Raw genomic sequence first — 144,179 nt, forward strand, 5'->3', positions numbered from 1 at the left:
TGTGATAAAGTGGGGAGCGAATTTCTTACACTGCAATCTCGGCAATAACTAACAGGAATCATTCGATTGGAGGCCACATCCAACTTCCAACGGGTGGCCGTGCTTCTGCTGTCGACATTTGTCATGGAGCTCAATGTACTTTGCTGATCCAGTGGCTTTTTAAAGTATACCCCTATTTATATTCTTGGTTCTTTCGGTAAAGTCACGTAGAAGGAAAATAATAAAATATAAAACTAAATTCTCACGACGTTTCGACTGCAACACAAGCAATCATCATCAGGTGTGAAATCCACCGCAAGAAAATTTGAAACGTCGTGAGAATTTTATTGTTTTATATTTTTATTATTGTATTATTTCCCTTCTACGTGACTTTACCGAAAGAACCAATAATATTAATCCCTGCGATGATATTGGACAAATCCTATCAGACGACTTTTAAGTAGCCAAAATATGTCATGTGAATGGATATGAATGGTTTTTTTTCTTCAAAATAAAGAATATTAGAAATTGATGTCTCAAAACATTGTGCCCGAGCATTTTTTAATACAGAGTTAATTATCATATTGTGCGGTTTGTAAAACATGTACATATTAAACGACACAATGCACTTTTACCAATGGCATTCAATCGAAGCAAAAATCAAGCAAAGTATATGGTTCTCAGGTAAACATCGTAATATATGTCAAAACAATATATACATGACCATAATAATAGACAAAAAAATTAATGAACTAAAGAAATATCGTTATTGCGAATGACATGAAACTGCACTATACATTTCCGTGCACATTGTTTTGCTGGGTGGCATTATCTACAAGAGCCATACTGCTGTTGTGAAACGGTTAGCACGCTGGATTTTCAATGTAGGGAAGTTGCAGGTTTGATTCGTTATCTCGACGCAGCATTTGATATAATGGGCGCGTTTATTAAATGATCCTGTCCACACACAGCAGGCTGGGAAATGTGGAAGAGTAGGCAGCAGGCCAGTACTCTTCAGAGCGGTTCTCTAGAGCTCCCTCGAGTCGTGGCCCTTCTGCCAGCATAGGTTTCAGTAAGCCATTCCAGAGCTGCACCTTTACCTTTTTTAATATCAACATGATCATTTCACGAAAACGTGACTATGGGGCCAAAGGCAGCATCGTGACCGTACACGCAACTCTGAGCCCGCTTTAAAGAATCTCCTGTTGGTTTTACGCAAGTGCAAACACCATTGCAACACAACCTGTGAGCACATGGCAGGTCTTTACTCAAGTAACGGCAGTCCAAATACTGAGCGGACGGAATAAAACAGGTATTGGATTGTAAAAATACAACAGCGCTTTCTGCTCGGAGAATGGTGTCCGTGTGTTTAAATAAATACGGACGGAAGTCACGTCCGGCGCGGGTCTCCGTGAGACCTGTTTGACGGACTTGTTGCGTGACCCATTTTCGGGCTTGGCGAATGGCCACGTATAAAGAGGTGCTTGTGCAAGATCGGTTTGTTTATTAGGACCTTGGCAGAGCGGTGGACTGCACATGTGATGCCTGTGACAGCATGTACATCACGATGAGTGGAGGTCCACGTGAAGGCTATCCTTTGCCCATTATTGCCTGGTGTTTTCTGATTTTCAGTGGTAAGTATTGTTGTTACGACATCTACTAATGATATGTGTTTAAGCACATCCAGTTGGCCAAAATATTACGAATGGTTCGTATTGAAATATTTAAACATACATTAATTACCTGTGTGTTACAATGCAGTTGACAAATATTTGTGAGTTGACATGAGAAGTTTTATATGGGTAGTAAATGGGTATCAAATAAGGGTTGATTTGATAATGTTCTTAAAATCCCTCATATGGTCACCTATTGTAATGCGTGATTTCCAAACATAAGTGCAATAAACCTCTCTGCCCTCTCTATTCTTAAGAATGGCCAATGCCCAACATGTCAGACCACGATGTTTTTCTGTTTTAGGCCAGTTGCTGATGACAAATGTTCAGAGTTTTTTGGTTTGTGCTTGTAAACCACTGGCAACACATGTCCTTAATGTTTTGTGTGTATTCTAATGGCAACTTATATGTTGAATGCCAGTATTCTGAAATAGAATATTTCAAACTTTGACTGGAAATGTGTTTTTTTTATGCTTAGGTCTGTCTTCAACACATGCTACTCTTAGTAAGTATCATCATTTAACTTCGATTTCATGAACACAGCAATGTTTTGCTTCATGTAGTTTGCTATTATGTATATAACTGCATTTGATTGAAAATATGTACATATTTTTTAATCAACCAGCTTTCATATTCTTCATATGCCATTTTACATGGTCACGTCATAGTTCAAGGCACATTTTTGCAACTTAATCACGTAAACCAGAATTTGGCAATGCATAAAACGTAGCGCTATTGCAATGTGATGGACAGAATGAAAGAATAATCATGCATTGGCGATCACTTTGTGTGTATATTTTTTAAGATATCTTCAATAGCGCATTTTATTATTATATACCCTTTTGTTAACCAATTAAATGTGCTCTGTTGAATGATTATCTTTCTAACCAGCGTTTACCTGGACGCCAAGTGTGGTGAATCTGCCGGAAAACAGTGCGAACCTAGTAATCGTGGCAAACATTAATATCATTTCTGACACGCTAAACATTACCAGCGTTGTGCTCACTGTGACACCACCAGGGCCCTTTCTGTTAATTTATAACACGCCTTTTGTACCAGGATCGAACTTCATCGGACAGGTACAATTTGTTCTAAAATTTGTAACGTGGCATTTGATTTCACCACAGCAATACACAGGCCTGGTGCATTTTGAAAAGGCACCATGGCTAATACACTTGTCACTCAGTAAGGGGTCATTAATAATAATGTTTACTTACACAAGTGTACATGCCACACTTCTTTGTTGACTTTAAAAACATCAGATGGAATGGGAAATGTACTGATTGTATATCACAGCTGTGGCCGGGCCACCATTGAAAGATAGCTTCTTAGCTCAATGGGCCTTACCTGAAATAAACTAAGATGACAATAAATTTCGATTTAAAGCTTTCGTAACTGCAGGGATTCATATTCTTGGTTCTATCGGTAAAGTTACCGAAAGAACCAAGAATAAGATGACACTCATTTACAATGTGGTTGTCATTGACATTTTAAAGCAGCAGATTGCATATGATTGAAACCATTCCAGATCATACACATCCGGGGCTATCTGTCGCTTGTTATGAATGGCCTAATTTGTCACAATGGCTTTAGCACCATTTTCTTTACTTGAACGTCTTAAAAGGATGTTGCCGTTTATTTTATTTTAAAAGCCACGGAAGTCTCATACATGCAATGCAATCTTAACGCGTGCAACGTACCATAAATACTGGATGTCTGACTGTATATGACACTGCAGATTTTAACTAAACCAGGGGTCGGCAACTTTCGTCTCCGGAGCTGCATGCGGCGGCTCTTTGGGCTTCCACCTTGCGGCTATTTGACGGACTCCCCTGCGGGCATCCGTAAATCTTAAACATAATTGAACGTAAACGCTAAATTAATTCAATATGGCGAGGAATGGGTCACCATAGAATTTGTTGGTGATGACAAAATGTTCAACAGTCAAAGTGTATTGTTCAAGAAAAACAAGAACAAAGTCTCTTTTTGTCTGAACTAAACTCATCAAACACAACTGGTTATCTGATTGCGGCAAATACATTTTTTTGTTTGTTATTGTCACTGCAAACATTCTAAAATATTATACACAAATGTGTTTGGCTGTGTCAGAAGCTACCGATTCTTAATTATAACGACCATTGCAAACCATGTCTTGTTTCCAATATCAACCAGGTGATCCTCAACAGTCCCAGTGGTGGTTATCTGGACTATGAAACAGTGAATCTATACCAACTGAATGTGTCAGCTCAGGAATCCTCAGGAACACCGGTGACCTCCAGCATCTATATCAATGTGGTGAATGTCAATGAGGCCCCAACATGCAATGGCGTCTTCTCAGCACCAGGTCAGACTCGTTTCTTCAATTTAGCAGGACAGATTCATGAGGCTCATTACCACGATATCATGTTCTTCTCCTTCGTATGACTGATGTTGATGTAGAGCAACCGCCATCATGTTAATATCCAGGAAGAAGCTATTGCAATTCACCTTTGTACATAGTAGTATGCATAAAATAATGGCATGAAATGTAAAGAAAGCAGGACGTAACCTTAGATTCACAAACTTGCAGCAATTGCAAACCTAGATGTATCCTGTGAACAATGTTAATCAATGACTGATACACTTGTTATTGTTTGTTTTTCAGTTGCGTACAATTTCAGCAAGTACCATCGAATTAATGAAAATAAACAAATATGTTTTAAATATAATATTGTAGCAATACTAATAATAATAGGTATCACCACATACATGTGTATTTAAAATGAGCATATCTAAGATAATCAATTACATCACATTACATTTTTATTCAGTTCCTGCTAATTGCTGCTGCATTGTGGGCGCACATTCATGCCATCTCACCACCTAATTTACAGCCCGCGACTGGAAGACATTTTCACAATTTCTGACAACTGCCTGATGATGCTGGTCGTAACTACCGGCGAATCTACGAACCCAATTATTAAATGTTGCTATGAATTGCTCTCCAACATCCGTGTGCGGAAGCAGTAATACATTGGCACGATTATTCACGTGACATTAATCAGCTGTGTCGGGTGGAGGAGGGTATACAACAACATCCTACTTACGCGATCTCAATATTGGTCGTGGAAGCCTTCATGTAGAATTAGAATAACTTTTAACATTAAGCCCATTGTAAATCCAGTGCTGGATGAAGACATCCTAATACCTTGTCAGTCGTAAAGGTTGTTTCACCATAATTCACCATGCTGATCAGTGTGTGTTTGTGAACGAGAGAACAAACAGCAGTTTTAAATCACTCGCAACTGATATCAGCTGTGGCTGGGAATAGAACTCTGGTCGCTGGGTTCGTAACGCACTGCGCTGACTACTGCACCACTACTTAACCCCGAACTCAAAGTATTAAAATAATTATAATAAATGTTTGTTTCATATGTATCGTGTGAGACGTGCACTCCCATGTCAGATGGGTATCCTCACCATACGGTCACATGGTGGGATTCCAATGGCTTGGAGAAGCCTTCATCCAGCAGTGGATGGATCATGGCTGCCGATGATAGCAATCATATACATGTGTACGTTTGAAAATACACTCATTCTACCCCATGGCTTGCACGTTGTAATGTTAAGGAGCTACGATTCGCGTTCGAGAGGATGAACAACCCAACGCGGTCATCTATCGGGTGCCAGCCACTGACCAGGATGCCGGTGACACGTTAACTGTAAGGACCCCAAGTGGCAAAAAGTGCTTGCCATGCTGCACACAGAGTGCTCACACTATCGCATGAATAGGAAACTCCCTGCTCTCAAGGGACACCTACCGTTCTAGCCAATGGAGGTTTGTGTCGGTAATTAATTGCACCCCCACTTGCTAGATATCACTGCCGCACAGGCAAAGTACGGATTTTGAATGGGACCTCTCCATGTCGCTCCCTTTCACTTACTGTCCACGTGTTTCTCCACGTCTCGGTATTTGTCTCTCCGTGTCTCACTATACGTCTCTTTTAGCCTCTTCTCGACTTTGATGCTCTCGAGTTGTCCATCCACATTTCCCTGCGTTTCTGTGTATATGTCTGTTCCTCGCCCGATCTATATATCTTTTTGCTCTCCCGTTGACTCTCCGTGTATTTTTTCCTGTCTTTCTGTCACATTCCCTGCATTGCTGTAATTTTTTTCTCCGTCTCAATGTGCCACACTGTGTCTCTCCGTGTGTGTGTCTCTCTATTCTGCCACTGTCATTGCCATCATCACCAATAATCATAAACCGCCATCCTCGGTCATCGTCGTCATCGCCCTTCTCAGCGCCGCCTCCAGAAAAGGAACATTCACAGCATCGCCATCTCACCTTCTTCTGCGCGTACCATCAAGGTGTCTGCCGCCCCACTGTCATCTCAGCGGGCTATACGAGGTCACCAATTAAAGCATTGAACTGTAATTAGTACTGGGTAGAAAGACAGAATGGTGAATGAAGAAACCTGAATATGCCAGCTAAACTGTGAAACACATTTAAAATAAAGGGAATATTGAAATTGTATGGGGACTTCCTCGGTGGTTTGTAGTTCGGCACAGAAACATTTATCGCATTTGTTTGATCCCCAAAATGAAATAATGTTCCAACAACCAATGGACATTTCGGATTAGTGTACCCCAGAAACATTTCTTTAAAAAAAAGAAAACCTTGGAATGGTTTATAAATGTAATAATCTTTAAAACTGCACACGTGAAAATGTTTCTAATGTGTTTTGCATTGATGGAGGAATCCCATGACACATTGCTAAATGCTGTTTCTCGCTTACCTTGCTTGATCAAGATTTTCTTTTAAAACTTAATCAGAAACTGATATTGGACTTTTTCCCTAGTTCACCTGGTTATCAGTCGTCCCAGCAAGTGGTGCTTCACGGCTACAATTTAATACGCTCAACGGTGTTATCAGGGTCCCAGCCACTGGCTTCGACTATGAAGTCGACAAGGTCAGTCAAATTCTAACACCTTACCAATTATTGAACACAAATGCTGTTTCCGTCCGCCTCCCCCACCAACACCCTCTGTTAATTATGCTTCCAAAATAGTTTACCCTTCAGGAGCTGGATGGCTAAGGGTCTAATACAATGTCAGATTATGTATCTGACATCGCTTAGATCTTGGATTTAAATAAAGGTAACCACCTTTATTTAAACCGTCCGTCCTCATGTGCAGTGAGTTGATGGTCTCAGTCAAGTCATGAATGACTACGAAAATATAATTATTACATTTGATCCATCTGATATTTTACAGCAGTAAATACTCAACATTTTGGTGCTGTTATAATTCGGTGAACATTCTTTCCAGGCGATGAAAATGCTGCTAAAGCGGCCTTGTTCCATCGGCTTCATGGGTAGCTCTGTGACATCGTCTTCTGGGACAATTTTCTTCTGACACAACATATAGCATTGCTCATTGCAAGAAGTTGACGTGTTAAATCTTTCCTCACGTGACGTGACAGACATTGCATAATTTATAATATATTGTAAAATATAATCATTAAGCCAATTCATGTTTGTATAGCACTGTATTCACTGCTATACCATTCATAATGAGACACTTACTACATTTTAGATTATAACCAAGGTGAAAAAATAAAACAAACATTTACTGGAATGATGCTAACAAATCAGTTACTCATTATGAACAATATAGTAATTTGAACTGTAATGCCAGCATTTAAATTTCAGTGCCGATGCAACTCGACTGGAAAATCTAAAATGTTCTATCTTGTCAGAAGAAAGCATAACATTGGTGATGGCATACAGTATGTGTTGCTCAGTGTTAACATGCAGTCCAAAAATTACTTGATATATAATGTAACTGCAGAATATCATAAAACAAAGTTTCATTGCAGATTGTAACATACGTGAAAGTAACACAGTATCTGAACTACCTGTTAATTTAATAAAAAATACTACCACGTATTAAGGTAATTGTAACTTAACTTTTATCATCTCACATTGCTTAAAATATTTTAGTTTTTACGCATTATCAGCAAGGATCTGCATCTGTTGCTAACTGTTTTTTTCCACCTTTTCAGAATTATTTGCTGCAAATTTTTGTCAATGACTCAAATGGCCTCTCATGCAATGGATCTGTGTCAATAATCATTATGGATTCAAAAGATGAACCACCAGGATTCACGTATGATTTGCAACTAATTTCCTCACAAGACAATAAATATCAGTAATCATAAGCCAAGTATTAGGAGATAGACATGTTCCTTGCTGCAGCCAAAGCAGAGACAAATCAATGTAGATGAGGCACTAACCCAGGGGTCGGGAACCTTTTTGACTGGGAGAGCCATAAAAGCCAAATATTTCTAAATATATTTCATTGAGAGCCATATAGTATTTTTAACGTATAATAAATTAAATATGTCTTACTTTTAATGCGACTTCTGGTGCTGCATGGTTTTGCTGATGGCCTTGTAGTCTGGTTCATACGTGGTGAGGTTGAGCTTCATGCAGGCGTGACCCGTGAAATTTATCTTCAAAACTAATTTCTGTTTACTTTAAAATGACACAGTATTATTAAGTAATATCACAAGTATTTTAAAATCAGTTCCAAACTGATTTATTTTATTTTTTATTTTATTATTTTTTAAACTCAAAATTGTCTGGGAGCCATATGCCGTCACTGGAAGAGCCATATATGGCTCGCGAGCCATAGGTTCCCGACCGCTGCACTAACCTATCGAAAATAGTAAAATAACTCAAAATAGTCAATATCAATGACCTTAAAAAAGACATCTATAATAGGTGATGTTTCAGGCAATGTTTTGTTCTTTTAAGGCCACAGTATTATTAATGGACGCGTTGGGTTTCGTTGTCAATGGTTTTCGTGCACCACGTGCCAATGCAACAGCATCACCAATGATTTGGTTAATGTGGTTGCCGTTCCTACTGAGGGGCTGTCTTCCATCATTGGGGTTCACCTTGGTGATGGTACTTGTTGTGCTGGGGGGCTTAACATGGAGTACCGCGTGAAGGCGACCGTCTCCGCTCCAACAACGTATAAACTAATCCTGTCATAACATTTGTCATATGTTATATGAAAAAAGGGGATGTTATCGTCTTGGGGCTGACCTTAAACAGCATCCGGTGAGTGTGTGACCTTAAAAAAAAACACTCTTGAAGGAGGCAAGGGGAAACCATGACATCGCTCCTTTACCTCGTTACGTCTCAAGAACCGTAACGTCGAGCGTGGCGTTGCGAAGTGATGGAGTATAATCGCTAGGGACAAAGGGAGCTTGAATTATGGACTTGCCCTCGGGAAGAGAACTTTGAAGTAATGGTGGACAAATGCCAGCATTACAGGAATTTTATATTTGGAAATACAATGTTTACGTGCTAGGTTTTTTTGGACGAGTGGAGCACAGCGAGGAGGGGATTTGCACACGTCCATGTCTGTCCTAATTGGGTCCGTTTGCACCGGTATTTAATTATTCACCGTAAATAGAACACAATTACCACGCAGTAGTTGTCTGATTCAATCCACTGCTGTTAGTACAATTTAAATTGTGCAAACAATGCTAGGATCACCCAAATATCTCCAAAAAACATGTATTACGTGCACATGAAATATACACTTGTGCCCCCCACTATAGGTGCCATGTTCTGAATGTATGTTTTTGGTGTAGATAATGAGGAAGAAATAGCGGTAGCAGTAGCTTAGTGGTTTGCATACTGTGCTGCGAAGCTGGAAGCCCTCAACTAGATTCCTGGCCATGGCTAACATCAGTGGGGAGTGATGTCTGAGCCACTCCTCCCCTACATAACTCCCATGAGTGACACAGTTTAGGGAGCCCTTCATCAAGCAGTGGAATTACAGAGGGCTGAGAAGTATTATTTAGTAATAGTACAGATCATATATTTAATTTGTGCAGTATTAAAGTATATACATGTAAAAATAACAAAAAGTTGTATCTGATGAACATTATACGAACTGTAATTCCATTCCAATCTATGTTTTTAAATGTATTGAGTCATATATTGCAACTTTTGCATGTCCTAATTGTGAATTTCGAGTGAAAATGTTATGTTTTAGTTTTTAGGGTATACGTGGAAATGTTCAAGTTGTACAATCGTTGAAATTCGCATGTTGTTCAATTTAAATATTTTATTAGGGGTCCGGCTTTAACGGCAATTACAATCTCGGAAGAGCTGCCTCAAGATACCTTGGTCACAACCTTTACATCCAATGACACCACGGTTTATTTCGAGCTGGTGTCGCCTGCGGAGGGATTTTATATAGAATCGGGTAAGCAACATGCACATCACCCAGTACTTTAGCTTTGCTCGTCTGCTCGTGGTCGAGAATGTGTGAATTGTGTATAGATATGTGGTGCCAGCAATTTGCTTTCATTAAATGATGGGCCAAACTGTTATTTGGTTAGTCTCACTGATGTTAAAATGGTCCACGTTTTGTACGTTTACTTCGTGTGCATAATTGCGTGTACGACTTAATTCGCACGTAATCTGTACGTAATGTTTTATACTCTTTGATTCTTTCGGTAAAGTCACGTAGATAGAAAATCAATAGATCACGACGTTTCGATCGCAACACAAGCAACCGTCATCAGGTGAAACAAACACAGCAGAACTATGTCGGCAGTTCTCACGCTGTTTGTCCCACCTGGTGACGGTTGCTTCTATTAATGTTTTATATTTTAAATCATTGGCAAAGGTCTCTTTTTTGATGACCCACTGGTAACACGGCAGCAGGTCTCGCACACTCCAGCAGACTCCACACTCGGAACTTTCCTCCTTCTTCTCCCTCTCTCTCCTCTTTATATACCTATGTACAGTATGTTGAGCTTTTGTTCGCACCGTACGTAGCCAACCGTGCTAATCAGAGGCGCGGGGGGAGGGACAACAAATTAAACACAAGAAAGCCAATTATATATATTAAAAATAAAATATTTAAAAATACTTTTTTTAAAATACGCTTTAATGAAATGTACTGTCCGAGCTGCCCCTCCCCCTGCCCCCTACCCCCATCGCCCCTTCCCTCCTTCCACATGCCCCGCCCCTCGGCGTGGCTCCCGAAGCTTGCCGTGACGTAAGGGACCGTGGTGATTTACAGCCAACGTGAGTTGAGTGTGGACAATTAGAGCCGTAAAAAAGATTGTTTAAAAATATATTTTAAAATTTTAATGATAGAATGGTATTGTCATCAGAATGACATACTTATACCAAGTTTGCAGTCGATACGACATTGGGAATACGGTTGAAATTGAGTTACAAGATTTTAGGATACGACAACACACAGAGTAAGTTAAATAAAATTCTGTAAAATGTTTTGGATTTTTTTATGATAGAATATAGTCTTGTCATCAGTATGACATAGGTATTTCAAGTTTGCACATTGGGAAGTGGGTAAAAATTGAGTTGCAATATTTCTTTTTTGAGGATACAACAGTGAGTTGAATAAAAAAAAAATACTTTTCAATCTATATATAAAAAATCGCAAATCTGTCTGTCTGTCTGTGTGTGTGTCTGTGTGTCGCCGGACCATACGCAGTTTCATTGGACGGCGGTTGCCCCTGGCAACGGGTAGCGACGCATTCGCTGCCGGGTGGACGCTATTTTTAATTCCCGTAAAAAATATGCGCACGCATTTGTGGTATGAACTCGATATACCCAGCGTTGCCCGGGGGGAAAATACATTTAAAATCTTATGAAAACTTTCAAACATTACATACCAATGAAAAAACAACTGTGTAATTACTTTTAAACCCGACGCGCCAAGAATCGATTCTCTGAATCGCGCAAAGGAATCGGACGATTCCCGTTTACTATAAGTTGCTTAAAGTCGATATAAACTGCTACGAACGGGAAATATCCGGCGTTGACCGGGGCAAAAATGTAATTAAAAACTCCTGAAAAAATAAAAAAATAAAATAATAATGAAAATGAAACTCTATCATTCAAAATGTAAACCCCCAACATGCCAGGAATCGATTCTTTGAATCGCACAAAGGACTAATCGAAGGTTTTAAATTACTTTAGGATCGCGCTTCCTGTTTAATATAAGTTGGTTATAGAGTTGATATAAACTGCTACGAATGGGAAATATCCGGCGTTGACTGGGGCAAAAATATAATGGTGAGGGCGGTTGTGAGTGGCGATTGTGAGTGGTGATTAGTGAGTGGTGAGGGGAGGTTGAGTGGTGAGGGTGAGTGGTGAGGGTGAGTGGTGAGGGTGAGTGTTGAGGGTGAGTGGTGAGTGGTGAGGGTGTGATTGGTGAGGATGAGTCGTGAGGGAGAGTGGTGAGGGAGAGTGGTGAGGGTGAATGGTGAGGGTGAGTGGTGAGTGGTGAGGGTTGAGGGTGAGTGGTGAGTGGTGATTGGTGAGCGTGTCATTGGTGAGGATGAGTGGTGAGGGAGAGTGGTGAGGGAGAGTGGTGAGGGTGAATGGTGAGGGTGAGTGGTGAGTGGTGAGGGTGAGTGTTGAGGGTGAGTGGTGAGTGGTGATTGGTGAGGGTGTGATTGGTGAGGATGAGTGGTGAGGGAGAGTGGTGAGGGAGAGTGGTCAGGGTGAATGGTGACGGTGAGTGGTGAGTGGTGAGGGTGAGTGTTGAGGGTGAGTGGTGAGTGGTGATTGGTGAGGGTGTGATTGGTGAGGATGAGTGGTGAGGGAGAGTGGTGAGGGAGAGTGGTGAGGGTGTGATTGGTGAGGATGAGTGGTGAGGGAGAGTGATGAGGGTGAATGGTGAGGGTGAGTGGTGAGGGTGAGTGTTGAGGGTGAGTGGTGATTGGTGAGGGTGTGATTGGTGAGGATGAGTGGTGAGGGAGAGTGGTGAGGGAGAGTGGTGAGGGTGAATGGTGAGGGTGTGTGGTGAGGGTGAGTGTTGAGGGTGAGTGGTGAGTGGTGATTGGTGAGTGTGTCATTGGTGAGGATGAGTGGTGAGGGAGAGTGGTGAGGGTGAATGGTGAGGGTGAGTGGTGAGTGGTGAGGGTGAGTGTTGAGGGTGAGTGGTGAGTGGTCATTGGTGAGGGTGTGATTGGTGAGGATGAGTGGTGAGGGACAGTGGTGAGGGAGAGTGGTGAGGGTGAATGGTGAGGGTGAGTGGTGAGTGGTGAGGGTGAGTGTTGAGGGTGAGTGGTGAGCGCGTGTATGTGTACCTATGGACGGGAGGCGCGTGTGTGGGGCGAGCGGTAGTGTAGTGGTTAGTGCGCTGCGCTATGAACTCGGCGACCCGAGTTCGATTCCCACTTACTATCACCACCTGTGACGATCATTTGAACCGGTCCTGGGCCTCCCCTACGTCGACTCAGCCTCAAACGAGTAACCGTGGTGTGAACATCGCCACTGGGGAGACAAAGACGGCCGGGCGTCGAGAATCCAAGTCCCGGGCGAAGCCGGGTAGTAAAGCTAGTCTATATATATAAAATCGCAAATCTGTCTGTCTGTGTGTCGCCGGACCATACGCACTTTCATTGGACGGCGGTTGCCCCTGGCAACGGGTAGCGACGCCTTCGCAGCGGGGTGGACGCCATTTTTAATTCCCGTTAAAAATAGGCGCACGCATTAACACGCGACTCTGAGGTAAATTCATCAAACTTTCACGTCCTCTTCACTCCCCCCCCACCACAATGTGTGCAATTACTATTATAGGGTCGGTTGATTATAAAATTATAGCGATTAGACAGTATTATTGTAGCGCGGGGGGGGGGGGGGGGAACGGCACCCGTACCCAGCGTCAGCCGGGTGGGAAAATCAGGCGAGGCCGGAGGCTCTGCACGGTACTAGGCCTCGACACCCACCACGCGACTCTGAGGTAAATTCATCAAAGTTTCACGTCCTCTACAGAGTGGTGAGGGAGGGAGAGTGGTGAGGGAGGGAGAGTGGTGAGGGAGGGAGAGTGGTGAGGGAGGGAGAGTGGTGAGGGAGGGACTCAGCCTCAAAACGAGTAACTGGTGTGGCGTATTAACATCGCCACTGGGGAGACAAAGGCGGCCGGGCGTGGTGGATACAAGTCCCGGGCGAAGCCGGGTAGTACAGCTTGTCTAGATATAAAAGTGCACAGCGCCAGTGGCTTCCTCATATCGCAAAGGAAGAGCGTTCCAGACGGCCGCAGAAGCGCATCTGAAGGCGCACCATGCAGTGACCATCTACTGCCATGGTTTTTGTGAACGGAAGGCATGCCGAGGACTAATGGGGGACGTGACACCCACAACGTCCTCTCAGCACCCCTCCTTCTGCTCCACCGCACGCGTCCCCCTTCATCTCCACTCACCAATCCTCCGGCTCTCTCCTTCCAACCGTCCTTCCCTTTCCCTTCCACTTTTTGTTTCCCTGCACCCTTTTCCCATCGTGGCTCTCCGCTGTCTCCTCTGCCTCGGCTGCTGACCACTGCCCAGGGCCTGCTGACGTCTGATCAGAGTGGGCTCGCCAAGACGCGCCTATGTCTACCCTTGCGCCGAAAGCCCCCAAAGTTTCGATTTAAAGCTTTCGTGACTGCAGGGATTCATCTTCTTGGTTCTTTCGGTAAAGTCACGTAGAAGGGAAATAATAAAATAATAAAAATAAAACATGATTAAATAATTCTCACGACGTTTCGGCCACAACGCAAGCAGCCGTCCTCAGGTGAAGAACAGGTCTGTCGGGAAGACAGTGTCTGAATGGGCACCACCAGGCTTGGCAGCGTATATTTAAGCTTGGTTGGAGGGGGGAAGGGGCGCCTTGACAAAGGAATTTGCAAATCAAGAGGAATTTAGCATATTCATGGGAAATGCAGATATGGGATTAGTCACTACTTGTGGAATGCGTAGGAGGTAGGGGGGGTTTCAAAGTCATTATGCCCGTGCATTATGCCCCCAAAGTGTCAAGCGTCCGGCAACAAACATCACCGTTTGAGGGTGCAATACGTAATAGTTAATATGAAGGGTGGTCACCACATTTACGCCTCTATATAAGGAACGAAACCGTTAGACTGCTCCACAAATCTGGCTGTCGCCTGATGAAGCTAGTTTTAATTACTGGCGAAACGTCGTACTCCGATTGTAAATGTTGTGCTGTACTAGTGACGAATTGGCACGTTCTGTTAACGTGACAACCCTTACTAGTTGGCTGTGTCGGGTAGTGGAGGGTTTTAACGACACATTTATATATTTACACGATCTAACCCACAAAACCTATTTTATGGATGTTTCTTGAGTTTAGTAAGGTTGTACGAATTTGGGAAAATAGACGATTGGGGGGCGAGGGGGGGGAATTCGAAAAGTCGAGCAGTGCAGGGAAACTTAAAAACAAAGAGTATTTTGATCTGCAGTATGGTAATTGAACAGTATGGATGAAATGATAGTTTACAACACTCGACTCCTCAACATGGAGTGGAGGAATTTACGAGTGGCAATCTAGTTCTGATCTTCTCATATATAGTATTGAGCCGTGGAACCCTATGCTGGCTGTCTCTTTGCATGCTGTAGATATGATGAGAGTACACGTGGTTTGTATTCTTGTAACCCATTATACATGTGACATTCCTTTAACTTTCAGCCACAGGGAAGTTGAAAACAGCCTATCAGCTGGACGTGGACAACAATCCTCTGCTCCAGACTAATTATATCGTTGTCAGGGTGACAAACTATGTTTCCAAACGCAGTGCTACACTCAATCTCAGAGTGAATGTGACGGACCAGAATGATAACCCACCCATCTGCACGTTTTACAATCACATGTATGTATAACATATGCAGTACTTTACACGCACCCATTTGTTCTTCATTCAGCAAATGGTTGTGTTAAGGGTTCCCTACTTTGCGCAAAATAATGATGAGCGTTGTTCTGGAGAATTTAATTGTGAACAGAATTTTTTTTCACATCGTGAAAACTCAAAGGGACCAGGATAGTCTCATTTGCGAGGATCGCCTGGGTCACTAAAGAGACGATTAAGTGATAATAAGTAGACAGTATGCCTTCTTCCCATATCTGTTCCTCCATACACAAAAAAATCCATTACTTTTAACACATCCCATCAACCACACAGTCTTCTGGGAGTGCATAATCTCAGCAGCATTGGTTCAAAACAAGCAAACTCTGGTCCCTTTTCAACGTTCAGTCTCATCAGCAGTCCGGCTTACATGAACCTATAGTGGTGAATTGCTGGATGCATAGAGGTAAAATATCCGTGTTAGATACGGGTCCTACCTAGTTCGACGAAAAACTATAGTCGCACACACACGCAACATCAGCATTTTCTTTGTGTGGAGAATGTAGGCGACAAAATAAAAAGTAAGGAATTAAATTAGACAATACAACTTCCTATATCTTTTTAAGGTATTATTTTTCATAAAAGCATCACAATTTAACTTTTTTAAAAATATATAACACAATTTACGTTGTGTGGTTCATGGTTTTTACAAAGCATACCAGTGGTACAGCACTCGCATGTACATTTGATTTATTTGGTAAACCAATTTGAAACTAACGTTGGCGAATCCCATTAACTGACCCAAAAAATTCAACCTCGTCCAAGCATTAAAATAATGTGGCTATTGCAGGCAATGTAGGCAGCATGTGAAATAAGCACGTGCTATGGTTGTTAATTAATGTACAAAGATTTTACCACAACATTGTATCTTCATTGTAAACAATTGGGCTTACAATTTAACTGCGATTGATTTTCTCCGTATGTCTGTGTTTTTGTTGTAAAGATATCTGATTTCAGAAGGCGCTGCTGTTGGTACAAATATCACCACACTAAGCTGTCGGGACCACGATATCACATCCACCAACAATGCTCTGACGTATACACTGATTCCTGATCCAAACGCTCTACCCTTCTTTACACTGACTGTTTCGACTCTTCAGGTATCGTTTCGTTTTTATTACGAATACATATGATAATTTGAAGAGTACAATTTCATCCACAATTTTCAAAGCCAACCTTATTTTGTTCAGTGGCATTTCATAATGAATAACAGCTTGTTTTAATGTGTTCAATTTTTTTTTTAAGTCAAAGTGATATATTTCTCAAATGAGCATTGAGGCAGTGCCCATCCCCTGTTTACAGCCCAGAGCCAGTGGTGGAAATTCCATACTTTTTGATAGGGAAGAGTCTCTCTATCGGATAACCACTGTTGACTTCCCCACAAAGCTGTAAGCCCCAAAAGGATAATGGGCTGAGTCAGCCCCCAACCAGGATTTGAACCCATAACCTTCCGATTTTCGAGCCGCTCGCTCTACTACTGGATATTATGAGCCATAACCATGTGCAGTATTAGCAGAAGCCACGTTAGTTAGTAAAAGATATCCAGCAAACCGTGTCGTACACCTACCCTTAATCAATTTGGAGAAAACCTTCAGGAAATTAATACAGCTTATTTTACTATCAAGGAACTCTAAGTGAGGCAATTATTCATGTTGCAACTAGAGTGTGTTCTATATAAACTGGCTGTGCGTGCCATTGCAGTAAATTGTCTTTGCCTAGAGGTGTGATATTAATCGTAAAAATGCCGACTGTACGCATGCCGTTACGAGTTTTCTGAGTATGTGTCAAATTACACCATGGAGCCCTCTTGTAAATGAGGCGTTCCATGTCAAAGGATACATGATTGAAAATGTTGCTTTGTGCCCTCAGATTTCGGCAAATTTGGATTACGATTCATTAGCACTTTTAGTTGTGGACGTCAAGTACACATTGGTGATTGAAGTTAAAGACATTTCACACACAAGTAATTACGGTTGTATTGTTTTACATTACGGTTGTATTGTTGTACATTGTTTTACATTTAAATTAGACTCCTTTGTAAATGTTTGCAAATTGCACGACATAATCAGAATTACTGCTTGAGTAAAATACTTAAGATTTTACTCAGCCCACGGAAGTGCGGGGAAGTATATTTTATGGTCTAATAGTCACATTAAAAATGCATTTCCATACAATTTGAGATTATTTTGTATCATTACTTACAAATGTTCATTTCAGATCACTTTATATTTAATGGGCAATTAAATCAAATAAGCGACACCCACTTCAGTAAACACGTGAAATCATCACATTCACATCATACTTGTTCGAGGTTATATAGGTTGAATGGACTTTAATCGCTGAAATATTTGTCTTATATTTATTATTACCATATTAAATTAACTATGAAAACATTGTATATAATTTGCATATGAATTGCCATTTTGTGAGTTATGTGCTGCATAAAAAAACAAGCATTAAAAAAAATGCTGTAACCTTTTATTTCTCTCCCCCCCTCTCTCTCTCTTGCCATTTGAACCTCCTCAATGTGTGCTCTCAGCTAATGTGACGGTCATGGTGGTATTGACACCGGTGAATGAATTTGATCCGAGTTGCAACACCGGACAAGCTTTTTCAATCAGCGAGGACAGTCCCGTAGGGGCCCTCATCGGTGCTCCTGTATGCTGGGATTTTGACTACCCATTAAACAATCTGAGATATTCCATTATCAGTGGCAACACGGACATACCCACGCCTTTTTACATCAACCCCAAAAATGGTCAGTGTGTGTTTCTGATTACTGTTTTACTTCAATTGTGGATGAGAATTAGTGAGGGGGGGGGGCGGGATGCTGCATGATTACTAGATATTTTGCATATTTAGAAATGTGGTTGAATGTTCAAGCTATCTGCTCAATCACCACAAGCCAATTTATTAACAGCTTCATTCATGCGACAGCATGATAATATATGCAAGGATTTTCTGCAACATACCATCTGCTGCCAAGTTAATTTTAATATATTTTTATTATAAATATTGTTGGAGTACCTATGATTACAACGTATTAAATGTAAATTCATGTTGGTTCAGCAAGCCTATGTCTAATGCAACATCCCCTCAGTAACTGGATGGAGCGCAGGCAATAAACGCGTGCCTGTTACTATCTCAGAATGTCACCAATGTAATGTCTGTAGACCCGTTCATTTCAAGATATTTTGGCTCACTGGTCTCGTCATGAAACTGCAATGAAAACGCACCATGGGAGGCAGCTATCACATCTGCCTCACTGAGGGGGGCGTGTCTAACACGCCCCCCTCAGTGAGGACACGCCCCCTCAGTGAAGCCACGCCTCCCTCAGGGAGGTCACGCCCCTCTCAGTGAGGACACGCCCCCTCAGTGAGGACACGCTCCCCTCAGTGAGGCCACGCCCCCTCAGTGAGGACACGCCCCCCTCAGTAAGGTCACGCCCCCCTCAGTGTGTGATTCTGGCTCTGACACTAGCCAGTGCCTCCCCAGCCATTGACCTCACCGCACGTCACTGTTTTGGGGGTGTCTTGACATCCACAACGCCACAGTGGCTGCACCCCTGGCTCTCACTAAAATAGGTACGGTAAAATAAAATAACATATAGAATGTTTCCTTCTGCTACTAAAGAACTTTAAATGTTCTATTTGCCTTTGAGCATTTCCCTTAACCTAGTTGTGACACTAACCAGTAGTGTAGAGGTCACGTTTACAGTGCAATGTGTTGTCTCTATTGCGCAAACACTTGCTTGAATAGGAGACATACGGGACGAGATTTGTCATCATAGCAACCAAAATAACAGCGAAAACGTAGAAGGAAGTGTAGAATAGTACATATAATCCTATCTTAATTTACACAACCAAACATAAAAAAATGTAACCTTATTTTTTACTCCTGTAGAGCATATGTCAAATATTAAAAACATTTAATTCGTGGTAAAATATATGTTTATCATACTTTATATATTTGTAATGCTTGTGAAGATTTAACATTAATACAATATTAAACTGGCTTATATAGCTATGTGAAAGATGTTCTCCTTTCAAAAGTGGTAACCTGTAATTCAATCATGAATACGAAGCAGTAAGTAACCACGGTTGAAATGTTACCACTTACCTTACACCCTCCCCCCAACCACATTTTCTCCACAGGACAAATAAAAGTATTGAATACACTTGACAGGGAAAAGAAAAGTTCCTACCCTATGACTGTTCAGGTTGTGGATTTGAACAATGACATAGTAGCAGACCCGTTGAATCAGAGAACTTCAACTGTTGCGTTCAATATATTTGTCACGGTAAGTGGTCGTGAAACACGGCCGAAATGATCAAACACCGTTGGGGTGAGGAGCAGCGGCTTTTATTTTTCCTCACCTTAAAAAAATAACAAAGTACAAATTTCAATCTTGCATGTATGATATCCATCAAACCCGGAAAAAAATTACAATGCATAAAGTCAAGTGTCAGGGAATGCATTTTACTTTGCATGCATAATTTTTATGAGCTAACATTAGAATGTCATGTAAGAAGTGTAAAGATATACTGACATATTTTTTTCTCTTGTACTTCATATTTGAAATTGTGTAAATTATAAACATAGGGTTCATTAACATGGCGTTTGCCATTGTCCCCACCTTCCTGCGTAATCTCATGATCACAGTACTTTATTTATCATATTCTCCATATTACTAGACACCCTGGAAAATAAGTCGCATCACAAACGTGTGTCCAGTCTCAATAAGGCTATACAAACATGGCCACACAAGTAGCTTTTTGCTCTCGAAAAGCAAAGCGCATCTTATAATCCTGACATTACACTCGTATATTGCATATGTATAACAGCACATGAGCGCGCCCCAAATGTGTTCTACCTATGCTGTTTATCTTCCCTTCTAGAATGTAAATGATGAACCACCGGTGTGCACACCTGCATTCTATGAGCAAACCATCTACTCCACACTGGCTGCCTTGCAGTCGGTCGTACAGATGCACTGCAGTGACTTGGACTCATCAGCACTTGACCTTACATACACAATCATAGGAGGTGAGTGGTTTCATCTGTAATAATATCGTTTTTTTGGGTTAGATCGCGTAAATATAAATGTGTCATTAAACCCACCACCACCTGACACAGACAATTAGTAAGGTTTGTCACGTAAACAGAACGTGGCCAATTCGTGACTGGTACAGCACACCGGTTTGTTGGAGAGCAAATCCACAACATTTACAATCTGAGTACGACGTTTCGCCAGTAATTACAACTAGCTTCATCAGGCGACAGCCAGATTTGTGGAGAAATCCTCCTGTGTGGTTCCTTAAATTGAGGGATAGATGTGATGACGTCACGTGTGAGCCCTTCACGTGCGAAGGGGGGGGGGTAGATTAATGAATGCATATAAATTACAATGGGTATCCATTGCCGGTTGGGTTATTCTGTGTTGCATAACACACGCACAGTTATATGTCAGTAATATGTTTTACCAGCCAATGCGCCTGTGTTTTTATTGACTAAACACGTTATTGTTATACTTTACAGGATTATTTTCTAAATCAAAGTTCATGAATATTTCGTCTAACAGTAAATTTGAAATGTGTATTAAACTGTAATTTATGTTTTGATTTAAAGCGTTCGTGACTGCAGGGATTCATATTCTTGGTTCTTTCGGTAAAGTCACGTAGAAGGGAAACAATAAAATATATTTTTATTATTGTATTGTTTCCCTTCTACGTGACTTTAATTTATGTATACAACACTATGAGATCTCTTTTACCAGTGGCAAAATATAGTAGTAGGTTTTTACCCTTTTAAACTGGTACAAAACTGACACCTTTATTCAAGGCATCATGCTTGCAATGACCACAACACAAGTAGTCAAAAAAGCAAACAAAAAGAAGCAACTCTGATACTACTTGTGTTGTGGTCATTGCAAACATGATGCCTTGAATAAAGGTGTCAGTTTTGTACCAGTTTAAAAGGGTAAAAACCTACTACTATTATGTATACAAATTTATGTTTGAGGTATCCAGGTGGTTTCGGGGTCATAGCACTGAGCCAGCACTCTTAGATCCTGGGTTTAAATCTGGGCAGCTGTCCTCGATTACATTCGTAGGTTGACGGTCTCATCCTGGTCACAGTGATACATATACTTTAGTTCGAAATATTTGGTGACACTGCATTGGCAGTGGTGCACAAGCACAATTAACAATATTCTTGGGTTTTTTCGGTAAAGTCACGTAGGTAAAAATTTAAATTAATAAAAGTAAAATAAAAATAAAATTAAAATCACGACGTTTTATTAATTATAATTTTAATTTTTACCTACGTGACTTTACCGAAAAAACCCAAGAATATGAATCCTTGTAGTCACGAAAGCTTCAAATCTAGAAACAATTAACAATCTCAACACAATTGTCAATAACACTGCCTTGGAAATAAATGCATATCATAAGTGATGTTTTCGCCCAAGGCCCATAGCACATAGAGAGGCCACTAAACCTCTCTGGCCTCTCGATTTATGTTATTGACAAATTTGTTTAGTTAGTTTGGTAATTTACACTTAATTTGGCTAATATATGCGCTCTGTAAAAAATTAAGTATGTTTGATATACATGCGATGAACAATATTTGCAGGAGGACATATACAATATGTAAAATATATCCTCCTCGTATGAACAAAGATGCTAATTAAATTCGTTTTAGCAGTAGTTCTGTAATGTCATCATCTGGGGCCATTCTGAAACTGGGGCCATTCTGCAATGATGCCTGTTAGCTGCAGGGTTCGGAATCGAAATGGCTTCATCTCATAAAGACAATTACACAATTGGAATATACCATAAATGTCAAGACTTTTTGTTATAATGTGGCTATAAAGGAAGTAAATATATATTGAGTTATTTGTTTGACTTTACCTTTACAGTATTTGTTCAATTTCATTATCTACTTTCCATCTGTCTAGCAATTCGTGAAATCAAAGTTTGTTATAATTAGTACTTTATTAATGTCATTTGCATTCAGGACCCATTTCCCACGTTTGTTTTCAGGAATAACATATCACATTATTTTCACCAAATGTACTTTCTCATGCCAGGTAACACAAACGGCCGCTTTGTGCTGTCAAATACATTGCCACCGGCAATATTGACTCGTTCGACATTCAGTTATTTTACTCTGGGTGGCGTCACTGACCCCAAAGACTTCCAGCTGCTGGTGTTGATTGAAGATGAGGCCACTAAGGCAGACAAGACGAGGAGGCTGAGCAGCACCGCCACCATCCTCATCCATGTAGTGCCCTGGACCACAACCGTCCCCACCCCTGCCACGGTGAAAATACTACAGCCACAGGACATGGGCACCTGGCATTAAACACATTAGGATTATTCAGATTATTTAGCTGCTATTAATTTCCACGAGATAAGCCACTTTATTGAGCTATCATTTACCTTTCCTATATTTTGCACGCGTATCGGGCTTTTGTATTGTTTTTTGTTGTAACGTTCTGACCTGCCCTTACCGGACATCTGTTGAAAAATATATTTATAGCTCATCACATTCTTCCAGTATAAATAACTATTCAGATTTTGACATTTGCAATGGTTAGCGCACTGAACTTGCAATCCAGAGGTCGCCGGATCGATCTCCTGGTGCGGAAGTTAAAACAGTGCATCAAGTTTCTTATATCCCCCCCTCCACCCCCGACTCTGTTCACCTAAACGTTTAAATGAGAACTTCACAATTAGTGCAGGTTGTGTGTGGTGGGGTAAAGTGTGGGTGCTGCCATCTCTTCTAAGTTGTCTGGCCAGCGTGAAGTCGACCAATACCTTCTAGGGAGGCTCTTCAGAGCTCCTTAAGTGGAGGTCCTTCTGGCAGCAGTGGCATGAGCATGGAATTGCAGGGCTGTACTTTGATATATTTTTTTGGTATTGTTTAAAATTAGTGGCGGAGCCAGTGGAGGGGTGGGGTGGCACGTGCCCCCCCCCCCCCCCAATGAAGTCCCTAATTTCGATCGGATCATTGGGGTTTATTAGTAATAAATCGGCATTTTGCTACCCCCACTGCCACTGTGTAGCATATTATTATGTGTCAGGGACTCTATGAGATGATAGGACAATAGTCTGAGTCCATAATTGGCAATAAGTAACGGCAAAGCAGTTATTATGTGACTCAGAATTTTGTGCAGTTGCGTATACAGTACACGACTTCCCTGAAGGCATTCACCTTCAGCGAGCGCGATGCCGATCACACACGGTTCGAATAAAAAGCAAGGGACAAGTCCTTACTTACGAACAACTCCCATCATTTTTCATTTCTGGAGGGGTTGCCCCCCCCCTCCCTGAAAATCCTGGCTCTGCCACTGTTTAAAATCTCATTCTGCAATTGTGGAGGATTATTGGTATCAATAAACTGACATCTGTCTCTTCATATTAAAATATATATGTTTAGTCCATCTGTCTATTGGCTTTCAGATGTATATTATTCAGCAGCACTTGCTTAAATGAGCAAATTAAGGACCAGTTGCAGCAATTTTGAATGTTTGTGTCGGTTCTTACTCATAATGGCCCAGAATTCATAATGGTTATTGTTTCATTTAATAGGGTATCGCCGAGTAGATGGAATACTCTTGCCAATAACATCTGGCATCCCAGCAGTATTGGTCGAGCAAGTCTTACTATGCTCATTAGATCCAAAAGTGTGACAGACTGCATGCATAAACAATAGCAGATGCATGTATTACACACTCATGATAGTCAGCATAGAAGAATGTGAAGAGTGATATGCTGGAAGAGGGGAGCAGAATCAGGGAAGAGAGGATTAGATTTTAATACATGCACAGTGAAATGGAGAAGTGGGATTTATATGGAGAGTGGATTACCTTATTTTAATTATAACGTATTTACCCAGGAAAGGCACATTCAATGCAATTATAATTTTTCAGGAAGGTCATGCATTGGTGAGGTTTGGCCAACACCAATTAAAGTGTATGTTCTTAGCGAAGATATGGGAGGAAACTAGAGAAGTCGGTGAAAACCAATGCAGAACGAGGGGATAAAAGACACATTCCACACAGCAAGGTGACTCAGTCAGGAATATAACCCAGGTTCTTCTTTGGAGGCACGTGTGTTACCATTGCGCCACCCAGCCGTCATTATAAGTACTGTTTAGACAATAGCGAATATTTGTGGCTCTGCAGTTTCAAGTGGTCTTCAGTTGTATACTTGTAAACTCCCTTCCACAATTTAGTTGCTTAGTTGGACAGAAGCGTCATCACTGTCATCTTCACAGCACAATGATCACCAGAGTGACCACCACTGCATCAACTTAAATAAATGTTTTCAAGCACCTTTGAGCAATGAGGAAACTGATAAGAAATATAACACATTTCCTCACAAAACTGTCAACGTAAACTGCTCTGTGAATACTGTATTTTTTTCAGGTCCTTACAACGAAAATCATCAATGTAGTTGATACATATTGGAAGCCAGACACTTGGTTTATTGCCGTAATGGTCATTGCTGGACTTCTGCTCCTACTTACCATCGCTCTGATTTCATTTTACTGTTGGAAAAGGTATGAAAACTCTTTGTCTCCTATGTAGGATATTGGTAATTATTTCGACAATGTCAAAATGAAACACGGCGCATATCTTTAACGCAAAGCGTGATAGATAAAATATGGTGTATTTCAATAAAAGGGCACATGTAACATCAAATACCTGTTAATTATTACTGTTAGAGAGACAACAACACAGACAAAGAAGGCAGACTGTTTTTTTTATATTGCACAGATTTGTAAATCAACGGCTTGTAACATGCAACATTGCTAACTAGATTTAAAGAGAACAAGCCAACGCAATAGCCTAATCAGTAACAAAATCAGTCACATATCTCCGACTCTAAAATGCCCCGTTTAAAACTTCACACGAATGTTTTCGCCGGTTAAAAAATAAAAGAAAAGATGCTGCACATAAGCGGGGAATTCGTGCCCACGCTGGCAGGCAACGTCGGCACGTCTCCAGATGATTTTTGTTGTTGTTGCTGACAACGCGATCGTGGATCAGTGGGGGGTGGGGGGGGGGGGGGCACGTGCTGCCCCCCACCAGGATTTCTTCCGCCGCTGGGCAGTGAGAAGCGCTTACCCTTGAGATGACCCCCCCGCCCGCCCTCCGTCTTGGAATGATAATTATAATGTGACTTCACGCCGACGCTTCGTCGCAGCGTTGGGAGTTTCTTGTTCCCGATTTCAATGCTCCTCACTAATAATATAACCATCATCAGCGTTTAGATTTGTATCATGGCTATTCGTGTTTTGAAATAAGAACTCCCCCCCCCCCCCCCGCATAATTGAGTATTGAAGAGGAACAGCCAGATTAGAATGTCTGACCAATAAAGTGAAGCATTTCCCCCCCCCCCCAAGACAAATGCGAGAATAAAACCTTAAAAACGTGAAATGAAAAGTAGGCGCAGACTCACAAAATTGTCTATAATTTTCATTGTCACCTCATCCCGTCTGTCTAATGTACAGCGTGGTCCAGATGTCTTGTGACCCACAATTCATTGCCCCCTAATACATTTCTTCCTTTGGATATTCATTCCTGCTTTAAGTAAACCTTACTTAAACAATAGTGCGTTTTAGATAATTAAATGGTGATTCACAATATATCTGGAACACCCTGTACTGTACCTATTCCATTATTTATTACGTTGAGATTTGCTTTAATGTAACACCGACTAAAGCAAGTTTATTTTAGAATTTTTATAAAATATATTTTGTCCATCGTGGTTTTTTTTACACACAGATACATTATTACTCTGAAAACCTATGATTATTCTGCCGTAGTGCAATGGTTAGCACACTGGACTTGCAATCCAGAGGTCACCTGCTTAATCTCCTGGCGTGACAGTCGAATCAATGGTGCAAGGTTATTTTACATTTCCCCGCGCCTCTGTCCACACAAGTAGTGAGTAGGCAACAACCAATCGGTAGCTCGTGTGTGGTGGGTAAAAGTGTGGGTGCTCCAATCTCTTCCAAGACATCTGACCGGCGTAATCGGGTAGGGAAAAACAACACATTCCGTAGAGGGGTTCTTTGAAACGCCCCCCATTGGAGGTCCCTTCCACCAGGAGTGGTGGGTGGTGGGAGTAAGACATTGGGAGGGCTCCACCGTTTTTAAATCCTTTATATTAAGTTCGCTTGCTTGCTTGCTTACGACCGTGCAAATCTTTCGGTCGTTTTTTAACCCACTTCCCGTGATCCAATCGAGCTGACATTTTCCACACAGACTCGTTGTGCGTGACAATTAATTTTCGTGAAATTTTTTTTCCAAAATTTTACACTGTTTAGGGGATTTTTTTAAAATATTTAATTACCAATTGCTTAATGCTGGCAGACAATCATCTGACCCATAGGTGGCAGCCATATCAAGCCAGAGGACGAGAGGACTCTAGCCGCCACGCAAATAAAGGATTTATAGTGAAAAACTTTTTTTTACGGGTTAATTTTTTACCCTTGTGTATGGTGGGTTTTTGTTGTATATATCTTTGCGAATCGCCACGTGATGCGTTTGTCCCCCAGCATGCCCTGCTGTTGGAAGTGCTGCAAGCCCTCTCAACCCGTGGATGAGAAACCCCTGCTGGAGGCTAACAAGTCAGAGCTTGCCTTTGGGATTGAGTTGCATGCACAGACCACACTCACCATGTGTAGAGCCTGCAATGTGTATTTAACTTATTGTTGTCAAAGATAACACGCACTGTATCACTGTGGCATACGATAAGTGTTGAATGATGGTCACTATGCAAGGAAGAAATGCTCATATTTAATTAGTAGCTAAGCTGGAACATTCCACTTTTGGGATTACATGTTAAGAAAGTGTCAACCATTTTTTTATTTAGAGTACCGTATATATGTAAAACTGACTAAGAAACAGCTACCTTAGCTTATAATTGTTGCTTCTTTGCTTAATAGTGGCTACATATTGTGAGCTACACATTTTAAATGAGGGCAACTCCTAGACATCCATGAAATGTAAACGTTTCATTGTCGGTAATTTGGTGATTTTTTTTTACTATTTTTAGCAGCGTATGCTTCTTTTGTAAATGGCTTGGCTATGAATGTTTAGAAGTTCACATGACATTAAAGAACCAATGTTGCATCAACATGTTTGTCACTCGTGTGTTTGTGTGTTTTTCTGATTGATCAAGGATGGAAGAACTTAACAACACACCAGAAGATCCACCTCGTAATACACCAAAAGATCCAATCAACTCTGAAAGAACAAGAGAAACGCCTCCACCTTCATACGGGGTAGGATACAAACATTTATATGGCAACATTAATGTGAGGATATATGCAGTCTGTTGAAATTGTTTACCTTGCTGTTTGGCATGTTTTTATATTGTATGCTGTGATTATTACGTCTTGAAACTACTGAACACTGACATTTTTCATGTTCTCATTTTTTTGCAGTTTGATGGCAGAGCAAAAGATCCAAGTAAGACGTGTCTTATATCTTAAACTTCTTTATAAGCAACACCGCGATATTGGTGACCTATTGATTGATAAGCACAGTGATCAACTTTGTATCAAAATTAATGTCAACATTTTACAGAATTCTGGAAAGAGAATATTTGATTATGCATCAATGTTTGCCAGCGTTATTTTATGTTTGAATTTTGAATTCACGCGTGCTTTCGAATAAAACGGGAATGCGTCTGTGATTTCCCACAATAGCCAAAGGCGTTTGGTTATTTTCTCAGACGATATTTTTCCTTGTTTATTTCCACAGCTTCAGGAAGAGAATATGTTTTCAACTCTGCAACTGGAGAACGGCGCTGGCTTTAACGTTTAACTGGAAAAAAAGTGATCACATTCGTAGATGGATAACATATGGATTTTAATCTTTGTTGTGGCTGATCATCATTGAGTTGTATAATCGTAGTGCGTTGTATTTATTGAATTGCATGCTTGCATAGCTGCGTTTTTTGTCATAATTAAAAAAATGTTTGCACATGGAAGAACCTCCACTAGCTCTAGAAGGTGTTTGGTCTACTCTTCAACATTGACCTGATGTATTAGAAGAAATGGGAATACATATTTTACTCCACCACCTACAACCTACCAGTCAGGTAAAACGTCAATCTCTTTTTTTCAGTGTCAAAATTATAAACCCGATAATAGGTTTTTCCCCTTTTTTCTGGCAACAAAACAGGTGTTAAGATGTTAAAACACCAACTGAAACCTTTTACAAGGAATCATGTCTGCATTAACCACAATACTTGTGGTCAGAATGAAAACATAAAAAACATACTATGATAATATTGTCCTTGAAACTGATTGGTCCACACCAGAGACAGCTTTCTTTTGAGCCTCGTCTCAAACAGTGTTAGACTAGAGGACGCCAATCAGTTTCAAGGACAATGCATATATTATCGGAGTATGTTTTTTTTTTTGCGTTCTCACCACAAGTGTAAAAGGTTTTAGTTTGGTGTTTTGTTGCCAAACAAAAAGGGGAAAAACCTATTATCAAAAATTGTTTAGTTTTACATAAAGCGTAGGTAGTGGCGAGGTAAAGATTGGGTCGTGGTGAGGAGGATGGCTGTCTCGGGCCCCCTCTAGTGGAGGCGATTTGCCAGTGGTGTTGAGCGACTTTTTGCAGGGCTGGACTTTAATCTTGCTATTTTTAATTAACGTGTTATTTAGCGTATTGGTTCACTGAAAACAATAACTTGATAATTCCCTAAAGTGAACGAGATTAAGATACCAGACATTAAAATTCGTATATATGTGTAAAACGCAATGATGGATGTTTTCACTATTGTTACAACAGTATTGGCATGCGTTCATATATTAGAAAGGCATTTAATACAGCTTGTAACTTACAAAAACATTCGGAAAGGGCAGGGTACATTAGGTTTCTACCACGGATGCACTTTACTGTGATTTTAAATGTGTCGAGTAACATTGTAAGCAATAATCTTCAACACATCGATAGTTCATACAAAGCACACATTTAATGTGTTTGCAAATTGAATGTTTACCTCGAATACCATGATCCATTTCAATCAATAATGAAGATGTCGTTATATTATGATGAATCAATTTAAATGTAGGAAATGTTATCAATCAATTACATGATTCTCTTTGCAAAAAAATGTGCATACACCAACAGCACTCTGGAACATAAGTATTCAAATAAAATAGATTGTATTTTTACGAAATGCTAATATGTAGGCTGTATTCTTATATATAGATATAATCATCGGATTAGAATATGGTTTATTATTTGTCAAATGTAAATTTACTTAGTATACAGTATTGACCAAATAAACACTGCTAAAATAAAATAAAACTAAGTGATCCACTTAATAGGGATTACAGAAAAACATGCAACTAATTTAAAATCAATTTACTTAAATATAGCGATTGATGAAAATTATCAAAATTTTAACCCCCTTGTCAAAAATTATGCTTAAGTTTGTAAAACTGTATTTGGTATAGGTATGTAGTACTCAGACTATAGGGTTAATGTCTCTAGGTATATCATATATGAACATCCTTTTTTCACAAAATGCACACTTGTGAAAATTACATCATGACAATTAATGACCCTCTCTGTCATAATTTAATCATGTGATTTCATCAATTGTATTCCCATTGCCACCACATTCAAATTAATGGCCACTTCACTTTTCCATGGACAGCAGTTTGCAATTCCCATTATGCGAGTTGAACTAAAAAGAAAAAAGGTTAGATTATTCCAACCCCCTAATTGTATCCCTTAATAGCTGGCAATTCTGCTTGGAGGCTAAACGGGGTTTCTCTGCCCAATGACTTTATTAATCCAGTCAGTGTATGCCGCCACACGCACAAAAACACCTGGCCGTTTGAGCTTTGCACAGCTGCGTCCTGGTGTGATGATGCCCTGCAGCACATAGCAGGACTCTTCCTTACATGCCAAAGGGCCACCATAGTCTCTCTGTGTGCGAAATAAATAAATACAATTTCACATCCATTCATTAGGAATACTATTATAATATAGTACATTGGGTATGCTTGCCATTCTTATGGCTCAAGGGTATTGGTGAAGGTGGTATGTTTCACAGACTCACAAAGTCTGCCAGTAGGGTGCCAATGTTATATGGTTTTACCTAATTAAGTAATTTGCAAGTAATGTGTTTTTACTTGGAGTGTGATGTAGGCACATATGGCCTACTCTTCTTAGAATAACATAAACGACGTGGGCAATGTGGAGCAGGCCAATGTGGAGCAGGTGACGTGCATAGTTTGGTTAATGCGCCCGCATTATTAACCAGGGCAACCTTTGGGCTCAAACCATGAACCTCTGTGCTAAATTCCAGCAGTGGACCAAGTGGGTCAAATATTAAAGTTGTAATTTGTTCAAAGACTATTCATGTAAATCCAATGTAAGTTGAAGTACAGGATGTGTCATTAATAGGTGCTCCTTTCTTACTTCATGGATGTAACACTTGTAAGTGATTGTTAATGACACTTTAAAATCTTAAACCTAGTGCAAATGAGATATCCGCGTTGTGTGAAATATTACATGTTATGGTTATTGGTTGAGATTTTGATTAAAATGAAACTTTTCACCACTTGTGCAGAGGTGTTAATATTATTGCACCATCTAATTTCTAGAATTATACAACATATCAGAATCTTTATTTAGACTGGAGGAACCCAATGCGCGTGTAAAGCTCTCTATCACAGATGTCCAGTCGTCAGCAACTTACAAGTTACATATATGGACAGGTGACATGCACGCATTTGTTTTCCTCTCGGTGACAGAAATGTTTCTACACAGTGGGAGCAGCTTCACCAGGTTTTTTTTTTCAGTATCCGCAAATATATGATCCCTTATTAAAGCATCCCTCCAAATCTCAGACTCTTTATTAATACCGGAGGAATCCGATGAGCTATAAAGCTCTTTTTCACAGATGCCCGGTAATTTCTGCGTGTCCACTATGGCGTTGGTGACACGTCATGTCGCGGTTAGGGAAAGCTCCAGGTGTTCGCCAACATCGCGGGTGTGAATATTTCTAATGCTTTGATCATATGCTGAAGGTCACTCGAGTTTTTAGTTTTTATTTGACGTAACGTTCAACCACGCAGTTCAAACTGCCGTCCACATTTAATCAATTTTGGATAATGCTTTTATGGTCACCCTGTGTTTTCCATCAAAACTCAAATGCGTCCTCTTACAAAAGAGCTCATATGTGAATTATCACTCAAAAGCGTAAATTTTGGTGTCAATAGTTTATGCCTTATAGCTGGCATGATGTGTGCTTTCGGGTTGTGCCACATGTTTCTTTGGCATGATGTCCAGATACGCATGCCCTGTCCGGGAATCTAATCCAGATCTAAAGAATGACACCGCAACCCCGACACCATGAGAGAGCTATGCAGTCCAAATCCAAAAACCTACGCAACATTTTAACAGTAAATAAAAAGATCAATGATGTTGATGACAGTGTATCTTTCTGGATCAACATTTGGTCACTGGCAACGACACATTTGTAGGGTGAGCATGCCCGTACCTCGCAGCTGTCGATCTTTCCCTCTGTATTCCCGGCGCAAATCTCGGTGTCTTCAATCTGCCGCTTGTGGTGCACGCCACACGTGTCCCCGGCAACAACTTGAATGGATGCGATGTTCAGAGCACCGTTCTGTTCTAAACCTGAATTCGGAAGACAGGAGAACCATTTTGTTATTATATATATGTCTCCCGCTTCATTTCTGGAATGCATTCCTGAAAGTGCGACGGATATCGAAACAACGTAAATCACAGCGATTTTAGAATGCACGCCACAAGGCCTAAACAATGACAAGGGGAGGATATGGTGAAGCTGTGTGTTAATGCACGCATCTTCTTGCTAGACATACCGACAACGTTACACTACATTTCAAAAAAATACTGTACACAACTGTATATCAGTAAACTTTAATACAAATGACACAGGGTACAATAAGATACAGTACACTATAAAAACAAATCACCAGGATACTGTACGTAAATAATATATTGTACACTACACTACAGTACATTTCTTTACGGGTGATGCAAAGTGGTTCGTGTACAGCGTAGGTGGAGGCGAAGGTCGAGGCGACGCATTCAAGAAAGGATGGATGACGTAAGTGTGGCTTAAGGCAACTCAAATCAGGTAGTGGTATTAATAGTAAAGTAACGACGTATAAGGGGGAGACGTAGATCAGAGTATTACTGCACTTTTTTGCATTAAATTAGATAATACCACTTTCATGACAATTATATGGGTTTTTTTGGCCATTGGTTATTGTGTACATGTCTGATGAGTTGTAGGTGTTTAAAAAAAATGTAATTGCTCAGTATGATTCTAAATATTTTTACAAATGTTTTTTTTACTTGTATTGTCGGTGTTAAGGCCACGAGGCATAACATTCTTGTGATTTATTATGATTTTTTATTTTGTTTTATTTTTCTACCTACGTGACTTCGCCGAAAGAACCAAAGAGTATACTTTTGGAAATCTCGCACAGTGTGCCTCGTGCGATGGAGAATGGCCGCGGGAAAGATTTTTCACAGCACATTTCCCGAAACATCTTTCAAGCGGCCTTTTCATCCTTCACACAGTAGCGGGGGACACTTTACAACATAGTCCGCTGGAAGATTGTTTGTCATGTGACAGTCGAAGTCAACATTGGCACAGTAGGGGGGCACAGGTGGTGCCAGTCATCTCAGTCAGTCAGGCAGCTGTATCTGTCCCGTGACCTCCTGCCAGTGAGCCTTCGACACTTCACATGGCCTCAAAGTGCACCTAGCTTGGCACAATTGCCGCAGTGACTTTGCCGCCACTTATTTGCAATTGGTGACTGCTGTTGCTGTTGAAGCCAATAGTCATGCACGGAGTTGAAATTTAACCAAATACATTACGTAAAAAACTAATTTGAAGATATTTTTGCGCAGTCATTGGTGACTGAATTGAGGTCGTAAATTTACCGCAGTTGATAACCCCTAAAAAATAATGGCTGTGTGGATTAGAAATGAGAACCGCAGCAGGACGAGCTCAGCATTCTGACAACAAATGTCACACATCAAACAAGAACACATGAAAATGATATGCAGCTTTTATAAAGTAGTCTGAGGTAAAATAATATTTAAAGACAGGAATATAGTAGATTCTGATAGAATAAGGACAAAATAGTGAGGCTTTACATTTATAGGAATAAGGACAGACAAAAGATAGCCAATAAGAAAATGTGGTTAACTGAAATAAATACATGAGTAGCCATCCCAAGGAGAGTGCTTCCATCACGATTCCACATTTTCAAATATTACAAGCTCTGAAATAAAAATGTACTTTTGACAACTGTGTTTTAATGTAACGTAAATTTATATGGCATCATATTGAATACGACGATTAAAAAAGAGACAAAAGAACGTGAATGTCGTTGTAAAAATAATATAGGTCTTACGATGTGTTTCTCCAAAGCCAGAAATTTCACATGAAGTCCCTGCAGGAACTATGGCCCCTTGAACTGGCATGCAGATCAGTTTCACATCTTTATCGATAAAAGCTGCTCTAAAAGGGTTCAGAAAACAAGCCAGATGTTTAGACAAATATAACAATCGGGAAACATTGCAACATTGCTTCATCTTATTCATCGTGAAATACAATAAAAGTTTGCAACATAGTAAAATTCAGTACGAATATTACACGATAACAAAGTGTCCATGTACGGTTAATGTGTCATGGTAAAAAAATACATTGTGCATATTACACAAAATAAATACCTTTCCAGTTTTAGCATGACAATTTTTGCATTTGCTGGGCCACAAACGAGTTTGGAAATGGCGATTGATTGGGAACTCAGATTATCAGGAACTTGATCTTCCTTCTTTATTCCAATCCAGGCTTGATATTGGCTGGCATCTAGATTGCTGACGACAGTGTGCATTTGGTGTTGAATACTGTGCAGTCGTATTGCCATAACACATACAAAGACAAAGATCCCCCGTATAGCCTTGACAAACTGTTGGAGTTAGTACTATTAGCGAGTAGCAACGATGAAGGCCGGTACGGCACACAAGAGGGTGGGGTGGCCAACACCACGCCCGGCCACCTTTGTCTCCTTAGTGGCAATGTTTACGATCATACCAGCTACTCATTTGAGGCTGAGTTAACCTCGTGGATGCCCAGGACCAGTTCAGAGAATCGTCACCGGTGTTGGCCGTGAGCGGGAATCGAATTCGGGTCACTTGGGTTCGCAGCGCAGCGCGCTAACCGCTATACTACTGCTCCCCAGAAACCAAAGTGCAAGAAAGCATTGGCAGTAAACATCCATCATCGGTAAAAATGTCAATGTGGTAAAACAGGAGTGTGAATTTGCTTCTTACCAGGATGGAAAACACTGGCGTGAGCTGAGCAGCCAGAGTCGGTCAATAAGAACAGCACCACAGAAGTGCTTCTCTTTCCTAAGAGTCAAACAGAATGAAAGCATTGGCACTCCATGAAATGGTTTCCTCAGTTTGTCACATTCATAGACAGCAATAATAACAACTTAAGTCTAAAATGCCTTGCATGGTTAGCATAGCAAATAATACAATGTGTGCACACTGGCTGTTGTAAAGCAATCTAGGAATCGTTGAAGCAATTAAATGTTTACATTTTCTCAAAAAATGATGCATGACAGTATTTCGTTCAAATGCGCACCTAAAAAACAAAGCATTGCAGTGTAAATGTTTCTACTGTGTACATGAGACGGCTACACACCAACCACTTGAGCAGATTCTGGGGGGCCGGGTGGTAAACAATAGACATTAACCCCCAACTAATTACAGGTAGTCCCCGACTTACGATGGAGATGCGTTACGACGACCCCATCGTAAGTCGAAAATATCGTAATCGAAAATGGCCTAGCCTACCCAGGAGTCTTAAAGAATGGTGATAATTTAGCAAAACAGAGCAATTCACAGTACCGTACTGTATAAACTATATGCGTACAGTACATCCCGGCAGCGTCCCAACGTACAGTATCGTACCTCGTACGCTTCTGCGTTTTCCTGCCGTGCGAAATGTAAAATATTAAACAATTTTGTCATATCGCTATCGCCATCGTACGATCGAAATATCGTAAGTCGGACCATCGTAAGTCGGGGACTACCTGTATTCATTTTGATGGAGGGTAGGAGTCAATTGGTTTAATTTTAATGTATCTAGCATCAAAATGTTTAAATAGTCCCCTCGTGGAGAGACACTTGAGCTGAGGGAGGTGGTAGAACTACTGAATTTGAGACAAGATAACCCACTTCGTTCACATGTTAGCCAAAGCTGCCTTGTGTGCTACCCCTCGGTTTAGAAACATGCGTTTAGAGTATTTGGCCGCTCTACATTTCCACATGACAAGACACTTTGTTGAGCGATCATTTGTGGCCAGGTCACTTTCAAAAAGAGCTATATAGCTCAGTGGGCCTTACCTGGCAAAAATATGTTTTCAACAGTTTAGTTGAGTTACAGGACCCCACACACAAGACATTGCTTCATCCCTACCTAACATCTGTGCGTCATCACCCTTGTGTCCGCACTTCCCATCACAATGTCAGCTCCCCAAACAATGACAAAACGGTGGTGCTACCCATGTAGCCAATGAGCCAAGGGAGTTGGTTGGTCCCGCTTGGGGTGGCAAATGGTACCAGTACCCACCAGAGCAGCATCCACCATGGGCAACGCACTTAGCATATATATCGTCTGTTTCATTGTCACACATCCTATGCATATGCATATTCGGTAGATATTTCATCTTTTTTTCTGAATTGGTACTTTGTCAAACATACTCCCCATTAAAGACTTCTTTCTCGTAACAAAAAAATTACCTGAGTAGTCTCCCATGTCATACATATTCATGATCAAGAGATAAAATGCTTCAAGAAGTCATTATTAGAATGTGGCACCCTGGGTGGCACGAATATGCCATTTTGGGCCAATGGCTCAAGGCGAGTGATTGTGCGGCTTGTATAACCTAATGAAGCACTTGAGTCTCATTACCCATCACGCAGGCTCACAGTCCACGGGGAGTCTCCTGGTTCCCCTCCGATGATGCGACCAAATTTTTGTCCCTTCGTACCACAGATGTTGCAATCAGCGGTACCTTCTTGAGTGGGGAAGCAGGAAGGGCATAGTTAAATGAATGCACTCCCATGCGACTGTTTGTATTCACATTCAACAAAAGGCTTACTTGGCATTTAGTGTAGGGAAAAAATTGGCTTACCACCCAGTGTTGGTCCAGGAATTGGAGATCCAGCTAAAAGAAAATGCAACATAATTACATTACTTGAATACCAGGCTATGCAGTGCATATTAATGAAAACATAAATATTAATGTGGAGCTAATTTGTGACGTAATTTTTGCTCAATTTAAAATATAGTAATCTTAATATATATAATGTAGCATGTATATAAAGAGGATTTGAATAGTTACACAGAGCCTACAAGTTTCTACACTATGGGAACCTCATTTGCCAGTAAAAATATGATAATTGGTTCTTTACCCTTCTATCTGGCAACAAAACTGACACCTTTTTACAAGGAGTCATGTTTGCATAGACCGCAATACCTGCAGTCATAATACAAACAAAAGAACATAACTCTGATAATGTGCACTGTCCTTAAAGTTGATTGATCCACACCCGAGACAGCTTTCCTTAGAGCCTAGTCTCATATGGGTTGGACCAGATGACGCCAAAAGGCGCACACACTGGCGTCATCTGGTCCAACCCATATGAGACTAGGCTCTAAGGAAAGCTGTCTCGGGTGTGGATCAATCAACTTTAAGGACAGTGCACATTATCAGAGTTATGTTCTTTTGTTTGTATTATGACTGCAGGTATTGCGGTCTATGCAAACATGACTCCTTGTAAAAAGGTGTCAGTTTTGTTGCCAGATAGAAGGGTAAAGAACCAATTATCAGCCTACAAGTTGTGTGGTCCTGTTTGTACCCAGTGACCATTAGCTCTTGCTGATGCCATGACTGTAGATCCAGAGTTGCTGGGGATTGGTGGACATTGTTTTAGTTCGTCGGTCATGTGGGCTGTTAGACCATACTTCACCATAATGTGCGCCGGTTGGTGGCGGGGGGGGGACGTAGCCAACAGGGCAATGGAACAACACGACCGTTGTCTGGTCAATCAAACTGTCGACAAGGAGACAGAATGAAGAAGTTAAATAAAATGGGACATGGCTGAACTCAGCTCGGTGAGGAGAAAAATGAGAGAACTCCAATACATTTAAGCAGCGGCCATATTTTCTATTACAGGAGGAAATGTGGCTGTAATTATGGAGGTCTCTCTGGGAATCATACAGTTATATAAGTCAAGAGTACATCACAGGCTATTGCCCAGCTAAAATTGAGGTGTTTCAAATCACTGCAAGCTAAATGTAAGTTACGCTCCAATGTCAAGCCATGAAGATGTCGACAAAAAAAACTCAATTAATTTGTCAATAACACTGTGACCTTAAAATATGATCGATGATGTGTCAGGAAATGGGCCTTCTTGATAATTGTGCCTGTGCACCACTGTCAATGCCGAATTATTAAATCATTTGTTTAACCATGAGGAAATAATGTGTAGCCCAAATATGTGAAGAGCTTCATCCAACTTATAATTGAGGGCAACACACGACAATATCACAACGGGTGACTTAAATGCAAAGAGATGCTGATTGATAATTATTAGTAAATTTGGCATTTGATTGAGGAACGGGCGAGGATAACGTGTATTGGAGTTCAGTTGGGCACGTTCCAGCTATGTGTGCAAAACGATTGCCATGCAAGAGACATTTATCCCTGTTGGAAAAATACACCCCCGAGTGTGTGGCTAAAAAAAGAGCGCCGAAAGGGATTTTGGAAAGACGATCAAAGTCAAAAGTGATTTCCTGCTAAGGTGATCATTGTGGCAGTGCTCATCTCCTGTTTACAGCCTTGAGTGAGTGGTGGAAATTTCCCATTCCTATATCGGGGGCAAATATATTCATTGGAAAACTACTGTTTTTCCCCCCAAAAAGTAGTACTCATTATATTGACCTTGGAGGGATCATGGTCTTAGTCAACCCCCAACCAGGATTTGAACTTGTGAACTTCTGTGAGAGCCGCTCGCTCTACCACTGCGCCGTCTGGTTGTTGAGGAAGAGTAATTATGTTTAGCATGCTTCTGTGGTCCATTCTCGGACTGTTCAGCACACAGCGTATGCATGCACCACTCTGCGATAGTTCTGAATTGATACTTCACCTCATAACATGATGGTGGAAGCAGAATTGGAACACAATTGAGGGGAAAAAATACCGCAACGTTTAAATAAATCGCCAAAGCGTGATAACAGAATAAATACGTGTAGAGAACAGCAATGGTGCAGTGGCTCGTGCACTGTACTATGAACCTGGTGACTTCAATTTTACTCGCAGCCATGGTTAACTTTAGTGTTGAGTGGCATGTGAACCAGAGCTTGGCCCTGCTGCTCTCTAATCTGTACTGACGAGCCTGTGGGCAAGTATAGTAAAATAAACCCGACGGCTGACGTGGTGTGGGAAGGCATCCCATCATCCGGCAGTGGATTGATAAACATGCTGTAGATTATAATGAAACAGCAATGTAATTTTTTAAAGTGTCTTGCCACATGGTTTAAGGCCACAGTAGTCCCACTCTTGCTCCGGATCGGTGGTGTAGCACCAGGGCCCATGGCGATCATTGTCCGGGTTTCGGCAGAAATTCCTTTCCAGCCCTGCTTTGGGGTAATTCTTCACATCTATACTGTGGACAGTTCACAAAAAAAATCGTTTCGAGATCACACTCAAGAGGGAGACCACCACAGATAGAGTGGAGATATCAGCTCATCCGCAGGTGCAAGATGGGCTATTACATCAGGAACCCACAAGGAATGGTAATTATTTGGCAGATCTTCATCCAGCAGTGGCTAGATAATGGCTGCTGATGATGGTGGTGGTGTTGGTGGTGGAGATGATGATAGCTCATTTCACCCTATATATTTGTGTATCGTGTTTATAATTGTAATGGCAAACTAATACTGTACAGTACAGGCAATAGGGTGCCATCTTCTGGAACCTGGAGAAATTTACTGTCTGTCCGTGGCACTTTTAGATGGGAATTACGCTGCTGCTCATTCTTCCAACAAACGTGCACTTCGAGATAACATCTCTGTATTTCCTGAAAATCCCGAGCCATTTTCAACTCACAATCCTAAACAAATTTTGCAAATTATATCTAGCATTACACACTAACAAGTGGTTTCACCATGCATGCACAGAATACTTGAACGTTAAACAAATTGAAAAGGTAGTTGTGGCACATTAGGAATGGATTACTCTTTTAAGTATGTCCTTGTGCAGCAAGGGAGTAAAGTGTGGTTCTGTGAAAGTCCTGATGTGCTGTGCAGTGCATCAATGCATGTGTGTACAGCAGCATGTGATGACTGAGTCGGACCTGTAGGTGGCTGGCAGGGTTATTGAATGACCGCGCGGATATACCAGTCACATGGTTAATGGCGACTCGGGCGCAAGGCTGGTTGTAACACACGTGTTGTTGCATTTTACAGGTAAAGGACCCAAGGGATGTTTTTGATCGTTATATAAATGTTCTAGACTTGTTCTAGACTTGTTCTAGACTTTAAGCTTGGCTTTGAATTGTTCGTTTGTGATATATGCAATTAGAGGCGTTTTAGCACTGTGCATTGTAAAGGGATGATGCACTGTAATTAGTTACTGTCATTGTAATTCTCTAACTCTAATACTGTTTAGTCAATAACCCTGCCAGCCATCTACAGGCCCGACTCAGTCATCACATGCTGCTGTACACACATGCATTGATGCCTTGCACAGCACATCAGGACTTTCACAGAACCACACTTTACCCCCTTGCTGCACAAGGATATAATTAAAAGAGTGATCCATTCCTAATGTGCCACATAGTTTATGACTGTATATTTGTCGGGTTTGTTGATTAGGTGTGCATTTAGTTTAATCCTTTAGGTTTTTTTGCAGCTGTCCTGAATGGCTCTCTGGTTGTAGTGTGTGTGTTGTCCAGCATATGTTGTTCAACAAGATGTCCAATCGTCCTCTCCATTTGTTGGGAGCTTCTTCTGAAAAATAAGCTAAGAGCTCAGTAGGCTTTGCCTAGTAAAATAAAATATGTAGTTTTTTTGTGATTTACTTACCTTTCCTATACTTTGCAGATCTATCATGTTTTTGTATTGTTTATTGTTGTTGTAACTTTCTGACCTGCCCTTACTGGACATCTGTGAAAAAGAGCTATAAAGCTCATCGGATTCTTCCAGTATAAATAAAGATTCTGATTTTGATCCTGATTCTTCAGTAACTGAAAACCCCAGTATATTAAAGCGAGATGTCGGACATGGAGCAAAACAACACGATTTACAACTGGAAAAGACACCAGAGAGCCATTTGCACTGTTAAATTATGGTAAGCTGCTTACATTGGTTTATGTGGAGATTTTGAATCCCAGCGCTGGCATTGAATACCAAGGCGGGTTGTGGAAACTCTTCCTCTGTAGTCCTCACCAATTCCGTCGTAGCAAGCTGCGTTGGGAATCAAATGGCAAATTGGTATTTATTCTCGTGCATAACTTTCAAGACAAATGGATGTTAAGTCTGGTCGTCAATTTCATAATAAAACACATTACCCCTTGTTCACTCGCCGGTATGTCTATGTTCCCACGATACAGTATAATCGGCACGTTTGCTTAACCTGGTTTGGCCCATCAGAGAGTTTATTTAGTGACTTTTACCAGCATCACTCTGAACGTTATATATGCTTGTTTGCATTGAAGATAAATCTGAATTTGGTTTTACTTACTATTACCTTATGGATACCCGACGAATGTTCAACTATAAACTGCTTTAAAAAAAAGGGTTATTACAGTAAATGCTAACATTTTAATTGTTATCTCAACACATTGACATCTCTTCGACTTCCCCTACCTCAATTATCACAAGTGGGATAGCTCTGACAGAAAGATGACTTATTATCCAGCCTGTCACATATAAATGCTTCACGTCAGGCACATGCTCAGGGCTTGTCTACCCACTACTTTATTTCACACTCTATGTTTTACTCTAGAATGTGTCATTAAAGTGGCTATTAAAATATTGGACAAAAATGGGCATTTTTCGACGAAATGTGACATTTGCATTCGCCCTTCAAAAAAAAAAATGGCACGGCGCCCCTATAATTTGGCCGCAACACCAGTCATCTGCGTTAAAAGCAAAAATTCCAGGAGTGTGTGTCGCTGTGACGGTCCTATACCTTCTTTGTCATTTGCATTGCCCTCGGGACATCTTGCGATCTGGAAGCAGTAGGATTTGTGCACCTCTGGTTTTACGGTGAGGCACCATGGAGCCTCAGCTCCATCGGGGTTTCTGCAATAGTTGTCCGAAAGGTCTCTGCACGAGAAAGTTAAAAAGTGTTAGGGTTTGCACGGAGGCTGATTAATGCAGAGCACTACCCCTGCATCTGTGCCATATTTTGAGAACAACGGATGCTCTTGTGTGTTCATATATATTATTAAGGACGGGTGTATTGCAGTAAATCTGAAACTTGCAAGTGAAAAGCAGACCACGACGTGATATTCATTGCATTAATTCGTGTGCAATTTGTAAGGGCGCGGTGGCACAAACCTATTTCATTTTAAGGTAATAATCCCTTGTTCATCATAACGTCCTTTTGACTTTGATGTCTCAACAGCGTTACGGAGATCGCGTGACGTGAGGGTTCTGCCTTTGTAGTGAGGAGGGAGGAGGAGGCGCCTCGACCCCCCATGTGGAGTGACGTCAGCCCGCTAATTATTATTAATGAGGGGGGGGGGGTGTCCATTTGGAGGACGTCGCCTTATACTGATAATTAATGAGGGGGGCTGTTCGATGTGGAGTGACGTCACCTGCTCATGATTATTAATGAGGGGGGCTGGTCGATGTGGAGTGACGTCACGCGCGTTAAGGACATTCCTGGGTGATTATAGTAGGTATATATAAATTGATGTTTATTTGGATAAGATATGTTTATTCATCGATGGCCTAGAAACCTATTTGGTTTATTTGCTTTGTTAACATATATCAAAATCACAATCTGAATGTATCCTGGAGAAGCTCAAGATGCAGCCCTGAAATTCATTGCTCACGCCACTGATGGTGGAAGGGCCTCGACTAGAGGGAGCTCTAGGGGATAGTTGTTCCACTCTTCTACGCCGACCCAATACTTTGAAAGAGGTGAGAGTTACCCATACTTCACCCCACCACACGTGGCCTGCCGATTGATCGATTAACCGTGGTGCACGCCATTTATACTGCTGGGTGAACAGCGGCAGTGTGGGGGGGTTGCACTATGGCAGCATCCACTGTTGTCTTTGTAACTTCACAATTTTGTAAAATGGTCGAAGGATTGCATCATTAAAAAGTGTCCATCACACACTAAACACCCCCCCCCATGGCCAGAGTCAATTTGTTTGACAATTCCAAGCTCAAATTTCTGAGATCACATGGCATTAACCCGTAAAGAGCACTCACTATGTATGGTGAACATTTACATCTGATGTGTTATTGAATGATATGAGTGTGTTACACTCATGGTGATTACATACTTGCACTTGTAGTCTGAAGGCAGGTATTTATGACTTTGGGGCGTCTGGCTGTCCCATCTCTGGCACACAATGTCGGTGGCTGTTTTGTTCACAAGGCCGCGATAATTTTCCCCTTTTCCTTCCAAGCAATGCCGGCCACTCGCCCGGGATGGTCTCACTTGCGGTTGAACTGCGTTGGGACAGAGTTCATTGGTTACTTTGACCATTCAGCATATTTGTAAAGGAGTGCCTGGTTCACCTTGCGAATGCTCACCTTCACACTTCTTGATGTTGCAGTATTCCCATTCAACGTCTTTGTCTGTTGTAAAACACCAAGGCCTGGAGCGGCCATTTGGATTACGGCAATAATTGTCATCTAGACTGAATTTCGGGTAACTGTAATACAAAAATACAGAAATTATTATTGTTAAATATTCATTAATACAAATACTCCTTTACTTCCGAACATTTGACTTACAAACAAACCTGTCCATATGTCCAGTTGCCTGTTCGGGCCGAGAGTTGTAAGTTCAACAGCCGTGCAATAGATGGTGGCATCTACATCAGCAGAACATGAAGAAGCAGTGGCATCTACATTTACAGGAGATTACACAACTTTTAAAGCCATGCCCTGTGTGTAGTGTGCATGCCGTACAACATGTTTGTAATCTACAGGAGTAAAGTTGGACTTCCGAACAAATCGACTTACGAACAGACATGGAACCTTACTCGTTCGCAATTAGAGGAGTCTCTGTATGGGCATGTGAATAGGTTTATCTTGTTTGTTTTCTATTATTTATTTGAGAGTCGTGTCCTACCCAGGCCCACTTAACAATTCATGTTGCTTCAAACCTGAAACTCAACATATTCGTAAAAAAAATGTCTAAAAAAGGAAACAAAAACTAAAGTAATGAGCAAGGTGTTGGGCAATGGCACTTAATTGCTGTAAGTTGGGTATGTTCTCAACGTTGTTTTGACTTTTTTTTATCTGCAAATTACTTAATTGGCATTATTCACAGTAATCATTGCCCCCAAACTGTCAGACTGATATAGCTCAGGTCACAGTTGAGTTCTCACCTGCTTAAACAGCATTTACTTAAACTCTAATCTATGTGTCTCAATGCAATTCGATGCGTGCACTTCTATGTTTCTCTGTGCACTTTACAGTTTTTGTTTCATGACAAAAATTGTGCATGGTTCCGATTCAAATCATGGAAGTTAATGATATACACTTACTTAGAACTTTCCTTGCAATGTAAGCTTAATTATGTCGCTATTCATTATCAAATGTAATATTCAAAAGGTACTCCATCCCGATCTTGCTCAAATCATAATTTAATTGGTTTCATCCCACCTTCAATAATTGCCCAATATACATGTGTTCTAGTTGTGTCTGTCCTTCAAAGTACTTCTTTTGCTCAGCATTATCGGTGTACTCGACCTTTGTGCCACTCATGTGCACTATACAGTGAGGGAAAAAAGTACTTGATCCCCTGCTGTTTTTGTACGTTTGCCCACTGACCAAGAAATGATCAGTCTATAATTTTAATGGTAGGTTTATTTGAACAGTGAGAGACAGAAAAACAACAACAAAATCCAGAAAAACGCATGTCAAAAATGTTATAAATTGATTTGCATTTTAATGAGGGAAATAAGTATTTGACCCCTCTGCAAAATATGACTTAGTACTTGGTGGCACAACCCTTGTTGGCAATCACAGAGCTCAGACGTTTCTTGTAGTTGGCCACCAGGTTTGACGTTTGGCAACTCGAACCTTCAGCTCCCTCCACAGATTTTATATGGGATTAAGGTCTGGAGACTGGCTAGGCCACTCCAGGACCTTAATGTGCTTCTTCTTGAGCCACTACTTTGTTGCCTTGGCCGTGTTTTTTGGGTCATTGTCATGCTGGAATACCCATCCACGACCCATTTTCAATGCCCTGGCTGAGGGAAGGATGTTCTCACTCAAGATTTGATGGTACATGGCCCCGTCCATCGTCCCTTTGATGCGGTGATGTTATCCTGTCCCCTTAGCAGGAAAACACCCCCAAAGCATAATGTTTCCACCTCCATGTTTGACGGTGGGGATGGTGTTCTTGGGGTCATAGGCAGCATTCCTCCTCCAAACACGGCGAGTTGAGTTGATGCCAAAGAGCTCCATTTTGGTCTCATCTGACCACAACACTTTCACCCAGTTTTCCTCTGAATCATTCAGATGTTCATTGGCAAACTTCAGACGGGCATGTATATGTGCTTTCTTGAGCAGGGGGACCTTGCGGGCGCTGCAGGATTTCAGTCCTTCACGGCGTAGTGTGTTACCAACTGTTTTCTTGGTGACTATGGTACCAGCTGCCTTGAGATCATTGACAAGATCCTCCCGTGTAGTTCTGGGCTGATTCCTCACCGTTTTCATGATCATTGCAACTCCACGAGGTGAGATCTTGCATGGAGCCCCAGGCCGAGGGAGATTGACAGTTCTTTTGTGTTTCTTCCATTTGCGAATAATCGCACCAACTGTTGTCACCTTCTCACCAAGCTGCTTGGCAATGGTCTTGTAGCCCATTCCAGCCTTGTGTAGGTCTAGGATCTTGTCCCTGACATCCTTGGAGAGCTCTTTGGTCCTGGCCATGGTGGAGAGTTTGGAATATGATTGATTGATTGCTTCTGTGAACAGGTGTCTTTTATGCAGGTAACAAGCTGAGATTAGGAGCACTCCCTTTAAGAGTGTGCTCCTAATCTCAGCTCGTTACCTGTATAAAAGACACCTGGGAGCCAGACATCTTTCTGATTGAGAGGGGGTCAAATACTTATTTCCCTCATTAAAATGCAAATCAATTTATAACATTTGTGACATGCGTTTTTCTGGATTTGTTGTTGTTGTTGTTATTCTGTCTCTCACTGTTCAAATAAACCTACCATTAAAATTATGGACTGATAATTCTTTTCGTCAGTGGGCAAACGTACAAAATCAGCAGGGGATCAAATACTTTTTTCCCTCACTGTATATGTTTCCCCACTTGCAGCCTTAGCTAAATGCTTAAATCATATCTCGTGGTACATTACTATTGTAGGATTTGTTATAATGACTATGTCGTTGTCAAATCCTAGATGGTTAGTACATTCACTATTTATCATTATGTACATTCTATATTTGAACGATGTCACTAACCATAAGGGTTATGTGATCATAAGCAGTGACAGGAATCAACAAAGAGGAAGTTAATAATTGATCATTTGCAAATAGTAACTCTTAGAGAGCAAGATGGAATCATAACACATGATAGAGACTACATAATGCAACTGATGGGGGAATTCCATGCACATATTTATACACATAAATATCATACATACATTGATACTGCCATTTGCAACTTGACTTCATTTGAGAAGTCTGACCAGCGATCGGATCAATATTGGCAAACCTATTTATAAAACGTTTACACATCAATAACATGTCTCATGTCGAATGATGCCTCCTTCATTCCTGGAACCAAGAAGGGAAATCACACTTCTTTGAATAATTACAGAATCAAAATCTTTATTTATCCTGGATGAATCTCGTTAGCTTCTTAACTCATGTACAGAAAATAAATTGCTCAAGGAGATAATACAGAACTGAACAAAGGTCAGTTTATAGGTCAACTAACCATGGGGCAAACTGGTTTTAGAAAAAGGTTTCTGTACCCTTGGCCGCACACATATAATATCAATCAGATTCTATACAAGACAAATTAATATCAAACATGATTATGCCTGGCTTTTGTAGACGTTGAAGTGGCATTAATTTGGTGGAAACTTATTTGGTCAGTTAAGCTCTCACGAAATATTTCTAATTATCGAACATTCTGGAATGGTTACAATGAGTTTGCACGAAGTAACAAAGTAGAAATGTGAAAAGAAGTCCCATAAGGAGACATGGATGGTATCACCACAGCTATTAACAGCGATACGAGAATAAAATTTAAATAATTTAGATGACTGATATAAAGCTATTTAAAAGCTATGCAACAGATAAGCTGACAATGTAAATCATTCTCATGGCTGTCACTCCACCCCAGACTTGGCTTGCTTTCATGAGAGTTACATTAAAGTGAGGACTACTGAGAATGATCTACTCAATGCACTGGGTGATTTGAATTTGTTGAAATGTTTTAACACAGAGCTTACAGGATTGATTCCACCAGTTGTAATTATTGATGATATTTACGTGAGTTTGTTGATTGTATACGATGGGTGACCAATTGGCCATTATGTTCCCTTGCAATGGTTTAATGAGTTACATGATCAGGCTGTAAACTATTAGCTATGTTGGTTTTTTTACCAGGTAAGCTCAAGAGTAATTAATCAACCACACGCCATTGCTGTCACTTGGTTTTATATTATGATGATCATTAAGAAAATAGAACAACTGTTGCTTTTCACAATGCCATACGAAAGAAGAAGACGTTTTATATTTTCATTTGAAATCCAAAATCCTTTAATCAGCTGCCTTGTTTGAAAAATCTGGTCCTGATGATCTGTACCTTTAAATTCATAGTGGGATTTAAAAAAAAATAATATCAGTAAAAAAGGCAACATTTGTTGCATTATTTACAGTGCTATGTCAATCCACTGCTGGATGAAGGCCATCTCCAATGGGAATCATTCATAGGGGCTGCTTTGACCATACTTCAGTGGGGTACACACCAGGGGGACGGGCACTGCCACTGCTCGTGTCTAATATCGGACACTCACTTGCTCGGGTTGAACTGATGTTTGTGTGGGTTCTGAGCATCCCATCTCTGGCACCGCCTTCCTGATTCCGTGTATTCCACAAAGCCACGGTAACTTTGTCCAATGCAAACGAGGCAAGGATCTGTAAGGGGGGGGGAAGGTGGGCTTTTAAGCATTTCGAATCGTTTATTTTGCATCATATCAGTGTGATGCTGACAAGTGTAACGACATTTAATAATACATCGCATTCAATTTCATTGTCATGGCTAAGCATATGGAGGATGCTGACATTTTAATTTCCAACAATGCTTCAGTAATGTATGTATAACCCAATTTCCAATAGATTTCGATGTTTTATGAAGGCTAGACAATTTGAGATTGATTTTTCTGAAAATGTCATGCTTTGGTAATGTGAATTGGTAAAACCATCCCTCATATTAAAAGGTTTTAGCCACGATGATGACGACATGTCGGATGAGAATTGAGGTTCCAGTTGTTGTTATTTATTCATCGAAATCTTTACCGATTTCAAATATTGAATAAGCTCCTCTTATCTGTAGTAAAGTTGGGATAGGGTGGAGGGTTGGGAGCATCTTCTTCTTCGCACGATTGACTTTGACGCAGAGTAACAACTGCATCTCTGCATCGAGGTGGTCGAGACACATCATTGCTTCAGGAGCATCGGGAGTGTGTCGCAGTGACGGTGCCTCCTTCATATTTTAGAATCGGGGGTTGAGTATGTATGTTGAGCATCTTTTTCATTATACGTAGCCATTATAGGTTCCACGGTTTCTTCTCTCGGTGACCACAGATGGCAGGTGCTATTGGCAAATCCTATTACGCGGTTTTCTGGGATTTTTTCAAATTAAGGTAAATCATAGCACGCGTATGTCACCATTTATGGAACACTAATCTGATCCATTGAGAGCCATGGAGATTAGGATGAATTTTATAACTTCTGGAAGGCCATTTTTGGGGTGCTCTTGCGTGTAAACAACGTGGATAACAGCGTAGGTTTCACTGCTACTTCTGGGCGGGTTACTGCTCTTGGCCACGGAGAAGTGCACAAGATAAAAAAAACAATGAACATTGTGAATTATAAAACTGTATATTAATCGATCCAGGGTGAGTGTAATACAATGAGTTGGTAATCGGTTTATGTTTAAGAGGAGTTTTACCTAAATGTGTTTTTATTCAAATGGTTTAACTACACCTTAAACTATGTTTCTGTAGATTTGAGAACAGGACGCAAACTGGTTCGTGTACATTTTAATGATAACACAGTTCTTTGAAGACTGCAAGAATGTTTATAATTACTTATAAGCGTCGAACAATATTATAAATGTATTTATTCATCCAGGCAAATCCACACTGACGCATACCGTAGTACGCTTTTTCAGGAGAGTCCTTCATTGGGTTTTTATTATTTTAAGGTGTTTTTAGCCACTTAATGATGAGCGTTTATTATACAAGCAAGGAGGCAACCACAGGGCACCTTGAGAAAACCCCCGAGCACCAAGGGGCAACACTCAATCCCCATAGGCGATTAGTCCACTTGCTGTACTGCCAGGATATGACACCTTGACGTCCACTGGAAGGGAGTTTCACAATATTTGTGTGATCCACCAATCGGTAAAGTCACGTAGGTAAAATATTAAAATTAATAAAAGTAAAATAAAAAATAAAATAAAAATCACGACGTTTCGGAGGCAACACACTGATGAGACAAGGTCATAAAGTTGTCTCTGGTGTAGGCCAATCAGTTTCAAAGACAATGCATACATGATCAGAAAATGTTTGTTTGCATGTTTTACAACAAGTATGTGTGGTTAATGCAGACTTTACACCTTGAAAAAGATATCTGTTTTGTGTTTGAACATCTTAACACTTGTTGTATTGCCAGAGAGGGTAAAACCTATTCTTTTCAGATGTTGTCAATCCATTGCTGGATGAGGTCCTCCCCGTGTTGCCATGGGTCTCAGTAGGCTATTTGGCCGTACTCTCACCACGCTGGTCAGTGTGGGTAGGTGGATGCACAGAAGTAAGCTACAACTATGGATGTTACTGCCAGTGCCCTCTGCTGCCCACCGTATAGCCTCGTAGGCCCACGACAACCTATTCTTAGGTTTTTTCGATAAAGTCACGTAGGTAAAAAAAAAAAATTATTAAAGTAAAATAAAAATCACGACGTTTCGGAGGCAACACAAACTGAAGACGGAAACTTGTGTTGCCTCCGAAACGTCGTGATTTTTATTTAATTTTTTATTTTACTTTTATTAATTTTAATTTTAATTTTTTACCAATGTGACTTTACCGAAAAAATCCAAGAATATGAATCCTTGCAGTCACGAAAGCTTCAAATCTAGGATCCACCAATCCTTGCCTCCACTGTGCCGGGTTACAGGCATGCATAGTCGCCACCGCCAGACAATAATTGTTTGCACCATTCTTAAGCACATCGCTATCCTGAAGGCGCAAAGTTTCACATGCACAGTCTGAATCTCAATTGAGAATTTTGCCAGAGGTGCCAGCGTCATTGGCCACGTATGGTGCGAACGAAGTTCAACATACACACATGCATACACACGGCACACAATGGCCTACTTTAGTGAATGGCATCAGGGGATCTTTAACATACGCTGTGAAGAAGAAAGTGTGTATTTTATGGTTAATAAACCCGCAGTAATAACCAGGGCAGCATGCTGGATTCAAACCCACAAACCTCTGCAATGCGCATTGAATGTGCAACCGCTGCACAATATCACTGCCCTTAAAACCCCATGTCAATACCATATGTGTGTGTTTAGTTTGTTGTCCTTCCCCCGCACCTCCGATTAGCACGGCTGGCTACGTATAGTACAAAATGAGTTCAACATACATATGTACGTGTCCAATCGAAAGTTCACAGACTGACTTGTGCCTTTTATTCTCGTACTGGTTGTTAATTTAATTGTTGTTGCTTGCCGTGGTGCACCTGCGTGTGCTTGAGATCACTCGGCATAGATTGGATGGCACTCGTACCGTCACTGCACTGTTTGATGTTGCAGGATTCAAAGCGGAGTTCGGGGTCGGTTGTGTAACACCAGGGTCCACCGTCGTCCTCATCGGCATTCCGGCAAAAATTTTCTTCCAGCTCTTTGTCAGGGTACAACTGGGGTCGATATCTTCAATGAACGACACACACGCACACAAGAAAGTACATGCAATAAACACATATTTGAACGTGGCCAAACGACAAAGTTTGTTAAAGAAGTCTAAACCATATTAATCCATAGGCACATTTGCTGTATTGTATTTTTCTGAACAGTCGACTTTTTAAGTCACTCTGTTATATCCGCACGCGGCCTCTGTATTTCACAATTTTGCTGGTCCGTGTGCATTCAATAATTGTTCCAGAAATACATATTCTGTTGTGCTTTCATGTTTTATTGGTCAAAGAGTATTCTCTTTTTTTTCAGTGAACTTATTTTGTGAACTTTTAGTTTTACTGATATTTTTTACCTTAATTCTATTTAGCCTTATTTGTTAAGCTATTCAATTATTTTCTGTAGTTCAAGACACATTTGTTGTCACAATACGATTGGGAAGTCTGAGATGGTCAATTCTTGCACAGTTTCGTTTTTCCACTTAATTTCTCCAAATCAAATTTCAGAAAATATATTCGAGTGTTGTTGTGAATATCCTTAGCGGGTGTATAGCTCCTTCTAGATTTGAAGTTTTCGTGACTGCAAGGATTCATACTCTTAGGTTTTTCGGTAAAGTCACGTAGGTAAAAATTTTTTTTTTAAATAATCGAAATAAAATAATAAATCACGACGTTTCGGAGGCAACACAAGTCTCCGTCATCAGATGGGACCGTCACAGCTAGATTTACTATATCACTTGAGACTTTACCGAAAAACCTAAGAGTATGTAAAGCTCCTTGCCAATACATCCAAGTGGGAAGTCGAACAGTACAATTACCTGGGATCATGTGGATGAGTGGCATCCCAACGTTGGCAAGACCTCCCACTCTTCGTCATCTTAGCTTGACCTCTGTAGGTGATTCCATTTCCAATGACGCATTCTCTGACGTAATCTGGGATCACACAACAAATGAATGAAAAAGCTTCCAACTTGTGCAGTATTTGCTTGCGACATGGCTTGTGGCCATGAACGAGTGACACTTCAATGCCCTTTTACAACGTTGGCAGCTTAGGAAGGGGGCTACAGAATGAAAGCTGACATCTTGCTCAAGCAATAGAATATGATAACAAGTATAAGCTTGCAGTGTTATATATTTGTAGTTGGAAATGGCGTTGTTTGTTATCTAAAAACAATACATATATCACGTGATCGATTCTAAAATAATATGTTTATTGGTGTGGCACGTGTATTTCGTACCTTTTTTCTCATACAAATGTAACTGATCACTGATTTCCACAATTGTCCCTTCTGTCAGGCTGGTAAATCCCAGCATGGAGCACTCTTTGGACCACTTATTGAAGTGAAAGGCCCTGCAATGGTTCGTAAAAAGGCACACACACACAAAGTCGAATGGCTTTTTGTGCAGTGTGTAAAAAAAGTATTTTCTTAAGTCACTTATTTTATTGCAACCAATATTTTGTTTTACCTTTCATGGGCCATGCCTAACTAAAAACGTCCAATAGTTTTTACTTGAGCAAATACCGGTGAAATAAAATGGTTTCTCAGAATTACGTAGGTTTTGCAGTTGTGTCTGACATTTCACTCCTGGATTGTCACGAAACGCCGAACATCATGAGGAACAACGCACTTCATAAGCTCGAAGTGCATTAGCGAGCCAAAGAGCAAGACTGTTGTCAGATTTTCAAAGATGCTGTAAAACATCCACCCTGAGAAATTTCTTTAAGCAAAAAGCAACTCCACCATTGATATAAAAAAAAAATCACAATTCCAATCAAATTAATTAAAAACAATAACTACTTTCATTATTGGAAAAACAACCAATAAAATGAATATCTTTTAAAAAATTCTGATTCACAAACTTCAGAAACCTTACTTCTCACATTGGTGTTTGAGGGATATTATTATGTTTACACAATACTTGTATCTCGTGGAATGTAGAAACTTTAAGCGTATTATAATTGCACTCTTGATTCCATTAGGGGTTACGGGTGGTCTTCTTTTTCTTTCGTACGGCTGGTGTAGACGCAGAACAACAACGACAATTTTCAGAGGAGAGTATCGCTAGATTTGAAGTTTTCGTGACTGCAAGGATTCATACTCTTTGTTTTTTTCGGTAAAGTCACGTATATAAAAAAAATTAATAAATTAAATCACGACGTTTCGGGCGCAACACAAGCGTCCTTCTTCAGGTGGGGACAACTTAGTGAAAGCACACTGCTTAAGTGGTGTCTCCCACGTATTTGCCGATCGGGCGTTGTACGGTCTGTTCTGGATGACCACAGTGGCACACTGGAGAGTTTTACAGTTTTCCGTTACTCTTTGGTTCTTTCGGTAAAGCCACGTAGGTATTAAAATAAAATATATCACGACGTTTCGGGCGCCATCATCAGGTGGGAAAGCATGGTCTGCTGCTGCTGAGGCAGACTGTTTTAAAAGGATTTCCCATTAATTTTGTGTATCAGGTATCCGCGTCTGCCGTGGTTTGTGCGGCAGATGTGGTTTAGGGTGGAGCATGGTAGTTGGTGGTGCTAATGAAGAGACGTACCTGCATTTGAAGAATGATTCTTTGTTACATTTTTGTGCACATAGCTCTGGTGAAGCTATTTGAGGAACTTTTTTCGAAAGTCTCGTCATCACATTGATGCTTGTGACAATAATTTCCTTGTTATTGGACTTCTTGTAGTCATTTAGAGGATGTTCGGCTGGAAAAAAAAAATAGAAAACATTTCTGCCAGTTAAATTGCCCTTACAATACAATGGATGTTCATACATTGTTGCCAACGTTCTTTTGTAAAAAAACACAAAAGCCAAATTGAAAAAAACTAAAACAACTTGAAAATTTCCATTGCCTCTACGCAACAAATACTCGAGGACAGTTTAGTACACACGTACAATGACACACACCGATGATTAGACTTACCAAATGTCTGAGAAATGCACATCAACACGACACACGTTTGCAACCACATTGTGACCGCCACGAAGTCCAAGCCGAACTGAGGGGCAGGCAGCTCAAATATCCGAGTTTATCATTAGCCAACCCCCACACTCTGGCAAACTCACAAAAGCCACTGGGACTCGGCATGCATTGAGTCACGTGAAGTAATCCATTAACTTGGTAAAACATTTCCTGAGCCTTCTGTGTTTGCTCAAAAGGCGAGTAACAGCATTTTCATTGATGTCTATTTTTATTATTACTGTAAATTGTATTATCTAACAAGTGTGCTTCCCGTGAATACAATAATGTTTCTTGCCATTGACACAGCAATGTCCCGAGGCAGAGCTAGCAACGAGAACGGATGTATAATATATATTTTTTGCATTGTTTGTGGAGCATTATGTGTACAGTAATTAAATAATTAGACCTCTGTTTAAACAAAAATACTGTTTGATGCTATCAGTCTGGAAATTCCAGAGGCAGAGAGACGAAAATTTATTTTTATATTGTAATGTGTGCTGCTTTTGAACATCGTTGGGGCACCATACTACGTGACAGCCCCGTGAGTGAGCCTCGCTCGTACTTGTTTGGGTGACCTCCATCCACAAACAGGTTATCGTGGTTCTAGATTTGAAGCTTTCATGACTGCAAGGATTCATATTCTTAGGTTTTTTCGGTAAAGTCACGTAGGTAGAAAAATTTAAATTAATAAAAGTTAAATAAAAAATAAAATAAAAATCACGACGTTTCGGAGGCAACACAAGTTTCCGTCTTCAGTTTGTGTTGCCTCCGAAACGTCGTGATTTTTATTTTACTTTAATAAATTTTAATTTTTTTTACCTACGTGACTTTATCGAAAAAACCTAAGAATAGGTTGTCGTGGGCCTACGAGGCTATACGGTGGGCAGCAGAGGGCACTGGCAGTAACATCCATAGTTGTAGCTTACTTCTGTGCATCCACCTACCCACACTGACCAGTGTGGTGAGAGTACGGCCAAATAGCCTACTGAGACCCATGACAACACGAGGAGGACCTCATCCAGCAATGGATTGACAACATCTGAAAAGAATAGGTTTTACCCTCTCTGGCAATACAACAAGTGTTAAGATGTTCAAACACAAAACAGATATCTTTTTCAAGGTGTAAAGTCTGCATTAACCACACATACTTGTTGTAAAACATGCAAACAAACATTTTCTGATCATGTATGCATTGTCTTTGAAACTGATTGGCCTACACCAGAGACAACTTTATGACCTTGTCTCATCAGTGTCACAGCAGAGAACGCCAAAAGGCCAACAGTACAAAGACAATGCAACTATCAGATCACTTATTGCTCAGGTCAAGCAGATATGACATGAAGGCGGTTACACATACATGTGCAATGCAGTACATTCTTTACATGTGTAATGTATCTCTCAGAGACACCTTCTTGTTCAGTTATGTGTATATTTATTATTAATAAAGTCCGCCGACTCACTGATAACTTAACGAGTAACCGAGAGTGACGATATACACTTGGGTAACTTATGTGACTCTACGCGACGCTCCCTGTGTAGTTGGCTAGCTACACAGGAGTGGATGCGTAGCAGTCACGGAGACACCATAACCCTAGCCTTCCAAGACTACAAGGTGCCCGTTCCAGGAGGATGAAGACATCCCGCTCCAAGATGATGATGGTGACGGCAGTTCCTCGGTTCCCCCACAACAGCAGCCCAGAGCCCTGTTCCACGCCGGCTTTTATCCCCCTCACGACCCAGCCACGCCCCTTTTCCCGAACACTCTCTCGCCTCAACTGGCCTTGTCTGTCACTGTCCCAATTACTATTTACGACCGTTTAGGTCCCGTGCTTATCTTCACGCGACCCTGTCAGTGCCCGTCGCATCAATCATTATGAATGACTACTTACGTCCCATATCACCCTTACGTGAGCCTCTCTGTTCCCGTCACGCTAATTAGTAACCACGGTCACGGGGAGACGTACTGTCCTTACAACACCCCGTACTGTCCTTACACATGTAGTATTTATGTTTAATTCAAAACATACATATGTAGTGACACAGCGCCGACTGCTGTACAGCAGCAGCAACTGCGGTGGACACTTAGCGCACATGCCGTCGAGCAGAAACACAGGTGTGCCAGCAGGGCGTAGGTACTGGGGCAAGGGTCACGATAGACCATATAGGGAAACTCCTGGAACCCTCTGGTGGGCACAAGAAGGGAGGCGCGGCTAGGGCGGGGCCAAGCCGTGCCGAGGGGAATATCAGCAGTGTAGAGCGAGAGCTCCAGGCTGTCGGTTCTGAGTGTACTCGTCTCGTCGTCGCTGTCGTCGTCACCGCCTTCGTCGCTGCCGCCGTCGCCCGATCATCGCGCGGCCGGACAGCAGTTCGCTGTCTCGGTCGATGCCGTCGGTGCAACGCGGACAGGGTCGTGTCTGGGCCGGGCTGTATGACAGCGTGGTCATCTCCGACTGAGTGTCTGCGCCGCACGCCACATGCACACACGCCTTAGGAAAAGAGGACACTAGACATACATGTAATGGTGCACGTAGAAAATTACACGTCTTTGTATGACTATTCTACAGCGTGTGCTACCTGTGTGTTCAAATTATTCAGATTTTGCGATAACGATACTCTTAAATACGTGATATCCAAATGGATGCTTGTTCAAATAATGGAACATTTAATCGCAAAATTAAAGCAGAGTGTTGCTGCTGATGCAGGTTTTTAATTCATTAAAAAAACTGCAAAGAAAAGCAAAGAAAGTGTGTGGTTCTATGGGGGGGGGGGGAGGGACATTTGTTATGCCTAATTAATAAATTCAATAATAGAGAATCTCAGCAATTATAGCTAATTCGTGAAATAATTAAAAACAATTCTTAATAGTCAATAGGTTTGCACACTGTTGAAAACAATTTCTATAAACACTTAACAAAATTAAACGTATTGTAATATATTCAAAAAATACCAAGACTGATTATTTACTAATGTGCATTACCATACAGTAAGTATCATTTTTTTACATAAATTTTGTTTTCATGAAGTGCACTGTTGCAGAGTTTTAATTTGACCCCAACTCGCTCAGTTTTGAATTCGCATCAGACGGTGCCAGATCAATTCTGGGTATTAAGATAATTTACACATCTTGACTATAACACACCTGTCAACCCATACGGTGTACCCGTATTCTTGCGCAGGCAAATTTAGTTTTCAGGTGCATAGGGCGTACAGCCGTTTCAATACGGGTAACATTTGTTGGTCAATTTGTTTGTGTTTCTCCCTTGTAATGGGACTTTGTAGGATGAACGTGGAGATTTATAAGGGCACGGGTAACCAATAAGGTCTGAATAGGTATGTAATAAGATAGGGCACTAATAAGGGGTGGACAGGTTTGCTATAAGCACGAGAAAATGTCATAACAATGAAACTGTACTTAGTTTAAATTAAGTGATTCTGCTTCATTATTTCAATTTCTATTCGATGTCCAAATAAAGACACCATTGCCACGCACAAATTAACAGAATAGACTATTTATTATTATTTTGTAATAATGGAGTGTAAAATAATGCATGCAGCCTCAAGCTATGGAGGTTATATCTCTTTACCGGTTATGTTTGTTTAATATGTACACGATGAATTAATGCATAATGTATTACAACTGTATGGCTTTCGGTTTTGTGCTCGGTTAACTTTGTTCAATCTCATATATGAAAAATACATATGTTATCCCAAACGTTATTTAATTTTATCAACAAAATACTTACGATGGTATCAATTTCGCGTATTATTTTTAGTTTATTCTCGAGTTAGCACGAGCATATGTGTTTTAAATGGTTCTCAATATATAATATGTATGTTTGTGTCATTTTGAGACATTAATCATGATAATTACACGAAAAAATATACTTTTTTATCCTGCATGGAAATAGGCCAAAGATTTGTCTTAGTGCTTTAATGATCCATGAAACAACCTCTATAATTGGAAGCCCTGCTACAAAGCATGCTCAGCACAATAGACACTCATTCTGTCAAAGGATAGCTCTGAAGTTCTACGGCAGCATTCACCATCGTGCCCACGTAGCAGGAGATGATTATTACATTGTTAGGATGTTTAGTCTGTGTTGGCTGAATGAGCAAGGGAAGCTTACATCACGCCCCACTGCTGTCAAATGTGCACTGACAGGGAATTTTTAACATCAGGTATAGGTGTTTGTGTAATGTTGGGCTACCTCGCTGTATCATGCAAGATGCTTTCAGTATGGTTGCTGGAGGATTTGTCTCCATATGTGGTGACCTCGATACAGCACATGCACGTTTTACTCATAACCCGAAAGTGAATCACTTGAAATGTATATTAAATATATGTGTAAACCTGATATGAATTTGTATTTTCTGTGTGTGTGTGTGTGCATATGCACGGCAAAAAAGAACCCCCTACCCCCTCGTGGTGCCGGACGGCAACGCTGTGATGGGCATTGCTGTGGGAGGAAGGGCCAATTTATATTGGCCTTTCCCCTCATGGCGTTTGTAACCACCACAGTGGCCAAATGGGAGTTTTGGACGGGTGCGCGGGGCTGGTAACCCCTCCACCTTCAATTAATTACCACCAAACCACGACTGAAAAATGTAATTAATAAGCTTGTTTTGGAGGGCCCAGGGGGACAGGCGTCTATGGGGTCTCCTGGCCAAACCCCATTTGGCGGAGCCAGGAGACTGAATCGTTACCCTCGGGGCTCCTCCAGAAACAACAAAACAACACTAAGTGTGGCCACATGGAATCTTCGAACGCTCACTGCGGAGGAGAGGCTGCCACTCCTCTGTCGGGAGCTGGACCGGTACCGCCTGGATCTCTGTGGTATTCAGGAGGTCTGGTGGATCGGCTCTGGCTCCTGCCACCATGAGGGGTGGACAGTCCTCTTATCAGGGCAGGAGACTGCCAAAAAACAGGGAGTGACTCTTCTTCTGAACAAAAGAATGAAGGGGGCGTGGGAGCGTGGCGGTGAGGTGTGGGAAGCTCTAAGCCCCAGGCTAATTTGGGCTCACCTTCCCATCAACCAGAGGCGAGGAGTGGTGGTCGTGGCTACTTATGCCCCCACCGAAGACGAACATCCGTGGAGGGATGCAGGCAAGGTCGATGAGTCAGATGCCTTCTATGACCTGTCACAGGTGCTAGCTGAAGTGGCCCCTCGGGATAGAGTCATCTTGTTGGGTGACTTCAATGCCCGAGTTGGTCATGATGCTGGCCCCTGGTCTGGAGTGATTGAAAGTCATGGGCCAGATCAGCTCAATAACAATGGCAGGAGGCTGCTAGATTTTTGTGCAGCCCATGGGCTTGTAATTACCAACATGCTGTTCCGGCATCAGTGCATCCACACAACATCATGGATGCATGCCGGGTCCAAGCAAGAACATCTGCTGGACTACATAGTTACAGAACAGCGGATGCGGGCCCATGTCCTTGACACCAGGACCTACCATGGAGCTGATCTGCCCACTGACCATCGACTTGTCATCTGTAAGATGCGCCTGCCATTCTTACACTCCGGTGGTGGGTGTCCACCCAGGACTCCACTCAAACCCTTAGTGGCATGGTCCCAGCTAGCTGATGAAATTTGCAAGTGAGAATTTCATCATTACTTGCGGCTTGGGTTGGCATTGTCCCCCATTCCTCCTGATGTCGAGGGGAAATGGGAGAGGTTTAGGACTGTGGCTCATACAGCTGCAATGGCTGCTTTGGGTACACATTCCAGAGCTCCCCAGAGACCCTGGCTGACAGAGGAGGTGTTCAGGCTGGCTGAGAAAAAGGGACAGTCTGGACCACTGGATGGGTTCCGCAGGATTGGAAGGATGCCCTGGTGGTCCCCCTCTTTAAGAAGGAGGACCGCACAGACTGTAACAGCTACAGGGGCATCTCACTCCTCAGTGTGCCGGGAAAGGTCCTGGCAGGGATTATTCAAGACCGCCTTGCTAGGCACGCTGAGAAGAGGCTTGCGGAGCCCCAATGCGGTTTCAGGAAAGGGCAGTCGAAGGGGCTAAATTGGCGCGGCACGGGCTAGAGAAGAGATGGAGTGATGTGGTACAGGAGAATGTGGAGCTGAGTGGACTTGCTGATGACTGGTACCAGCGGTGTCAAGATCGGCCTCTGTGGAGGAGGCTCGTGAAGGACGCTGCTGGGTATTTGGAGGCAGTTGCCCTCCAACAACAATGGAGGGGGGAGGAGCGATGCTCATAACAACGAGCGGAGCGCCGGGTGGCTAAAGCACAGCAAGTTGGCACAGTAGGGGGCACAGGTTGTGCTTCAGCCAGTCGTCTCAGTCAGTCGACCTGTGGCATCTGGGTCTGCCCCGTGACCTCCTGCCAGCGGGCGTTCGACACTTCACGTGGCCTCTACGTGTACATAGCCTGGCACATGCGTTGTGGTGATATCACCGCCACTTAGTGGCGAATGGCAGTTGTTGTTGTTGGTTTATATTCTTTACAATTCACATCTTATTATATTTAACTTTCGTCATCATCAGCAATGATCAATCCAAATCCTCTGCCACCTCTTACAATCTTGCAATGTAATAACACACCAAGAACCACCTGCACATGAACTGAATAATTTTTTATTACATAGAGATTTGATCTAATATGAAGTTAGAACTGTGTTTTTTTTTCAATGAAAAAAAACTTCAAAAATTTTCAGAGCCCCCCTGTCATTTAGTATTTTTCCATTTATTAAAATGTTTTTATATAAAAAGAATGGCAGGGTCCTATCCATATGACACCATTATAATAATATCATGCAGATCACCAATTTTTACCATCCTCACAACCGTCTATAGTTAGATCAGCAAACGGCACTCACTGGGAGACGGCGTGAAAGATAATTGAAGCAATGACTATGAAATTATTAGTTTTGCGGCCTTATGACACTCCGCTCTAAATGATTGATGAGTTCCAGATGGCTTAACACGGCAGCCCACAATTGATTCAAGCGAAAATGAAATCTGCAGAGATTTTTAAAATATATATACACCTGTTTAAAAAAATGTGCAGCGTACATCTTAAAAAAAAAGATGGTAGAAAAAAACTAACTTTCGTAACGTAAAAATTATAAATGTCAAGTGTGTGTTTTAAAATGTAACAATAAAAGTACTATTTATTTTCTTTACGGATTTGAAATTTACTGCGAAAATTGTGGAATGATGATCAATGAGCCAGTTTTTTTTTTCCCAGGTCTATTTAACAGGTGCACTAAGTCAAGTGAACATATTTAAATGGCTTACTCAGCTTATTATTTCCTTGTGAAGTGATGGCAGGCTTGTAAGGTGAGTGGCTGTGCAACTTCTATATTTTTTTTACGTGGGTGGAATCCGTCTGAGGACTCAGCTTCAGTATTTTACAATCAAAATCGTAAACATAATACACCCAAAACGAGATAAAAACATGTGATAGCCTTATTGAAAACAGCATCTGATGAGAGTTTAACGGTTTAAGTGAGAATTACCTCTCACAGCAGTGCTATGATTCACGTAAAGTAAAGCTGAATTGTCTTGCCAAATATTCCATGATGTATACAGTTTCACATTTGAACCAAACCTGATTAACCAAATGAGTAAAATATGCAAAGGTTCTTTCCATTTTTCGGTGCACAATGGCGTACTTATTCTCTCCACATATTTCCTTTTGGAATATTTGTAAGGATGCTGATGTGTTGTGCATTGCATTGTGAACTGGGTACCAATTGCCTGACCCTAAATCCATTTTCCATAATTCTGCCCTGTGTACAGTGGTTTATTCATGGTAAGACCTGAGGGGAATGTCTACCCCTTCCATCTCCCCAATAATTTCTTTCATGGTGCCCCCAATTCGGTTGACGTCTAATTTAGTCACACAATGAAAAGTATCACCTGTGGAAAGAGAAATCTGAGGGATCAGAGGCCTGCAATGTGTTTATTACCACCTACAATTGTAATATACATTTACATTTGTATGCGGCAGCTGCTGCAGGCTTTTTGTTTGAAAGTTAAGGATGAATAAAGGGGGCTTGTATATACGATTTGGAATTTCCAGTTTGTATGTGTGTACACACGGATATGTGTGCACACGTGTGTGTGTGTTCATGGTCGCCAGAGAATGTGCTGGAACAAACTCAAGACACATGAACAATCCCTCTTGACTACGGAGGCAATGTTCATTTTTTTTCAATCACTTGCCCTGGGGCCCTCAGGCACGGATCACAGAGGTGGTGACGTGGCACTTTGACATTGTGTGCAGTGTGAGACCCCTGGGGGCTTCCAGTCATCTCAACAATTTTAAATCAAGAAAAAAAGGTGCACTGTTCTTTGGGGATTATTTTCATATGCTTGTTTTCTTTGCTTTAAAAAAAAATCACGGTTTGGACAGACAAATAACAATACATAAGTTTTTTTTGGGTTAGATCGCGTAAATATATAAATGTCTTTAAAACCCGCCACCACCAAACACAGCCAACTAGTAACGGTGTCACGTAAACAGAACATGCCAATTCGTCACTAGTACAGCACACAATATTTACAATCTGAGTAGTACTCAGATTGTAAATTTTGCAGCTTGGCTCTCCAACACACCGGTGTGCTGTATTAGTGACGAATTGGCACGTTCTGTTTTTACGTGACAACCCTTACTAGTTAGCTGTGTCGGGTGGTGGCAGGTTTTAACGACACATTTATATATTAACGCGATCTAACCCCCCAAAAAATATACCTCTATTATGGACGATATGATATTGATCGCGAAAGTCTACGTGTTAAACAGATAACAATCCAGCTTAGTATTATTACTTGCACAATACATACGGAATGCTACTTTGTGGCGTGGTGTACCTTTGATTGCCTGTTCGCCCAATTGAGATAAATGTAAATTTCAAAGACAATGCATATATTATCAAACCATGTTTGCATGTTCACCACAAGTACGTGTGGTTAATGCAGACTTGATTCCTTGCAAAAGGTTCAAATTTGGTGTTTGAACATCTTAACACAAACTGTTTTATTGCCAGAAAGGGTAAAAACTATTGCTATTTTTTTAATACTTTAATACTGGAAAAAATCAACAATTTTGAGGTAAATGTATGTCAAAAAAGAACGTTTGCCTTATTGATGTCCTTTAGGTGCCCTCCTTTTGTTAGCAGCAATGCAAGTCTGATCATGTGCCTTAAAGCTCTAAGCTACAAATGCACTCTTTGTGTCACCTTTTGTTTGGTGAGAAAGTAATACAAATGACAAGGATTCAGATAGACGTGTTGGCAGAATTAAGACTGCCATGTGACCATCTGTAAGGCACCTTTGCTTTATATTCGAACTAATTCAATGCAACATCCTTTCATAATTTGATGTTGACAACTCATGTAGACGTAATATATTTTAACAATTACATTTAAATAATTGGATGCTTGAATGAATGACTAAAAAAAAAAAGCATTTTCACCAGCAGGAGGCAATATCATAAAGCATGCTTGTGCCCTCTTTTTATAGCCATGCAGAAATTGCGAATTACTATACAGATGCTTTTGCTCCAAATATTTAATGTATATCTTTATATTACAGAAATTATCTTCCGAATGAATGTAACTTTAACCCAAATTATGTTTCTTTTGATGTCTTCTTTTCTTCAACCTTCAAAGGAAATATACAATTGTGACGGCAATTCGTCTTAATCAGCCAGCAATGCGCATTGTTCTAAATGTCATCTCACTGCATTTTATGAGAATCAGGGTTCATACTCTTTGGTTCTTTCGGTAAAGTCACGTCGGTATAAATTAAAATACATCACAATCAGGGTTTACATTAGTGAACCAACTGTCCCTAACCCAAACACTTAAGCCCAATGTTTTCCAGATGAGAAAAATTCAACTTAATAACAATGTCTAAATGCTCATTCTGAATTAAAATACTTTCTGTCTGGAGTGTTTGATGACGTTCACTGCTGCTGTGCTCTCTGCACAGGAGGGGGTCAATCTCAGCTCACAAAACCGGTTCCCTGAGATGCAGTTTCTGAAGCGAGTTTGGTTGCACAACGGTTCACGTGTTGGTGCATGGACGCTCATACGTACTCTTTCCGTTGTTTAGTCCATCCTTGTTGGTGGTAAATAGAAGCTTTCTGCAGTGCAATCGTGGCTCTATAGGTCTACAGACTGGTAAGTGCTTCTAGAGGATTAAGGCAAGCACTTTGGGAGCGCTTGTGTTTTGTTAAAAGCTTGCAGTGTGTACAAATAGCTGATGTGCCCATTGTTCAAACGGGATTGTAGCTGATCCTTTTGTTTGGGAATGATGCTGGGGCTTTGAAAATTTGCCAGGCAAGACCACCAAATGCCACAGCTTACAGACTGTATTTAGTGAAATTCACGTTTCTACAAAATAAATAAGCAACATGCTAAGCTTCCTCCCCACATCGCTCCCCTCCACATAAAAGATGCACGTATTCTATACACATCATCTGCATTCTGTAATTTCAGCACCATTGGTTCAACCCCAAGCAAACGCTGGACAAAAGATGTACTATTTGGTGTTGCTTGGATAGCTTTGCAGAGCAATATAGATGATGGGTCTTAATTAGGAATTCATAAAGTAAATGCAAAATGTTGTCATTGTTCTTGTATACATTTGCTTTGTCTATGGATTTTAGATATATCTGCTGTCTTATGAAACTGTTATCAATTCAATAATATCCTAATTGTATTCTAGTTCATCATGGGACCTCCTTTGCCAGTAGCAACATATGAAAATAGGGGTTTCCCCTTTAATCTGGCAACAAAATAGGTGTTAAGTTGTTAAAACACCAAACTGAAACCTTTTACAAGGAATCATGTCTGCATTAACTACAATACTTGTGGTCAAAATGAAAACATAGTTTCAAAGGATGTAACTGAGATTTCTAATATATTCAACAGCATACAAATGATACGTCATAGCAAATTGAAATATAAATTAGGTGCGTATCTAACAGCTATTAAAGGTAACATAATGATATAATTTGTTGTCATTTATACAGATGAGCGGTGGATGTCATTCGGTGTGAGCGCATTTCAGTATACAAGTATGTGCGTTGTCCAGTTGTAGTACGATCATTTGTATACGTTATTTATGAAGTTTGATCTACAGCCTTGATGTCAATCCTCTACTGGATGAAGGCCTTCTGCTGTCAGTCATGGGGGTTGTTTAACCATACCTCACTACGCTGGCCAGCCTGCATTAGCAAACTGGCTAGCGTGGTGGGGCTGGGGGTGGAAGGGAGGGGCAGGTGGAGGGGAGGGTCCAACACTCCACCCCCTCCCCATTGGTGATGGAGCAGTTGTGGAGAGAGTGGAGAGTTTCCCATACCTGGGCAGTGTGCTTATGACCAGCTCCGGTTTGACAGCAGAGGTCTCACTCCGAATCAGGCGGGCGGCATTAGCTTTCCATGGGCTGCGCAATGCGGTGTGGAAGCTACCTGGTCTGTCGCTTCGTACGAAGCTTCGGGTCTTTTCGGCCACAGTCCATGCCCTCCCTTCTCTATGCTTGTGAAACGTGGACCCCTCTAATGGAAGATCTACGCCGGTTAGAAACATTTAGGCTGGCATGCCTACGATCCATTCTGAGTTTAACCAGGCTGGATTGTGTGTAGAGCTGACAAATCCTTGCAAGATCTGGGCACATTCCCATCAGTGAGCTCCTTCGGCAGGCAAGGCTGTGTTGGATGGGTCATATAGCCCACATGCTCAGCCACCGCATTCCCAAGCTGCGTCTGTTTGGCCGCACAAAGGGGGCTAAACTGGCACGACATGGGCTGGAGAAGAGATGGACTAATGCAGTACGGGGATGATGTGGAGCTCAGTGGACTTGCTGATTACTGGTACCAGCGCTGTCAAGATTGGCCTCTGTTGAGGAGGCTCGTGAAGGACGCTACTGGGCAGTTGAAGGCAGTCGCCCTCCAGCAACAACGGAGGGCAGAGGATCGACGCTCATAACAACTACAGAAAGTTGACACAGTAGGGGGAACAGGTGATGCATCTACCGGTCATCTCAGTCAGTCAACTCATGGCACCTGCTGGGTTTGTCCCGTGACCTCCTGCCAGCGAGCCTTCGACACATTTCACGTGGCCTCAAAGTGCACCTAGCCTGGCACAGGCGCCGTGGTGGCGAATAGTGGTTATTGAGGGGGGAGCAGGTGGGGGGGGGACCAGTTTAGATGTCACTCGCTGCTATTGTTCGCCACGCTGGGAATCAAACTTAGCTTTCTGGGTTTATAGCACGGCGCGCTAAACAGTTGCGCGACTACCCTAGCCCAGAGATAGTTGAATGCATATTTTATAATTATTAATTTTAGTTTTTTATTTATTAAATAACTACATAAAAGAATCAACTTTTACACATCGTGTCTTGGTAAATATCAAAAACATTGCACAATGCCGAAAAAAAAGCCTGTAAAAAGCATCCGCAATTAAACATTGGCAAATGTCTGCCTTGTTGGGTAATTAACTTGGGAGCAAATCAAAGCCAGAGCAATGGGCATGGCTTAGAACGTTACCAGTGCATTGATCAAATGATGGATTTCAGTGTTCAGCCTGATTACCAGCAAGAAGTATGGTGGAGTAATTTAATCTTCTCCACTTAAGGCAGCTTGCTGCAGCTAAATCAATGTTCTTGATTGGGTTGCACCTATCCCCTTGAGATCCTGATGCAAAATTAGCCTCACTGCAGCCAAACAATGGGCTTTACCTTTTCCTGGCACTTTGGGACCTTTACATATTTGTCTACTGGCATTCACGTTTATCTATATTTAACTGTTTTAATTTGCAATTCGGAAGAGCAGTTTATTTATACATTGCGCGTTAAGGGACTTTCCTGCACGTATCCAATTAAAGTCGAACGCGTTGCCAATACTGAAAGAGTTCATTTGTTGATTACTCTTAACTTGAATTCATTTGTGCAATGTATTTGATATTAATCTCACAGGTGTTTTCAAAGGGTGGGGAACTGTTGTTCGTGCACTTTAAATGGTGTATGCTTGTGAGAACATAGGGAGCGGTGGCACTGTGGTTAGCGTGCTGTGTTACGGACTCGTCAACCCGAGTGTGATTGCCGCTCACAGCCAACACCTGTGACGATTATCTAAACTGGTCATAGGCCTCCCCTAGGTAGACTTAGCCTAAATTAGTACCTGGTGCAGTGATTAAACATTTCCACGAGGGAGACAAAGGTGGTCGGGCATGGTGCTGGCATGTCCCATGCTGGCCTTCATAGGTGCTCGCTAACAGCACTTGCCCAAAGGTTGGTTGTGGCTATGTCGGGGATCTTGGTACTTTCGTGCGTGAGAATAAGTATTTATAGAAGTGTAATGCATATAAATGCTATTCAGTCCAACTTCAATGTGCCAGTATTTGATAATACATTGCAATAATGTGTTTGTCCTCTGTGTAGACAGGTAAAATTGACTACCTTGCCCCCAGTTGCAAATGCCACCATTAATCTCGATGAAATTATAAATTGGTCTATACAGACGCACGAGATAGACATTTCAATTCTACCTGCTGACTGTGTCAGTCCATTCAAAGCTCAGCTCCCACTCAGTGGCAGTCTGCTGTTGCGCTGACTTAAAGTGATGTGTGTGTGTGTGCAAGGTTTAAAACTTGTATACAATGTTGATATTTATTAGACAACGTGCATTAAATAGATGGGTTTTTTTTTTAACGTCGTAATATTTTTGCTTAAAGGATTGTGGAAACCAACTACTGTATCGGCGTGAACACTGGCACGAATGAGCGCCGATATGCAGTGAGCACACGTATGCGTTGGGGGTATGCATTGGGATGAGATAAGCTGAGCTACTTGCCTCACCGTGAACATTGTTTTACATCGCTACATGATTCACTGCGATACACAACCTAATTTGCCCTACAACCCAAAAAAACCCCATCTGAATTCACTCGATCGTGTCACGATATTGCCACGCGTGAGCCTGGTTAACACTTGGATGGGGATGCTGCCTGAGAATACCAGGTGTTGCAGGTTTGGGCTGCAAATAGAGATCAATGCAGGTCTGGATTCTTGAATCTATCTGTGCAGGGCCATTGAGCGCCATTCCCTTTTGTATGCATTTTGCGTTTTTTTCTGGGTGCTCCATTTTCACCACACATGTCAAACGCTCATCGCACACCCAAACATCCCAATGTAGGAGGGCCCTTCTGAAAAAATAATCTTGGGATTCAGTGAGGCTTTCCTCGGTAAATGAAATGCATGAATTTTTATTATAAATAACAGGTGTCGTGGAAATAAAATCGGAGAACCTCTTCCAAATCGGGGAGTATCTTTCCTTTCACGTAAAGAGAATCAAATACGTTCTACGCATTGCTACTCAATTTGATATTCAGCTGTATTATTGCCGATGCAGCAACTATGACCATATCACATGTAATCTGCACGATCTCTTTAGATCTCAGAAGCTCGTTAGAGTTGAGCCTGCATAGTGCTTGGATGGGTGGGTGACCAGTATGCACCACACAAATTGGTAAAGCCTCATGCTGAGCTGTGCTACATGTGAGCAGTAGAGGGCACTGCACCAAAATCCATTGTTGTACTGCACTATACTCCCAGGGTCTATGTTCCTCACCTTGACCACCCCATCTTTACATCAGCATGGTGAAGTATCCTTAACAAGAAGGCCCTCGTGACCCACAGAGCATTTGGTGGCTCTCACCTAGCAGTGGATGACAAATAGGCTGTGAATTTATATGCAATGTAAGCAAGGATAACGATTTAATAAAAGTAAAATAATGTAATGTGTTCTCGTTTCAATATTTATTTCAATGACAGATATATTTACCATAACATCAGCGCTTCTGAACAATAACTGTGTAACCATTAATAAGAGAGACAACAACAACAACCGCCATTCACCACTAAGTGGCGGTGACGTCACCACGACGCTCGTGCCAGGCCATGTGCACCTTGAGGCCACGTGAAGTGCCGGACGTCCGCTGGCAGGAGGTCACGGGCAGACCCAGGTGCCACGGGTCGACTGACTGAGATGACCGAGATGACTGGCTGATGCACCATCTGTCCCCCCTACTGTGCCAACTTGCTGTGCTTTAGCCATCCGGCGCTCCGCTGGTTGTTGTGAGCGTCGCTCCTCCGCCCTCCGTTGTTGTTGGAGGGCGACTGCCTCCAACTGCCCAGTAGCGTCCTTCGCGAGCCTCCTCCACAGAGGCCGATCTTGACACCACTGGTACCAGTCATTGGCAAGTCCACTCAGCTCCACGTCCTCCTGTACCACATCACTCCATCTTTTTTCTAGCCCGTGCCGCGCCAATTTTTCCCCCTCGATCTGGCCGAACAAAAGCTGTTTAGGCATGCGGTGGCTGGGCATGCGGGCTACATGACCCAGCCAATGCAGCCTTGCCTGCCGGAGGAGCTCACCGATGGGACTTTGCCCAGATCTTTCAAGGATTTGTGAGCTCCTCACACAATCCAGCCTGGTTAAACCCAGAATGGATCATAGGCAGGCCAGCCTAAATGTTTCTAATCGGCGAAGATGCTCCATTAGGGGGGTCCACGTTTCGCAAGCATAGAGAAGAGAGGGAATGACTATGGTCGAGAAGACTTGAAGCTTCATGCGACGCGACAGATCAGGTAGCTTCCACACAGCATTACGCAACCGATGAAAATATATTGCCGCTCAACTGATTCGGAGTGAGACCTCTGCTATTAAACTGGAGCCGGTCATAAGCACACTGCCCAGGTATAGGAAACTCTCCACTCTCTCCACAACTGCCCCATCACCGATTGGGAGTTGTGGGGGTGGAGTGTCCGATGGTACAAAATACCCAGGCAGGTGCTTAGTTTTGGTGGGGCTGATGGTAAGGCCCCACCTCTTAGTAGCAAGCTCCAGTCTCAGCAGCAGCGTCTCCAACTCCTCTTCTGAATGAGAAGCTATTACCAAATAATCGGCATACACAACGTGGTTGACCAATAGGGAGCCATCCCTTGATCGCACCCGGGCATCGATCAGCCTCCCATTATATTTTTACCAAATGGAAATTCCCCCGGTACAGCTATTGAAAGCTTCACGAGCTACGTGGTCAAAATAGATGTTAAATGATGTCGGAGGCAGAGGACATCCTTGTCGCACCCGAAGGTGTACAAGGAATGGCTCTGACTCCCGGCCACGTAGTTTTAACCTGGCCCGCTCACCATCATGAAGGTCCTTAATGATCGTGAGCAGAGGGTCAGGGACAGGCACTATAACAACCACAACATCGGGTAACTCTTCTATTACATGATGGTGTTGGTTGCATGTAATTATACACATAGTTTTGGTGATCTGCGCAAAACGCCTGATACTGTATACGCTGTGTGTAACGCTGCGTAGGCTACATGGATTTTCACCGCAATTTTTTATATTTGTTTTCTTTTTCTTGAAAAACTAATTTAAATTGTGACTGTTTGTTAGTTTGTTCCAAGAATATTAAATTTTCTCCAAAAATATCACAGCGCCTCTTTTGATAAAAGCCAATGCTGCCCCTGTTTTTGTATTTCATCTTTTTTTTGCACTCCATAATTACAAGAAATAATAAATAGCAGAGGTGTGGACTCGAGTCATGTGACTTGGACTCGAGTCAGACTCGAGTCATGAATTTGACGACTTGCGACTCGACTTGGACTTGCATAACAATGACTTTGTCCCACCTATGAGATGTGGACTCGAGTCATGTGACTTGGACTCGAGTCAGACTCGAGTCATGAATTTGACGACTTGCGACTCGACTTGGACTTGCATAACAATGACTTTGTCCCACCTCTGAGATGTGGACTCGAGTCATGTGACTTGGACTCGAGTCAGACTCGAGTCATGAATTTGATGACTTGCGACTCGACTTGGACTTGCATAACAATGACTTTGTCCCACCTATGAGATGTGGACTCGAGTCATGTGACTTGGACTCGAGTCAGACTCGAGTCATGAATTTGACGACTTGCGACTCGACTTGGACTTGCATAACAATGACTTTGTCCCACCTCTGAGATGTGGACTCGAGTCATGTGACTTGGACTCGAGTCAGACTCGAGTCATGAATTTGATGACTTGCGACTCGACTTGGACTTGCATAACAATGACTTTGTCCCACCTCTGATAAATAGTGTATTCTGTTCATTTGTACGAGGCAATAGTGTATTTTATTGGACATCGAATAGAAATTGAAATAATGAAGCAGTATCAACTCAGTACAGTTGAACTTTTATGACATTTTCTCACGCTTATAGCAAACCTGTCATCCCCTTATGCGTGCCCTACCTTATTACAGACCTATTCAGACCATATTGGTCACCCGTGCCCTTATAAATCTCAACGTTCATCCTACAAAGTCCCTTAATAAGGAAGAAACACAAACAAATTGACCAACAAATGTTGCCCGTATTGAAACGGCTGTACGCCCTATGCGCCTGAAAACGGAATTTGCTTGTGCAAGAATACGGGTACACCGTATGGGTTGACAGGTGTGTTATAGTCAAAATATGTGAATTATCTTAATACCCCGAATTGATCAGGCACCGTCTGATGCGAATTTACCATTCATTTTTTCGTGAGGACAGTTTTTAGAATAATTCCTGCATTTGCTATCACTGTCAATAAGTCTCAAGGACAAACTTCTGAGTATGTTGGATTTCATCTCAACGAATCAGTTTTCCCCCCCCCCATGGATAACTCTATGTTGATTCTATGTTGCTTTGTCAAGATGCAAAACTCCAACCAACTTCAAAGTGCTGATACAAGAAAATTCATCGCAAGGAACATTTTTCGGGAGATGATCGTCAATTTACACAAATGTGAAATATATAGGAAAAAATCTAATTAAATAACTTCAATACAGTCTTATCATTTTAGTCTTTTTCATTTTTTTTCTTTCATGAACCCATCATATGATTGTCAATTACACGAGTATGATAATTGTGTTTTATATAGTGCATCTATATTTGCAATGCTTCTCTGTTATTAAATTAAATCATAACACGGTGGGGTATTTGCTAAACTGAACGAGTTGTTATACAACGTCGCCCAGAGATATAGTATCCTTCTAAAACCTTTCGAAAGGAGTGAGTTTGTTTTACAAAAAAAAACTCCTTTCGAAACAAAAAATACTCACCACATGTTATTACCGTACCACTCCATTGTATAAATTCTCCTAAAAACACCGTGTAATACATTACATTGCGTATCGGCCCGATCGCGTCAGTGTACGGGAATTGGCACTGATTGAACTTACGAGCAAACACCTAAATTCATTAGTCTCTTGCACACATTGGCCTCTATGAGTGCATAAACCTGCAACGTTTATCATTGTAAATGAGCTATATTGTACATTAAAGTACTATGCTCTGTGTATATCTGTCTATACATATATTTTATGAAATGCCATGATTCTATTACTTCAGCAACTGCAAGGGGAATATTTGCGTCCGACATTATTTCATGGAGTTTTGCTTCGATTTACGCTCATGCCTTCACTTTTTATAAAAACACCCACTCCTGGCAACATGAAGGGGGGTTCCTCTTCGCATAAGCAGATGAGTGTTCACGAGCAAATATTAGATCTTGTACAGATGCCAGAATTGTATTCCCTCTTTATGGTAGCAATTAACATCGCCAGCTGTTATCACAAAAAAAAACCGGTCACTGTCATATCCCTTACATCATGGAAGTGATTGGATTTGATGCACTGCCAAGAAAAAGAGCAATACAAAAACCCACCGCAAACCTTTGTTACTTACCAAGACACGTAATTAGAATAGTGTGAGGATGGCATATAGGCACAAAGGGCGGGGGGGGGGTGTTTAATAAAGCTGCTGATTAGTTTATCTTTAAAACTAACCTTGGCCCGGTTTTCTCTCCCTTGGTCTATCAATAGCCCAGCATACAGGGTGTGCTCTCTGCACCCCCTCTGCCAATAATTATGAAATTCGAATGTGGAATTGTTTGACTTGCCGAAAACAAAACCGAACATCACCAAAGCGTCTCGTCTCTCAGATGACGAGGGTGCGTTTTTGTTTTTGTTGTAAATAGCATCCCGTAAATATGCTAAATTCCTCTTGATATGCAAATTCCTTTGTCAAGGCGCTCTTCCTCCTCCAACCCAGCTTAAATATACGCTGCCAAGCCTGGTGGTGTTCATTCAGACGCTGTCTTTCCGACAGACCTGTTCTTCACCTGAGGACGGCTGCTTGCTTTGTGGCCGAAACGTCGTGAGAATTATTTTATGTTTTAGTTTTATTATTTCCCTTCTACGTGACGTTACCGAAAGAACCAAGAAGATAGCATCCACAGTTTGCGTACAATGTAAAATGTTTTCCCCTTCTCGAGTCAAGCCTGCGAGGGGCAAGCAATGTGGGTGGAGGGGCGCTTGGGGGAGGAGTTCGCAGAGAGAAGCCGTTGCAATTCCATCATCTAAAGGGTTAATACATAAATGTGTTATCACCAGCATTGTGCCCGGCTCAGAGGCGGCTGGGAAGATCGTGCTGGGTGTCCCTGTTTGACCGAGATTGTGGTGGGGGTGGTGATGGTGGTGGTGGTGGGGGTGGTGGGGGTGGTGGTGGTGGGGGTGGTGGTGGGGGTGGTGGTGGGGGTGGTGGTGGGGGTGGTGGTGGGGGTGGTGGTGGGGGTGGTGCAACTATAAACAGCGGCGTTCAATTCTCAGGGGGAGTGCGTAAATCCAGAGTCATGAGGCGCACGTAGCCCCGTGGCTCACCAACACCGCCGTTGTCATATTCCAGTGATGTATGAGCCTCAGAGGAGCATAAAGGTCCACTTTATTATACGTGGGAATTTGAGAGAACAGTAAACATTGTTGAAATGTTAGACAAACACAATAAGAGAAGACTGCCGAGTAACACCGGATACGCTTTTAACCATAATCCGAGTGCCAACATCTCCAGGCACTGTTACAGTACACACTGATTATGAAGTCAAAACATACCTAGCCAATGTGGGTTCTGATGTTACAAGATAAGTACAATGATAATTATAAGAATAGCTATATTATTGATAAGTAATAATCATACAAAAATACTCCATAGTACTTACCTCATTTTAGTGGATGCTGGAATCCTCTATCTCTTTGGTTCTTTCGGTAAAGTCACGTAGGTGAAAATAAAAATAAACTTACAAAAATAAAATATAAATTAAAATAAGATAAATTTGTATTCTTATTTTATTATTTTATTTTCACCTACGTGACTTTACCGAAAGAACCAAAGAGTATGGATCCTTGCAGTCACGAAAACTTCAAATCTAGAATCCTTTATCTCTACGTGATTCTAATCTGTGCCTCTTCTCTTATCATATCCACTATCATATCTCGTTCCACCGCACCCTCCCTAACAAGGTAAGGTCCACTTAGCTACTTAGCTCTTTCAGAAGCGACCCGGCCACGTATTATAGCTCAACAAAGTGGCGTAACATGTGGACATTTATAGCAGCCAAATCTCAACACATGTTTCTAAATGTGGAACGACAAACCGGAGGACACGGATACAAATCCATGCTACGAAGGAGAGAACAAATATACAGGCGTCCAGGTCGGGATCGAACCTCCTACCACCTGCATACCAGGCGAAGTAATTAACATCTTGCCACAAACCCAAAACTAGCTCGAAAGCAAGTTCAGCGTCCCTTACCTTCGTATTGGTCAGACCATATCGTAGTTATATTAACTACTCAATGAACTCAAGTGACTGTGGTGTATGTAGAGTTGTAACACCACATGCTGACAACAGAGCACCGTAAATGAACCCAATATTTTTAGATCTCAGAAGCTAAGCAGGGAATGGCACTTGGCTGAATGCCTGAGAATACCAGGTGTCATAGGATTTAGCTGCAAGGAGGCCCGGAGATGGATGGCAAGCGAGCAGAGTAGATGGATTATTGAATATATTTGTATGGAGCTTGAAGCGTTACACCCTCCAAAGCATGTTTTTCTTTCCCCACACACCAAACACTCATTGCTGTAATTTGCTCTCGTGAGAGTCAGTAAGGTGTTCCTCGGTACAATGCCCATACAAAAGTATTATCTTAAACATATTATCATGAACACAGACACTGTTGAGATCTTGGTCACACAGTGTAACTACCGTCTTTCTACTGGTACCTTTGTGCAGAAGACAAAGACCAAGATCCCCCATATAGCCTGTAACAGACTGTTGGGGCAAGTCCAGTTAGCGAGCACCTATGAAGGCTGGCAGGGCACATGAGGGGGTGGGTGGCCAGCACCACGCCCGGCCGCCTTTGTCTCCCCAGTGGCGATGTTTACTACACACCGCACCAGGTACTCAATTGAAGCTGAGTCGACCTAGGGGAGGCCCAGGACCGGTTCAGATATTCGGGCGGCTGAGTTCATAGCTCAGCAGGCTAACCGCAACACTATTGCTCCCCATACCTCTGTGCATGCACACAGGCACCCACACAAGATACATAAATTGTCGCAACAGATGTACTAACAATGTAGCGTAAATATCATTCACAATTCATTGCACAAACGATCCAACCACTAATGTCTCGGTGTGCATTCCCATTGAAGTGTTCTGTGATATTTGCGTGACATTTACCTAATAACACTGCACACGAATACTGTAATGATATGATGCATTGTATTTATGATTGTTCTGGTCGTGCCATTGTCCACTCGCAATAAAAAAAGACTGCTATGTGGAGAATAGGTAATGTACCCACTATCCTATTTTCCAAGAAACAATTTTTTTTCAATTGAGCTAATTTAGAAGTAATTTTGATGGCATAGTGTGATTAAGTTGTTTAAAAAAAAAAACCCGCGTCCAGCACAGCATGGGAAGGCCCTCACCCAGCGGTGGTTTGACAACAGGGATGTACACGGACGCGTATATTGCTGTGTACGTTTGTGTTCAAACGTGTACTCTTTGACGAATCTTCTTCATTTCTATAGCACACTTCACATCAATAAATGCGTCTCAAGAGTGCTTTATGTGCCATACATTTTTCGTGAATGTCCAACGTTTTTTTTTGAATATACAAAAATGCAAGACAGTTTAAAATAACAGAGCAATGTGCTCTCAGCAGTATAATAATGAAAAAAACATCTGGTAAATACTTGTATTATAATTATTAAGAACAATTTCTAATTGCTACGTATAAATTATTGTGTATTTTGGTCATGTTGAAAAACAGGTTGCCACGTTTTATTGTACGGTACACCAAGCATTAGGAATAAAATATGGGACCTCCACAACAACCAATCACTCGCCAAATAATGATGATGATGAACATTTCAATGTGTAGCATGCCTCGCGATATTCTCTCATTCTCAAAGAGAGATAGAATAACTCGGAGGCATGAGGGCGAACCACAGACAAGCTGGAAGGTAGCAGCCGGGTGGGGCGCTGGCATCAACAATTGTCCAAGCTCTGTGGCCCTCTATATAATAAGACGTTTTCAGACAATTAGTGGGAATAAACAGGGGCACCCAGAGAAAGCCACCGCTTACGAGGTGCCAACACTCTATCCCATCCCGCCCCTCCGATTAGCACTATTTGGATTTCTACGACGCGAAATAAATTCAAATTACCTTCATAGAAAAGCATCCTCCCACTTTGAATCTCTGCATCGTTTGAGGAACGCCAGTGAAGACAACAGCTTCATCCGCTTAATTCCGAGTTTCTCCAGTTTTCTGGTTTGAAGAAAAGTATCCTCCCTTCATACACATGTCGTGATATTTAATCGATCACTGGGGCGCGAAGCGCCAAGTGGCGTGAAACAGGTGCAGAGGCTAACACACCATGTGTGTGAAACAGGTGCAGTAGGCCACTAGGGGCATGGTACTGGGTGCTAGCAGGAGGAAGCATGACGAGTCCTACCGACAGAGTAGGGGAATGCAGCCTCCACCAGCGCCGCAGGGAATCACCACAGAGCAGAGGTCGCAAACGGGTTTTGATTCCTTACCCGTACCCGGCCGCACCAGGGTCGCAAATGAGTACCCGTACCCATACGCTACCCGATACCCGGCTACCCGTACCCGGCCGGGTATCGGGCAGGGTACGGGTACGAGTACCCGATTGCGACCTCTGGGATGAAGCCATGTTGCAGGCGCGGGTGGGTTGATTCTAGGAACTTGAATTGTGAGAAGAGACGGGACGTTGGGAAATGAGTGACAGTTACTCACCAGTGACTCACGGTCTACCCGTACCCGGCCGCACCAGGGTCGCCAACGGGTACCCGTACCCGGCCGGGTACGGGTACCCGGTATCGGGTAGGGGTACGGGTATCGGGTACCCGATTGCGACCTCTGCCACAGAGTGGGCCACTGGAAGAGTGTGGTGGTGGTGGGGGGGCTCGTGGTAGGGCTCATGTGAGGACGTGTAATGTGGGTCAAAGGTGAACGAGGGGGCACGGGGGGAGTAGCTGAAAACGTTTAGAGAGTTCTCGATAGAGGCGTGGTTGATGGTGGAGCCAGAGAGGGAACAGGTGCGGTGTCGCCTGGATTCTCGACGTTGGGCGCGGCCGAGGGTGGAGCCAGGCCACGCCGAGAGGGATAAAAAGGAAGCCCCTATCACAGATCCGGGCTGTCTAGTGTGAAGAGGAACCCAAGAGCTACGTCTTCATCCCCGTCTTCGACACCGTCGGCAGGCAGCATGTGGCTGCGCTGACCCGATTTTGGATTGTCCCGTAACAAGAGTGAGAATAGGTGTGTTGTAGTCCTATGCGTAAGAGTGAGAATAGGTGTATTTAGACATTGTGTGTAACGGTGTTACGTAAGTGTGAAATAAATGTTGTTGCCTCCTAATTCGTGTCTCAGTATGACTCGCTAAACATACATGCAGACGGAACAGGTGGAGTCCACACGTGCTTTGCCGCATTCTTCTGGCAACCCAGGGTATGGTACCTCCTCGACACCAACGAGAAGAGAGTTTCACATTTGCGCGATCCACCAACTCTCACCTCCACTGTGCTGGATGACAGGCGTGTGTAGCCGGTGTTGACATGGTTGGCCATGTAACTTGCGAAAAAATTAACCCGTAAAAGCTAAGTTTTTCACTATAAATCCTTTATATGCGTGGCGGCTAGAGTCCTCTCGTCCTCTGGCTTGAGATGGCTGCCACCTATGGGTCAGATGATTGCATGGCAGCATTAAGCAATTGGTAATTAAATATAATCATTTTTTTTTTCCTAAAAGTGTAAAATTTTGGAAAAAAATTTTCACGAAAATAAATTGTCACGCACAACGAGTCTGTGTGCTAAATGTCAGCTCGATCGGATCACGGGAATTGGGTTAAAAAACGACCGAAAGATTTGCACGGTCGTAAGCGCGCAAGCAAGCAAGCAAGTAAACTTAATATAAAGGATTTAAAGAAGTTCAACATACATGCATAGCCACGACCGTCACGTGCTGACACCTTGGCCCAAAGTAAGTACTGAAGTGCCACCACCAGCTGTTACTTGGGCGACCACAGAACCTCGCCCAAGTTCGTTCCCATCTCATCCAATGGTACATCTACAGAACTTGCACTGACCAGTGTGGTGAAGTATAGTCAAACAATCCCGCCATGACTGACATTGGTTTATCCAACAAACAGGTGTAAGAAGTTGCTTAACACAGAGACAGCGATACAAATGTTTGGCATAAGCAATTGCATTTAACTCATGTAACCTGTTACGTATTGGTCTATTTTATTTACGACACTGGTTTTAACTAACGCTTCAAACCGCAGATGAGTTTCACATTTATCCCAGTGGAGGGCACCACTCGCCACTGTGGAGGTGTTTGATTGGCACTTGCCTTCTCACATATGATCGTGTTACATTTCAGCTTATGGAGTGAGCAAACAAAAATGAGACTTAAAAAAACAACAATATTATTGAGATGGCAAAACACGAGACAAAAATGATTGCTGGCCAAAATCGCTGATGATCATGAATCATTACACGCATAACAAGTGGAGACCGACTTCAAAATATTTTACCTATTAGCACATTAAAATATTAATTCAATATTAAAATGGTGTGAAATTTAAGCATGGAAGTGTGATGACATGCTGCTCTATAGCTACATTTATAGACTTCACGGATAATTATATCCACGTATACAATAAAGAGATGCGGTGCCGTTCATCATTGGCTGCACCAGCATGACATCATGCTCCGATGTCTGGAGGTGATGACAAGTCAGTAGGAAGAGCCATGGGTGGGAGAGAGTTAGACGCATGCAGGGAGATCACACAGCTAAATGATAATTATTCTCATCCCACACTTCTTCTGTCCCACTCTCCACCATGAAGTACAATTAAAGGATTATTTTCCTCAAGTTTGTCCTGCAAGCCCAAAAATCACCCACCTCATCTTCTCCCTCCTCTTCCTCCACCTGTCCACAGTTTATGGATGTATTACTTGTTGTCGTAACTACCTTTTGGCATTTTTTCTGACATGAGCAATGCGTGGTGGCAAAACAATTAACGGACTGTGTTCATAGCAGTGTGCTGGCAAAACTGAAAATTCAAATAATAATCATATTGTCTTACAAATGAATAAAAGAAGTAGGCTGACGTTTTGGTCAGCGACAATGACAAATGTGGTGATGTGTTGTTTTGTTTTCGCCATACCACTTCAGTACGATTAATGCGCTCACAAAACAAGATGAGGCTTCAATTATAGTGGGGGCTCACACTACATTTATTAAACGGCATTTCACAGGAATACAAATAAACTCGTTCAAAATGCAAATTCTCAAGGGTATTGCAAATAGCAACATAATTTGGTGTTATTAATGTACTGAAATGCATATGTTTTGATGGAACAAAAGTTACTATTGCATTTTGGCGTATTAGGATACTTCCATGGTGTAATGGTTAGCACACTAGGATTGACAGGTCACGTGTGGTTGGGGTAAAGTGGTGGCTGGAGGTGGCTATGCGTGCCCGTAATCCAGCACTGGAGGCGAGCGTTGGTGGACCACGCATATGTTGTGAATTATAACACGTAGACTTTCGCGACCAATATCCATAATCCAGTGTTTTTTGGGGTGAGATCGCTTACTTCCTTCCCGTGGGTATGGAGGTACAATATACCCTGGCTTGCCAGGAGAAGGCAGGACAGAAAATGTGGACTCCGCCTGTTCCATCTCCATTGGATCGAATGTAGATCCCCTCACATGTGTGGCTTTTTTCCGGGTGCTCTGGTTTCCTTTCATTCATTGGCCGATAACCCCTTAATACAAATAGGACTGCAAAGCTTGGAGGGGTGGGGGGGTTGATACTGGCTCAGTGGCTCACAGCCCCTTTCCACTTGTCTGTGGTTTATCCGTCTTCAAAAGTGAACGCATACTGTGCAACGTGTTACAAGTTTGAATGTTATGAATTCAACTGGGAGCACCCTCACCTCCTTGCAGACGCGTGTCCAGTGTGTATGAGTACGTGTGCCACAATACCCACGACAGCTCCCTCCAGTGAAAGCACTTCCACCGGCGATGGCGTGAGCATGGCAATTGCAGCGCCGCACCTTTACCATTGTCCATATTTCATAAGAGTAAACGCTTACGTAAGCCATACCGGAATGCAAATGCGAACACACATTTCAACATTTAAAACACCACTATCATTAACATGATGCTATCACTATTTTTCAGACATATTTCTAGAATTGAAAAAAAACAACTTAACATGGCATTCAACTGCCCAATTATATTAACTCATTAATGCTCCTGGATATTTAATATATATAGTACTTGTCATTAAAATGCAATACTTATGCATTCAAGTTGTACGTGTCTGGCCATGTGAGCGTGAGTAGCGTTTTTCTTTTGTCACACCTCTCGAATAATAGTGTATTCAGTCATAAGAGCTCTCTACATTTTAGCTGTCTGGATAATTTAATAATTTTCACAGGTACACATTTGTTTTTTGCAAAGCTTTAAGTCAATAGCTGCAGAGCTCGGCGTCGAGTCGACAGCTGACAAAAAAAACAGATTAAAGAATTGGATGATTTGCATCTTTACAAGATGAAATGTATTGACTCTCCAGACCCAAATCCGCCGGCTTCTTCCTCCTCCTGTTCAGCCATTCATGAGAGGTACAGGCGGAGGATAAATAATGAGGGAGAGAGAAAAGGAAAGGAATTGAGAGGGGAGAGGAGGGTCTGTAAGTGATTCTCGGGTTGTCGGGGATGAAAGGCAATAAGAGGGGATAAAAGGGGATAAGTGGTTACATTGTATGAGTTCTACTGAAGCAAGTAGAGCTGCAAGCAAGATTACTCTTGTATTTTTTTGTTTAATTTTGATATAATTTCCATTGATCATTGTGTTCTCCCGTTAAGATGAAAGGATACTTGATCGACCTTGTGAATGCAGAGATATTATTGGGCTGTGGGGAGTTACGGAGAGCTCTAACAACTCCTTCCAAGACAGCTGTTAAAAAAAAGTTGCATACCCTTCTGAAAAGACACGCACACACGCTGCTGTTAATACTGATATTAATATAAAGAGGTCATTTAAATGTAAATTGTAAAAAGAAAAAGTAAGTTAACCTTAAGAAAGCTTAGATTTTAATATGCTGTACGTATGCAGCTATTTTGGCCTTTCTAGGTTATAATTGGATATTCTTAAGTAGGCATATGTCTGCACAATGTTCACCAACCGAAAGTTATTTATTTTCCATAATCACTAATATTTGCTGAGCATGACCCATTACAGGCCGTAATAACACTATAGAATGTGTAAGTCAATGCAGTTATTTTTCTCCCACATCAAAATTGGCAAAAAAATGAAAGGTCAGCCACCCAGTAATATAGGAAACCCGCAGGGCATAATTTGAATGCCTACAATATCAAAGTCCATTGCTTTAGTGTACGACTCTACAGTGCACAAAGAGCAGGTACTTTTTAAAATGAATGAATGAGTAGAGAATAATGATGATACAATAGCCAAGATCAACCCACTGCTGGATTAAGGCCTCTCCAAGCCACCACCAGCTGCCACATTCCTGCGTTTTAAAATGCCACGTGGCACCTGCCAAACTGCACGATAATTGATCTCACCGCTCCATCTCTTCAGCGGATGCGCTTTCAGCTGCGTTTTCATTCCTTGGTAGTTAAGGTGGTCCTTGCTAATTGTAAATTGTAAAATTCAACTTGTGTACCAATTATAATTTTGATGTTGCCTATTATACACTGCCCTTCCATCGTACCCCATACTTGAATTTATTATATACGAGTTGTACTAACCCGGCTTCGCCCGGGACTTGGATCCACCACGCCCGGCCGCCTTTGTCTCCCCAGTGGCGTAACGCATTGTAGTGTAGTGTAACCACTACACTACAATGCGTTACGCTTCCACATGCGCGGGTCACGTGACAGATTTGACGTCACAGCTCACTTGCCGTGCAAAAAATATATGCATTATTAAACTCCCCCCCCCCCCCCCCCGAAAAAAGAAAAGTGTATTTTTTTAATTTTTGCATGGTGTACAGTCTGGAAAGTACCCACATGGCAAATTTCCAGTTTGTTGCATATCGGGAAGTACGCTAAACATTTTGAACAGACACGAATCTCATTGGATCTTGGAAGCTAAGCATAGTTGAGCCTGGATAATGATTGTTTGTGTAACCAGCATGCACAACATAGGTTGTCTGAAGCTGCTGGACAATGTGGTAAGTATGAGAGGAAATAGCAGCAAAATCAGGTGTTGTCCTGTACTTCTATGTTTCCACATCTATGCCCCCCCCCCTGCTTTCGCCAACTGGCAGTGAGAAGTCTGGTAAAGTATAGTCACATAACACACATGACCCATACAAGCATGAGGAGACCTTCATCTAGCAGTTGTTTGAGAAAGAGGCTGCACATGTAGCATTCAACTTGTCAACCATTTGATGTGCCGTAAAGTGACAATATGCCGCGACTCCTACATAGTTCGAATTGCACTGATTCCAGTTGCGAGCCAAACGTAATATGAATTCAGAAAATGTGTTCAGTTTCCTCCGAGCACGGCGCAGTGCGATAATATGTGCAAACGCGAACTATACAAGCAAGCGGAACGTTTGCGGGACGCTTGAAGATGGAGGGGCCGAGCAAGAGCGGCAATGCATCATGTTCACGGAGAGCAGGGCTTGGTTGGTGCCATCAATTCTGGTGGCAACCCGTTGTTGTGCGACCCGATTAATTTTTTTTAGAATGTGGGTTGAAGGGGTCACTGGTGGTGCAGTTGGTCATCGGGTGGCACAACAGTGAATGAAGAAAAGGCGCTTACTTTTTCGCACGAACGCACTTCTCATGGAGGCAGAATTCCTATCCCCGCCGCCCCCTGTCCCACACTGAAAAGTGAGAAGTAGTTCCATCCAGAAGCCTTAATTACTAGGACTCGGAAATTACAGTGATTTCTACGATCTGAAACATTGGACAAAGGTGAATTTGATTAGCATATCGCCAGTATATTTGAAAGATTGTCAGAAAACAAGTAACAGAACATAAATGCTTAAGTTGACCAGAATGCTTTGGAATACTTTAATAATGACCACCTGGTCAAAATACATATTTTTTGTTATATCAGGTTTGAACTTGAACAAACATTTGGCACGATTAAGCGTGCAATGTGCTTGGTTTCAATTTCACAAGTAAGGCTCTTGAGTAATGCAAATCCTGATGGCATGATTAAACATCATTGGTACCTCATTTGCCAGTAAAAAATATGATAATTGGTTTTTTACCCTTTTATCTGGCAACAAAACTGACACCTTTTTAACGAGGAGTCATGTTTGTATAGACCACAATATCTGCAGTCATAATGCAAACAAAAAACATAACTCTGATAATGTATGTACTGTCCTTGAAGTTGATTGGTCCACACCCGAGACAGCTTTCCTTAGAGCCTAGTCTCACATGGGTTGGACCAGACAAAAAACATAACTCTGATAATGTATGCACTGTCCTTGAAGTTGATTGACTGCAGGTATTGCGGTCTATGCAAACATGACTCCTCGTAAAAAAGGTGTCAGTTTTGTTTCCAGATAAAAGGGTAAAAACAATTATCATGATTAAACATGTCTAGAGATGCTAGCCATCCGTAAATACTATTCATGACGATGTAACTGTTGGAGAATGTGTTTTTTTATATTCATAAACCGATTGCACGAGCAGTTTGAGAGAATAGGTGTGACTGCGTAGAGCTCTCGAAGATGGCACCAAGTCTAACTTTCATTGCAAATTGTTCTGGCGAGTGATTAATGGATGGGTTTAGATTCGTGCAGAAGTTTGACTAAATTCGGGCACATTGATGGAACAGCACTGTTCCCAGCTATGTTATTATAAAAAAAATATTTTTTCATACTCTTTAATGGTGTATCCTCCCGTCAATTTGATGTGATAATTGGTATATATTATCTGCTCGTTAATTGTGCTCCAGGGATTTAATTTTATTGTAAGTGCCCACTGTGCTTAATTAAACATAGTGTTGACACAAAGGAAATTAATAAAAAAAACACTGGGACGATGATTTTCTTTACATTTTGTATAATTTATATGGCTCAAAATGTATTTGGCCAAAACCAAATAGACTGGTTTATGCAAATATTTGTAATAAGTGAATGTGACTGATAAAGGAAATATAGTTGGAATACGAACACAAATACCATAATCTGCTGTTGGAAGATGACATTCCAAAACACAGTCAAGTGAAACTTATTGTTGTCCAAATATAAAAATAACAACACTTCACACACTCATCAGCAACTCTGCCTTACAAGAAAACTACATATATAATCGGTAACAAATCGCCCTTCTCCATTTGATGTGCACTGAGGAAGGGACATTGCCTGGAACGTCGCCGTTTTTTTTATTTTTCAGGGCACGGTGTTATTGACGCATGTGCTGGGTTTGCGCACCACTGCTAATGCAGCAGCAAATAATTTGTTTCATTTTGAAAACGGTAAAACATTTGGACGTTATTCTATCATATTTTAATATATGCACAGTCAAAAAATACACTAGTATGAATAATTTACTTTTAGACATTTACCAGACATTTACTGTTAGACACACATACATTCATGCATATAAAATACTCACCAGACACTATGTGTGTACGTATGTGTGATAACATGTATACCGTAATTAAATTAAACTCAGGCGTTGCTCAATGTGGAGGTTCATTACCCATAGGTAAACTAAATTTAATTAACTGCTCTGTTTTCATTCTGATTCATATTGTTACAAATATAAATTTGGGAATAATACATTTTTATTTTGTTGTTATACAGCTTTATGTGTTTCTTTTTTTATGAGAGATTATGCTGGATTGTGCAGCCATGTGCAATTCAATGCTCCCACATTGACGCTCCCTGACTCCCACACGAGCTAGTGTGGTGAAGTATGGTCAAATAACCCCCATGAACCATCAGGCATGGGGGAAGGCCCTCAACCAACAATTATTTTTCAAAAGAGCCGTATATATACGTGATGTATTTTGGCATGTGGATATGTACAGAAAATGTAATTAATTTGTGAATTATATTATTTTTTTGTCGATACCCCGCTGTTGGCTTGTATTCAGTGTGGCGCCTACCGCAGGATTAGCATTGCCTGATGGGGGCTCTTGGGGACTGCTACGCCCCGAGGGGTGTGGACATGAGGATGATGATGATGATTAATTTTCTCAACGTTACAGGCTCGAATTACTGCAGTGGACACACGAACATTCCACGCAACATTTGCAAATGAAAGAAAATAATCATTTCAATTTGCAACGCGCACAGTATTCACTCACTCCACAAGAGACAGAGAGAGAGAGAGAACACCTCAAAGGCGCGAGAAACCACAACCAGACATGAAGTTAGCCCCGTGGTGAGCCGGTGCCAGTAATTGTCCAAGCTCTGCGATCCTCTATATATTCAGATGTTATTGACCAATTAACGGGTACTCACATTTGGGAAGAATTCGGAGCACTTGGAAAAAGACCACGTGCGTCAGAGGGAAATACTCTATCCCATACAGAGGGTGAAGGTAGAGCCCACATTCATAATCAACGTTTTTGGGTTTAGATCGCGTTATTTATAAATGTGTCGTAACCCTCCACCACCCGACACGGCCAATCAGTAAAAAAAGTGTCACGTTGACAAAAGACAAATAGTTCACTGCTTTAGCCCACCGGTGTGTTGAAGCGTGAAACCACAACAGTTTACAATTTGAGTACGACGTTTCGCTGGTAATTGCATCCAGCATCATCAGGCAATTCACCATTCTGTCTTTTGTCAACGTGACACTTTTTTACTGATTGGCCGTGTCGGGTGGTGGAGGGTTACGACACATTTATAAATAACGCGATCTAAACCCAAAAACGTTGATTATGAATAATATTGGTCGCGAAAGCCTACGTGTTATAGAGCCCACATGTTTTGCTGTACAGCCTGGGAAGCCAAGGGAAGGGGGAGTTTCACAACATTTGTGCGATCCACCACCCTTACCTCCACATTGCTGGGTTACAGGCCGCCACGTGCTTAGCCATCGCCACCTGGCTGTGGTGGGCGCATTGATAATTGTCATACGATTATACGTGTGTACATGCATTGTGAAATTTGCAATTAATCAATTGTCTTCGATGAATTGATGCACCCATGTCCCCTACCAGATAGAATGCACTCTGCATCATCTATCAGGGGTGGCTAGCCAGTGAGTGTGCACACCTGTAATGAAGTCAATTACTACAGTTTCCCCAGGTTGTGAAAACTCTCATTTCCCGGTTCACTAGATTTCTGCTACCATATGGACAATCTAAGCTGAACATTTGGTCATATTTATGAGATGATCCTTTGGGACAAGTCGCTCTTAATCTATCCTTTTGAGATGTGTTCATGAGATTAAATGCTTCGTTTTGAGACACACAATCCGTGCAAACTTTTTGAATAGTAAAAAACATATATATACGAGGTATAAATGGTATTTGTCAATACGCACATTTCGTTTCACACGTACTCCATAACTGCTCATATTATTTAAAATCGGATCTTTTTGGATAGTACATATAAATGCTGTTCCTGTATTAATGGGCTGCTGCCACGGTGTAATGGTTAGCACACTGGACTGACAATACAGGGGGTTGCTGGTTCGTTCTCCCAGCGCTGTACAACCAACGATCTAGAAGGGTGCAACAAAGTTAGTGTGGTGAAGTATGGTCAAATAACCCCCATGAACCATCAGGCATGGGGGAAGGCCATCAACCAACAATTATTTTTCAAAAGAGCCGTACATGTACATGATGTATTTTGGCATGTGGATATGTACAGAAAAATTAATGAATTTGTGAATTACATACATTTTTTTTGTCGATACCACGCTGTTGGCTTGTATTCAGTGTGGCACCTACCACAGGACAGCATTGCCTGATGGGGGCTCTATATAGAAGGGTGGCACCAGAGTTACTCTTATCGGCAGGTCGCGTGTGTCGGGATGAAGTATGGGTCCTCCCACCTCTTCCTTGGTATCTGCTCAGCGTGGTGAAGGATGGGGAAACAACTTCTCTATGAGATCTAGAGCGGCCCTCTAGAGCTCCTTCTAGAGAGCCCTTCTCGAGGTTGCTTGCGAGCCTGTACCTTTGCCTTTTTTATGTCGACAGTAACATTAATATTATGTTATTTTGTGATTGTGTTTTGCATGCAAATATCAGCATTCATAAAGACATGCACATTTTTCGATTTAAAGCTTTCGTGACTGCAGGGATTCATCTTCTTGGTTCTTTCGGTAAAGTCACGTAGAAGGGAAATAATAAAATAATAAAAATAAAACATTATGTGAGAATTATTTTATTATGTTTTATTTTTATTTTTTTATTATTTCCCTTCTACGTGATTTTGCCGAAAGAACCAAAAAGACATGCACATCCATAATTTGGCAAAACATATTTATACTTTTTACTCAAGGATTCCACTGCTTTACATACATTTAGAAGTGCGATATATGTACATACGAAACACAAGATGCGAAAAGAATATAAATGCGATATATTTGCACTTCCGATTAGCACGGTTGGCTACGTACGGCGCGAAAGAAGTTCAACATACATACGTATTGACAACATGCTGTTCTTAAACTCTTTGGAACGTGTGGCAACATTTTAACTTGAAAATTTGGACATATTTCAGTGTCAGAATGAAAGAAAAACCCGACATGTCTAAACAGCTGCTCAAACATAATGACATTAATTATCTCTATGCAGAATTGTGAATTGGCTTTTGTCTCCCGGCATTTCATGTCACCTTTTTAACTGTTGCTCTACGATAACCTTTAGATATGGACATACATTACATGAATAAACTTTTTGTATTTTTGTGCAACTTTCAATTGTGATGGTAACCGCTTACACTATCTCAACATGTATTCTTGCTAATCTAAACACCAAAACACGCTGAAGTTCACCCAAAGAATAAAATCTTGGCTGTCAGTTGTGATGGAAAGATGTTCAATGGCAGATAACATGAAAAAATAAATCTGATTTATCGTTTCTTTGTTGTGTAGCAGTCCAAAATATAACTAAAGGATTAATTTTACGGCTGAAGGCACACAGGAATGCTATTCCTGTTATTCCTGTGTGAAGCTTTTAAAATATAAAATTCCTATTAACGTTTCATACCATTTTTCATGCTTCTTGCATGAGCTGCACTGATGCACTTGGATTTGATCATCTGATTTTTTGCTTTTGTGCATGCAAACATGCAGCGAAACTGACTGGCATTGTTGCTTTTTTGTCGTGAGGGTATTCTGTACGACAATCCATAGACAATGTTAAACGTGCAGATGACACATTCTTCTCGGTTTTGCTGCTACATTTCATCGATCATTTAGTTCACTGAGCCAAAAAATTGGCCATTAAAATATGCCTGCCGGCTAGAGACAGTTTACCTGGGGTGTGCAAACATAAATGTGTGTGTGCATATACATATGCACACACACATTTATATACACACACACATTTATGTTTGCAACTTTTAATCACAAGAGTGGAATGAAGGTATTAAATGTAAGTATTAATATCCTGCCAGCTTTGAAGGCATTTAGATGATAACAAAACTGTTATTGATATTTTCAAATGGAACAAAAGCCTCTCTAAAAGTGTATTTATATGTATAAATGTAGGCATGGATCAGAGAACAAACACAAATTAGACCGCATATCGATTATTAAGGAAAGTAAGTGGGCATGGGCAGGATATATCACTGCACGCGATGATGGCCCCTGGGCCAGACTGGTTGGTGATTGTTTGGGCAGCTAAAGCAGAAAGCACGCCTGGGAGGACATGAGTGAGATAGATAGTCGTATCACAGTGTGGGATGACGGCGAGTCCCTTCATCTAGCAGTGGATAGGACATGGCTGATGATAAGGGGAACGGTGGTGGTGCAGTAGTGAGTGCACTGCGCTAGAACCAAGTGACCAGAGTTCTATTCCTGGCAATGCCGAATATCGTGTCTCACTTCAGTTGTGAGTAATACTGGTAGGAACCTCCTGGTTACACCAGCCCACAGGGGATTATTGTGTCCGTCCGTCCGTCGTGCATCCAAAAATGGTAGGGGTGGGGCTGGGTGGAGAGGGGAGGATGGGGAGGGCCTAGGTGAGGAGGGTGGGGAGGGTGGGGAGGGGAGGGTGGGGAGGGGCTGGGTGGGGAGGGTGGGGCTGGGTGGGGGGTGGGGCTGGGTGGGGAGGGGCTGGTCACCCCGTGGTGCCCTTATAAAACTCAACGTTTAACCTACTCACGCCGGCTTGTGCCCGCCCTCACAGTCGGGTATATTTGCGGAATACACCACGCCGCCGTTGACCCTGGCCATTGACCGAGCAACTCAACGTTCCTATCAGCTCCCTCCGCAGGAATGTGTTACATGAATCAGTCCTGGGATTTGTATTCAAATCCAGCATGGTGAAACATGGTGAAGTATAATCAAATGACCCCCATAATCAATACAGTATCAGGAGACTCTCATGCAATATGGATTACAGAGTGATGGCATTTATTTTACTTATTATGCATACCACAATTGGAAGTTGAGTAGTGTGGAAGTGATTATTAGCACATTGTGCTATTGACCTGGCAACCTCGGCTAACATCACTGGTCAGTGATATCTAAACTGATCCCCAGTTTCCCCACTTTACAAACCCACGACCCCTATGATGACATGGGATGGGGTGTCCTTCATCCAGGAGTGGATTGACAAAGGGCTGTTGAGTTTATATTTGCATTGTTCATACAAGGGGTGTGAGTACTTCCACTTGCCGAGATGTCTGGCCGGCGTGGAAGAAGAGGCCAAAATCATCTCCGCAGAGCGGCACTTGAGAGCTCCCTCTACTGGGGATGCTCTTCTGCCAGCAGTGGCATGAGCAATATATTTAAGGGCTGCACGATGCATACACCGTGACTATCTCCTCCAAGCATGCTGCGTCTCACCTTTGTGTGGTATTAAATAACGACCCACCGCACCACGCTGTAAGCCACGGCTCAGCAATCACTATAGCAACAGTCAAGTGGGATGTATTTTCAATGACGACGACGGTGATGATGATGATATTATGATGTATTGTTCATGTGACGGTCCAGTTCATATCATGTTGGATAGAGGGGGTTTTCATTTCCCAACCAGTGCGAACAAATGGGTAATCAGCCTCAATTCATATTTATTATGACCACACACACACACAAATGGGCATTCTCTTACCCGTATAATTATTAAGAGAGAGAAAAAAATAACGATCAACATTGTTAATTGTATCTGCAATTGTACATTGTGCATTGTGATGGTGTAACGGGAAACTTGAGATAAGGTCACACATCGATAAAGTGCATTACAGTCGTGCGCGTTCTTGTTCATCACCCTTCACTTCACCATGTGTGTCCCCAGGTCATTATCCACAAGGTCACACTCCAAACAATTTGGCCATCTTCATCGTTTAGCTTTTACAGGCACCTCAATACAATGTTGTTGTTTTCCTCCCCCCCCCCCCGTGCCTTAGTTGTCTGAGCGATGATGTCAAATCATTAGATGCCCATCAAAGAAGCTCCAAAAAAATACACTGAGATCATAAATACAGCTGTGAGTTGGGTTAAAGCCATTTTCTTTACAATTTTTGACATATCTGCCATCCCAGTTTTAACGAAAAGTGCACTCGCTATTTTGCAAATAGTTTTTCGCGCAAGTCATCACCCCAATATGATTGTATATTTGCACTATTTTGCTATCTCTGTATTAGGAAGTATTCGTGCTTATATGTGTGTATTCTATGCTTGCTGTGGCATGTGTGAGATATTGTAATTATGACAAGCTGGTAGTAAGTCGGTACATTATAGGAAACTCCTATTCTAGAATTCTAATGTATATAGAAACAACTTTGGATGTTTGGATCCTCCGCATAAAACAACCTCGCTCTGCCCCCATTTCACTCATTCACTCAATCTCCGCTCCAGCAACCGAGGCTTTCTGTTGAAGCTACCAATCAACCTTCTCTCAGCAGGAGGTCACTCATTCTCTTCTGCTGCCCTTACGGTTTAAAACTCCCTTCCCAGCCACCTGTGCTGTTGATTCCCAGCCCCTGGTCAGGCTCAGACTCAGAGTTTCGTTTTTTTCCCTCTCCCTCTGCCGATGACCGATTGCCTCTCAATAGAATATGAGTTTCTGCTCAGCTTCCGGAGATGCTGTTACATGTAAATGGTATATTGAAGGACACATTTTATTGTACAATGATATTGAGACATATTCTATTCTTTGGGTCTTTCGGTAAAGCCACGTAGATAGAATAAAAAATAAAATCACGTCTCGATCGCAAAACAAGCAATCGTCTTCAGGTAAATACACTCCTTACATTTTTTTTTAAACAACGGTTTTATTTTAAAGTGCACTCGATTTGACAAGGGGAAGTGGACGAAATTTTGAGTACAAGAGACACGCGGCACCTGCTTCTTGTGCGAGCCGATTCCACAGTTTAGGGACCGCAGTGTTTTCCTCCACAAAAATATATAATTAATATGCCGTCAATGCAAAAAAAATTATTGCTTGAAAGTAGCGAATTCATTGATTAATTTATGCCGATTTGATACAGGCATGCATTGTCACCGGATCTGAGTACGTGTGCAAAATGTTGAATTTATTTCACAACAGTAAGTAGACTAAATTTGTATGACAAGATTTGACCACGACACAGGACTCGAGTTAAGTAAATCCGTTGAAAAAAAAGAGGGGTCAATCTGCCGAGGCAGGCTGTTGATAAAGGTTTTGAAGATGGGCGGGGCAGCTAATGTTAATGTAGGAGAAGTCCCCGTAACCTGCAGTAGGTCTACACCAATCAAAGAGCTGTTTACAAATAGATATTGAGACATTTCCAAGAACATCGATACAAGCCGAGCTCAATATATATCGATAAAACAAAAAGCGTGCGCAGAAATACGTAGACACGCACACAAATTGGTGTGCACTGGACACGCGCCCGCGCTTAGCCACATGAGTGTTTGCCAGCATCCACAGGAGTGTTTGCCAGCATGGTATAAGCGAGCCATGCCATCACCGCATTGTGGCAGGAAGGCGTCTCTTGCAGTGTCCGTTTGGCATTCGCTAATGCGCACCGCACGTGTCCTGACGCACACGTGTCAATCGCAATGAAACGCAGCACAATGTTGTACTTTATCGACTCGAAACCGTTTTGGAAACATTTGATCGTCAATCTGGCACCTCTCCTCCACCCCAAAAATAATAGGATTCAGAAACGGGCCTTTGTGTTGGTAAATGGCATTGGGAATGTTTCCATAACACTTAAGGTAGTTTAGGATTTTTTTTTTATTTTGTGAAAAGGTGCAAAATGTCCCTCAGATAGCGGGACAGACAGATGTGAAGAAGGTTGTAATGTTTCCCAAGGATGGTAAAACGTAGTTTTTCAGTTCCCATAAACTTGCAACACACCATCTATAAATGAAGTAAAATACTAAATTTCGTGACTTACAGTGTGTACAAGTCTACTAAAATCTCATCAAAATATGGATTCTGGACGGCTAGAGTTGATGTGCTGGATGTTTTTGCAAATTAATTAATAGAAACAGACATTGTTTCTGTGTCTAGGGTGAGCATTACTCTGAAAATCTGGGATACATGGCTTTGATTCCCAGCCAAAGGTGACATCAAGTATCAAATGATAACTGAACTTATTTTGGCTCTTCCATAAGCTGACTCAGTCTGAACTGAGTAAATGTTGTGGTATGTATGAGGTACAGAATTTCGGAACCAAAGACAGGCAGGTGTGATGCTGGTATAACACATTCCCCTCTTACGCCATGCCAGGCCTAATAGATGCTCGCTATCCGCACTTACTCCATAGGTCTGTGAGGGCATACAGGCTATCTTTGTCAGGCGTTTGTGTGTATGTGGGGGAGCGGTAGTGTAGCGGTTTGCGCGCTGCGCTTTGAAACTGGCGACTCGAGTTCAATTCCCGCTTACGGCCAACACCAGTGATGATTATCTAAATCGGTCCCGGGCCTCTCCTAAATCGACTCACCGTCAAATTAGTACCTGGTGTGGTGTGTAAACATCGCTACTGGGGAGACAAAGGCGGTCGGGCGTGGTACTAGCCACCCACCCCCTCGTGTGCCATACTGACCTCACAGCACTTGCCCCAACAGTCTGTTAAGGCTATACGGGGAATCTTTGTTCCATGTATGCGGAGACAAAGTATATACTCCTCCCATCAATGCATGAACTTTGGCATTTTAAACCAGGCTGGGCACAAACATTGTCAGCAGCTTGACAGACACCAGCACTCTGTGTATTATCTTTGACCTTGGGTAAAGTTAAAGGTCACCGAAGCTGCAGTTAAATACAGATAATGGGTTGTCCTTTGAATGCACGTCATATTTCTTTTTGTGAATTGCTCTGCAGTGTCTAAGAGGGCACGTCATCGGTATGTATATTATATGTATGTCATTGTATTTAATACTCCGTGAAATATGTTAACATCTACATTTTTGTGATTTTGTGGTGCAATTCCTGTGTTATGCATTTTGAATTATTATAATTCAGCTCACTGTAAGTACGGATGTTAAATCGCAGGACTTGTGAGGAGAAAAAAAAACAACCGTGATTTTAATTCTTTGCTTTAAAAATAGGTGAAATACCAGCATCAAAAAATGTACCCAGTTCTGATGCGCTACTGTGCGGCGTGACGAGCCACAATGCATCAATCAGCATGCCTGCCGCATCTCCGTGCCTGCGAGGCTTGATAGCAAGGTACAAACCATCTGCATTTTTTGATCGACTTCAAGGTGGATGTGACTGGACTGTAAAGGATGTGCAAAAGTGCCAAAAGGAATGTGCTGGAAATTGATTGCCCCCTGCAATAGTGTGGGGGCATTCTCACTTGACAGGCAGCCACATGGCAGCGCTGAACATCCCTGCAGAGCACGCAACCTCAGAATTCAGAGTGAGAAAATAAAAAAAGTATTTCTCCTGCCTTGGGTTCCTGCCGATTAATAGGTCAATACCAATGGAAATCGGTGTTAAATTATGTCATTGTTGCCTTACTATTACTGCGAACTCTTCCGCAAAGCTTTTATAAATAAAAGGCAGCGTCATTTATGGTGTCCAACCAGTTTGAAACGTGTGCAAAACAAGAGACGCTGTAGTGAATTATTACTGCTGGTTCCTTCGTGCGACCAACATAAAATGAGCTACGTAATGAACGATCATAATTACGTTCAGGAATTGACTTCAATTAAAGTAATTTTCGTGTGATTACATTGATAAGGTATTAATGTTTGTTTACAAATGTTAACTCTTATCATATTTCGGAGAAAAAATATTAAAAATAATGAATAAATTATACTTTAAATTGTCATAAATTATACACTGTACCAATAATATCTGGTAACCCAGCAGCAATCGTTTAACAAGACTGCTGAAGAAAAATCAAAAGGTGAAAGTTTGCATCTATTAAAGAAAGTGTTGCTGAAACTAATTGTTCTGGAAAGCCATTTAGTTCATGAGCCGAGGCCAGATGTTTCACTTGTTGGTACAGGTGGCATCCCGTTAGCGGTTCCCATTTATTGATGATGATTTTAACTCGTAAAAGAAAATATGTCATCATTTTGTGGCAGGCATTGCGTTTACCAATTATGTGGAAAATGCTACTTAGTTATTTTTTGTCCTTGGAATAAAAATTGCTCAAATTGATCGTGACTGATAACTGGAACATGAGGAACTTGTTTAACTGAATTAAACATCCTTTTACGTATAATTTACAGTATAAAACATGTACCAAACTCCACTTGCTTTTGTATGTGATTATGCCTCTGCACACTGTGCTATGCTTAGCACACTGGAATTTCAATCCAGAGGTCACCAGACTTGACTTGCGATCCAGGTCACCAGACTGGATTTGCGATCCAGAGGTCGTCAGTTCGATCTCCCGGTGCTGCAGTTGAAACAATGGTCCATGAGCCCAGACCAGATATTGCTATCTCCAGAGGTGGCATCACTTAGTGGTTCCAATATTATTACGCGATGACTATTTGAAATGAGTGAGTTATCAAATAATTCACTCTTCTTAGCCAAAGAAATACATTGTTAAGAATAAACTTTGACCACATTAGGTAGGGCTAGTTTTTTTGGGCCCATGGACTAAATAGGCTGATGGACTGAAACTTAATTTTTATGTGATGACAGAATGGCATCCTGCTTAGATTTGCTTTACTGCAACTAAGGATTGAAGTGGCGAGCTCGATGAGTTAAATTATCACAATTGGATATGAGACTTTCCAAATACGGATGACTTTTGGTACGATGTATTTTTTTCCGTCTAATACAAGCGCCTGATTGTGAAGGAGGTTGCAGTGGGTCAGTGAATATCAGATGCAGGCTGTACACTGCAGTTTACACTTTAAAACATACATTCCATAAAAAATACACATCACCTATGCAGCTCCCCAGAGTAACCATGATCTTGTTGTTTTAAAAAGTGGTCTAAATTGTCGTGGTAACAAATTCATGAATACTCTACCAATCTATTCACAGGCGTTATTTACAAATACCTTATGAAATCCGTGTGGTCACTTAGAATGTGTGTGGTCCTACTCTGTCTTAATTAACCTCTAATTAACTATAACAAGGCCTCTAATGAACAATGGCTTTTAGTCGTAAGGACTAATGAACCTAATGCCTCGTTAATTAATCCTTCATTAGTATTGTGTTATACATTCGGTGGCCATCAATTAAATAGTCCAATTAAACATTTATTTTCTGAGCACTCTTGTCGTATCAGGGATAAAATTGCATTAAAATGACAAAATTCCTATGTTCAAGATTAATTTACATATATATAGGTATTATGCATTGTTTATTAATTGAATAACATCGAATGTTTTTTTCCCAACTCATTTATACGAAGAATTTATTTTATAAATGCAAAATGAAACTTTTTTTCATTTGGTCAAATAATTGCATTATTTGGCAATAACTTACAGGGTGTATTTTTTTCATGAATAATATAGAAAATACAATAATTTTAGATCAGTGGTTCTGGCACTCCACTAAGGACCGTGACCCAAGCTCAATTCCACCATCTCCTACGTGTAGTGACCAGAGTGGTGAAGTATGTTCAGACAATCCCCATGGCTCACACAGAATGGGGAGACCTTCATCCATAAGCGATTTACAAAAGGGTAGATAATTGTTTTCATAATTATTATTCGAAAAAAGGTCCTTTGATGCTTCATTCAGGTTGAATAGATAAAGAGAAGTTATCCTTAAATTGTTATAGTAAGTGTTATAATTAAATAAATAACATTCACAGCAGCGGATTACTTTTCAGTATAAAGTCAGGGGTCATGTCTGCACTGACCCTGTTATTCCAGAATTATCTGTGTTCACCTGTGATATCTTGTGAATCGCTCTAACCGGGGTTGTCAACAATTTTGTTGACTGGGCAGTGACCACAATATCGCACCTGGGATTGCTTTTTAAGTAAAAATGTCAGAAGTCAAGGTGACAGCTCTTGTGCAGATGTGTCATGTGTGGATGTGTTACTGGGGTTGTGATTCAAGGGGCCATGGTAAACAGAATGTGTGTGTGTATAAGATGAAACTGGTGATAATCAGGCGAAATACAGTTAAATATTTGCTTTATATTATTGTATCACTTGTAAATTCCTTCTACTTTTGTGGCCATACACTGATTAAGTAGATAGAATCATATAACAATTCGTTTGATCACTGAGAAGAAAAACATATTGTTGTGCTTTATTTGTAAAAGTTATCAAGCAATATTGCACATATGTTGAAATTCTTTCGCACCGTACGTAGTCAGCCATACTAATCAGAGGTGGATGTCAGGTTTCATGTTATTGTTTGCCTGATAAACGTCTACATTTTTTAAATAATTGTGTAATTTCTTTGAATGGCAAAATACGTTCACAAACTATACCTAAATCAAATGTTATCGTGAAAAACGAAGATTATCTTTTACATTTTAGAAAACTGCAATTGAAATGGCGTTGCTGTAAAGTTTTAGAAAATGCTGGATGGTGTTATGCTCTGTATCCCTGTGTTTTGGGATTCTCTGCAAGAAAGAGAAAGATCATCTATTGGATAGAGCCATGATGTGTTGAGGCCCACTGAGTCTGTGAACCATAGCCTGGGGCAACAAAAAAACATTGAAAATAGTCTCAGGAAATATCTTTGTCCTTTTCTAAGATTGAGCTGATGGAAAAGGTGCACAGCAACGCACAGTATTTGCAAACAGTCTTCCATGACTAATGTACAGCACCAGACGCGATTTGTTTCCCCATTATAAAGACTTTGGTTGAAAACAAAGGTTAGTTTCATGCAAATAAAGTTACCCTCAATACAAACAAGTTAAATGTAGAGTACACGAACTTTCATGAGCAACGAATACAAACATCCATACGTACTCTCTCACTGACTTTATCGATGATCACAGCTTTGCTGCCATGCATTGCGACAAGCTATTTATGCTGTGTGTCAACAGTGTGGAGGCAGATTAAATAAGGACCGTGCCTTCGAGCGTCGTGTTAGCTGCACTTCAGGGGGAAAGGGAACGTGTCTATCGTGCGGTTAAAGTGAGACAAGGTTTAGCATGAGTTGGAATGAATGCCCCGTTTTCCCGTTTACATGGTTCTGGATGGCACGTCCCTCCCCAACAGCATTGTGTTCTGTGAAGATAGCGACCACCTCTCTTCGCCGTTGCAATGATTGATTCATGCGACTGTATGCGGCTAAATTGTCACGATGGGATATGGGTGCGAGATTCACAAAAAGCCACTGCCAGTTGTCCGTGGCACTCGTGAATGGAAGCCGGCTGTTCGTGACGATCGTTGTCACTGGCTCTTGCAACAACAGCAACAATCAAACCATTCTCGTCTCTCGTTTGAATGCATTCAAGCCAAAGGGAAAATTGAAGGCAATACACCGCAGCTTATTACAGATGCAAAAAAGGAATACAATTTGCTACGCAGTGTAATTGGCATCTGAGCAATACTTTAATTTTTGCTACATCTGGAAAAGTTATACCAAAACATCAAAGGAAGTACTCTGTCGGCTAGAAAAAAAAACAGCATGCGCCGTCGCACCTAAGATTTGCATACATCTCAGAGATATGCTTGTACATATAAAGTGCGAAAGTTCTACATTTATAATGCAGCTCATCACATCTCTCATTTTAAACTTACCCGAGATCTGCTGATTCATCGCTCTCGCTCCATGATGGACGTACTCTCGGATTCGCTGTCTCTCTCTTCGCTGCCACCCCATCGCTAGTCTTGACCAACGGCCATCCTCCCTCCCGATAATATGTCCTGTCCAAGCCCATCCTTATTAAGCGTTAATAACTTGTCTTCAACATGCCCATGTTCTCCTTGTGTCTCTAAATGCAATTCGGCGCACGCATCTTTCCATGCTGCTTTGTGGAACTCTTCGCATCTCATTCCATTGTGTTTGTCAAATATGCTTGATCTGTGCCATTGAGCACTTTCAGAATACATTTAGCGCATCAGTACGTCGCTCTTCGTAATCAAGTTTAGCTTTCCATCCACCTCTGTATATCATCGCATTGATATTGGTCCACATTACCTACCTGTCATTGGTACACGTATTCTCCTGCATTCTCTGGTTGAGTTCCTCCGAAGAGAAATTGTTGAAATAATGTCTTGTTGTGCAGATTTTTTTTCTCATATTTATCCTGAGCTCAACTTTATAACTTTTTTTTACCAAGTTATTTCTAAATTTAATGCTGTTAATTTCCATCGAATGGTACAATAAGCATGTCATCACGCAACCGTTGGATGTGTAATGTCTTATCTTCATTTAAATATATTATCTGAAAATTTGATTTGAGAAATAAAGGGATTTAAAATTCAAAGGCATATACATTGACTCTACAAAATGTATCATTACAATTGTATCGTTCATAATTTCTAAGTAGCTGTTCTGTACAAGTAATAATACAAAATATATGAATTCTGTTTAGCGTAAGGGTTATGTAAATTCAAATAAACCCATAAAATAATATCTTAAATATGTGTCCCACGTACTGAAATAAGTACCATCACTTTACAGATGTAAACATTTATTGAAATATATCAGGTTTAAAAATACTCTTTGAAGTGTACGCCTTTAATTAACCAACCTTTAAAAAACGCGTGACCTTACAGTATCATACCATATTCGACTATAAACTGGTAATCTAGCGAGGACATGTACAAGTCTATTCATGTAATGACGCAGCTGCTGTGGTGGTGTAATGGTTTCGCACACTGGACTTGTAGTCCAATAGGTCACCGGTTCAATACCCCTGGCGTGGCAGTTGAAACGATGGTGCAGGTTTCCTAGATCCCCGCCTCTCCACCTACCCTGCCCCCCTGCCGTTTCCATCCACCCAGGAGTGTGAATGAGCGCACCACATTTTGTCAATTAACAGGTCACGTGTCATGAGCATTCATTCCCACCTCTTCCGAGATGCCCGGTCAGCGTGGAGAGCAAGCCAACAATGTGGAGGCTCTTCTGCCAGCAGTGGTGGGGAGCAAGTAATTGAAGGGCCGCGCCATTGCCTTCATCTTTGATTGTTCTAATGGCCATGAATGTTCCTCCTATGTACAGACCGGTGACAATATTCCCTTGTTGATAACATTACCGGTGTAATTTTGTTTTGTCTCAACGTTGGTTTTTATGCCGTATACGTTAAAGCTCCATCAAGTCTTATTTAAAACCACACCAGCCAACACAGAACATAAAGTGAAAACGCCACACCCTTTAATCTTTGTCAAAATATTCAACATCACAATTCAATCGTTAGATATTCAGTACACATTATTCGAGTGTATTATTTAATTGCCATGTCCATAAATGAGAAAATAAATTCGGAGGCAATATGTCTCCTTCGTATATCTGTATCTAAGCATTAAAGGAAATATTTATTTATTACACAACCAATCAGCCGCACAGCCTTCTCTGAGTGCATAATTCAGCCAGCATTGATTCAAGACAAGCAAAGGCTCTGCTGTCTCATCAGTAGGGTCAGGCTTCCTTACAATGTTTTGCTCCGGATGATCGCTGCAAAGTATGATCTGTGTTTTGATTTAGTGTGCTGATCTTAAAGGTGCATTGAAAAATGTTGATACTCCGACTGATGCTCCTGCTGCTGTTGTGGAGTGACTCATGCAGCCAGCTATGGCTGCAGAGTTTGGTAGTACATGTTGTTTACGTCGTTTATTGTGAAAATTTGGTCACAGTTCCTATGACCACTGTTTCATTGCTTTTATGGCTTTATTTTGGTGATTTTCGAAAAGTTTTTTGGTGTGGCCATGTTTGTTTGTTGTAGTACAGAGTTAGACTGATGGCCTAATCTAAGTTGTCTTGTGGTTGTTGTTGTTTGACTGGGATTTTTGCACAGTGTTGGTGTACGGTGATTTTTCTGCAATATTTTGCTGTCTTTTCTTGGATTTTCTGTTTGCACATAGTCACTATAAGATGTATTCTTGTTCATGTTTTTGTTTTTTGTTTGTTGCGGTTGCACCCGATTCAAGAGCCGAATGGCTCACAGGGCTATACCTAATAAATGAACTTTGAACTCCTTGGCATCAATGACAGTAGAGATGTTTGTGGTTGTTATAGGTGATTGAATGGGCCGCTGTGTGGCACTGTAGTCTCGTCTCTCTCTTGCTTCCAACACTTAAGCCAATAAGACGTGCATCATTAGCATAGTAATTTTAATGCATAATTTCAGATATTGGGCTCTCTAATTGACATTTAGATTTCTCTCTTATCTGCGTAGGCATGGAATGTGTTTCAGCAAATATTTTTAATTGGTTTGGTGCCTGAACCCATTTTCCTAATGATTTAACATGTCAATGGTTTATTGAAAATGATTAGTCCATTTTTAGCCAGTGCGTGCTGGGCTACTGAATTGAGGTGACTACGGGAAAATTACATGTGATGAAATATTGCCGTAGAAACAAGAGGTCATCGCTTTTGCAGGGTGTTGTCCAGAGCACCACAGATTTGCTTGGCTGAAACACAAATCATGTTCGGCTCAAATACAAAGCAAAGTAAAGTGTCCTGTGTGTATTCATATTCAAACTGCCATTTGTTTTACCTTGTCAACATTTTGAAGATTATTGACTACTTTAATAATTCAATTCATTCGCCACTAATTGGGAAAAGGTTATTGTAAATCTTGCTGCAGAGTGCAATGAACAGGCATCCTCTGTTACAACTAAGTCACATTTTCATAAAAATGTAGCTACACGGTTATATTTGTATAATAATAGTCATTATCATCGTATTCATATGTACTGCATGCACATAGCGTGCAACTTGGAATCTCAATAAATACACACGCTGCAAATGTAATGAATTCCTGAAAGATTTTTTGCGGCTTGTCTGTGACAAATAATCTTGACCTTGTCATTAGGCTGTGTATTGCAGTAAAAGATGCTTGATTGATGCCTCTCAATAGATTTTTGGAGTCATTAAGACATGATTACAGCAAACTGCTTTTTTTTCAGAAAGATAATGGTAATTGGGTTTCTTATCAGCCGTTAATTGCCTGTCTTACCGATCGCTAGTTAACATTAGAGCATTGCGTCTTGACATTTTGATACATTCTCAATAGTTGCAAGGTCGCGATCTCTCACCATCAATAGATTTGAGAATTCTTTGGACAAAAATAGATTTGTATAAATTTAAAGGTGTATGGGAGGGAGAGAAGGTGCAGTGGATAGCGGTGTACGTACAATACACCCGGTACTCTGGTGTTCGATTCCCGGCCATGGCTATCGCCAGTGGCGAGCGGTATCTGCATTGGACACCTCTCTTGACCAACCTGCATTAACCAGCGTGGTGAAGTATGGTCAAACAACTCCCATGAACTATCATTGCATGAGGTGGCCTTTATCTAGAGAAAATGGATTTACTCAGGGCTGCTATGTATTTCGACTTTTAAAAAAATGTGTAAAGGATGTGGATTTTGTAATTTTACTATATATGGTTAGCATCTTCTATTTACGTCTCCCAACATATGTTGCGGCCATTTGATTGCGACTGAATAAAATGAGATGCCAGGAATGAACACAAATATTGCGGTTTGTATATACCGTCTAAGAAAAACGGTAATAGGAATGTTTTTTTCATGCACATTAACTTTTTCTGATACAATTTTGAACGATAATAATTGTCATTTTCACGGTGTTTGCACAATGTCACTGATAATAATATTGTGAGGAACAGCAGTTTTCCAAAGCACACACTATCATCCTTAACAATAACATATCTGCTGCGCAGACCATTTGTACAAAATAGGTCCCACGAGGCTTGCCTGGGGCATCTGTGAGGGACCATTACATTGAGCTTTATCATGATGGAAAGAATCCATGGCAGAGCGTTTTGGCAGATTGCCTTATCCCTCAGAGTGAAAAACAGGGCCAAGCACCACACAACCTGGAAGCAGCAGTTGGTCATGATCTTAAGGGTCACTTGATGTTTCCGAAAGAGAAGCAACATAGCCCCTGCGTTAGATATTGTTACTTAAGACAGCTTCCCAAAATATACTTTATGTTACGCGTTTAAATCTGATCGTGTTTTTTTTTTCCACCTCATCACTTTTGATATTTTAGCCCTGCTAATGGAAGTTTTTTTTTAAGTTTATGGATTTGCGTCTGCAGGGCACTTGCTTCATTGTCTCAGCTGCTCCAAAACACCTTTTGAATGACGTCTCATTTCAACCATTCCAGTGTCCTGCTACAGTCTCGCCAAGGGGACGTCCTGTGGCACCTTTTTCTGTGCAGCACAAAGTGAATGTAGCACCGACCTTCAAATGGGCCTCAAGAGGGAATGTTGCTGTGACTTGTTTTCCCCCCGATTAAGTAACGTGTGAGAAATATATCTAATTTACATGCGATGCGGGCGCACACGGCATCTGTGAAAAAGATACTGGATTTCTGTGAAAAAAGAGCTTTATAGCTCATCGGATTCTTCCAGTATAGATTCATATTCTGATTCTAACGTGGTCTTCTCTTTTTTTATATCGTAAATATACCTTTAACATTAATTGTGAAGTGTACGGTTCATAGTCTAGGTTAACACGCCTACAGTATTAGCTGGGGTGGCTGCTGGGCTCGAAATCTGTACCTTTACAATAAGCGGCATATGCGCTACCGCGCAGCCTATATGCAATTTATATTTGTATTTAATATCAAACGTTCGTGGTAAACGAAATACATATTTGTGCATATTGTAAGCATTATTTTAAAGCACTGTTGATACGGAATATGCATTCATATACGGCAGGGTGTACATAAAGGTTTGAACTACATCATGAAATGTTCCGTGAAAAAAATGTTTCGCCAATAACACTGCAACGCTTCAGTGATCTTCAACAGCACAGAGCAGAACCATTCAAAACAATCACACCCCAGATATTGACGAACGCATGGGACACTTTCAAATCACTATATGATGTATGTCGCCAATACCATAGTGGACACGTGGAGGTCTAGAGGGATGAGACTCGTGCAATGAAATCTTCACACTACCAAGCTACCAAGTATGTGCGTCTGTGATCTGTTTCACTCAATGACATTTGTTTTTAAACTCACAAACATATTGTTTTAAAGGACGAAGTATTTGCCTTGAGAATTGTGTAAGCCAAGTTCAATCAGGTTTCTGTAGAAATAATTGATGCCTTTGTAGAATTGATTGAAAAAAATGTAATTATTTATAGAGGGAAGGTATGTACTAACGAATGAACAACTATTCACCATTGGATAGAAGTCATGTGTTCATAACAAAGTAAGAAAAATCATGCACATGCATGGATTATGCGCTATTTCCCAGCACAGTTTCCTCTCCAGATATATTCAATTAGTAATGTCTGAAAGCTGCGAGGTATCTGTGAAGGCCAGATTCATGAGCATATTTACATATAACTAGGAGTCTGTTTTGCTCTAGTTTTTGCATATCCAAGCTATGGGCAACCTGATTCTCAGATCAAATTGGTCAGTTTGCAATCGGGCAAGTCCCTCATGGCAATAAAACCTTATAATGCAGGTTGGTTCATGAAAGGCCTTTACAAAGTAAGAGGTTAAAGTCCCCCCCCCGCCTCCATTATGGACTGATGGATGAAAGGATGTATGTGTAGTGTCAACAATTCAGAGACAAGTTCATAGGAGGCACCTTCTTTATTAACAGCTTCCACGGTCTCGTCCACTCACTCTCCACAGTAGCTTAGCCTAGCCTGTATACAACACTAGCCGTCTAACACTGATGGCGCTGACTGAGATAGCCTTCATAGCGCAATATCTAACGGAGACGTTTAGCGACGATGGCGACGAGACGACAGCAACGACGAGACGAGTCTACTCCCAGAACCAGCAGCCTCGAGCTCCCGCTCTCGGCTCCTTTCATGCTCCCAGCGCGGCCTGGCTCCCCCCTGACCGTGCCTCCCTTCTAGAACCTGCCAGCAGGTTCCAGGGGCCTCCAGATGAGGTCCTCCGTGACCCTTGCCCTAGTTCCTCACCGGCGTGTGCGCTGTTTGTCCATCACGGTTGCCGCCGCTGTCCACCAGCCGGCGCTATTACACTACATATGTTAGGACAAATTCAGAAGTGCTTGAATGCTAATGCATACATGCTATCAATCTTAATTGGAAGGTGTTTGTAAAAATGGAAGAAATTAAATGTTAATATTTTATGTATGCCGTGGCATAGTGCTGGCTGCTGGCAAACAAACGGGAACTGCGGTGTACGGCAGTATTGAAGCAGCAGGCCACGATAGACACGAGAGGGTGACATCTAGGGGAAAGGTCACAGAGTGGGGCCCATCGGGAAGCCTCGGAAACCCGCTAGTAGATTCCAGAGAGGGGGCGTGGCCAAGGTGGAGAAGGGCGTGGCCAGGGTGGAGAGGGGCGTGGCCAGGGCGGAAGGGGGCGTGGCCAGGGCGGAGCGAGGCCACGCTGAAAGTATAAGAGGGGCTCATATTCTTAGGTTTTTTCGGTAAAGTCACATAGGTAAAAAAATAAAAATTAATAAAAGTAAAATAAAAATCACGACGTTTCGGAGGCAACACAAGCTTCCGTCTTCAGGTGGAACAGTCACAGCACAATAGCTGTATCAAGTGAGCTATCGTGCTGTGACTGTTCGACCTGAAGACGGAAGCTTGTGTTGCCTCCGGAACGTCGTGATTTTTATTTTATTTTTTTATTTTACTTTCATTAATTTTAATTTTTTACCTACGTGACTTTACCGAAAAAACCTAAGAATATGAATGCTTGCAGTCACGAAAGCTTCAAATCTAGAATATAAGAGGGGCCCCTGTGAGGGACCTCGTGGCTGTTGTTGGAAGTGGTATCCCCATCGTGCTGTTCAAGATCGTCGTTACCATTTCATCGCCATCGTCGCTGTCGTCTTCACTCGATATTGCGCTGCTAGATGGTTACATTTCGATTTAAAGCTTTCGTAACTGCAGGGATTCATCTTCTTGGTTCTTTCGGTAAAGTCACGTAGAATGGAAATAATAAAAATAAAACATAATAAAATTTCGATGTAAAGCTTTCGTGACTGCAGGGATTCATCTTCTTGGTTCTTTCGGTAAAGTCACGTAGAAGGGAAGTAGTAAAATAATAAAAATAAAACATAATAAATTCAGACATAATGCATTCAGACGCTGTCTCCCCGACAGACCTGGTCTTCACTTGAAGACGGCTGCTTGCGTTGTGGCCGAAACGTCGTGAGAATTATTTTATTATGTTTTATTTTTATTATTTTATTATTTCCCTTCTACGTGACTTTACCGAAAGAACCAAGAAGATGCTAGATGGTTGTTGGCTGTCTCGGTTCAGCACCGTCAGTGTTAGACGGTTCGTGTTTTGTATAGGCTAGCAACAGTAATAGTGTGTACCCACGTAGATGTGTGTGTAGGCGAGTGACTGTAGAGTGTGTACCCACATAGGGTGTGTGTAATCCGATGGTGCTCGTTAAATAAAAGCAGTGCCTCCAAGTCTTATCGTCTCCGAGTTTAGTCACTACATATATATATACATTTCTCAACAAACGTGAATTATCTAGAAATGGGTCAGGAACATTACGGGCACTTTGTCAGTGCAGTGCTGGATGAAGGCTGTGTCGGTCAAAGCAGTTGTTTGACCATACTTCACCATGCTTGCCAGTATGGATTGGTGAAGGGTGATTCATGATCAGTTCAGATAAAAATCGCAACTGATGACAGCCATGGCCTGGGATCGAACTGAGGTCACTTGCTTCATAGTGCAGTGTGCTAATCGCCAAGCCACAGCTCCAAATACAACGTGTACTTATGAAGATATTAAAGCTGACATTTATGGTAACTTTTCTTTTTTGACATTGTAATTTTAGTCTGGTTTATAGTTTATCATAGGAGGTCAACGTGGCCATTTCAATTATACTTGCGCAATGATTAGGAGGGCATTGATATCCTTTTGTTATATAAGGCTCAACGATATAAAGCGATTACTCATTTAGACCCCAGGTGTACAAGACGAGGAAAAGCTAACCTTTTCAGCCATAAACTGCAGTGATTGCTGAGTGTGTGTTTCAGATAATTTATTGGGGCATCTTTTTTTTGGAGCGCAAAGTTATTAATCATTAATGCAACTTCAGTGTGCGGGTGTTGCCTCAGTTTCTGCATTTAAATATCAAATGCTAATTAATAAAGAATACCCTGTGCGTTCGCTGCGTTTATGCAGCTCCTTTTACGAGTCAGTGATTTATGTATGAAATTTAAACATAAGGAATTGCTTTCATCAACACCCCCCCCCCCCAAAAAAAAATTGCCATACACAGCCTGTTGGGGCAAGTGCTGTTATTTGCGAGCTCCTGTGAAGGGCGGCACGACACGCAGAGGAGGTTCAGAACGGGTGTTAGATATTTGCCATGGTTGTTGAACATGAGCAGGAATTGACCTCTAGTTGCTGGGTTCATAATTTGCAATTCTCTTACCACTACACTACCACTTTTAAACACACACACCCACACATACGCGAACATTGCTAACCCTTATATCAGCATTACACTACTACTGTGTGTGTAAAGTCAAAATTACAACGTTTGTCCAATGATGTTCACACTGAAACGTCGACGTTTCTCTATTCTACCCACGGACATGGTGATCCGTCGATTACTTTGTTGATACGCGTCCAGCAATGAAACCCCTATAACTGTAAGTATTTCCTATTTGCCATGCGTGACGGCATCACCTCGTGGATGCTGCAGGTCGAGATGCAAAAGAAGCTTATTGTAGGAGGACTTCGTTTTTGCTGTGTGTCTTTGTGAGCGGCAGTGCGGAAACCCGTGACTGGGGATGCACGGCAGCAGTCGATTCAACTAAAGGTGTGCTGCGTGAACACATTTTATTTATTTAAAAGGGATTACATTAGCAGGTCCGCTTAAATAAAGTGACAAATGAATGATTCGTCTCAAAATAATGTCTCGGAATACTTTTGGTTTATAACTCTATTTGAAGTACGGATCGTTATTTGCAATACGTCTTTAGTTGTAATTTATTGGGTTTCCTATTGATTCAATCTGAATGAAAACAAAGCTCCTTACTCTGACACATTTCATTGTATGGCAAACGCAAATTACCTATGGCAATGGCCACACTCTTTTTTGCAATGATATGATGATTAACTCTTCAATAATTTATAGCATAGTCTGTTTTTGTCAGCGTTAACCGTACTCTTCTCCGTTGTGACTTTTAATGTTCACGACATTGGCTGACATTGTGAAAATGTCACGTACGGAGTGGATGTTAGTTTGGTTTTGGAGGAAGTAATGCGAAATACGTCACTGTGATTAATGGCGAGAAGGAGGCAAAACAGACAGGGTGCTTCTTCCGTGTTCTTTTGTGCACATTCAAGCGCCCGAATGGTCTACCTTTTGCAGGCTGGAATCCCACCACACGTGTAATCAGATTCAGCATAACTTCACAGCTCCTGCATTCATTGCCACGTGGCTGGGCGCCTGTTGATTCCACCATGACGGTCATGAGCTACCCTTTTTTGCGTATTCGGCGCCATGCAAATTGCAAACAAATGTTCGGTTTTGCATACAAAACATTTTTATTTTTCACACCAAGTTATTGGTGTTTAACTTTACACATATCAAAACGTAATGTGTTTGCACATGGCATAGGTTTGAAAGGGCCACACACAATGTGAGGTTGTTTTTCTTTTTCCTCCGGACAGCGATAATGTATTTCACAAATCTAATCTAATGCTACGATGGCCCTGCATAAGACGTCTACGTGAAAGTTAAATTAATGTATCACCAAGTTGAACTGTGATCCAGCACATATATCCAATTGGTGTGGAGGCAAAAGGCTCAAGTTTTGGAAACTTTCCCAATGCTCTGGACAAAGAATGCATGCTTTAACAGTAACCCATTGCATGGTTTAGAATGCATTCTCTGCAATATTTTACATAATTTAACAGTAAGCTACCGTTACAGGGTGTATGGTAGATGGTTCTTGGTGATGTCTGTAAATGGTTCGTTAGGCATTTATCAGAGTTTGATGGTAGCACGAATAATGCATTTGAAAAATGTTAAAGGAACTCCTCACATTTTAACATCGATTTACATTAATACTGCCCTGCACAGACGACCATTTGCATGTGCAAACCCATCCATCGTCTTAATAATGCACAAGCGATGACAGGATGCACTCGCACCAGAATGCATTGCGCCTCCTTTCTTTTGCCGCATTTATAATCAGCGTGACGGTGTCAAAGTAAATGGGGAGGGAAAACTAGAAGATATCCCACCTCCTCCCACACTGCAATCTGACATTTTTCACAATGGTGAAATGGGCCATTATTCCTTCGGCCAAAATTTGCAGTCGGTAGATTACTCGAAAAAAATAAAACGTGGGCTGGAATTTTCAAACCTGGAATGGATAGGTTCCTTTTCACATGTCCTTGAAAGAAATTCAAGAATATACTTGCATTAATGCCATTTATCTTAATAAGTAGTCCTAATGAATGCCTTATCAGCATCACTATGAACGATGTTGCATTTATGTACGGGATTTATTTCCCTAATATTTTTTGTTAACAGATAATCCTTTTCTGATTAAAATTGTATAAATATAATTCTCACATTATTGAGGCAATATTTTAAATACTCATTCTCATAAATGTGATCTCCAGCCCTTGCGCTACCATACATATATAGCCGAGATTACTCAAAACAATTTGTCTCAGATCCACTGGGAGTGCAAGTACGCTGCATGTGAAAGGTTAAAAGATAGAGATGCTCAGTGTTAGGAGAAAAATAATGTTACCGTTAACGATTACTCAGAGCCTTATTAATTTCTTTAATGCCTTTCTTGCAGAATAATTGAGCCATTGATTGCAGAATATGTTTGTTTAACCCAACAGGCAGCATGCACAATGTGTAAATCCCATTCCAGAATGTAGCCGGTCTTTCGCTCCACAGTTAATAACAAGCGTTTAGAGTATATGGCAGCTATACATTTTCACGTGATAAGCCACTTCATTGAGCTGTCATTTGTGGCCAGGTCGATTTTGAAAAAGAGCTATATAGCTCAGTGGGCCTTACCTGGTAAAATATAAATAATACATAAATAATGAGAGTACCTTTTCACACAACAGTTTGGATAGGCCAAGCAGCACACACGGTGGTGTAACTGCATGCACACCAGTACAACTATATGTACATGCAGAGTTCGTATAGCAGTGTTCAAAGTTCAGGTATTAAAGAAAGAGACTCGTCGTTTAGAGGTCATGCAATTTCCCCTTGCCGGTGCTTGGGTATACGCCTGGTTGCCTGGCATATGCATTGCGAGCTACCAAAATAAGCAGCTTGTGAAAATAGCACTCAACCTTTGTTTCAAGCCCGAGTGAAGGTGTACGTGTGGGCGTGTGAGCTGTATTTTCACCAACTTGGATTGCATAGACAGAAGTGAAGGTGGGAAAGGTGCAAGCATGCAATTTCTTGCTCACTCCACTGGTGGCAGAAGGTCCTTCATTAAAGGGGGAACTCAAGCCAGCCCTTATAATATACATTTTGGCTTGTTCTTTCAAGCTGACCGGGTGTCTTGGAGGAGATGGGAGTACCCCCATTTACCCCCCCCCCCCCCCAGATCTAAATACCAAACAAATAACTGCGGTATGCCACCTAAGGGAGAAAAACTTATTTCATAACGCACCATATCAAATGGTTCTCACGTAATTCATTGTTGCTGGCCATATTATTATTTTTATATTAGAACTAGCAAGTGATACGACCTCAGGAGGCACTGACAAAGTGAACTACCTGATCTGGTCTCATGGGTCATTGTTTCCACTGCAGCACCTCTCTGGATTGCAAGTTTAGTTTGGCGACGTCTGGATTGCAAATCCAGTCTCGTGGCCTCACATGCAGAGGCATAATCGCATGTGAAATACAAGTAGAGTTCGGTTAATGTTTAATGCTGTAATTTAAATGTACTGGAATAGGATATGTATTTCATATTCAAAGGTATCAACAATTTAATCGTATTACATTCATTAGTCATGATCCATTTTAACCCTTTCATTCCAAGGACAAAAAAAGCACCGTAGCCTCATCCATATAATTGGAAAAACACGCAATGCATTCCACAACATTCCACAACTTGTTAAAATGTGCATATTTCATTCATTTATCGTCAGCAGCATGATCTATCCACTGCTGCATGAAGGCCTCGCTAAACCATGTTTAATTGCGTTCCAATGCATTTGTCATGCATTAAAGTAAATAATTGCAACTTAACAATGTATACCCACTTCTCATTGTTTTCCATTCAATATAAACTTATCTACAATAGTTTTAAAAGTAAGTATTAATCTAGGGTAGCATGACCTGGTTCTCCTATTGTTGTCAGGGTTGTGACACCAATAAAAAAAGATTTGATAACGTTCAATATATTTCTTCCCGTCCACGTGTTTTCTTGGGCGTAGTGTGTGCGGCACAATTGTGTATGTGTGCTTAATAGTCTGCGTGTCCAAAAGTGTGCATGCAACACTTTGGACATCAGCAGTCAACATTCATGCCAAAAATGGCCATCGCTCATTCCTGCCACTTATTTCCTGGCATCTCAGGGAGGATAAATGGCTTGTCAAAGTGACAGGCGTACAAAGCCGTCACAAATAAAGGAGGTACTCTCGTTCCCATTTTCTGCTCTTCAAACAGAAAAACGATTTTCCCATATTGCACCTAATGGCTGTTATTTATGTTATAAATATTTCCCGCTTCGCTTTGTGCTGGGTTATATAAAAAAAAAAGCGGAAGATGAAGTACATGTCGTTTATTTTTCCCCCCACAGTAATGTTTGACAATCTTATGAGAAACATTCCTTATGCTTATCGGAAGAATGTGGTCAAGGCAGCCGAATAAATACGCGTCCTTCAATGAGCGTTCTCTTTCCTCGCACATGCCATATGCAAATGCATTTCACTCAGAGCACCGAGGTCAAAAATTAATCATACATTAAATGAAAAATGATTTTTCATCTCAACAATTGATCCCTTAATTTCATATGAGATCTTCTTGGTTCTTTCGGTAAAGTCACGTAGAAGGGAAGTAATAAAATAATAAAAATAAAACATAATAAAACAATTCTCATTTCCCTTCTACGTGACTTTACCGAAAGAACCAAGAAGATGAATCCCTGCAGTCACGAAAGCTTTAAATCGAAAAATTCATATGAGATGTGTGCCAAGCAAGCATCCCAACTGTGCTGATGTTTAACAGGGGTGAAGACACCACCTGAGATGAGTACCCTTGGGTTCACGAGAGAGCCCTGCTCAGTGTACCCTTAACATAACTCTGCCTCAATGAGTGCTTTAATTAAGAGATCAATTTTAAGTGACACACTGGGGACCAGCAACACGCAGTGGTAAAAAAAAATGTAAGTGCTTCACCAATACTGTATCTGTGAAAAAATATCTCCTTTTAAGTATTGTGTAAATGCGTTATATATTTTGTAAGTAGTAATAGTCCACACATTAGTATAGGGGGTCAAGTAGTCATGAAGGTAATATCTGATATATACACTATGTGCAGATACATCTAATTGAGACTTTGCTTTTGCTTCAGTCATTTTAAATTGTTTTCTAAGACAGAACACAATAGATGATAGGGTTGTAATACAATAACAATTACAATAATAATTGAGAGTCCTTTGCCGACCCACTGCTATATGAAGGCCTCTCCATGCCATGGTGGCAATGGGGGTTGTTTGACCATCTTCACCATGCTGGCTGGTGAAGCGTGGAGCGGTGTGCAGTGGTTAGCACACTGAGTTATGAACTCGATGCCCACAGTAAAATTCCTGGCCTTGTCTAACATCAGTGGCAAGTGATGTTGCCACCAATTATGGTAAAGTAATACACAATAAAAAACACAAATATATAATGACTTAAAGCTTTCGTGACTGCAGGAATTAATATTATTTGGGTCTTTCGGTAAAGTCACGTAGATAGGTTCAAAGAAAAAAAACCTACAACGTTTCGATCGCAACACAACCGTTCATCATCAAGAAGACGAACGCTTGTGTTGCGATCAAAAAGACGTAGTTTTTTGTTATTTTCTGTTATTTTCTTTGAACCTATCTACGTGACTTTACCGAAAGACCCAAAATAATACAAATACGTAATTTAATCTGTTTATTTTCACGGGCGTGTTGATTTTTGAGTTAGACTAATTCACAATCTCCTCTCATTTCGAACAGGATGGAAATGTCGTCATGTGTTAGTTATGAGTGAACCTACAAAGCTGACTCACAGGCAATAGTAAGGTCGTTTTGTAGCTTGGAGAACTGATGAGAGAGACTCTGTTGATATGATCAAGTTCTCCCAATGTTGGTGCCATTGCCCTTCAATATTGGGCCACTGAAAAAGCATTCTCTCGTACACGTGCTGTTATTTTATTGTTCTCGAAGTCAAACTTTGGTGAACTAGGCCGTATATAGCCTGACATTTATATAAATGCATTGCGTTATGTTAACGCTGACCTCTTATTTTAATATGGGCCATACGTGGCATCCTGCCCACTCTCAAACATATATGTTGCTAAGTACTGCAACGGGTTATGCATCCACAATTGTGCTGTTTCGGAGTTTAAAATGCATTCAACCTCCGTTGGAATGTGTGCACACACTGTGCATTATTTTACTCTTAATGCATACTCAAATGTCTTGCTGGTTATATTTACATGGAATTTACAACTACTATAATTGTGATATAAAAAGCCATGTTTAAACTGAGCGCGCATTTTGCAGAAAACAAAAGCGAATGGTATTTATGGGGAGTGCCACATGAAAGAAAAGAAAATTACTATGTACACACTCACGATGAAAATAAGTACAGAACAACATAATTTTCAAACAGAATTATAATTATTACATTTAATTAGTTAACAAACTTAATGTAGTGTATGTAAATTAGCACTACGTGAAAATATTTCATCCAGACAAGTCATCTGAATCCAGATGTACTCTCAGGTTATGAATCATTGCAGTCACGAAAGCTTCAAATCTAGAATGAATCCAGATGTCTTTATTTGGCAAAAGAAAATAAATATTCCACTCCAAAGAAATGTGCAGTTGAAATGTTACGTGTTGACAAATGTCTTTAAACAACATATTTTCCCATAAACCGTCATTTTTGTACTATTACTATTAGAGAACCCACTGCTCTACAACAGAAAATAAGAGACAAAATAAGATATGTTTCATGATTGTACTCTTCTCACAAACATGTGCTCGGAGCGCGAAAAGTAAACAGCTTTTTAGGTGATAAAAACCAAGACAATATGTATCGTGAGGTTTAATATAATAAAGAACAAAAATTTCTAGGATAGGATAAAAAAAATTCCAGCAAAAGAATCACGTTAATAGGAGCACAAATTGAAAGTTAGAGTAATTATGAATGCACGCTTTTAGTCTTCTGTATTCATTACTCCCACCTCTTTAGTGTGGCTACAGTATCTATTATTAAATGTCTTCAGAAGCTCTTATGCCGTTTCAACTCTATTCGATGTTTATTTGTTACACAGCCAGTTACCCAGCTAGTGTCAGTGGGAATGGCCCGTAGGTAGCCACAAACAACAGAGTTATTTTTCGATTTAAAGCTTTCGTGACTGAAGGGATTCATCTTCTTGGTTCTTTCGGTAAAGTCACGTAGAAGGGAAATAATAAAATAATAAAAATAAAACATAATAAAATAATTCTCACGACGTTTCGGCCACAACGCAAGCAGCCGTCCTCAGGTGAAGAACAGGTCTGTCGGGAAGACGCTGCTTGCGTTGTGGCCGAAACGTCGTGAGAATTATTTTATTATGTTTAATTTTTATTATTTTATTAGTTCCCTTCTACGTGACTTTACCGAAAGAACCAAGAAGAAGAAAAAAACAGAGTTATTATTGGAGTGTAGAGTAGCCCAGCCAGCAGCCAGCCAGGGAACTCAAGACATAGATTATTTGAAATATGTTCGTATGATAACCTTGATACTACAGCACATCCATATGTGGTGGAGTGGTTATTGCACCGTGCTATGAACCCAGAATCCTGAGTTGGATAGCCGGCCAATGCTAACGCCACTCCTACTCCTCTTAACCAACCCACACTGACCGGTGTGGTGAAGTATGGTCAAATAACCCATAACCGACATGAATTGGGGAGGCCTCTATCCAGCTATGGATTGACAACTGGCTGTCTGTATGTTATTAAAAATATATAATTTGACAAGGGAACAAATAATGTGCAGTGTATAAATATATCAGTGCAAAAAAAAAACAATTGTACAATGTGTGACGTGGTTTAGTCACTTTTGTTGCAGATGTGCGTGCCTATAAGTTCTAAAGCTCAGACATTTGGCAACCAAAGCAATGCATTGACTCTTAGGGTTCACCTACAGGAGAACCAGCTGTGCGCACATGCCATTAGGCTGACTGTAAAAGGCTATTAAGACTATGAAATGTCCTCTTGAAACGCATAACTCAGTGATGGTATGTATGTTTAGTGCAGCGTAGTCAAACCCACTCTGCTCGCAGATTGACAAAAATGCTGGTGGTGGCTAATTTTAGAATGACACAAACACACAGTGGCCTATTGCAAAGGGCAATGTGCGATCATAGTGTATGTGAAAGGCTGGGATAATAGGGGCAATGTATCCTGCAAATCATGGGTTTCATAATGACAATGGCTTAGATTCTGTTTGGATCCCAACGGCTCCAGCGAGAGATTTTTCTTCTCCCCGACTCGGATATGAATCCTAGTTGTATATTGTGGCAAAAAACGATTATATTTTTTTATCAAGCGACTCATTTGAGGCTGTTATTGTCGTAAGGAAGACATTCACTTGGCTTGACATTTTTTTCCATGAAGGGCACGGAACTTTGCCTCGAGATTGCATCCAAACCATCTCATTATCATCAAATGTCAAGCGTAAGATTGTCTGCTCATAATGGGTTAAAAAGGGTACAGTAAAGAATTTAATGGTGATACATTTGCATATATATGAACACCTTGTAACCTTTCTGTGGAAGAATTTACCCTTAGCAAATTTTATACTTCACAAAAATATTTATTTTTACATACAGGCTATTCATATGTTGCCCTCAACAAATGTAGAAATCTGCTCGTTCATAAGTGCTTCTGTCGAGAGACAATAATTACGTGCAAATTTACATTGGTTAACATGACATTCGATCACATTTTAATAGAAAATAACTTTGGACTTGCCATAGAGTTGTTGTCAGCTCTATAGAGATTGAACATGAAAAGACACTAATGTATATTGCGTGAATGATTCCTGGGGTTGTCCCTTTTTTCTATTTTTCTCCCAGCGGTGGAATTGCATTGTGTTGTATTCCACTCAGGGTTCGCTAATGTGCGAGCCGCATTAAACATGTTTTGTCTGTTGACCTTTCGTGTGGAAAAATTACTGTGGACAAGACGGTTTAGGACATGGCCAGAGGCAACAATAATGAACCAAGTCTGTCAGTGTTCGGACAGAAAGTCAACACGAATGGGGGGAATGAACAGGATGAATTGCTGCATTTTTTTGGCATTTACGTCTTCCATGCTCACAATCTGATTTGTTTGCACTTTGCTCTTTGCAAGTGGGGTGCTCGCCAGAACTGCTGTAGGTGGTGGAATTTGCAACAAAGCCCAAAGTAATAATGCTCACGGAATTGCCGATGAATCTTCAGCAAAGCATTCTAAATGATGACGTTGATTTAAAATTGTACAAGGTTAATCTTACGATTGTTGTGTTGAATAGCAGTCAATGTGCATTCACGTCGATATTCCACATTCTTTAGTTAGTCGATTGGTCGGTTCACCAATTGACTAAGTTACAAATCGTGGCCAATATCTGATATTCATTTTTGATAGTAAAAAAAAAATATCACGAGAAATGGATCTCATATGTCATGATGTGCAATGACACGGTCTTTTGCGCCACATAAGCAGGGCTGCAAAATTAGTGGCATTTATGCCCATCTGGGCTACTTAAAAAATGTACAGTGCTAACAGAAAAACAATTGGCTGGGGTGCTTTTTTGATTGTGCGTAAAATTGGACAAGGTCTCTAAATTCTGTGTGCATAAAACAGAGCTAATTTTCATTTTTAATGTATGTTGGCACAGCACATGAGGTAATTCTTGTGAGTGACTTCAGAATCTACCTTCATCTCAGGCTACATGGGTCATTATTAGTTGGATAAATTGTCCATTTCTTAAAATGGAGACTATAATATGTGCAGTATATTTCACTGCGGGTAACCCATTGCAATCAAACTAAATTGAATTCCGAAATTTGTCCCATCTGACATGTTTGAATCCCATTTTATATGTTTAACTTGGCTGTATACAAAATGCAACCACATCATCATCATCAGCAGTCATGATCAATCCGCTGCTGTGTGGAAGCCTCCCCCAACAACCACCATCTCTCACAATCCTGCAATGTAAAAAGCGATAACACACCTGCACATGCACTTTACATAAACAGTACATATGTACATGCATAGCACACACCTTGCATGCATGTACTCACGAAAACGTAACTTTTAATAATAATCACAATTTAAACAAAAAAATGTCATTACTCGTCAGACTGTTCTTGGTCTGGGCATAATTATATCATATTTTATGAAAGAGTACATACACAATGACTCTGCCTGCTGTTGTGGAGCTCCCAGTGAGCAGCAGTGCTGATGAGTGACAATTGTAAAAGGTTAAAGCCTTTGTGGGATGGAGGGTGGTGAAGGGTTGGGCTGCCTCAATCTCCCCCTCCCACCCCCACTGCGTAATCTATGTTGCCACTGCGTAATTTCCCAGAATACAAATTATGCACGCAGCTTCACATTGAGAGGCTGTTCCTTGGGAGGTCAGCTATTTCTCTCCCTGCACTCCAAAGGGCCTTTATCACCATAACATGTGTCCATGTCATACTGTAGTTGTTGGAATTAATATTTCATGATGGATGCATGTTCTGGATTTTTTTTTCATATAATGCTTTCCAACATGTTGTTAGGTTAATTCAGCTGTCGTGATGGAGATATGTTTTAACAATTGAATTAAATTCAGATGGAATGCTGACAATGTGAGACACTTAGATAATTGTGAACTGGATGGATAATTAATGTGGGCATTGTATTTGCGGTGTGTGTGTGCGTGTGCGGTTACACTTCACGTGGCCTCAAGGTGCACATGGCCTGGCACAGGCGTCGTGGTGACGTCACCGCCACTTAGTGGCGAATGGCGGTTGTTGTTGTTGTGTGCGGTTGCAGTGCTTTAGTGGTAATTTAGTTTAAAGGGTTACCAGCTCCGCACACCCTTCCAGAGCCCCCGTTTGCCACTGTGATTGGTATCGGCCTTCCACCCAATGGCTTTGCTCACAACTACCACATCATCACCGAAGAGGTGGTACAGTAGGAGGCAGAGATGGTGCATCTGCCAGTCGTCTCAGTCAGTCAACCCACGGCACCTGGGTTTGTCCCGTGAGCTCCTGCCAGCGAGCCTTCGACACTTCAGGTGGCCTCAAAGTGCACCTAGCCTGGCACAAGCGCCGTGGTGATATCACGAGCGCTTAGTGGTGAATGGCAGCTGCTGTTGTTGTGGTTGCAGTAAACGTTTATTGCGTGAATTAGAAAATTATCTTTGCTGCAGGCTTGCATGGACCTCTTAGATGCGTGAGATTTCTAAACAGCAAATTTAGATCGAAAATTCATCCCTTCTCTCTGTATATTCCTAATAATAAATTAGCATCTTTTCAGTCAGAATAATTAATGGATTTTTAAATCACCATTTAATTATAGGAACTCATATATATTTTGCTTTGTAAAAAAATAACATGCTTAGCTTTATTTGAATTGTCTACCGCATAAAATGCCAGATGTTGATCACCGTACCTCACCAATTCCCAACGACGCAGTGAGGGAGGTAAATAGGCAGTCACGTGCATCCACATACCTCACACCATCCCGGAACCCCTTGACCCCAACCTCATAGCCATCAGCTCTTGCCATCCCCTTGGCCCCTGCGTGTGAACACCTGCTATTCATCATTCCACAATTGTAATAGAATTGAACTTGACAGAACCCATTGTGCTCCACCTTTTGGAAAAACGGTGTCAAAATTGTTTACCCCATGCTCATCGCATAATTGTATTTTCACAGCAGAAAACACTGATGAGCATGACGTTTTGTTTTACGATTATGTCATCATTTATATATAGCACAGTTAAACTCTTCCTATCTGTAACCCGATTATCTGCCCCGCCTAATGCCCATGGGAATTTGCTGATCTGCAAATATTCTTTTTTTACATGACAATTTTATTTCTTATAGTATCTGAAATTTTGTAGAGAAGCAGATACATGCAGAACGAGGCATGGGTAGGTCTTAAATGAACCCTGTTATGCAGTGCATTCACATATATTTATGACACAGACAGTGAGGTTCCAAATTAATCAATTCTGTTGTATAGATAGCTAGACATGTTGTGTGCAATGCTGTAGAACATGGCAGCGAAGTGTTGTGGATATTATGAGACAGCAACAAAAGTAGCATTGGGGTCGCACATTTGTTCAGGATGGAGGAGAGCCAGTTACCAAGACAAGTGTGGCAATGAAGGGGAAGAATACACACTGGGATAGGGGAAGACAAAGACAAAGATCCCCGTATAGCCTTAACAGACTGTAGGGGCAAGTGCTGTTAGCGAGCACCTATGAAGGCCGGAACAATACACGAGGGGGTGGGTGGCCAGCACCACGCCCGACCGCCTTTGTCTCTCTAGTGGCGATGTTTACACACCGCACCAGGTACTCATTTGAGGCTGAGTCGACCTAGGGGAGGCCCAGGACCGGTTCAGATAATCGTCACTGGTGTTTGCCGTGAGCGGGAATCGAACCCGGGTCGCCAGGTCCGTAGTGCAGCGCGCTAACCACTACACTACCGCTCCCCAGAGGAATACACACTGGGATAGTGTTGGGGCAGCGCTTGGAAGTCACATGTCTACGGTGCAGTAGCTGCTGGATCTGCCAGAAGGTAGAAAAGCATTGGCGAGGTGTGGTGGCATCAACGGCTATGGCCGTGATGATAGTGTGTTCTTGACCTGTAGAGGAGAGACATGAAAATGGATTGCTTTGATGACAGTAATGGATAAGGACAATGCCAGTCACTGGTGCAGCCTTAATCACTGATGTAGATATTGCTGTGGCCATTGCTGCCGCTGACAATGATGAGGGTGATGATGAAATGATAATTGTCAACTGTCACTGACAGCGAGATTGCTTACGAAGAAAGGCGCCGGGAAGTTCCAGATGTCACACTTGAAGAAGTAAACACTGCCCTTCACAGCATGAAGAACGGAAACGTTTTTGGGCCATATGTAATGAGTGCAGACATCTTCAAAGCAGCAGGACCAGTTGTTTGAACCAAATTAGCATACCTATTACGAGATTGTTTACACAGATATGAAATAATTGTATAATTGAATGATGCATTGATTGCTATTCTATTACAAAAGTTTATCAAAATGACTTGACGAATTTCAAACCCAATAGCCTCGTATCGTACGTGTTTGAAAATTGGAACAGAATAACAATACATTTAGAGACAAACCACGCGGTTTTTCTACCATTGACCACAGACATATTACCAATACAAAGCAGGAGAAGACTAATCAATAACAAAAAACATTATGCCATAGCATTTTCAGACTATGAAAAAGGCATTTGACTTGGTGGAAATTGATGCAGTCATCCTCGCTATTAAAAACTGAAGCCTTAATAACAAAAACATTTTAAAATCGTAAACAAACAAACATATTTCCAAAATATATATAGTAGCCACATTGAGATTTAATGAACACAATGACTATCAGTAGGGGAGATCCATTTAAAGAGACGTACATTTGCCACAGTTATTCACGAAAATATCCTTTTCTTTTCAGTGAGAGAAAGGCAAATCATAAATGGATGGGTATAACTATTCATGATATCAGATATGCTGATGCCATTGCATTATAAAATACATGGGAATTAATTCTCCATTTTTTCTGCTCTCAGTAACTTCAACACCAGTCAGAAGGGAATGAATTTCAGGCAATGATTGAAGAACTTAGTACAAAAATAACCTGCAAAGATGGGCTGAAGATAAATATGAGAGAAAAAAACTAAACTTTGCTCGACAAATGAAGAAATATGTTGTAGTGACACACCTGGAAAACAAATTAGACTGCGCACATCGGGCAATTATTGAAGGTGGGCCAGCCATGAACACATTTACGAAATAAAACGGTGAGAAAATAGGCAGGGTGGAGTGATTTTAAAAGCTGAACTTGATAATGAAAAAAAAACATTCCGACGCGCCTGAAGAGGAATGTTTTCCATCAGTGTTTATGGCCTGCTATGAGCTTTGCATTAGAAACATGGACATTGACAAAATCGTAGAGTGAAAACAACTGAACATTTGTGCAAAGAAGTACAAAGAGGTCCGTGTTGAAAATGGCACCGTAAGACAGTGACATGGATCAGAGAACAAATGCAAATGTATATTAAAAACTAATTTCTCGAGAACTGCTTTTGGTGTTTAGTTTGTTGTCCCCCCCCCATCTCTGATTATAATGGTTGTCTACGTACGGTGTGATAGAAGTTCAACATCCATACAAATAAGAGACATTATTTGGGCGGGACATCTCGCTCGAAGGGATGATGGCAGACTTCCAAAACTAATGATGGAGTGGCAGCCCCGAGAGGATGAGCACCGTGGAGATGGAACGATGAAATCAGCTCGTATGTGGGCGCAAAAGACAGATTGCCACGGCACATGACAACGATGAGAAATGGCGATGGCTCTGGAAGGCCTTCATTCAGCCGTGGTGATGATGAAGTTGAATTCCACTGACCTCACCCGTTCCTTACAAATCTTTATTGTTTTGCTTTTGTGGAATATTGTGAGTTTCATCTTGCTGTTCTGTCGTTCATCTTGCTTTGTGTATTTTTGCATTGTTCTTGTAATTCTTATCTATCCTTCCTCCTTGAGTCTCATGGTATAATTACATTTATGTATCTTCTTGGTTCTTTCGGTAAAGTCACGTAACTTTACCGAAAGAACCAAGAAGATGAATCCCTGCAGTCACGAAAGCTTTAAATCGAAATTGACATTTATGTAGGCAGTTTGTTTCTTATTATTTTTACGTTACGAATTGAGTTCAGCAATTTTAATGTCCAGGCTCACATGGAGTTTGTTTAAACGCTGTGACACGTTTCAGCCTGTCTGACACGTCCATTTGTTGTCATTCATGAATAAACTTTACATGCAAACCGAACTATTTAGGTGTAAAGTACAAATATAATAAGTACATGCTACACAATTTGATTCGCTTCGTAGAAAAGCAGACTGTGCCACACACATTAGTGGTTACTGGAGAAAAATATGATGTGATTTTAAATGAAAGCTCTTCATAACTTGACAAAAATATATAATGAGGCTTGTCCAAGGGCCTAATATGACTGTTGATTTTAAACTACATTTGAAAGGGCTATTATAACACAGATTATGTTGGTCAGACAATTGTAAATTAGGGGCAAATGTACTTTAATCGCATGTGACAGTGTGGTTTATACAAGTGTAAGGCCATCATAGGCATGCTTGACCAGATACATCAATGGGTCCCTTTAATTCTCAGCTGACACTACTCGAGTTAAACTGCTCATAGGCAATAGGCACGGAGTTGGCTCCTTTTGCAATTAGTCTGTATTTTAAAATGAAATAAACTGTGGAAAAAGGTGTGGTAAGAAAAAAAAGTTAGCTAATTTTCAAAAACATTATATGATTGTGTTATTCGTCTGTCTGAACAGTTTTTTTTTATTATTGGTCCATAATAGTTTTTTTTGGGTTAGATCGTGTAAATATAAACGTGTCATTCATCCCACCACCTGACACAGACAATTAGTAAGGTTTGTCACGTAAACAAAAACATGCCAATTCGTTACTAGTTCAGTACACCGTGTGTTGGAAAGTGAACCCACAACATTTACAATTGTAATATTCATTTTACTATTAAAACACAAAAAATTATATGCTGCTGCTACATTGGCTTTGGTGCACAAGCAAACTTTACCACACAAGAAAACTAAACAATTTTCAAGAATACTTTAAAGGAAACATTATAAGTGACATTTTTTGCAATGGCCCTTCTATATTGTACATACATGATGTTGATTTGAAGCTTTCGTGACTGCAGGAATCCATACTCTTTGGTTCTTTTGGTAAAGTCACGTAGGTTTAAATGTAATATTTATTCTTTCGGTAAAGTCACGTAGGTAGAAATAAAATATGTATTTTATTTTAGAAATAAAATATGTATTTTATTTTATTTTAGAAATAAAATATGTATTTTATTTTATTTCTACCTACGTGACTTTACTGAAAGAACCAAATAGTATACATGATGTTGTTAATGTGCAACGAAAAGGGCGATTGCCAAAAAAGTTAGCATATTATCTACTTTCCTTATAAATCTAGTGTGATTGGCGAATGTGAGTTAATTCAATGTTGAATATACTGTTGTACCATGGCAGCGGTGGCAGGGCTCTGGTAGTTGGCGCACTGTGCTATGAACCCGACAACATGAGTTGGATTCTCAGCCACGGCTCACATCATTTGCGAGTGATATTTACACGGATCTTGTAAAGCCCCTTCACTCGCCTACACTTACCAGCAATGGTGTAAGTATTGTAAACAACCATTTATAACCGACATGGTGTGGGAAGGCCTTCATCCAGCAGTCGATTGGGGCTGAATGTTACTTTTTAAAATGTTGCAATAACATTTTTCTAATCATTGGATAACAAAACAAATCTTCTGTTGGACTTGCTGCAATATTACATTGACACAGGACCGTACATTATTACAATGGCTGTAGTTCCATTAACCTTCATTCCTATCTTAAATCTCCTCTAAATAGTCATATAATTTCAGAATAATTTTACATCTAATCCTCTTTTTCACGTATTATTTACGCTCTGCCGAGTACTAATACTCCACCAGCGTCGAAAAGACCACTGCAGGGGGATTGAAGTGTGCCGCATGAAACAAAAAAGAAACGTTTCCGAAAAATAAATTTGTCATCCCAACCACAAACTGCATCGAGCAGATCCCATCTCCGGCGCAGCTAACACATTTTTTTACGTTTTGTGGCCCAAAGAATTCTAAAGGTAAGGAGGGGGAAGCAATCACCGCGCCACAAATGGAAGTTAAACTCGTCTGCGCCGATGCGATCGCTATCGTTGCGCTCCGGCGGCAGCTGCGCGCTGGCTTCGCTCAGGGACAGCGACAGCTCGCAACCAGATGGCAAAGACCTGCTGCTGCACGAAATAAACGGCAACAATATGAAGCTGTTTACATGGATGCAAACGGCATTTGAGTTGGTAACATACTTTCACTTATCTGCTGGTGTTAAGCGCACATTTTTTTTTTCATTTTCACAGGTCGCACTGCAAGGTTACGCGTTTTACCGTTAGGCTGAAATCCCTCGCCGGACTATTACAGGGCGACTATTTGTGTCGACACATTTGTTTACTTTTCATTTTATTCATCGCGTTTCAGTGTTAAAATACGTGCACTAAAGCTCAGTCAATATGCTGTACAAGAGTAATTATTAACATATTTCACCAACTCAACTATTAAACATGGCAGCATAATTGGTTTTGTACAGATTTATTTTCAACAGATTGTGGTCGGTTGAAGACAATGCTGCTTTACTTATAGGAGGTGTTTAATTCAGATAGAGTATGATTCACTGGATCAATAGCCTGGTTATTGTGCTGAAATTAATTATTTGTAAACAAGCATTATGTTTCAGGCGAGATGATGCAGGTGTCTAGAGTGGCTCGCCTCTAATCGGAATTTTTTTTGTTCAAATCCCGGTTGGAGATTGAACTCACCCTCTCTTCCTTTAAAGAAAAATACCACTTCATGGGGCAGTACCACTTTAACAGTGGTTTACCTATGGAAATACGTGCTCTCCCTCTATAGGAATATGGAATTTCCACCACATGGCTGAGATAAGTGCTTCCCCATGTTCATTTGAGCTGGAAACCACGTTGACAATTTTGTTACTAAAATGCTTTTTGATGGTCTTCTTTTAGTGTGTTCCACCGTTTTTATTTGATCAACGACACTAAACACAATGAACTCGGCTAACCTTTTGTTAGCCATGCTGCCTTTGTGTCATATTCACTGCAACCTTGGCGTCTGTACAATTGCAATTTGCTTTTATTGGTTCAGTCATTATTACTTCAGTGTCCAACAACAACAAAAAAGTAATTGTCGATGCTAAAGTTGAATAATTTATGAGAAACAAAAAACATTTTCAATCTGACGCATTTTTATCCAAGGACTTAATTCTGAAAGTGTTTCATATTTAACAAGATGGTGATATTTGATTTAAACTAACTAATATGTGCTTTGCATAATCCAATGTCATTAGCTATTCTAATTTAATAGTGCAAACAAAACAGTGTTTTGGTTCATAGCTCGTAATTATGTATTTGAAAGAACAAAACGAATAACAATGTTGTTGATAAAAATGGGTCCAAATGCCCCAGTGGTAAACACGGAGCAAGCAGCACCTGAGTCAAGGAACCTGCCAGTCATTAATGCCAATTCTTAAGCTAAACCAGGTTACAAGCAAAATCTTTCATTTTATGCCAAAAGTGCGCTAAATCGTCTGATGAATGTGGCACGGGGATGCTCTCCAGCATATGGTTACGTGAAGTGGAGGGGGGTGTCATAAATCCTGTGATTCTGACATCACCGCGCCATAACGCTAGCTATTAGCGTCTGTCGGGAATTATTGAAACTGCATAGCCATGCTTGTGAGCAAAATAAATTTCGCCTTTCATTTTCAGATACAGTTTATGGCTCATTGTATGAGCTGGCATCACAGGACAACTGTATCTTGCAAGGTTCTGCGTGAAAGAAAAAAAAGGCATAGCGGCATTTGGAAAATAAGAAATGTAGCCTTTCACATCCGTTAAGATCTTAAACGCAGCACTGCTGTCCATCTAGAGGTCATACCGTAATCTGTAACCCTTAGAAAACAGATAAGGTCATTCTATGGCAAATAGAATATGGCAACACCAATTGAAAGGCAAGAAGAAGAAGTCAATTTTGGAGGGTAATGCCGTAGATTCGGTTCAAAGATGTTGGAAAGAGCACCTGCCTTTTGGCAATAATTTCGATGAAAAGGATGCCTCAAAGAGATCTCAAAGTGGATAAAAGCACCAATCAACAAACGGGGTACAGAGTTGGTTCAGCTTCACCAATGGAAGGCCAACATTGGTATCTATCCAGCACATGACTATTCTTTATTGCAAAGCTAACATCTGAAGTGTATTGATTTTTTTTAACAGTCTCTTTGGAAGACATTTAAAATGGGGGCCTTTGACAGAAGGATAATCTTCTGGATGTAGAAATCCAAAAAATCAATAAAATAACCTAGATTCTTGGTTGGGTAAAAAACATTACTACATCTTACTTTAAGATATTTTTATTAACGGTTGAAGCATCAGTCAAAAAAAAAAATCTGTATTTTTAAAATGAATTAATTCTTAAATCAAGTTCCAAAAATAGTTATGCTCAGTATTTGTTATTTTGCTGATTTAGAATGTGTGGAGGAAATTTGATAATTTGATCAATTAAAATAATAAGATGCAGTACTTTTCGAAATCCATGTCTGGATGAAGGGCTCCCAAAATTATGCCAGTGAGTTGTTTGATCATGTGAGCCAATTAATAGTTTTGATCTTATTATAATATATTCCAGAACGATGCTATTGAAACTTTAAAAATATATATTTGGTCATTTATTGAGAGTAACCTTAATAACTTGGAGGTGTTTAAACGCTTTCCCGAGATACGTGTATCTTTCAACTCAATTTTTTTTTCATGAAATAACTCTACACACATTAATTGGCTCAGTGTTACATTTAAACAAAACGTGCTGGTATTAAATCAATTGTCAGCAGCGAACACCCTGTGGAGGTTGGAACACTCAGTCTATTCATTTTAAATGTCCTTCTATAAAACTGTAGTGGTGTTAACTACTCGCTGTTCGCAAACTGTGAGAGAGTGGATCGTAAATAAGGTTTTCCCGGTCAGGGTCAAATGGGGTGAGGTAGGATCCAAACGCCAGATTGGGAAGGACCAATCGGAGGGTTCCACAAGGTGGCCGGGGATTGGACAACCCGGCCACGAACAGGTATAAAAGCCAGAGCGCTCTTGGCCAGTTCTGCTACACGAAGACCCAAGTCGGCCGAAGACATCTAGGACCCTGGACCAAGCCCTCCAGCCCTTATCAGGGCTAGGGCTCAGTGTAACCAGTGGTCGGGGAGAGATCCCCTAGGTCCAGCCAGAGGACGCTGGGATAGCAGGGAGATTAGATAGCCTGCAAGGTCCGGAGGCTGTGTCGCCTCAGGGTAACGGGTGAGGGGACCATATACCCCTTTGTGTGATAGGGACTGTGTATTAAGATAATAAACAGTGTGTGCCATAAAGAAGTTTAGAAGTCCGTCCTTTACAACACTACAAAACGATGCAGCTCCACCAACATAGCCGTTGTCAAAAATAAGAAGACAACTCGAGCGGTTTCTGTTGCTTGACTTGTGCGGCTTAAATTTGGCGTGCAGGGTGAAAGATGGCTTATGCTGTTGCGCACGCGAGTTTAGCATGGGCTGTTTGGTACAGAACCCCAGTAACTTAAGAGCTTCATCACCACAGCCTGCTATCCCAACAAAACGGTCACCTCCCAACCATTACAAACCCTGCTCACGACGTTTCCAAGTGGGGCTCTGGAACCAAGACGTTGATTTTCGTCGATCATCTAACTGCTTACATATGTGAGCAATTCAACATCGCATACAATGATTAATACCTGCCCTCTGGGCGTTACGATCAGTTCACAGTAAATAACAAATACGATTTTAGGATCTATATATGTACCCCATATAAATACAGTCTATATTCATGTAATACACGGAGCAACATAAGCATTGTTGAGATGATTTTTGCTTTAACTATAGTTAAATATTACTTAAGAAGCCAATGTTGTTATATATTAAAACAATGTAATATTGAAAAGGACTTCGGACGAGGTAAGTACAGCTCGCTCAACTTTATGGTTAATTCGCAGATAATGTGCAAACACGTCGAGACCATACTTATCGAGGCTTCACCCCAGAATGCACCCCGAGCTCTCTCTTGGGCCCCTTCTATATCCGGCACCGTCCTTTCTAGCAAGTTCTCCTCTCCTCCTCCAATCCCATTTTGCCTTGTCCAACGGTTTTCAACCGTCTTCTTAGGTTTTTTCGGTAAAGTCACGTAGACCGTCCCTTATTCATTAAATTAGTAATTTAGTAATCTCCCCACCTCTTCCCTTTGCACCAATCTGATTTGAAGGCTCCGATGCCTTCCGATCAGATTGGTGTGACGGCGTCACCGACCAAGGCGGTTGTCAGTGGCTCTGCTACTTTTAAACTTGGCCTGCCTGTATAGTCGTTAAGACTTCTGGCAGGCTACCCCACACACAGACATCGGGTTGGCCGCCAGGCCTAAACCCTTACAATATTATAGATAGTATAGTATATCTGGAAATTTTTCACAAAGAACACAGGAATAACACTTTAACGACATTTCTGAATTGTATCAAAATGCAACACAATTGTCACGTGTTGCAGTGTCGACACGCAACCATATCTCAAGGTGCTCAACTTGGCACCCTGAATCTCTCGAGCTCAACCTCGCAATCTTCTTGAAGTGATTCCTGCACTGGAACGCTGACTCCCAGAGAGTGTGACTTTTGGACTTGGAACTTGAGGTTTTTCATCCTTGTTTCGTTTCGTTGAGTGGTAACTTCCGAGAGTGCATGCAGTCTGTCTGCTCGAGTTGCGAAACACACAAGCTTGAGCACTCAACCTTGCCTGAACTAATAATTCTCGAAACAACCTTGTAGTTTAGTTATACAAACATAATATACTGTGACGATACACATTCAGAACAGGCATTTATGTAACTGTGTTGGAAAGTATATATTGAATTGGAGAAAGTGAACATTGTTTGGTACAAATAGGTTAACGTCAATAGGCAAAACTTTGACCTCATAGCAGAGTTGTTTGCAATACAAAGCTCCTCGAGAGTAATTTGGGGTTGAGACACCTGGCTTCAATTAGCCTCATACTCTTGGGATGGAACCTCACAAGAACAACGAAACATGGGCATCCTGGGTAAGGAACTCCAGACTGAGGGCAGAAGAGGAGAAATAGCACGGAATTCTCTGGGGGACTTTGACAGTAGGCCATGGATGCTCAAATGAAGAGGATGTGGAGTGAAGTAGAGTGAGATGACAGGGAAGATGGAAGTGGAGCTAAGTCCATGGAGAATCTGGAAAACGCGGAGTGCAATCTTGAAATGTGTCTGGCAATAGATTGTGAGTAGGGAGCCAGTGAAGGGATCAGAGTATTGATGTGATGTGCTATTGTTTACAGCTGTGGGTGAGAATTTTGGCAGCAGAATTTTTTATGTAATTTTTGGAAAAAATGTGAGGGATTTGGGGAGGTCATAGAGGATATAGTGTTGCAAAAGTCAAGTCCGGATGTGTTTAAGGCTCATATGAGGGACTCGGCAGGAGCTGGAGTAAGGGTTTTGTAAATGAGGGAGATACTCTTTGTTTTTTTCGGTAAAGCCACGTAGGTGAAAACAAAATAAAATTAAAATAAAACAACTAAATTAAATCACGACGTTTCGGAAGCAACACAAGCATCCGTCATCAGGTGTGACCGTTCCAGCAAAATTACTGTAGCGTATGAAGAGAGCTATTTAGAGACACGTGTTTATATAGGGTACTAGGAGGGGGAGGAGCCAAGGGGTCGGGGGGGGGGGCAGGCCGTGTGGCGTCGCGAGCGGTTGGGCAAGGGGCCTGCATGAATTAAGCCGATAGAAATGAGGGAGATGTTGCACAGATTTGAGGCATGGGCATGAGCTTCGGTCGAGTCGAGATACTTGGGAATATAAAGAGCGTGCGGGAAGGTCATTTCTGATTTTCTCGGCTTTTCCAGAAAAATATAGGAGGTGAGTTGGCAACTGACATGGTGGAGGAAGTCGGGTCATGGGGGACACGAGAGTGAAATCACCGTAAACTGAAAAGAGACTTATTCTTAGGTTTTTTCGGTAAAGTCACGTAGGTAAAACATTAAAATTAATAAAAGTAAAATAAAATAAAAATCACGACGTTTCGGAGGCAGCACAAGCCTCCGTGTTGCCTCCGAAACGTCGTGATTTTTATTTTATTTTACTTTTATTAATTTTAATGTTTTACCTACGTGACTTTACCGAAAAAACCTAAGAATATGAATTCTTGCAGTCACGAAAGCTTCAAATCTAGAATGAAAAGAGACTTGCAGTCAACATAATATTATCGGGTTTTTTTTATTACCGCACTTTTGTTCACGTTATGGTCAATGGTAGTATCGCACAAGGTAAATCATAACCAGGACTATCGACTACCATGGGTTATTATTTTTTTCTGCACATACGGTACATTGATTTCGTGTATAAATACAATTGAGGTTTATACATACATAAATGTATTATGTGTGTTTATATGTATAAAGCTATGTTTACTCTGCAAAGATAAAGACGATTAAACCAAAGCACTTATCTCAAGGTCAGTTTGGAATTAAAAGTTTTTATTTTGCATTCATTCCCCGTGGCATCTAATAATAATAATACGTGAAAGCTCTTTTTTCGAAATGGTTTGCAAAGTTATTTTCATCACCACAAAAGAGCGGTTGGTGCTGTGTTTATTTCAACAATGGTTGTCATATGCCGCTTCAGTCGGGTACCGAGAGCTGTCATCATTGGAACAATGTAACTTAATTTATAATAAAAGATTAAACGCAATGAACTGAAACTAATCCGGGAACTTGACATTTGTAAGAAAAAAAAAATGTGTGATGCCACAGATTTGAAGATTTTCCTTTTTTGAAAGTAATCACATTCTTTGTATTCTCTGTGCCTGCACCCAAGAGCTCAATCCATTTGGTGCCACACATGTGCCGGTAAGCCACCAACAGCACACACAGATGCAACAGGAATATTTACACCACAGACCAAACTGGTGGCAAAGGTGTGTGATTTTACGTGTGCTTCTCCTTGGTCGTCATTTATGCACATTCCCAAGTGTTGCCTGCAGTGGAAACGTTGCAGTCCACCATTCTGTCGGTTTACAGGCGTAAACAATATCTATCATGGATAATTTTTTTGGGTTAGATTGCGTAAACGTAAATGTAAAGTTAAATCTGCCACCACCCGACACAGCTAATAAATTAGGTTTGTCTTGTAAACAGAACATGTCAATTAGTAACGAATTCAGCACACCAGTGTGTTGGAGAGTAAACCCACAACATTTACAATTCGAGTCTTGTAATTGCTGTGTCGGGTGGTGGCGGGTTTAACGACACATTCATATTTGCGCGAACTAACCCCCAAAACAACCTTTTATGGATATTGGTCACGAAAGCCTCCGTGTTAAACTTAAACAATATCCCGAGCATCATCGGCATGTAATCATAATCAGTAGCAGCTGGTCACTAGGGACCAATGGAGGGTGCTGGCCTCCATTATAGGAAAAAAGGAAATGGGAATAATAAACAGACAACAAGATTTAACATTTTTAATTAATAATCACCACATTTTGTAATCTTTTGGACGAGATAAAGAACAGTTTAGCAAAGGCGGCTTGCTCGTAACTGGAAGTCAATGAGCCGCTGTACCCCCCCCCGTCCCGCATTGTTTGACTTGCATCCCATTGAGATTTTAGCACACAGCGTTGGTGTACGGGGTTTTGTCTGCAATATTTTGCTGTCTTTTCTTGGATTTCTGTTTGCACTTAGTCACATATTCACTTTAAGATGTTTTTTGTTCATGTTTTTGTTTTTGTTTGTTGCGGTTGCACCCGATTCAAGAGCCGAATGGCTCACAGGGCTATACCTAATAAATGAACTTGAACTTGGTCTGAAAGCGCGCGATGTGGTGACCGTCTTTCTTCGATGGTTAACCTAAACTCGTTGGGAGGATGACCCTTGCCTTGCTGTCCGTTGTTGCACATGCCCTTACCAGTCTTGCTTGCCAGTTACAAAACTTAACTATGTATATTATATATATATGCAGCCCTCCCTGTATATTAGATACCTGACCCCCCACCTCCTATCTCCCTTTAATGCCCCCCACAATAAAATGTCCATCCAAGTGTTAGCGTTATATGTTATGGTGAAACAAAGAATTGCCCTGGAAATTGTCTTCCAATGTATTCCTTTAGTTGGATTGTCATTTTGGTGACACAGACCTATGTTTTGAAATGAGACCATCCTGATTCTCTGGAGTCCTCATCTGGCTAAACATAATAAACCAAAAACTAAGCTAGTTTCTAGCCAGGTCTTTGATATATATACCTGCGTTTCTACTCTACAAACTGAGCTCGTGTAAAATTGGATATTAGCGAAGACGCTTCAAGTGTGCAGGCATATATGTCATGCGTTTGTAAAGGACAACTCATAAGGAAAGGAAATAAACTATTGATTCACTTCCCTTGACTGTTCCCAAGCTTCCAGAAATAGGCAATGTATGACTTTATTGTAAAGGTCAATTATTTGTCTATCTAAAACTTTTTTCTACTGAATCAACAAAAAAAATACAAAACTAATTAACCTCTACAATTAAGCTGAACCGTTTAAAATTGCTTTTCATGCAATCATTTTGCCTGTATTAATTACTAAGCCTTTAAATCGCACCACAGAATGTATACTGTGGGGGGCAAAACCGATTTGTGGGCAATTTGGATTGCTGGTGAAGATTACATGCACGCGCGTGCACATGGAAACAAAAATAAATAAATAAAGTTGCATATCAAAGCAAACAGGGGCTTGGAGAAAATGTTAAAGCTTCTGAGACAAAAAAAACCTGCGTCCCTTATGATCCGCTGGTCTGATGTGCGTGAACAAAACATGACCGGCATAACCAGCGTTTCCTTGAGATTTTTATGGGTTTTTTAATTCACTTGTCTATGAACAACCTTCACTCGTTCTTTTTTAAAATATTTACTCAGTCACTCTCTCGGGAACCGATTCCCACGTCACGGTAAGTCCTTCTCTACCCAATGCGGTGGCCATTCTCAAGTGAACAGCTTATGTTTAACTTTCAAGTTGACTTGTATTTTGTGGTCCTTAATATTCGAATCAGTTTCAATAGGGTTGTCTGTAATTTTTTTGATAAGCTTTTAACATCAGTAATTTATATTACAATGCTGCACTCATATGCAGTTTATACTGCCTATGGCAGGGACCAGTCATGTATTTGCTTGCACATTCCACTCTGAGGCTCTTTAAATGCTGTAATCATATCATGCAGAAATCTGGGATGCGAATACATATTTTTTAATATTCCTACGGGTTTGTATTTCTAGAAACACTGGGCCAAGTCTACTTTTTCACGACAGTACAGGTAGTCCCCGACTTACGATGGAGATGCGTTACGACGACCCCATCGTAAGTCGAAAATATCGTAAGTCGAAAATAGCCTCGCCTACCTAGGAGTCTTAAAGAATGGTGATAATTTAGCAAAACAGAGCAATTTACAGTACCGTACTGTATAAACTATATGCGTACAGTACATCCCGGCAGCGTCCCAACGTACAGTATCGTACCTCGTACGCTGCTGCGTTTGCCTGCCGCGCAAAATATAAAATATTTAACAATTTTGTCATATCGCTATCGCCATCGTAAGATCGAAATATCGTAAGTCGGACCATCATAAGTGGAGGACTACCTGTATTTGATATCCACCCATATTAATTAACGTGCTTGAGTTTGTCACTAAATAGAAACACTATATGACACACTCGCAGACATACGTATGCCACCATGAAGTTCCAAATGGGACCTTCGGTTTCATTGAGTAGGTTATTTTGAAAAGGGTCCATAAAACCGCAGGTACCTTACGTTGCTCCTGCAAGTACCGTTACACATATTGACCTTTCTGTGTCATGGCTAGAGCCGGCTATTAAGAATTGTGCTTATATAAATGTAGACCGCTTTGTGCTTTGCAGCGAGATGTATGGCTCAATACAAAGCTCTTGCAGAAATCAATGACAAACTCAAGTTAATAGATTGCGCTGACAAAGTGCCACAATCAAACAGTGGCAGCTGTCTTGAGCAATTAATCTGCACGAAGTCAAATTCCATCGAAGATACTTTCGTTGAAAGTGAAGGTAAGCATATTCGTAATGAAATATTTGTAACTGCTATACGGTATTATTTTCAAAATGCTCCTAGATTGTTGTTAGTTTTAAGGCATTATATTATTGCACATGTTCATAGATGTGCCATTAAATCTCCCAGTGATTTGAACAGCAGTTGCATTTGACTATTATTTTCTTCTTTCATATGGCATTGGATAGATAGGCAACACTACTTTTTGGGGGAATCGCAATACACTATATAGATCGATGTCTAAGTTATTATGCCATTATCATTGTATTTTACAATTAGAATTTTAAAGAAGCCTCCACATAGGATAGGAATATGGCTTTGTTCAAAATAAAACTCATAAAAAATCTAGTCTTAAATAAAAACAATAAAAGAAAACACCACGTGACTTTACCGAAAGAACCAGAGTATGGATTCCTGCAGTCACGAAACCTTGAAATCAAGATTAAATAAAAAAACTACATATTGTCAGTTCAATAGTAACTTCCAAACAGAACAACCACAAGACACACGCACGACAGCAACACACATAGGTAGCGACAGAAGTGGTTGCAAAAGTGATTTTTTTTTATTGTATTTCCCACTACTGTATCTCCGTGGTGTTCCCAGTAGTGCCTCTCTTGGTGGCATTTACGTTTATTTTGGTTAACCAGGTGATTACTCAAGAGACCGGGAAGGGAGTCTCATTTGCAAAAGTGACCTGGGTCACCAACATAAAATAAATAAAAAAGTAAAATAAAGTTCAGTATTGATGAAAATAGAAATCAGAAAAAACGGCGTCACGTGAAAAATCTAAAATATTCCAGGAACATAAATCATTGCCCAAAAGTGAATTCCCCGTAGCTTAAGGTGGCCCACGAAGATTGTTTTTCAACTGACAATAGCGCCTCTAATTAGCACGGTTGGGCTACGTACGGTGTGAAATAAGTTCTACATATATACAATTACAAAATTAAGTTGCAGAAATATTAAACACATACAGGGTGATTATTGGACTAATATGAAAACAGACAATGCTATAAGTTAAATGCAAGTGCAAGTTAAGTTATCATAAAGAATCAATAGCTTGGGCATCAAATTGTGATCTCCATGGGAGAGTATCCATGAGCAGATTACCATTTGAGCCTGGCAATGGCGATCGTGCCACAGTGTAAACACCGTCTCTGATTGGTGGATTGGGGAAGTGGATGAGATTGTGCGTGATGACGTCATTGATTAATTTCTCCTTTCAATAGCCCCGCCTCCGCATCATTATAGCTGGTGGCAGATAGACAAAGCCTTAACACACGATTGGGGCAAGTGCTGTTGAGAAGCACCTATGAAGGCCGGCACGGCACACAAAGGGGGTGTGAGTGGCCAGCACCACGGCTGGCCGCCTTTGTCTCCCCAGTGGCGATGTTTTTACACACCGCACCAAGTACTCATTTGAAGTTGAGTCGACCTATGGGAGGCCCAGGCACCGGTTCAGATAATCGTCACCGGTGTTGATCGTGAGTGGGAATCGAACTTGGGTCGCCGGCTTCATAGCGCAGCACACTAACCACTCGGTAGGAGGAAGGTGCCACATCCATCTTGCAGTTCGGATTTGCTATATCTGAAAAAAAGCATATGGTCTCCTCCAAGAGCAAAATGCATTACAGTATGGTGTGTGTGGCATGTGCTTGCTGTTGACATTTTTATATGAATTTATATAGGCAAAATGTGACAACAGGCAAATGATAAGAATTTGATAATGCAACTGGAGTGCATAAAGATGATCTTCTCTTTAGAAAGATAGTTTGACATAGGAGATAAATATTTGAGCCCCACACATTGAATAATCATCATCATCATCATCATTCTGACCGACTGCTGAACGAATGCCTCCCCAAACCGTCACCTATTCACAGCATTTCGCAATGCAACAATCCATGTAGCTCCTTCACACGAGCTGATTTCAGAGTTTTATATCTGCGCCAGTCATCCTCCCGTGCGTGTTTCCATCCTTTGGCTGCCACTCCATCATTAGTCTTGTCCACTACATCCAAGAGTGTTGTCCTGCCCATGCCCACTTAATTATTCTAACTTGCATATGGTCTCTGATGCATGTGTTCCGCCTCCTATCTCTCAGCTTAATTCAAAGCATGCCCTTGTCCATGCTTATATGTGCACTTTTTAGGTTTTGTTATAACAGGTACAAGGGATTTAGTGGTGTGAGTGTTTTTAATTATTACGTTGACATTTCCAAAAACACTCCAACATGCTCTCCTATGCCTTTCTATTTCACTATTTCTCTCCTGAGCTGCATTTAGAAACTGCCGTACTGTATGTTGATAATGAAAATTCACTTGGAATTGATGCAGTATTCAAGCTGTCACAAACCAAGGCCTAAATTTGTTGGAAAATAAAGCAGCCATTTAATATCAGAAGGGGAGTCGGGCACGGAGGCATGCTTTAGCCAAAATTATTCATAGCCACATTCGAAGACGTTTCATGAAAACTGGATTGAAACAATAATGGCATAGACTAGGGGTCAGCAACCTGCAGCTCCGGAGCCAAATTCCGCTTCTTACCGGCTGCTCCGTGACGTTATTTGTTAAGGACCACCTTCTCGTATTCACATGCATTGAGGAGTTTTTTTGTTTGCACCAAATTCGGAAAACAAATTTCTTCCTCTTCTTGGTTCTTTCGGTAAAGTCACGTATAAGGGAAATGATAAAATAATAAAAATAACACGTAATAAAATACAATTCTCACAACGTTTCGCCCACAACGCAAGCAGCCGTCCTCAGGTGAAGAACAGGTCTGTCGATAAGACAGAGTCTTCAGACTTCACCTGAGGACGGCTGCTTGCGTTGTGGCCGAAACGTCGTGAGAATTATTTTATTATGTTTTATTTTTATTACTTTATTATTTCCATTCTACGTGACTTTACCGAAAGAACCAAGAAGATGAATCCCTGCAGTCACGAAAGCTTTAAATCGAAATTATCTTCTTGTTATTTTAGTTGCCGACCCCAGGCATAGACACGAATGGAATTATCATTAGCCACCTCCGTTATTGCTGATGACATGGTCATTATAACAGCCAATGGAAATGAATTGCAGGAAGGGATTGAAAACTTATTATGAAAATGAGCAAATATAAAAGTAATGTAAACATTTTGAGTGTACAACTGAAATTATTATTAGGAGGGATGCAGCTGGAAAACATTTGTAAATTAGATGGCATTCATGGCCGTCGCAAGCATCAGACTCTCCACTAATAAAACAATATCGCTGGCGTCCAACGCCCACAGACAGCTCTAAAATAGAAAAACTGCCAGTCAGAAATCTCTCTTGAGCTCTGCCACTGCAGTCATAAATAAACAAATAATGTTCACAGCGCTACAATTTACAAGGCACTTGCTATAATATGTAAAGGAGATAATAGTTCGTGTTGTATATTGTCGGGTAGCTGTTCCTCAGTGTGACTGCGTATTAGCATCTCCACGCAACACTGCAAGTGCAGCAAAGGAGCATTACCCTGTGTCTGGATGATTAACTGTCCCTATTCATGGCCATTACTCAGCCCAGCACTCATTTTAATTTGCCCCAAACTGTTGTGATGACAAACGACCAGAGGCCCGTACTGATCAACATGCGAACGGCTGATGTGTCATGCGCCTTGCTGTCTTGCCATTTGAAGGCAGAGGCACCGTGACATTTTGTACACTCTGAAAAGAACCTGCAGACAACGAATAAACATTCCATCTTAACTACTGATTGCTATTTTTTTTGACCATACAGGCAGTGAGATATTTATTCAATGCTTGGGGGCTTGTGATATATACTGCTGCTTGTTTGTGCACACACGTGGGTTTAACCACACAGATAGGAGAAAAGTAATTTAACAGCAGAATGATTTGGCAAAATAAATTCGGTGGAATACTAGGTGCAGGTGATGTCCATGCAACAAAAAAAACTATGATACACTTTGAAGGAGGTTAAACGTGTATGCAAAAATAGGGATACAATATATTGGATTTTCAGTTAATATCCAACAACATAAATGAGCTGAATATTTGTATTCTCATTATACACACCCTCACGACTCGGGTCGTACCAGGTTACCCATAGAAGTGTATGGATCTTTGGGTCACCAGCTGTGATGGGTATTCTGTCCCACCTTGCCCTTGATAATTACACAGAAAAAAATGTCCATCTGCTCGTGCGGTGTCAACGCTTCACGTGATGTCAAACATTCCCCCGTTCAGTCTGTTTGTTCATTTTAATTTGAATTATTCAACCTGGCAGGGGCTCCAGAAATCATATCTGTGTGTGCAGGGTATCATGAGACTGTGGTGTTACACCTTCGCAAGTGCTCGAAGCAAAAGTGTGGTTTTCCCAAATCGATAAAAAAAATGTATTCTACAAAATGTTGTACTCTTTTGTGGCATAGTTTTTTCTTCTTCTAAGAACAAACTAAAAAAAATCAGAAAAGGCCAGTACTATATGAACATCAACTTGTAAACCATTCAGGTTATGAGCCTATTGCATTATTATAATTTCCAACAATATATAATAAATCCATACACCTATCGCCATAGTAGTGTTCTAATTTGAGTGGTGTCATTTGTTGTGCTATGATGCGTAACAGGCCTAAAGGCTTGCATTATGACAATTGTATAATGGATGTTGCCAGGGTTAATTTGCTATCAATTTGAAAAAAAATAACATAGGTTGCGAATGCCTCGGTGACTTTTGTGAATAGCTAAGACTTAATGGTGCAAAAACACTAAGTTGACTTAATTTGGATGGTATCTCTGAGACGGTCTATATACTCCACTACATATATGCACACAATTTATCCTGGGCAGCTGTACGCACAATTATAGCAACAGCGGTTATTATTAAAAACATTAAATGTCACTAAAATCAGCTCGGTGGTATGTGCCTCTACGAGCCATTCTCTAACGAAAATGGTTGCACTGCTACACGAGAGATCTGAATGTATTGCTCATCGCATGCTATTCCCTTTCAATGTCTATTGTCAAACACGCTCTTATGACCTTGCTCAATTCACGAAACGTGTAAACTCTTATCTCTTACAAATTTGCGAGTGCTGTTCGCTGTTGGCTGGTTGGCAGCTGTGGGCCTTTGGGCCCTGTGCTGAGCAATTGTGGTAAGAATAAAAAAAAATTCGATAAGCACATTGGGAATAGGGGAAAAAATACGCGAAATATACTTTTTTTACGGCTGCAATGGCCAGAATGGTGATTGACTTAATGACTTTCCTCACCCAAACATGGTTAGACATGCCCCTGGCTCCACTCATTGCATATTACTGAGGAGTCGCATTGCACGATTATAAATCAAAACTGGAGACGTGGGGGTCTCTGATACCGCCACGATTTTTACGGGAAACACATCGGGGGTAAAGGAGGAAACAATTTGTAGACCTAATCTGTCATGTAGTCTGTAACCAATTTTATTGTCAACTTTTCATTCGTGGAGGATTTTTTTAATATACATCATAAATTAATACTATTATTCCGCAGCTGCTATATACATTGTATTTAAATTTCCCAAAGGTTTTTGTTTTACCCTATAGACTGGTCTCTATCTGAGAGAGCTGAATATACACACACACATACTTCCGTTTAAAAACAACATTTTATAGGAACAAAAAAAAATCACTACCAACTGTCACATGTGAATTACCGCTACCAAATTTGACTTACGAGAACATCGATGGCCTCTGGCCACCTCATTCTAGCTCCTGCGGGGGCATCCCGGCACATCGCACCTCGCCCATCGCCCCCACTGATGTCCTCTCCCCCCCCCCCCCCCCCCAATGTGTGCCGATACTACTGACTCTATTAAATGTAGGGTGTGTCGGCATATATACCTACAACATTTTTTTTTTGGGGGGGGGGGAGGGGGAGCGTCGATAATTGTTGCAACCTTTTTGGATCAACTTTTTACCCCCACATCTGAGGAGGTGGGGTCCACTTTCTATAACTTTTTGATTCAGGCGTTCTCAAATGCTCTTATAATTTTGTTAACAAGCAGACGGACAAACTGAACACCGGGATTTATAGATGCATGTTAGTAGTTAAATGCTGTTTATTAACATTTAATTGCAAGATGAGTATCGTGAGATGTATGAAAGTTGCAGTTGTGCTTTTCCTTTTGAGCTTATTTCTACCCAATTGCTACCCATCAATCAGTGACAGCTGATAAGTAATACACTTCCCACCCTGTAACAAACCAATCACAATCTTATGGTCTTGCACAAAACAGCCCCACAGGGTTAAATAAATGTGTCACGTAGTGAATCCCATGGGAGAATTTGTCACGACATGGGGTCCTAAATGAACCAAATGTGTTGCAACAAAAGGCAGAAAAATGGGTTTCATCACTTATATAATGCAGCGCGTTTGATTTATTCTATTTTAAGAAAGCACCATGCACTCTCAAACTGTTCACAATGCGCATGGCTGAACACCCATTCTGCACAGTGCTGCAGACTAGGTATTCACGGTAGAATACTACAAACTAGATATTTACAGTACTGATATCTCAACTAATACTGCACATACTGGTGCATGGCAGGATGCATCAATCGATGATATGGACGGCCAAGCTCACGATCATCATCACCACCATCAGCAATGGCGTAGCCAACTGCAGGATGAAGGCCTCCAAACATTGTCGCCATCCCTCACGCTCCTGCAATGCCACGATCCATCACGCTCCTGCACATGAGTTGATCTCATTGCTCCATTTCCACAGTGGGTTGGTTGTCCTCCCAAGTGCATTCTCTGCTCTGGTTGCCATCTTGTGAAGAGTTTTGTCCATTGTCCACATCCCTTCTATCGGTGGCGAGATGTCAACTCCTTCGCCTCGTACGCGGAAAGTCGTGGGTTCGATTCTGACCCTGATGCCTGTCTATTTGGCGTTTGCATGTTCTTCCAGTGGTCGCGCGGATCTTTTTCCCGGGTCATTCGTTTTTTCCCTCCACATTTAGAAGCATGCGCTTAGCTGCTTTAAATGTTTGCTATACATTTCCACGTGGTAATCCACTTCGTTGAGCTATCATTTGTGGCCAGGTCGCTTCTGAAAAAGAGCTACATAGCTCGGTGTGCCTTACCTGGTAAAATGAAATAAAAGTTTAACGTTTTTATATATCCTGCCCAAGACCACGTACTTTTTAACAGTTACTATGCTTCATCTAATTCGCGCGTGTGTTCCAAATTCCACGTATTCCACTCCCTGTCTTTCAGTGTAACTTTACCCTCACAATGGATGCAGGGTTTTGGTAGTACATGTTGTTTATGCCATTTATTGTGAAAATTCTGTCACAGTTCCTATGATTGCTTTTTCATTGCTTTCATGGCTTTATTTTGGTGATTTCGAAAAGTTTATTGATTTAGCCATGTTTGTTTGTTGTAGTACAGAGTTAGACTGATGACCTTAATTTAAGCTGTCTTGTGGTTGTTGTTGTTGTTGTTTGACTTGCATCCCACTGGGATTTTTGCACACAGCGTTGGTGTACGGTGTTTTTTCTGCAATATTTTGCTGTCTTTTCTTGGATTTTCTGTTTGCACTTAGTCACATATTCACTTTAAGATGTTTTTTTGTTCATGTTTTTGTTTTTTGTTTGTTGCGGTTGCACCCGATTCAAGAGCTGAATGGCTCACAGGGCTATACCTAATAAATGAACTTGAACTTGAACTTGAACGTCACGTGTTTGAGGGATGACGCCGGCTTGGGAGGCCTTCATCTTGCAGTATATAAATATTGGCTGGTGGTGATGATGACGATTACGCTGACGATAATCCAAAATGTTTCGTCAGCATGACAAACAATTAAAACGAGAACGCCTTTAATTAGGTCACTGTGGATTATTCATCTCGAATGGCGTGTTTATGAGGGCATTTCGAGCAGGGATAGGTAATGTTGGGGCCACCTATGTGCATCGTGCGTTCACGGACGTCTTTAAACCACCTCTACTTTATAAAGCACAGCAGTGGCTCACTGCCTCGGGTTATGAAGTCCCCTGTGATGTGGCTATAGGTGGATGTCCTGCTAGGTTCTAGGGTGTTTTTCACATTCTGTCCTGCAATCCAGTTACATGGCTGTGTGCGCGTGTTTGAGCATGGAAAACCCTGAGGCAAAGTCCAGCTCATATTTATGCAGAAATCAGAAACCTGATAAAAATTATATGCTGTACGTAATATATGCAAAATGAATATTTTTTTCCTATGCCTCTATGAATATGTTAAGATTTGAATCCATTAACCGTTTAGACGGCAGAGTGAGAGATATTGCATTGTACCTCTGCATGATTTGATACCTTGTATAGTTTTTTTCAGAAATGAGATTATACTGATGTGTGAATTATAATAGAATACTGGTGTTGACATTCATCACTTAAATGGAGCTTTTTGCAAAAGGATTATACTTTAGGGCGCTTGGAACGGCTGCGGGCTGCATGAAAAATGAAAGCAAAAACCATGGTTAGAGTAACGGCTATGAACGTAGATTACGTCTCATCAGAGCCACAGGATGACATAGGAGGCACTATCGTGGGGAAGGCAACTCCTCCAGTCTCCAAATACATCATTGCAAAGTATTTCACTCTGGGCTAATTCCACGTTATTAACACCGCACTTACTTGACTTAACGCTTTCGTGACTGCAGGAATTCATATTCTTTGGGTCTTCCAGTAAAGTCACATCGATAGCGTGACTTTTACCGAAAGACCCAAAGAACACCTCACTTACTGTCGCCATATTCGCTCGCGCAAAGGCCTGTTTAAGTGTTTTGTGTATGGTGGTGCGCCATATTTGTTTCAGATCGTCTCAGCCGGGACGGGGTTAATCGGGTTACAGAATTTCGTGGTAAATGTGTCACAGTGCATTCCCGTTCCCTCTATTGGCAGAGCCTGGTATCGGCGATGAAGAGGAGAGTGTTTACTGGACTGCAGTGAATCCTAAGACATGGCAACGCACGATCCCCACTGCGGACCGTGCCATGCATTTCAATGCAGTTTGTGTTGTCCTGACGTTAAAATGCAATCCTCTCTATTGTAGTCCCGTCAACTCATTGGGTTTAATTCTCAAAGGCAAAACTGCGAATGGTTTTGGTGCTATACCATAGGTAATATCTAGCAGAGGTGTAACGATGTATAGAATCATTGATTGCAATTGATTCATTGGCTCATGGGCATATAATAACGTCTAATAACACTAAATCTTGACTTAAAGCTTTCATGACTGCAGGAATCATATTTTTGGGTCTTTCGGTGAAGTCACGTAGATAGGTTCAAAGAAAATAATAACAAAATTAACCCGTAAAAACTAAGTTTTTCACTATAAATCCTTTATATGCGTGGTGGCTAGAGTCCTCTCATCCTCTGGCTTGAGATGGCTGCCACCTATGGGTCAGATGATTGCCTGCCACCATTAAGCAATTGGTAATTAAATATAATTTCTTTTTTCCTAAAAAGTGTAAAATTTTGGGGAAAAAATTTGACGAAAATAAATTGTCACGCACAACGAGTCTGTGTGCAAAATGTCAGCTCGATTGGATCACGGGAAGTGGGTTAAAAAACGACCGAAATATGTGCACGGTCGTAAGCGCGCAAGCAAGCAAGCAAGTGAACTTAATATAAAGGATTTAAAAATAACAGAAAACTTCGACGTTTCGATCGCAACGCAAGCAGTCGCAAGCGGTCGTCTTCAGGAATAACACTGGTCTACAATCTTTGATACGTCGTCTGCTTCAGAGATTAAATGTGCTGTTTATTATGGATTTTGATGTGCTGAATTCAAAAATGACAATTAAAACAACTGATTGGCTACTGTTCCCAAGATATTTAAGTTTTTACATTTTACGTCTATGTAGAGTGTGTGGATAGTAGAGTTTTACCCATAAATTGTAAACCCAGGTCTTTTCACGTGTTTATGGTTGCTTTACATGATAACATGTCACCTGTCCTGTTCATGTAACACCTTAAAAATCAGCCAAAGGGTTATATAAA

General features: G+C 41.2%; 2 protein-coding genes across 2 annotated transcripts; one reads left to right on the forward strand and one right to left on the reverse strand.

The window, feature by feature from the left end:
* Positions 1-1,534: 1,534 nt before the first annotated feature.
* Positions 1,535-28,276, forward strand: LOC144934698 (cadherin-related family member 4-like). The gene is made up of 20 exons (XM_078860745.1): positions 1,535-1,613; positions 2,131-2,157; positions 2,544-2,731; positions 3,825-3,996; positions 5,262-5,353; positions 6,491-6,601; positions 7,696-7,799; positions 9,784-9,917; positions 15,161-15,341; positions 16,318-16,474; positions 17,244-17,337; positions 17,914-18,132; positions 19,529-19,674; positions 20,273-20,420; positions 22,465-22,697; positions 24,808-24,941; positions 26,946-27,017; positions 27,572-27,674; positions 27,837-27,861; positions 28,156-28,276. Exons 1-20 carry the CDS (start codon positions 1,535-1,537, stop codon positions 28,209-28,211), a joined length of 2,475 nt encoding a protein of 824 aa, XP_078716871.1. The 3' UTR covers positions 28,212-28,276.
* A 1,532-nt stretch (positions 28,277-29,808) lies between these two features.
* LOC144934697 (hepatocyte growth factor-like protein) lies at positions 29,809-53,857 on the reverse strand. Its single transcript, XM_078860744.1, has 18 exons — positions 53,786-53,857; positions 53,411-53,567; positions 52,102-52,214; positions 51,682-51,796; positions 50,740-50,882; positions 47,740-47,860; positions 43,280-43,401; positions 43,027-43,195; positions 41,697-41,833; positions 40,867-40,969; positions 39,032-39,168; positions 36,633-36,665; positions 36,410-36,515; positions 34,762-34,839; positions 34,159-34,305; positions 33,840-33,946; positions 31,925-32,064; positions 29,809-30,345 (listed from the first exon to the last, which is right to left on the reverse strand). Exons 1-18 carry the CDS (start codon positions 53,832-53,834, stop codon positions 30,175-30,177), a joined length of 2,148 nt encoding a protein of 715 aa, XP_078716870.1. The 5' UTR covers positions 53,835-53,857; the 3' UTR covers positions 29,809-30,174.
* Between the last annotated feature and the right edge of the window lie 90,322 nt (positions 53,858-144,179).

This window comes from Lampetra fluviatilis, chromosome 11, assembly GCF_964198595.1.
Source record: "Lampetra fluviatilis chromosome 11, kcLamFluv1.1, whole genome shotgun sequence".
In the NCBI taxonomy this organism is placed as follows: domain Eukaryota; kingdom Metazoa; phylum Chordata; class Hyperoartia; order Petromyzontiformes; family Petromyzontidae; genus Lampetra; species Lampetra fluviatilis.

Coding starts and splice junctions, on each gene's coding strand:
- LOC144934698 (XM_078860745.1), top strand. CDS start 1,535: ATGTACATCACGATGAGTGGAGGTCCACGTGAAGGCTATCCTTTGCCC. Junction 24,942..26,945: donor TCATTTTACTGTTGGAAAAG/GTATGAAAACTC, acceptor TTTGTCCCCCAG/CATGCCCTGCTGTTGGAAGT. Junction 27,862..28,155: donor TGGCAGAGCAAAAGATCCAA/GTAAGACGTGTC, acceptor TTATTTCCACAG/CTTCAGGAAGAGAATATGTT.
- LOC144934697 (XM_078860744.1), bottom strand. CDS start 53,834: ATGTGGTTGCAAACGTGTGTCGTGTTGATGTGCATTTCTCAGACATTT. Junction 41,834..43,026: donor CCTTCAGACTACAAGTGCAA/GTATGTAATCAC, acceptor TTTCTCGTGCAG/AGACCTTTCGGACAACTATT. Junction 33,947..34,158: donor GTCATGCTAAAACTGGAAAG/GTATTTATTTTG, acceptor GAACCCTTTTAG/AGCAGCTTTTATCGATAAAG.